Source organism: Salvelinus alpinus, chromosome 28 (assembly GCF_045679555.1).
Source record: "Salvelinus alpinus chromosome 28, SLU_Salpinus.1, whole genome shotgun sequence".
NCBI lineage: Eukaryota > Metazoa > Chordata > Actinopteri > Salmoniformes > Salmonidae > Salvelinus > Salvelinus alpinus.
The window spans coordinates 25,683,789-25,815,777 of record NC_092113.1 but is presented as its reverse complement, the minus strand read 5'-3'; the positions used below and the strand labels follow the sequence as shown (position 1 = coordinate 25,815,777).

General features: G+C 43.9%; 2 protein-coding genes across 5 annotated transcripts; both read left to right on the top strand.

Moving 5' to 3' along the window:
* The first annotated feature begins 17,661 nt into the window (after nucleotides 1-17,661).
* On the top strand, nucleotides 17,662-57,336 carry LOC139556862 (membrane-associated guanylate kinase, WW and PDZ domain-containing protein 3-like). The gene is made up of 17 exons (XM_071370966.1): nucleotides 17,662-17,943; nucleotides 20,832-20,948; nucleotides 33,831-33,950; nucleotides 38,116-38,289; nucleotides 39,131-39,305; nucleotides 39,571-39,647; nucleotides 40,531-40,698; nucleotides 41,821-42,565; nucleotides 43,383-43,962; nucleotides 44,073-44,136; nucleotides 44,285-44,701; nucleotides 46,648-46,833; nucleotides 49,286-49,486; nucleotides 49,695-49,771; nucleotides 49,927-50,073; nucleotides 50,243-50,381; nucleotides 54,076-57,336. The coding sequence occupies exons 1-17, from the start codon at nucleotides 17,664-17,666 to the stop codon at nucleotides 54,261-54,263; spliced, it is 3,855 nt and encodes a 1,284-aa protein (XP_071227067.1). The 5' UTR covers nucleotides 17,662-17,663; the 3' UTR covers nucleotides 54,264-57,336.
* Nucleotides 57,337-60,983: 3,647 nt separating this feature from the next.
* Nucleotides 60,984-130,428, top strand: LOC139557500 (IQ motif and SEC7 domain-containing protein 2-like). 4 transcript variants are annotated; one of them, XM_071372422.1, is made up of 14 exons: nucleotides 60,984-62,964; nucleotides 119,781-120,087; nucleotides 120,252-120,572; nucleotides 120,755-121,800; nucleotides 121,970-122,131; nucleotides 124,245-124,367; nucleotides 124,518-124,684; nucleotides 125,041-125,180; nucleotides 125,368-125,493; nucleotides 125,669-125,768; nucleotides 125,994-126,155; nucleotides 126,377-126,568; nucleotides 126,928-126,977; nucleotides 127,479-130,428. In XM_071372422.1, exons 1-14 carry the CDS (start codon nucleotides 62,483-62,485, stop codon nucleotides 128,658-128,660), a joined length of 4,560 nt encoding a protein of 1,519 aa, XP_071228523.1. In that variant the 5' UTR covers nucleotides 60,984-62,482; the 3' UTR covers nucleotides 128,661-130,428. The 4 variants fall into 4 exon arrangements, with proteins under 4 accessions (XP_071228523.1, XP_071228527.1, XP_071228526.1 ...); XM_071372425.1 differs by lacking the exon at nucleotides 60,984-62,964 and adding an exon at nucleotides 118,350-118,481; XM_071372424.1 differs by lacking the exon at nucleotides 60,984-62,964 and adding an exon at nucleotides 119,270-119,645.
* The last annotated feature ends 1,561 nt before the right edge of the window (nucleotides 130,429-131,989 follow it).

The window sequence follows — 131,989 nt, the reverse complement described above, 5'->3', positions numbered from 1 at the left end:
TTTTCAGGATCTTGTTTGTGGAATCAATCAATCAATCAAATGTATTTATAAAGCCCTTTTTACATTAGCCAATGTCACAAAGTTCTGTACAGAAACCCAGCCTAAAACCCCAAACAGCAAGCAATGCAGATGCTGAAGCTCGGTGGCTAGGAAAAACTCCCTAGAAAGGCTGGAACCTAGGAAGAAACCTAGAGAGGAACCAGGCTCTGAGGAGTGGCCAGTTCGCTTCTGGCGGTGCCGGGTGGAGATTATAACAGAACATGGCCAAGATGTTCAAACATTCATAGATGACCAGCAGGGTCAGATAATAATAAGCACAGTGGTTGTAGAGGGTGCAACAGGTCAGCACCTCAGGGGTAAATGTCAGTTGGCTTTTCATAGCTGGTCATTCAGTGTTAGAGACAGCAGGTGCGGTAGAGAGAGTCCAAAACAGCAGGTCTGGGACAAGGTAGCACGTCCAGTGAACAGGTCAGGGTTCCACAGCCGCAGGCAGAACAGTTGAAACTGGAGCAGCAGCATGACCAGGTGGACTGGGGACAGCAAGGAGTCATCAGGCCAGGAAGTCCTGAGGCATGGTCTTAGAGCTCAGGTCCTCTGAGAGAAGAGAGAAAGAGAGAGAGAGAGAAAGAGAGAAATATAGAGAGAATTAGAGGGAGCATACATAAATTCACACAGGACACCGGATAAGACAGGAGAAATACTCCAGATATAACAGACTGACCCTAGCCCCCCGACACATAAACTATTGCAGCATAAATACTGGAGGCTGAGACAGGAGTGGTCAGGAGACACTGTGGCGATACCCTCAGACAGGGCCAAACAGGCAGGATATAACCCCACCCACTTTGCCAAAGCAGAGCCCACACACCACTAGAGGGATATCTTCAGCCACCAACCTACTACCCTGAGACAAGGCGAAATATAGCCCACGAAGATATCCCCCACAGCACGAACCCGAGGGGGGCGCCAACCCGGACAGGAAGATCACGTCAGTGACTCAACCCACTCAAGTGACGCACCCCTCCTAGGAACGGCATGGAAGAGCACCAGTAAGGCAGTGACTCAGCCCCCGTAATAGGGTTAGAGGCAGAGAATCCCAGTGGAGAGAGGGGAACCGGCCAGGCAGAGACAGCAAGGGTGGTTCGTCGCTCCAGTGTCTTTCCGTTCACCTTCACACCACAGGGCCAGACTACACTCAATCATAGGACCTACTGAAGAGATGAGTCTTCAATAAAGACTTAAAGGTTGAGACCGAGTTTGTGTGTCTCTCACATGGATAGGCAGACCATTCCATAAAAATGGAGCTCTATAGGAGAAAGCCCTGCCTCCAGCTGTTTGCTTAGAAATTCTAGGGACAGTAAGGAGGCCTGCGTTTTGTGACCGTAGCGTACGTGTAGGTATGTACTGCAGGACCTTATCTCCTTCTGTTCTTCCCCCGTTTTCTATCCATTCTTTCACACAATCTTAACCAGCTGTCATTAACCTGAAATATCTTTGGCTGTTTGCCATCTGTTTTCATTTATCCACTAACATTTTTCCACTAACTAGCTAATAACGGAATAGCAGATTAAGTGGGAAGTGACATGCTCTTGTGTAGTATTAGTGTATGTCACCAGGAAGTTGTTGATTCTGTAATGATGTGCATGTTGTGCCCTTCACACTCATGCATTTTCATGACAGGGGTTTAAGGTGTGGTTAAGGAGGAGGAGGCTGCAGAGGGAAGATGTGCGTCAGTTTACCCTTGACAGGGCCGGGCTACACAGACACTCCCCCCGTCTGTGGACCGAACCTTTGCTCTCTGTTACTGCATTGGAATTCTGTAGCTGTAGCACTCACTGTCTATTGTCTCAAGTATAGCACGTCTGGCCGTACAATGTGATAGACATACTATAGTATACTTTGATTAGATAAATGTTTGCTAAGTGTGCAGATGTAAAAAAATATATACTCAAATTGGCGGACAAATTAATTTAATGACATATCAGCTTGTGAAATAACAATTGCACAGCAATAATTTTGGAAATGTCAATAAGGCCCTGAAAAGGCCCTGGTGGTGGTATCCTTGTGATCAGGTGATGCAGGGAGGGATGCGGTAGGAGTGGAGGGAGGGTCACCTTCACCCATCCCTACTGAATCAGCACAATACCACCCACCCACACACTAGAGACTCATATATATACACACTCTCTCTCGCTCTCTCTCTCTCCCCCCTCTCTCTCTCTCTCTCTCTCTCTCTCTCACGCACACATACACACTCACCAAATACCGATCGTTTTCGCCTTAAGTTACCATACTGTGACCTCGCAAAACACAGAACCACACCTCTCCTCCTCTTTATCAGTTCACTGCTTCATCAGAAAAACAGCCAGTCCTTCCTTTATTTCCTGGTCTTCCCGCTTTTTTTTTTTTACTTTCCTTTCTCCTTTTATCCCATTTTCTTTCATTCTCTCTCTCTATCTAAAAGTGAGCTATCTGCCTGGTAATGAGAGCTCATCGTTGATCTCACTGAGGAGTGATATGCTTCCCGGCAGACTTTTAAGGAATCTGTTGTTGCATTCTTCTTCCTAGGAGTACTGGACGGCTAAATAACACTGCTTACTTGCCCCATGCCATACTGTGTTCATTTGAGGTTCAACTGAACGTTCCCTACTTCACTCCTTAGGGAGCGCCCTTTACTGAGACTGCCATCTATAGACAGACAGGTGTTGTATTTGTCAGTATGTTTTCATTTTGCGTCTATCCTCAGATCTCTCCCATTCTGTACTGTGTGTTAGTCCCTAAACACCATTGTGAGAGGAGTACAAAAAGGACGCCATGAATAGACTAGAGGTACACACTACTCTAAATTCATGGATGAGAAGAGAACATCTCTGATTGAGGATATTGAATGGAATATCTATCAGATAGACGGGTTTACAAACAAATGCATCTTACATTGGGGTTTATGTATGCCACAGGTTTGTTTGTGTGTGTGTGTGTGTGTGATATTGTGGTTGGGTGCGTGCCTGTGTGTGCGGTTGTGTGTGCATGCTAGCGTGCGTTTGAGACAGAGGGAGTTATTTTATGTTTTCATCCCACAGGCATTTAATCTTTTATTTTTAAATCTGCCACTGCTGTCTGTTTTGTGTTGAACACTCCTGTGCCCTAGATTTAATAGTGAGTGAGCACCCCATGTTGTTGCACAGCTAGTTTAAGTAAATATTCTGCAGGGGGGGTCAAAAGAAAGCTGCTGATCACGATGAACATTGAACCCTAGGAGAAACCCTAATTTGGATTTCCTGTCTGTTAAAGAGAGTATGGTCTTCCTGAATCCAGTTTATTAGTTACAGTGAATTTAAGGTCACTGGTTATTGTTGGCTGACCTCCAACACAGACAAGCCACAGGAGGATGGTGTAAGATTAGGAGCAGAGGACTCAGAGAAATACAGGTTAGAATGAATGAAGGAAAGGGCTTAGTGCAGTAGTAGGGGGAGATGTTGTGACAGCAGCTTAAATACTTGTACAGTGATACTTAAATAGTTTTAATGCTTATAAATGTGTGTAAATAGTTCAAAATGGAATCTCCTACCACCAGCACTTGAAAAAGTGTTTTGTCTTAGTTTCTCTTCTTTACAAGGTCTGATGTAGCTATACATCTCTTTGACATGGGTGAAGGATGACCGATAGATTGACATTAGAAGCACTGAGATACTCATCAAACCTGACAGTCTCTTCACCATGAAGACATTGTAATGTCACTACAGAGGTGATACTGGGTGAGATACCGGATGAGATACCGAGTGAGATACCGGATGAGATACCGAGTGAGATACCGGGTGAGATACCTGGTGAGTTACTGGGTGAGATACCGAGTGAGATACCAGGTGAGATACCTGGTGAGTTACTGGGTGAGATACCTGGTGAGTTACTGGGTGAGATACCGAGTGAGATACCGGGTGAGATACCTGGTGAGTTACTGGGTGAGATACCTGGTGAGTTACTGGGTGAAATACCAAGTGCGATACCGGGTGAGATACCTGGTGAGTTACTGGGTGAAATACCGAGTGAGATACCAGGTGAGATACCTGGTGAGTTACTGGGTGAGATACCTGGTGAGTTACTGGGTGAGATACCGAGTGAGATACCGGGTGAGATACCTGGTGAGTTACTGGGTGAGATACCTGGTGAGTTACTGGGTGAAATACCAAGTGCGATACCGGGTGAGATACCTGGTGAGTTACTGGGTGAAATACCGAGTGAGATATCGGGTGAGATACCGGGTGAGATACCTGGTGAGTTACTGGGTGAGATACCGAGTGAGATACTGGGTGAGATACCAGGTAAGATAGCAAGAAGCACGAGGCTACTGTATCAGTACTGAGATTGGTTATCAAGACAGGCAATTGAGATAGCCTATTGCCTATGAGTTGTGCCTGGACCAATGGCTTTATAATGTACACTGAGTGTACAAAACATTAGGAACATCTTCCTAAATTTGAGTTGCAAACCCTTTTGCCCTCAGAACAGACTCAATTCGTCGGGGCATGGACTCTACAAAGTGTCTGAAGCGTTCCACAGGGATGCTGGCCCATGTTGACTCCAATATTTCGCATAGTTGTGTCAAGTTGGCTGGTAGTAGATCTCAACTCCAAATATCTTGTTTCATCTCATCCCACAGATGCTCAATTGGATTGAGAGCTGGTGACTGGGTAGGCCACTGCAGTAAGCTGAATTCACCTTCATGTTCGTGGAACCATCCCTGGACAATCCTAGCATTGTGGTATGGGGCATTATCCTGCTGAACATTTTTTTTGCAGATGGATACACTGCTGCCATGAAGGGATGCACCTGATTGGCAATTATGTTCAAATATCCTGTGGCATTCAAACGTTGTTTCACTTTTTTCAATGGGCCCAATGTGTGCATGAAAACACCCAACACCATCACACCACCACCACCAGCCTGTAATGTTGACATGTGGCATGATGGATGCATGTACTCATGTGGTTTTCTCCATACCGTGGTCCTCCCATCAGTGTGAAACAGCAGGAACCTGGATTCATCAGACCAAGCAATGCTTTTCCAATTCTCCAGTGTGTTTTCGTTCCTTAGCCCACTGCAACTGCAGTTTCTTGTTTTTTGCTGAAAGAATTGGAACTCCGTAAGGTCATCAGCTGGCATGCCCCATTTGTGTCAAGGTATGATGAGTTGTGCATTCTCTTATTGGTCTTTGGGCACCAATGTTGTATTGGACCGTCAGTTCACTAACTGTATCCCGTCTGTTGCTCTGCACAATTCGTGTCAGCCTCCTTTGTCCTTTTTCATCAATTACCGATTTCGACCACTGTCCTGCCGTTGGCTGGATATCCTTTGGTTGGTGGATCATTCTTGATAAACACAGGAAACTGTTGAGCGTGAAAAACCCAGCAGCGTTGCAGTTCTTGACACACTCAAACCAGTGGGCCTGGCATCTACCACCATACCCCCCATACCCCGTTCAAAGGCACTTAAACAATTTGTCTTCCCCATTCACCCTCTGAATGGCACACATACACAATCCATGTCTCAATTGTCTCAAGGCTTAAAAATAATTATTTAATCTGTCTCCTACCCTTCATCTACACTGATTGAAGTGGATTTAACAGGTGACATCAATAAGGGTTCATCATAGCTTTCAAGTGGATTCACCTGTTCAGTCTATGTCATTGAAAGAGCAGATGTTCCTAATGTTTTGTACACTCAGTGTATATAGCATGTGATGATCCAACTGATATGTGTCTAAATGCTCTCTCCCCCTCGTTTTCCCCAGTCCTGTTCTGATAAATATGCAAAGCAACACAGTTTTTCTATTTTCCAACGCCCTGCATGAGCTGCTTAGCTGTGGTATTAAATTAGCCACTGTCTTAATTGAATTGATTTGCTTACACCATTTTCTTGAAGGTCTTTGAAGATTTTATGGCCTCCAATGTCAAACACAGTGTCTCGTATCCTTTGTTCTTTCTTTTAACTTGACATTGAATTATTGAACTGAACTCAAGGCCTCATCTGAAACGGTGTTCTCTTTAGTTGGGAACTTGTGTTGTAAATAGGTCTAACCTGAACTGAAAGAAGCGCCAGGATAATGCTTGGTTCTAGGGTCTTCCCAGTATGCAGTTTCTCTGTGTTTTGGGTACTGTTTGGTGGCATTTGTAGTACAACAAAGGGGTCAGGTGGGTGATATGTGAGCTTATGAGTGGTTTTGGTTTGATATTAGTATGCAATCTTAGTACTGTTTTAAGTGCTGTGATTAGTGGCTTTGTTTGAGTGGATTGTTCAGTATTCAGTGCAAGAAAACAAGCATGTTGTATGTTCCTCAGGATTAAAAAGCACATACTGTGCATTTGGAAAGTATTCAGACCCTTTGACTTTTTTCACATTTTGTTACGTTACAGCCTTATTCTAAAATTGATTAAATCATTCCCCCCCTCATCAATCTACACACAATACCCTATAATGATAAAGCAAACATTTTTCTTTTTTACATTTTAGCAAATGTATTACCAAATAAAAAAACTGAAATATCATATTTACATAAGTATTCAGACCCTTTGCTATGAGACTCGAAATTGAGTTCAGGTGGATCCTGTTTCCATTGATCATCCTTGAGATGTTTCTACAACTTGATTTGAGTCCACCTGTGGTAAATTCTATTTATTGGACATGATTTGGAAAGGCACACACCTGTCTATCTAAGGTCCCACAGTTGACAGTGCATGTCAGAGCAAAAACCAAGCAATGAGGTCAAAGGAAGTAGAGCTCCGAGACAGGATTGTGTCGAGGCACAGATTTGGGGAAGGATACCAAAATAATTCTGCAGCATTGAAGGTCCAGAAGAACGCAGTGGCCTCCATAATTCTTAAATGAAAGAAGTTTAGAACCACCAAGACTCTTCCTAGAGCTGGCCGCCCAGCCAAACTGAGCAATCGGGGGAGAAGGGCCATGGTCAGGGAGGTGACCAAGAACCCAACGGTCACTCTGACAGAGCTCTAGAGTTCCTCTGTGGAGAAGGGAGAACCTTCCAGAAGGACAACTATCTCTGCAGCACTCCAACAATCAAGCCTTTATGGTAGAGTGGCTAGACGGAAGCCACTCCTCAGTAAAAGGCACATGACAGCCCGCTTGGAGTTTGCCAACAGGCAACTAAAGACTCTCGTACCATGAGAAACAAGATTCTCTGGTCTGATGAAACCAAGATTGAACTCTTTGGCCTGAATGCCAAGTGTCACATCTGGAGGAAACCTGGCACCATCCCTACTGTGAACCATGGTGGTGGCAGCATCATGCTGTGGTGATATTTTTCAGCAGAAGGGACTGGCAGACTAGTCAGGATCGAGGGAAAGATGAAGGAGAAAAGTACAGAGAGATCCTTAATGAAAACCTGCTCCAGAGAGCTCAGGACCTCAGACTGGGGCAAAAGTTTACCTTCCAACAGGACAACGGCTTCGTGACAAGTCTCTGAATGTCCTTGAGTGGCCCAGCCAGTGCCCGGACTTGAACCCGATCTAACATCTGGAGAGACCTGAAAATAGCTGTGCAGCAACACTCCCCATCCAAACTGTTGTTGGGGGTTAAATGCCTTGCTCAGGGGCAGAACAACAGATTTTTACCTTGTTGGCTACTGGCCCAATGCTCCTACCCGCCAGGCTACCTGCCGACCCAACTAACGTGAAATCAACCAAAAAGGTCACCTTGTCATCAGATTTAGGTTAAAAGTTTGGTAAAAAAATGCTACATTTCTTTACGTTGATGACTTTTTGCAAATCCAATCAGTTTTCCACGTTGATTCAACTTCATCACATTTCATTTTTGGTTGTTGAAATGATGTGGAAACAATGACGTGGAAACAATCTCTCTTTTGTACACTAGTGGTGCGTGGCTAAACTGAACTCAATGGTAAACTTTGTGAACATTTGCCACCTGTCACGCCCTGGCCTTAGTTATCTTTGTTTTCTTTATTATTTTAGTTAGGTCAGGGTGTGACATGGGGGATGCATGTGTTTTGTATTGTCTAGGGGTTTTGTATGTTTATGGGGCAGTGTCTAGTCTAGGTGTTTGTATGTCTATGGCTGCCTAGATTGGTTCTCAATTAGAGGCAGCTGTTGATCATTGTCTCTGATTGGGAACCATATTTAGGCAGCCATATTCATTGGGTATTTCGTGGGTTATTGTCTATGTTAGTTGCCTGTGTCTGCACTATTTGTTTATAGCGTCACGTTCGTTCGTTTGTTGTTTTGTAGTTTGTTTAAGTGTTCTTCATTTTCGTTTTCAATAAATAGAAGATGTATTGTTCTCACGCTGCGCCTTGGTCCTCCTCTCTTCCACCATATAACGATCGTGACAGAATAACCCACCAACAAAGGACCAAGCAGCGTGGTAAAAGGCAGCAGCAGCAGCGATCGTAGGACTCATGGACTTGGGAGGAAATTCTGGACGGCGGAGGACCCTGGGCACAATCTGGAGAATATCGCCGCCCTCGTGAAGAGCTAGAGGCAGCTAAAGCCGAGAGGCGGTGGTATGAGGAGGCAGCACGGAAGCGCGGCTGGAAGCCAGAGAGGCAGCCCCAAACATTTCTTGGGGGGCGGCTCTCGGGGAGTGTGGCGAAGTCAGGTAGGAAACCTGCGCCAACTCCCTGTGCTTACCGTGGAGAGCGAGAGTACGGGCAGACACCGTGTTATGCAGAAGAGCGAACGTTGTCTCCAGCCTCTCCAAAGTTTGATCTAAAAGTCTAATGGCACCGGTACCAACAGTGCTTTCAGAAAGTATTCAGACCCCTTGACTTTTTCTTAAGTTACAGCCTTATTCTAAAATATATTAAATAAATACAAATCCTCAGCAATCTACACACAATACCCCATAATGACAAAGCAAAAACTGTATTTTTTTTGTGCAAATTTATTAAAAATCAAAAACAGAAATACATTATTTACATAAGTATTCAGACCCTTTGCTATGAGACTCGAAATTGAGCTCAGGTGCATCCTGTTTCCACTGATCATCCTTGAGATGTTTCTACAACTTGATTGGAGTCCACCTGTGGTAAATTCAATTGATTGGACACACACTTCTCTATATAAGGTCCCACAGTTTACAGTGCATGTCAGAGCAAAAACCAAGCAATGAGATCAAAGGAACTGTCCGTAGAGCTCCGAGACAGGATTGTGTCGAGGCACATTATTCTAAAGTGAAAGAAGTTTGAACCACCAAGACTCTTCCTAGAGCTGGCCACCCGGCCAAACTGAGCAATCGGAAGAGAAGGGCCTTGGTCAAGGAGGTGACCAAGATCCCGATGGTCACTCTGACAGAGCTCCAGAGTTCCTCTGTGGAGATGGGAGAACCTTCCAGAAGGACAACCATCTCTGCAGCACTTCACCAATCAGGCCTTTATGGTAGAGTGGCCAGACGGAAGCCTCTCCTCAGTAAAAGGCACATGACAGCCCGCTTGGAGTTTGCCAACAGGCAACTAAAGACTCTCGTACCATGAGAAACAAGATTCTCTGGTCTGATGAAACCAAGATTGAACTCTTTGGCCTGAATGCCAAGTGTCACATCTGGAGGAAACCTGGCACCATCCCTACTGTGAACCATGGTGGTGGCAGCATCATGCTGTGGTGATATTTTTCAGCAGAAGGGACTGGCAGACTAGTCAGGATCGAGGGAAAGATGAAGGAGAAAAGTACAGAGAGATCCTTAATGAAAACCTGCTCCAGAGAGCTCAGGACCTCAGACTGGGGCAAAAGTTTACCTTCCAACAGGACAACGGCTTCGTGACAAGTCTCTGAATGTCCTTGAGTGGCCCAGCCAGTGCCCGGACTTGAACCCGATCTAACATCTGGAGAGACCTGAAAATAGCTGTGCAGCAACACTCCCCATCCAAACTGACAGAGCTTGAGAGGATCTGGAGAGAAGAATGGGAGAAACTCCCCAAATACAGGCGTGTCAAGCTTGTAGCGTCATACCCAAGAAGACTCGAGGCTGTAATCGCTGCCAAAGGTGCTTCAACACTGTACTGAGTAAAATGTCTGAATACTTAAGTAAATGTGATATTTCTGTTTATATATTTTTTTAAATTAGCAACAATTTATTAAAAAACATTTTTTCTTTGTCATTATGGAGTATTGTGCGTAGATTGATAGATTGATGAATTCATACATTTTAGAATAAGGCTGTAACCTAACAAAATGTGGAAAATGTCAAGGGGTCTGAATACTTTCCGAAGGCACTGTATATCGCCCATATCGTTAACGCTATGTCAGATTAGCTCAATTGCCAATTTCTCAGTCTCTGAGTATCACAGAAACACACCACTTTTAATGAATACCAGACGCATGTTCTAAGTGGCTATGGATGAAATTGATCAAAATATCTATTCAAAATATTTTATTGTTAAGGTCAGGTTTTCTTTACTGTTTGTTATATTACATACAGGACAGGACAGGGACAAGCACACATTTTTCTGTACCCAGTCAGAGGTATCATGTGTTCATAGAAAACAACCTTCTCTTGTTTCTTAGGGCAACATTGTTATGAATAACCAGTTGAAAGAAGAAGGATATTTCAGTACAAACACACAGCACTAGAAACAGTCTAGGGAGAGTGGGGCAGAGTGGGGCAGAGTGGGGCCAGGAAAATAACCTCTCTCTCAATGTCAACAAAACGAAGGAGCTGATAGTGGACTTTAGGAAACAGCTGGGGGAGCACACCCCTATCCACATTGACGGGACCACAGTGGAGAAGGTGGAAAGCTTAAACTTCCTTGGCGTACACATCACTGACAAACTGAAATGGTCCACCCACATAGACACTGTGGTGAAATAGGCGCAACAGCACCTCTTCAACCTCGAAAGGTTGAAGAAATTCGGCTTGGCCCCTAAGACCCTCAGAAACTTTTACAGATGCACAATTGAGAGCATCCTGTCGGGCTGTATCAACGCCTGCTACGGCAACTGCACCGCCCGCAACCGCAGGGCTCTCCAGAGGGTGGTACAGTCTGCCCAACATATCACCACGACCTACAGCACCCGATGTCACAGGAAGGCTAAAAGATCATCAAGGACAACAACCACCCGAGCCACGGCCTGTTCATCCCGCTATCATCCAGAAGGCGAGGTCAGTACAGGTGCATCAAAGCTGGGGCCGAGAGACTGAAAAACAGCTTCTATTTCAAGGCCATCAGACTGTTAAATAGCCATCACTAGCCGGCTACCACCCAGCTACTCAACCCTGCACCTTAGAGGCTGCTACCCTGTATACATAGACATGGAATCACTGGCCACTTTAATAATGGAACACTAATCAAATCAAATCAGATCAAATTGTATTAGTCACGTGCGCCAAATACAACAGGTGTAGACCTATCAGTGAAATGCTTACTTACGAGCCCCTAACCGACAGTGCAGTTTCAAAAAATACGGATAAGAATAAGAGATAAAAGTAACAAGTAATTAAAGAGGAGCAGTAAAAAATAACAATATATACAGGGGGGTGCCGGTACAGAGTCAATGTGCGGAGGCACCGGTTAGTTGAGGTAGTATGTACATGTAGGTAGAGTTAATTAAAGTGACTATGCATAGATGACAACAGAGAGTGGCAGTGGTGTGGAGGGGGGGGGGGGGGGGGGGGGGGCAATGTGAATAGTCTGGGTAGACATTTGACTAGATGTTCAGGAGTCTTATGGCTTGGGGGTAGAAGCACTAGTCACTTTAATAATGTTTACATACTGCTTTACTCATCTCATATGTATATACTGTATTCGATTCTACTGTATTTAGTCAATGCCACTCCGACATTGCTCGTGCTAATATTTATATATTCTTTAACTTTTAGATTTGTATATTGTTGTTAATTGTTAGATACTACTGCACTATTGGAGCTAGGAACACAAGCATTTCGCTACACCCGCAATAACATCTGCTAAATATGTGTATGTGACCAATAAAATTTTATTTTATTTGTACTAAGCTGTGTTGACTGGCACAGTAAGACTCGGAGCCTCACCAGAGCTGACACAGTTGCGACTGAAGGTAAGAGACCAAGATAGCAGCCACCACACCAGAACACCACACCACAGCGGGCAACCCTGGTGAATCTAGACGACAGCCAGAGCCATGCAAAACCCAAACATCATAGGATAGTTGGTATTTTTAGCGTGAGCATGTATAGCTAAGAAGATAGATAGAGCACTTGGGATCTCAAAGCTTATTGAACTTGTATTAAAACATGATGGAGTCAGGGTACTGCTCTCAGAAAGATGTACAGATCACATATGTCGATACTAATACAATTTGTTGTGCGTTATTATTTTCGTTCTGTATCAGATGGCCTTACAATGCCTCTTTTTGTGTTCATTCTGTATTTGGTGCATGTGTTTTATTGGTTGTGTTCGTGTGTACTCTGTGTGTGGGTGGAAGGATGGGTGGTTGGGAGGTACAATTTCAGCTGCAGAAGGTCTCTCAGCACGTCAGAAAGAGAGAGAGAGAGTGAGGGCACAGAGAGGACAATTAGGGATAAATTAAGAAATAAGCATAATATCTAAAAACAAATTCAGAAACAGCACCTACTCATGACTTTGCTTTTTATCAATTAAATTCACAGACTCACTTGTCTCTGGACCAACAGAAACATAGAACAAAATAGCTGTTATTTCCCCCATGGAGCAGACCAGACTGTAATCAAGCTCTGGCTCCTGTCACCCTGCAAGGTCAAACCGGCGACTCCACTGCCAACCCCAGGCTGTGTAGTGCCTCTCTCTCTCCCCCATTCTCTCTTTTTTCCCTCTCCCCCACTCTCCCCCCTCTCTCTCCACCCCCCCCCCCCCCCCACCCCCCGCTCGCTCTATTTCCAGCTCTCACTCCCCGCTCTCTTCCCCTCCCTGATAAACATCACATTGGGGATCTGTGGAGTTGTCCTTCCTATATTTCTATCTTTCCTGTCTTTCATTATATGTCAGTCTCTCTGTGTTGTGTATCTCATTTAGAGTCCATCTTTATGTTTGACTGTCTCACAAAGTCTCTCATCCATGCACCCACCCGTCCCTCTGGTGTGTTTAATGCGACCCTCTCTCTGTGTCTAAGATCAGTGTGTGTCCTGTGTAACCGTGTGACATGGCTGCTCCAGTCCTGTCAGACCAAGGCACTCTCTCTGTCACGGTGTAGGAGCACCTGCCCTCTCTCTGAGACGCCCATCTGTCACTTCACTGGCTCTCAACAAAGACCTTTAAAAGTCAACTGTTGGAAGAGGCATCACACTTAACTTACAATTTTGTTCTTATGGAATTCTAGACAGTGGTGAATGATGTAAATCACATAGCCTACAGTACAACATGTCCTATGAACAGCAATGTTTTGACTGCAGTGCATACTCATTTCCATAGGCTGCGATATGTGACTCTAAAGCAGACATTACCTCAACAGGAGCTTCAGTGAACATGGAATAGTCTTCATTATTCATGTCTGACAAGACGATTTATAGATGCATATTACTGTAAGTGCAATTCATAGTGGAAATGAAGGAGGCCCAATTACGATGATTCCTTACTGGAATCATTAAAAAAACAACACTTAGCTGTCAATTTATATGAAATATTTGATTTGTATCAAATTACCCCTTATCAATTATGAGTATTAATTTACCCTGTCTGGTCTCGTCAGTATTGACCTGTCCATCTGATTGTAACAGTTTGTTTACTGTATTTCAGTTCAACCCACTGCCAAACACCACATACACAGTGTTTGTATAACACACAAATACAGTTTCCAGGTTAGTCTGCTTCACATGTTCTAAAGGAGGGAATAGTTTAACTTGTACTGCAATTATTTTCTATCAGAGGCATGCTATGTTTTTTACCTTTTCTCAACAGTGCCTTAGATAACTTCTGTGTTAAAAACTATTTCAGGGCAATGAAATCCTGAGCTTAAAGACATGAAATCACACCTTAACACGATTGTGTGAGTGACACTGCCTTCCCTCTGTGTCTGTCTCATTCTCTCTCTCTCTCTCTCTCTCTCTCTCTCTCTCTCTCTCTCTCTCTCTCTCTCTCTCTCTCTCTCTCAATTCAATTTAAATTTAAGGGCTTTATTGGCATGGGAAACATATGTTTACATTGCCAAAGCAAGTGAAATAGATAATAAACAAAAGTGAAATAAGCAATAAAAAATTAACAGTAAACACTATTCCAAAAGAATAGAGACATTTCAAATGTCATATTATATCTATATACAGTGTTGTAATGACGTGCAAATAGTTAAAGTACAAACAGAAATATAGGTTGTATTTACAATGGTGTTTGTTCTTCACCAATTGCTATTTTCTTGTGGCAACAGGTCACAAATGCTTTGATTGCACACTGTGTCATTTCACCCAGTAGATATGGGAGTTTATCAAAATTGGATTTGTTTTCAAACTCTTTGTGGGTCTGTGTAATCTGAGGCAGATATGTGTCTCTAATATGGTCATATATTTGGCAGGAGGTTAGGTAGTGTATCTCAGTTTCCACGTCATTTTGTGGGCAGCGTGCACATGGCCTGTTTTCTCTTGAGAGCCAGTTCTGCCTTCGGCGGCCTTTCTCAATAGCAAGGCTATGAGCTATCTGTACATAGTCAAAGATTTCCTTAATTTTGGGTCAGTCACAGTGGTCAGGTATTCTGCCACTGTGTACTCTCTGTTTAGGGCCAAATAGCATTCTAGTTTGCTCTGTTTTTTGTAAATTCTTTCTAATGTGTCAAGTAATTATCTTTTTGGTTGGGTCTAATTGTGTTGCTGTCCTGGGGCTCTGTGGGGTCTGTTTGTGTTTGTGAACAGAGCCCCAGGACCAGCTTGCTTAGGGGGCTCTTCTCCAGCTTCATCTCTCTGTAGGTTTTGGCTTTGTTATGTAAGGTTTGGGAATTGCTTCCTTTTAGGTGGTTGTAGAATTGAACGTCTCTCTTCTGGATTTTGATAATTAGCGGGTATCGGCCTAATTCTGCTCTGCATGCATTATTTGGTGTTTTACATTGTACACAGAGGATATTTTTGCAGAATTCTGCATGCAGTCTCAATTTGGTGTTTGTCCCATTTTGTAAATTCTTGGTTGGTGAGTGGACCCCAGACCTCACAACCATAAAGGTAAATTGGTTCTATAACTAATTCAAGTATTTTTTGCCAGATCCTGGTATGTTGAATTTTATGTTCCTTTTGATGGCATAGAAGGCCCTTCTTGCCTTGTCTCTCAGATCGTTCACAGCTTTGTGGAAGTTACCTGTGGAGCTGATGTTTAGGCCGAGGTATGTATAGTTTTTTGTGTGCTCTAGGGCAACGGTGTCTAGATGGAATTTGTATTCGTGACCCTGGGTCTCGACCCCGCCCTGTGCAACTGGGTCCTGGACTTCCTGACGGGCCGCCCCCAGGTGGTGAGGGTAGGTAACAACATCTCCACCCCGCTGATCCTCAACACTGGGGCCCCACATGGGTGTATTCTCAGCCCTCTCCTGTACTCCCTGTTCACCCATGACTGCGTGGCCATGCACGCCTTGAACTCAATCATCAAGTTTGCAGACGACACTACAGTGGTAGGCTTGATTACCAACAACGACGAGATGGCCTACAGGCAGGAGGTGAGGACCCTCGTAGTGTGGTGTCAGGAAAATAACCTCACACTCAATGTCAACAAAACAAAGGAGATGATCGTGGACTTCAGGAAACAGTAGAGGGTGCAGCCCCCTATCCACATCGACGGGACAGTAGTGTAGAAGGTGGAAAGTTTTAAGTTCCTCGGCGTACACATCATGGACAAACTGAAATGGTCCACCCACACAGACAGCATGGTGAAGAAGGCGCAGCAGCGCCTCTTCAACCTCAGGAGGCTGAAGAAATTCGGCTTGTCACCAAAAACACTCACAAACTTTTACAGATGCACAATCGAGAGCATCCTGCCGGGCTGTATCACCGCCTGGTACGGCAACTGCTCCGCCCACAACCGTAAGGCTCTCCAGAGGGTAGTGAAGTCTGCACAACGCATCACTGGGGGCAAACTACCTGCTCTCCAGGACACCTACACCACCTGATGTCAAAGGAAGGCCAAAAAGATCATCAAGGACAACAACCACCCGAGCCACTGCCTGTTCAGCTTCTATCTCAAGGCCATCAGACTGTTAAACAGCCATTACTAACATTGAGTGGCTGCTGCCAACATACTGACTCATCTCTAGCCACTTTAATAATAAAAAATGTATGTAATAAATGTATCACTAGCCACTTTAAACAATGCCACTTAATATAATGTTTACATATCCTACATTACTCATCTCATATGTATATACAGTACTCTAGACCATCTACTGCATCTTGCCTATGCCGTTCGGCCATCGCTTATTCATATATTTTTATGTACATATTCTTATTCATTCCTTTACACTTGTGTGTATAAGGTAGTTGTTGTGAAATTGTTAGGTTAGATTACTTGTTAGATATTACTGCATGGTCGGAACTAGAAGCACAAGCATTTCGCTACACTCGCATTAACATCTGCTAACCATGTGTATGTGACAAATACATTTTGATTTGATTTGTTGAAGAGGGTGGGGCTTAAGCTGCATCTCTGTCTCACCCCCCGGCCCTGTGGAAAGAAATGTATGTTTTTGCCAATTTTAACCTGTTGTTTGTGTACATGGATTTTATAATGTCGTATGTTTTTGCCCCAACACCACTTTCCATCAATTTGTATAGCAGACTCTCATTCCAAATATGGTCGAAAGATTTTTTGAAATCAACAAAGCATGAGAAGACTTTGCCTTTGTTTTGGTTAGTTTGTCAATTAGGATGTGCAGGATGAAAACCTGGTCTGTCGTACGGTAATTTGCTAAAAAGCCAATTTGACATTTGCTCAGTACATTGTTTTCGCTGAGGAAATGTACGAGTCTGCTGTTAATGATAATGCAGAGGATTTATCCAATGTTGCTGTTGACCTATATCCAACGGTAGTTATTGGGGTGAAATTAGTCTCCACTTTCGTGGATTGGTGTGATCAGTCCTTGGTTCCAAATATTGGGGAAGAGGCCAGTGCTGAGGATGATGTTAAAGAGTTTAAGTATAGCCAATTGGAATTTGTGGTCTGTATATTTTATAATTTAATTTAGGATACCATCAACCCCACAGTGGTTTTTGGGTTGGAGGGTTTGTATTTTGTCCTGTAGTACATTCAATGTAATTGGAGAATCCAGTGGGTTCTGGTAGTCTTTAATAGTTGATTCTAAGATTTGTATTTGATCATGTATATGTTCTTTGTTATAGAGCCAAAAAGACTGGAGAAGTGGTTTATCCATTCATCTCTGTTTTGGATAGATAACTCTTCGTGTTGTTGTTTGTTTAGAGTTTTCCAATTTTCTCAGAAGTGGTTAGATTCTATGGATTCTTCAACTACATTTAGCTGATTTCTGACATGCTGTTCCTTCTTTTTCCGTAGTGTATTTCTGTATTGTTTTACTGATTCACAATAGTGAAGGCGTAGGCTCAGTGGATAGGTTTCTCAATTTCTTTCTTAGGTTTTTGCATTCTTCATCAAACCATTTTTCACTGTTGTTAATTTTCTTAAGTTGTCTGCTTGAAATTTTTAGATCTCTCTCTCATCCTGCCCCCCCCCCCCTTCCCCCTCTCCCCTCCACAGCTCATTTGCCATGTCTAAGGCAGCCGTGAGGAAGCTGCACTGGCACTCCAAGGTCCAGGATAGCTTCATCCCCCTGGTTGGTTCCTCGGGGGATCTGGGCGTGGCAGTGGGCGGTGGAGCCGACTATGGAGAGTTCCCATTCGTCACAGCAGCCCCTGGGGGCGGGCTCACAGTGGGCGACGTAATCCTTGAGATTGGAGGAACCCCTGTGTTAGGGATGACACTAGGAGATGTCCGGGGGGTCCTCCACTCCTGCCTCCATCCCATCCGCATCAAGACCGTCTCACCAGGTGCTGTAAGGCTCAGTGTGGTAACTTACTCCTTGGTCTGGGGACACATTGTGAATGCTGCTGCTTCCTCTATCTCTTAAACCGATTTAACCAAATTGAGTTATAGACTTTGTCTGAGGGGGAATTGTTTTTTCATGTCTGTTGCATATTCAAACATCTTATACAGTACATGCATAACAGCATTGTCAACCTCAACTCCTCCTTCACATGACAACACTATGGGATTGGTCACACTGCGTTCCTCAGGCAACTCATAGAATAACACTCTACCCAAGTGGTTGTTCAAACATTGCTGAATAATCACTGTTACTGAAAAAACTAACTTGACACACTTAACATTCTGGTGTTGAAGTTCCTTTCAATTTGCCCGGAGATCCCAAAACATTGGGTCTGAGGTTGGGAACCTGGGAGGGAAGTGTTATAATTCCCGATGACACGTGATAGAGTCCAGAGAGGGCTGTGTGCATGTGACGATACAGTTGTCTGTCACCCTGGAAGAGCCTTGATATGTATAGGGGGGGATGTCTTTGTTAGGTCTGAACAGAGCAATATGTCACCGCTATATCACCTGACCGAGGCTCCCCATGGCCTTGCTGGGGTAGATTGACGTCTGAATCGCCAGCAGTACTCCTGGTCCTTCTGCCACTGGTACATCCATAATCATTCTGTGAGCCAGGTGGCCAGGTAAACCTCTCTCCCTGGGTATTCCGACTGCATGTACTGTGGACAGAGATGGATGGGCTGAGCTGTATGGTGCTGCTGTACTGCCTGTACTCTATGTAGGCCTACTCCTCCTCCCCCTTCCCCTCCCTCATCCTCCTCCCCCTTCCCCTCCTCCTCTCCCTCCTCCTACTCCTCCTCCCCATCCCTTCCCTCTATTCCTCCTCCACCTTCTCCTCCACAGTTCACGCAATCAGGGACTCCATTGTGTTGTCAGGCTTTATAACACTAATGATATGATGTGAGAGTAAATAAGTGTGGTAAATGATCCCTCCATTGTGACACAAGAGGATTAAAGGTACCAACACTGTTAATGTTTTTGACAGACAGACACTATAATTATCCAATCAAATCAAATCAAATGTATTCATATGGCCCTTCTTACATCAGCTGATATTTCAAAGTGCTGTACAGAAACCCAGCCTAAAACCCCAAACAGCAAGCAATGCAGGTGTAGAAGCACGGTGGCTAGGAAAAACTCCCTAGAAAGGCCAAAACCTAGGAAGAAACCTAGAGAGGAACCAGGCTATGAGGGGTGGCCAGTCCTCTTCTGGCTGTGCCGGGTGGAGATTATAACAGAACATGGCCAAGATGTTCAAATGTTCATAAATGACCAGCATGGTCAAATAATAATAATCACAGTAGTTGTCGAGGGTGTAGCAAGTCAGCACCTCAGGAGTAAATGTCAGTTGGCTTTTCATAGCCGATCATTAAGAGTATCTCTACCGCTCCTGCTGTCTCTAGAGAGTTGAAAACAGCAGGTCTGGGACAGGTAGCACATCCGGTGAACAGGTCAGGGTTCCATAGCCGCAGGCAGAACAGTTGAAACTGGAGCAGCAGCACGGCCAGGTGGACTGGGGACAGCAAGGAGTCATCATGCCAGGTAGTCCTGAGGCATGGTCCTAGGGCTCAGGTCCTCCGAGAGAGAGAAAGAAAGAGAGAATTAGAGAGAGCACACTTAAATTCACACAGGACACCGGATAAGACAGGAGAAGTACTCCAGATATAACAAACTGACCCTAGCCCCCCGACACATAAACTACTGCAGCATAAAAACTTGAGGCTGAGACAGGAAGGGTCGGGAGACACTGTGGCCCCATCCGATGATACCCCCGGACAGGGCCAAACAGGAAGGATATAACCCCACCCACTTTGCCAAAGCACAGCCCTCACACCACTAGAGGGATATCTTTAACCACCAACAGACCATCCTGAGACAAGGCCGAGTATAGCCGACAAATATCTCCGCCACGGCACAACCCAAGGGGGGGGCGCCAACCCAGACAGGACAACCTTGAGAGCAGAAGCACAGTGTAGGGAAACACTTTGCTTAATTGATATGTGGCATATTGTGTTGTGGTGATGCATTGGTCATGGATGTTCATCATATGTGTTTTTGTCTAGGGCATTCTGTTGTTTCTGTGAAAACAACATGGCAATTTGAAAGCAAGCACTCCAGTTCATTTTACTTACAGTCTATGCCACATCATTAGTCTGATGTATTTTTTTATATTCATAATAAAGCACAATGCTGGACAGCTGTTACACAATGCCAGCAAAAGCCTCTCATTATTACTCCCAGAAAGCTGCACGTCATACTGACCATATGTGGCCGGTCATGCGTGTGTGTAGGAGACTGCCTGTGCTAATAACGTTTTATTACAGTGACGTTTTAATATCATATCATACTCATATCTGGGCCAGGCTAGATTAAAGGGGATGGGGAGCAGCAGCAGCAGGAGCAGGGGGGTCGTCCGTCAGTGTGACAAGCAGGAAGACGTATTCAGGCCATCCATAACACCAACTGACCTGTCATCAGAGGCCATAAAGCACTTGAGATGAAATGAATAGATCAGAGAGTGGAATAAGTGCCTGACCATCAGCCCAGCCTGCTGTGTGACAGCACCACACTGTTGTGTTTTATAGCACTGCCTCTGTGTTATTACTTTATGCATGAGAGGCTGGGAAATGCCATGTTATGTACTCTGGATGGCTGATCAAGTGTTTAGAAGGAAATGTACACTCTTAGAAAAAAAGGGGTTCAAAAGGGTACTTCGGCTGTCCCCATAAAATAACCCATTTCTTTCTGTATGTCTTCGTCTCCTTACGCTTCTCTCTCCCCTCTCTTTCTTTTTCTCTCTCCTTTCTCTCCCCTCCCTCCCTCTCAGGCTCTGTATTGTGTAAGGACCTCAGGTTGTATCTGAGTAAGTGTTTTACTCCAGGATCCATGGACAGCCAGCTTCAGCAGGTCATCCGGGAGAACCTCTACCTCCGAGCAGTGCCATGTAAGTCCCATGTTGCTGTGCTCTCTACCTCTCTCTCTAGCTGTGTTCTCTCTCTCTCTCTCTCTCTCTCTCTCTCTCTCTCTCTCTCTCTCTCTCTCTCTCTCTCTCTCTCTCTCTCTCTCTCTCTCTCTCTCTCTCTCAATTCAATTCAATTCAAGGGGCTTTATTGGCATGGGAAACATGTGTTAACATTGCCAAAGCAAGTGAGGTAGGTAATATACAAAAGTCAAATAAACAATAAAAATGAACAGTAAACATTACACATACAGAAGTTTCAAAACAATAAAGACATTACAAATGTCATATTATATATATGCAGTGTTGTAACAATGTACAAATGGTTAAAGCACACAAGTTAAAATAAATAAACATAAATATGGGTTGTATTTACAGTGGTGTTTGTTCTTCACTGGTTGCCCTTTTCTTGTGGCAACAGGTCACAAATCTTGCTGCTGTGATGGCACACTGTGGAATTTCACCCAGTAGATATGGGAGTTTATCAAAATTGGATTTGTTTTCGAATTCCTTGTGGATCTGTGTAATCTGAGGGAAATATGTCTCTCTAATATGGTCATACATTGGGCAGGAGGTTAGGAAGTGCAGCTCAGTTTCCACCTCATTTTGTGGGCAGTGTGCACATAGCCTGTCTTCTCTTGAGAGCCATGTCTGCCTACGGCGGCCTTTCTCAATAGCAAGGCTATGCTCACTGAGTCTGTACATAGTCAAAGCTTTCCTTAAGTTTGGGTCAGTCACAGTGGTCAGGTATTCTGCCACTGTGTACTCTCTGTTTAGGGCCAAATAGCATTCTAGTTTGCTCTGTTTTTTTGTTAATTCTTTCCAATGTGTCAAGTAATTATCTTTTTGTTTTCTCATGATTTGGTTGGGTCTAATTGTGCTGTTGTCCTGGGGCTCTGTGGGGTGTGTTTGTGTTTGTGAACAGAGCCCTAGGACCAGCTTGCTTAGGGGACTCTTCTCCAGGTTCATCTCTCTGTAGGTGATGGCTTTGTTATGGAAGGTTTGGGAATCGCTTCCTTTTAGGTGGTTGTAGAATTTAACGGCTCTTTTCTGGATTTTGATAATTAGTGGGTATCGGCCTAATTCTGCTCTGCATGCATTATTTGGTGTTCTACGTTGTACACGGAGGATATTTTTGCAGAATTCTGCATGCAGAGTCTCAATTTGGTGTTTGTCCCATTTTGTGAAATCTTGGTTGGTGAGCGGACCCCAGACCTCACAACCATAAAGGGCAATGGGCTCTATGACTGATTCAAGTATTTTTAGCCAGATCCTAATTGGTATGTTGAAATTTATGTTCCTTTTGATGGCATAGAAGGCCCTTCTTGCCTTGTCTCTCAGATCGTTCACAGCTTTGTGGAAGTTACCTGTGGTGCTGATGTTTAGGCCGAGGTATGTATAGTTTTTTGTGTGCTCTAGGGCAACGGTGTCTAGATGGAATTTGTGGTCCTGGTGACTGGACCTTTTTTGGAACACCATTATTTTGGTCTTACTGAGATTTACTGTCAGGGCCCAGGTCTGACAGAATCTGTGCAGAAGATCTAGGTGCTGCTGTAGGCCCTCCTTGGTTGGTGACAGAAGCACCAGATCATCAGCAAACAGTAGACATTTGACTTCGGATTCTAGTAGGGTGAGACCGGGTGCTGCAGACTGTTCTAGTGCCCGCGCCAATTCGTTGATATATATGTTGAAGAGGGTGGGGCTTAAGCTGCATCCCTGTCTCACCCCACGACCCTGTGTGAAGAAATGTGTGTGTTTTTTGCCAATTTTAACCGCACACTTGTTGTTTGTGTACATGGATTTTATAATGTCGTATGTTTTACCCCCAACACCACTTTCCATCAATTTGTATAGCAGACCCTCATGCCAAATTGAGTCGAAGGCTTTTTTGAAATCAACAAAGCATGAGAAGACTTTGCCTTTGTTTTGGTTTGTTTGGTTGTCAATTAGGGTGTGTAGGGTGAATACATGGTCTGTTGTACGGTAATTTGGTAAAAAGCCAATTTGACATTTGCTCAGTACATTGTTTTCATTGAGGAAATGTACGAGTCTGCTGTTAATGATAATGCAGAGTATTTTCCCAAGGTTACTGTTGACGCATATTCCACGGTAGTTATTGGGGTCAAATTTGTCTCCACTTTTGTGGATTGGGGTGATCAGTCCTTGGTTCCAAATATTGGGGAAGATGCCAGAGCTAAGGACGATGTTAAAGAGTTTTAGTATAGCCAATTGGAATTTGTTGTCTGTATATTTGATCATTTCATTAAGGATACCATCAACACCACAGGCCTTTTTGGGTTTGAGGGTTTTTATTTTGTCCTGTAATTCATTCAAGGTAATTGGAGAATCCAGTGGGTTCTGGTAGTCTTTAATAGTTGATTCTAGGATTTGTATTTGATCATGTATATGTTTTTGCTCTTTATTCTTTGTTATAGAGCCAAAAAGATTGGAGAAGTGGTTTACCCATACATCTCCATTTTGGATAGATAATTCTTCGTGTTGTTGTTTGTTTAGTGTTTTCCAATTTTCCCAGAATTGGTTAGAGTCTATGGAGTCTTCAATTACATTGAGCTGATTTCTGACGTGCTGTTCCTTCTTTTTCCGTAGTGTATTTCTGTATTGTTTTAGTGATTCGCCATAGTGAAGGCGTAGACTCAGGTTTTCCGGGTCTCTATGTTTTTGGTTGGACAGGTTCCTCAATTTATTTCTTAGATTTTTGCATTCTTTATCAAACCATTTGTCATTGTTGTTCATTTTCTTCGGTTTTCTATTTGAGATTTTTAGATTTGATAGGGAAGCTGAGAGGTCAAATATACTGTTAAGATTTTCTACTGCCAAGTTTACACCTTCACTATTGCAGTGGAACATTTTACCCAGGAAGTTGTCTAAAAGGGATTGAATTTGCTGTTGCCTAATTGTTTTTTGGTAGGTTTCCAAACTGCATTCCTTCCATCTATAGCATTTCTTAATGTTACTCAGTTCCTTTGGCTTTGATGCCTCATGATTGAGTATTGCTCTGTTCAAGTAGACTGTGATTTTGCTGTGGTCTGATAGGGGTGTCAGTGGGCTGACTGTGAACGCTCTGAGAGACTCTGGGTTGAGGTCAGTGATAAAGTAGTCTACAGTGCTACTGCCAAGAGATGAGCTATAGGTGAACCTACCATAGGAGTCCCCTCGAAGCCTACCATTGACTATGTACATACCCAGCGTGCGACAGAGCTGCAGGAGTTGTGACCCGTTTTTGTTGGTTATGTTGTCATAGTTGTGCCTAGGGGGGCATATGGGGGAGGGAATGCTGTCACCTGCAGGCAGGTGTTTGTCCCCCTGTGTGCTGAGGGTGTCAGGTTCTTGTCCAGTTCTGGCATTTAGGTCGCCACAGACTAATACATGTCCCTGGGCCTGGAAATGATTGATTTCCCCCTCCAGGATGGAGAAGCTGTCTTTATTAAAGTATGGGGATTCTAGTGGGGGGATATAGGTAGCACACAGGAGGACATTTTTCTCTGTTAAGATAATTTCCTTTTGAATTTTTAGCCAAATGTAAAATGTTCCTGTTTTGATTAATTTAATGGAGTGAGTTAGGTCTGCTCTATACCAAATTAGCATTCCCCCTGAGTCCCTTCCCTGTTTCACACCTGGTAGTTTGGTGGATGGGACTACCAGCTCTCTGTAACCTAGAGGGCAACCAGTGGGTCCGTCTCCGCTATACCATGTTTCTTGCAGGATGACAATGTCTGCATTACCGATTTCTTTGGTGAAGTCCGTGTTCCTGCTCTTTAGGCCAAAGGCAGATGACCTCAGGCCTTGGATATTCCAGGATGATATAGTGAAGGCTTTTTGTTCCATAAAGTGTCCAATGTTGTTGGCCGTGTGGTTTGGCCTCAGGCCAGTAAGTGTGAGCAGAGCCTGCTGAGCATCTGGTACATGCCGTTGGCTTGGGCGAGTGTAAGAGTGGGGGTTGGGCCTGTTTGCCCGCTCACTACCTGGGCGTATGTGTGACTTCCATGTTGATGCTCTCTTTGCGGGGGTGGGGTGCATGGGGTGGGCAGGAGTGGCATAGGTCTGATCTGAGGGGGCCTAAATGGGGTGTGGGCATGGTTGATGTGGGGGGGTGTTGATTGGTTGGGGTGGGGGTGTGGATGTGTCTGGGGGTGCTGTGGTCTGGATGTAAGTCCTCTTGGCGTGGGTCCTCTATGTGTAGGTCCACGGGGGGGTCCTGCAGGTCTTGGAGGGTGTCTCGCTGGTCTGGGTGGGGTGTCTATTGATCTGTTGCTCCTGTGTGAAGTGTTGGGGCTGCGTTTGAGAGCGATGTCCTTTAGAGTCCGGACAAAGGTGGGCACTGCTGCCTTATAGAGGTGGACCTGGTCATAGAGGCTGTTCAAGTCCAGGGTGGAGTGGTGGGCCAGGAAAACATTTGGTTTTGAGGCACAGTCACGGGAAATGCTTGCGTTTACCCGCTGTATTGTAGCAGGGTGGAAGTCTTTTCGTGGTAGCAGGGTGGAGATAACCACTTGTGCATTGGGGAAAGTAGAAGAAGCTTTTTCAATCACTCCCTTCAGTGCTGTGGCCACCCTTTCCTGCTTTGCTCTCAGGTCGTTTGTGCCTGTGTGTATTATTATGTGGCTAGGTGAGCCTAGTTTGTCCTCAGACAGAAGGTCTAGGGCGCGCTGGGTGTTTGGACACCAGAGTTTAGACACACTGTGTTTGGGAAAAAGTTTTTTTTCTTCTATATATTTCCCATTTGAGTCCATAAGGAGAACAATCTGTGTCTTGTGTTTGTTCTCAGTGGGTGTGGGGGGGTTGTCAGGAGGGCTATCAGGGTGGCTGACAGGGGGGGTGCTCAGGGGGGGTGAGAGCTGCTGGGCTTGGGTTTTTTCTTTTGTCTGTTCTGCTGTGATGTTGACTCTATGGTCAGGGTCTGGTGTGGACTGTTCTGCTGTGGTGTCGAGACTTTTGTCCGGTGCTGAGGTGGGCTGTTCTGCTGGCGTCTCTGTGGGGATGGCCACCTCCCTAGTGGGTTGTTCTCTGTCACATGCCATCCCCCTCAACCTCTCCTCCAGCAGTCTGATCCTCTCCTCCATCCCCCTCTCCCTCTCCTCCAGCAGTCTGATCCTCTCCTCTAGTGCTTTGTTCTGCTCCTGCTTCTGCTCTTTCTCCTGTTGAAGTTGTCTCACCACTGTCCAGAGTGCAGATATGTCTCTCTCCACCTCCAGCTCTCCTGGTCTGGTTAAGGGGTTGTTGTGCTGGACTGTTGTCTGGGTCTGTGCTGACTGGAGTGTAATCACCTGCTGTTCCAGCTCCACCTGCCTTACCTCCAGCTGGGTGAATTTATCCTTCATTTCAATGAGGGAGAAGTGCTCTGTACTGGGAGGTTGACTGTCTGCTGAGGGTTGCTCGTCTGTGGGGTTATATGATGAAGAGGTCTGGTCTGACCCGCTTGGGGTGGGGGTATCTTTATCAAGGGAGAGCTTCTCCTGCTGGGCTAATTCTTTGATTAGGTGAAAGTCCAGCTGAAACTGTTTGGGGTTGCCCTGTACCAATACTGTTCCAGACTTATATAGATTTATGTTAGCTGACTCAGAGTCCTCGTTGTCAAGTATCCTGAGTTTCCACCCCTCGTTAACCCCCCCTCTCTTAACAGAGGGGTAGTGTGCTAATATAGCACTGTGCCATGCCAGGGGATGGTTTGTGTGGAAGATAAGGTTGCTGATGTTCCCATTTTTGTAATAGTCAGCAAAAAGTGTCTCTTGATTTTCCATAAGGAGCTTCATTTTGTGCTCTTTTCTTGCCTTATCATTCTTTACACTCACAGGGTACTGTATTTTAATTACCTCTGAACAGCAGGAGGGAGCTTCTAAGGCCTCTCCATTTGGTTGGGGTAGACTATTCGACTCTCCTGCCATTGTTGGGCTAATGGTCTTTGACACCTCTCACTTGACACGTCAGTGCTAGTTGAAGCTGTATCAAGTCAGTTACAGTTGAATACAGTTGAAGCTGTATCTCTCTCAGTTCCACAAAAAAATCCAAGTTTAACTAACTCTAAATCTATCTTTTTTAAAGAAAATGCTGAAAAATGCAGGAGCTCATCTGATCATCTGATCATGACCTCTCTCTCTCTCTCTCTCCTTGTTAGCTAGCTAGCTTCTTTCAGGAGAGTCCCTAGCAACTGCCTAGCAACAGGTAAACAACTTAGCTAGCTAAGAAAATTGTATAATTTTACTTTTTTCGAAAGCCTTTCTTCTTTGTTTGCTGCTTGTTTGGTCTCCTAATCAGTCTTGCAGTTTTCTTTTGCTTTTTTTCGATATACTTTCCTCTAAAAACCATGTAAAATTCAATATTTTTAGGAGCTCATCTTTTCAGCTGTTGCTGCTTAATTTGGAACTCCGGAACTTTCTCTCTCTATCTGTGTTCTCTCGCTCTCTCTCTCTAGCTGTGCTCTCTCTCTCTCTAGCTGTGCTCTCTCTCTCTCTCTCTCTCTCTCTCAATCTAGCTGTGCCCTCTACCTCTCCATCTAGCTGTGCCCTCTACCTCTCTCTCTAGCTGTGCCCTCTCTCTCTCTCTCTCTCTCTCTCTCTCTCTCTCTCTCTCTCTCTCTCTCTCTCTCTCTCTCTCTCTCACTCTCTCTCTAGCTGTGCTCTCTCTCTCTCTCTCTCTCTCTAGCTGTGCCCTCTACCTCTCCATCTAGCTGTGCCCTCTACCTCTCTCTCTAGCTGTGCCCTCTACCTCTCTCTCTAGCTGTGCTCTCTCTCTCTCTCTCTAGTTGTGCTCTCTACCTCTCTCTCTAGCTGTGCCCTCTACCTCTCCATCTAGCTGTGCCCTCTACCTCTCTCTCTAGCTGTGCCCTCTCCCTCTCCATCTAGCTGTGCCCCGTTACGGTCCCCTGTTGCTGCAACCTGAAAGTCCCCTTTAAGTCCCTTGCAGCTATGCCTTCTAAATCTGCTGGGACTCTAATAGCTGTGCCCCTGTATCTGTACCTTGTAAGCCCCCTTGTAGCTGTAACATGTAATTCCATTATAGGTTTCCATTTAATAATGGAAATAGGAATTAGTATCTCGATGCTCAATACTTATGCTGGACATCACATCTCAACATTTCATCACTTCAACAAGTTCCTTATCTAACACATTCATTTTGATTTAGAGACCTACATGGCTGTCACCATGCGAACCGTGTTAATTGGTGTGCAATCAAAATCAGAGCCCAGGGAAGCTGTTTTTGCCACATCTCTGTGACAATGTATGCAAATAGAGATGTGTTGAGTAGATTTTAAAATGTAGCTGTTACCCTGGCTTCATCAGCCAAACATTACAAGTTTAGGTGATAAGAGGAATATTCCCTAGAACATTTCCATGGCTACTGTCTGTATTGTTACACTTTATCCGGAGTGTCAGTTTCTCTCCTTCGCTTAGAAAACTCTCCGGCCTGTATCGGTGGCTTTTTCTGTCTTTATGCTATTTCACAGAGACATATGTCTGGCCTCTCCTTCTTGTTTGGTAACATATTTCCTTTTCTCTTTACTTCGGATGTGTTTTAATCTTAAAGTTATCTAAAACATTTGACAAAGTCTCTTGGGTATATAGTATAGAGCATCTGTTGCTGTCTTAATAATCCTTTCTCGAAGGGCCTGAATGATGTCACAGTGAGAGTGGACTGGAAAGGACTATGGTGTTGATTTCTGTGAAGTGACTGGTGTAATATCTGTCTGATAGGTTTGGCTTGTGTCATGTTGTCTCTCTTACACAGTCATTAGTCTGTCTGGCTGGCTGGGCACAGACCACCCTGGCCGGCCGTAGCCTGGCCAGCCCAGCCCAGCAGCGATGGAGAGTTTGATGCTAATCTCTCGTTTAGCCAGGAAGTAGGTCATGTGGAGCAGTCTGCCAGACCAGTCACCCCTTCGACTACGTGTCTCTCTGATTCGTTGAAAGAGCAAGACGCAGGTCACTCCCAAGAATACGTAAGAAAACAACAAGACATTCTGTGTCTTTGAGCTTTGAACACTGTGACATAAAAAAATACACATAAAACAGGCACACATATTCTCCAAATCATTTTACATAACAATTCCATTTATCCACTTTCTAATTAGCTAGATGGGGTTGGAGGATGATGGATCAGTTTGATCTTAGTCTATATATTTTTAGCATCTATACTATAAATATACTCAGCATTTATGGTGGTGGAGTCGTGTGGAGATAGACTTGTGACACAACTTCCTGCCTGGCTCTAAATTGGAGTGACAGCGAGGCAGCAAGCTCAGCCTATGGCTGTGTAATCCTCTGATCTGCAGGAGATGGATGACACAGTAAGATGCTGCTGCTCTCCCTCCTATAGGCTACTGACACAGACAAACATTGGAACAACGTTTAAACCCGTCCAAATTTGCCCACTTGCAAAAACACAAGTAAGCAAGTCAACTCAACTGACACTATTTTTTCGGACCTTATACCTCCCAAGCTTGGTTTGAAACATAGTGGTATTGTTTTTCATGGTGGAAGAATACATAGTGCTTTTGGCTAAAACTTCAGCCGAAGGAGTAGAGAGCAACAGTCGCTCAGTGTCACCCCCTTCAGGAGCTGTGTTGCTCCTAAAATGACATTATTTATACTAACGTAAAACCGTTGAGTTAAATGAAGCTAATTACCAACTGTAGATCACAGAATGGAGTGAATGGTGTGTAAATGTAGTCAACAGTGGCCTTATAGTGTGAAGTCGCATCATATTATATTCAAATTTGATGTATTGCCTTTTCAAATAAGTGGCTCATGTTTACATTTTACATTTTAGCAGACGCTCTTATCCAGAGCGACTTACAGTAGAGTGCATACATTTTTATTACATTTTTACATACTGAGACAAGGATATCCCTACCGGCCAAACCCTCCCTACCGGCCAAACCCTCCCTAACCCGGACGACGCTATGCCAATTGTGCGTCGCCCCACGGATCTCCCGGTTGCGGCCGGCTGCGACAGAGCCTGGGCGCGAACCCAGCCCAGCCTGGGCGCGAACCCAGAGACTCTGGTGGCGCAGCTAGCACTGCGATGCAGTGCCCTAGACCACTGCGCCACCCGTGGTCTATGTTTGTAGTACTTTTTTAAAGATATGCTAAACAAATGTGTTAATTTCTATTTGAACAGTGAAGTGAGTGTGCATAGCATCACTGTATTTCATTTTGTTCATAGGGGACCTGAAAAATGATTGATTTTCATTTTGTTTTGATTTGCACTTCTCACCATTTAAAACACACTGTGTACTCTACTGTACTCTACTGTACTCTACTGTACTCTACTGTACTCTGCATTCTGTTGCTACTGGCAAGGAACATGTTTACACAGTGACTCTCATAAGAGCAGGACAATGCTGAACAGAATTAAGTAATCGCAGGTCATTTATCAATAATTTAGCGGCAGAATTAAATTGAAAGCAGGCGTGTGGTCGTGCCGGGGGGAGGGGCACCAAACAGCTGGCTACCTAATGTCTCTATGGTTTGTTATGACACAGACACAACGTTATCATTATTCATTTGGGAACTAGATACTATATGATGCGCTCTTCTAGGAACTGTTTGTACATATGCCTTTGTCCTCCCACCCCACCCCTAGAGGCATCATCAGTGCATTGGTATATGGTATCTGCCCTTGACTTTACATAGGATGATTAAAAGTCAGGGAAGACCTCCATGAATTCTAAATGACTCAGAGATGGGGAAAAAAGCACTTGTACTGGATTATTTACGTTATTTTCCATTTGGTCACGTGATGGCCAGTTCTGGGGTTGATCATGGCCTGTCTTTGACTGCCAGTTGTGTCTTGGTGTTTAATTACACCTCTACTAACACTCCTGCTATCTCTCTCCCTCTCTCTGTCTGTCTGCCTGGCCCAGTGGGATCAGTGGGGGGGCCTGAAGGGAGACGCATGGAGGAATATGTCAATAATCCCCAGCTATCTCCTGTTGACTTGTCATATATATCTCAGAGAAGGGCATGGGTAATGAGTCCCAGCCCCATCCTTCACACACACACACACACACACACACACACACACACACACGCACGCACGCACGCACGCACGCACGCACGCACGCACGCACGCACGCACGCACGCACGTACACACACTTTTGCTATCAGATTTGCTATCATAATTTTTCATTACAGACAGAGCCTCATCTTCTGTTGCTGATTGGGACCTATTAACAGGCTCTCAGGGTATAAAGAGGATAGGTGTGTGTGTGTGAGTGTGTGCGTCTGTGTGCTCTCTCCTGCCTGTGTGTGTCATTGTAGTGTGGAGTGCTGTGCCCTCCCTGTTGGTGAGATGGCAGTGCATTAATCATATGTTTTATGGAGTAACTGGGTTTGTCCTCCTACTGGCCCCACACTGCCAGGAGAAGGACAAGGACAAGGATTTGACCTTCGCTTGCTGTTTGGACAGTACCGACGTGTGGGTACAGTACTGGGGAAGCCAAACCAGGGGGAAAAAGCTATATTAAAAACGATGTGTTAATTGCGTTGTTTGTTCTATAATCTGTCAGTTCATATGCCTTGACACCGTGATATATAGGCCTAAAGGCCAAGACAATAAGAAGACACAGTGGCAGAATAAATTCAACCACACCTTTGTTTCATCACAAAACCAGAGAGCCACATCTGTCCACAAAGCATATTGCATGTAACATACAGTTACATGACCTACAGCATGTGTAACGGATGTGAAATGGCTAGCTAGTTAGCGGGTACGCGCTAGTAGCGTTTCAATCAGTTACGTCACTTGCTCTTAAACCTAGATGTAGTGTTGCCCCTTGCTCTGCAAGGGCCGCGGCTTTTGTGGAGCGATGGGTAACGATGCTTCGTGGGTGTCAGTTGTTGATGTGTGCAGAGGGTCACTGGTTCGCGCCCGAGGTCGGGGCGAGGGGACGGTATAAAGTTATACTGTTACATTGATGCTGTTGACCCTGGTTGCTGCGGAAAAGGAGGAGGTTGAAAGGGGGGTGAGTGTAACGGATGTGAAATGGCTAGCTAGTTAGCGGGTACGCGCTAGTAGCGTTTCAATCAGTTACGTCACTTGCTCTGAAACCTAGATGTAGTGTTGCCCCTTGCTCTGCAAGGGCCGCGGCTTTTGTGGAGCGATGGGTAACGATGCTTCGTGGGTGTCAGTTGTTGATGTGTGCAGAGGGTCACTGGTTCGCGCCCGAGATCGGGCGAGGGGACGGTATAAAGTTATACTGTTACACATGGACAATCAAGTTAATGTTTACGACATTTTCGGACTACTAAACAATATTCATTTAGAACCACAGAGAGTTACCGCAAGTCGCAAAGAAAACAGGAGCTGCCGCCACTACTCCAGCACCATTTCAACATCATCAAATCACATATGCTTAGTCTAATACAGTGACAATTAAAATACACCGAAAACAATTTAGTCCAATCAACTTAAGCTAAATATGATCTGTCTCTCCATGGTAGACTACTGTGTGTGTGTGTGTGTGTGTGTGTGTGTGTGTGTGTGTGTGTGTGTGTGTGTGTGTGTGTGTGTGTGTGTGTGTGTGTGTGTGTGTGTGTGTGTGTGTATATGTGTGTGTGTGTGTGTGTGTGTGTGTGTGTGTGTGTGTGTGTGTGTGTGTGTGTGTGTGTGTGTGTGTGTGTGTGTGTGTGTGTGTGTGTGTGTGTGTGTGTGTGTGTGTGTATATGTTTCCGTGCAAGTAGAAAAAACATGTTGACTCACCCTCCTCTTCTCGTTAATGTCGCCGAAACGGTCAGTGACTCTGCCATACAGTAGGCTACATGTCTTTAGCTTTTTTGTTGTTGTCCTGACTAAAATGCTTGCTCGCTAGCCTAACTTCCTTTCATGGCAACGATAAGCCTGCTAGTTAACATCAGCCTACTACATCTAGCTACATATTGAACTTCTATCCTCTCAGGCCAGAGGCACAGTATGAATTTATAGTTGGATCAGAATCTCTGTTATAATCATTGGCCAGTACAGATTATTAAGTAAAACCTCAAATCCAGATCCCAATCTCAGTTCATGGCTAATTTAGGAAAGGGGCAATTTTGCTAGCTAGCCACCGGAGGACAACATAATGAGATGCAACAATTCGTTTTTTCTGTAAATTACGTTTGGCTTTTGTTGTGATGTGATTGGTGTAAATCCAAACTAGCTTTCCTTTTTTTGAGCTCCAGGACCATTCACAGTTGAGCTCACTCAGCTTAGCTCAATGCTGATTGGTTATTATTTTATACTTTTTTTATCAAGGGAGGCCAAATGCTCGCTAGCTTCCCTTGCATTCAATGCTATGGGCAGCAACAATATTATACTATTTTTGACTAGACAGCATCAGATAGATGGGTTACACACAGAGACAGAGGGGCATTGTTTTGCTCGCTCGGATGCTTTCTCCAGTGAGATACTGTACATTCAGCCTCTTGTGAAATGAAGGAAAATTCTACAACATAGTGAGATGACACATAAATTATACAGTATATATATTTTTTTAATGTATTGGTCAATCTTTTGGGGAAGCCTGGTTTCGCTTGGCATCCATGAATACACGCCACTGTGTTTGGAAAGGAATCATTTCGGACAGATTAGAAAGGTTTACAAGCAAATTGCACTCATGCTGACAAGTAACATGCAACTCACAAATAAGCATTCATTTAATAATGAACCTACCTCCCTTTCATCTTTATAAAAGAATATGAAATGCTGGAGTCTACATATCCTAGTTGCAAATGCTATATACAGTATCAGTTTCAATACTTTGTTTAATTTCATTAGGAGTATATTAATGTATTAGGTTGTAACAGTGAACTGTGGAGACAGACTGGGATGTGTAACACTCTGTTTGTCTGTTGTCATCCTCCCCTCTCCAGGCACGACCAGACTGCCCCGTGATGGGGAGATATCTGGGGTGGACTACAACTTTGTCTCCATAGAAGAGTTCTTCTCTCTGGAGGAGTCAGCAGCGCTGCTGGAGAGCGGCAAATTCAAAGGTGAGCAGAGAAGAGGCCCAGGTTGGTATTCATTCACTCAGTCATCTCTCTCTGGCCTCAAATGCATTGTCATTTCACATACATTCTTTCGTGATCAATGCACTATAAGTTGTATACTGTATATTGCAGATAGATAATGATGATAGTTTATATACAGTATAGGGTTAGAGTACTAACCCACAACCCACAAACCAATACACACAGCCTCACTTACCAGGCAGTCTCATGGCTGGTGAATGTCACTCATACAAATCAAATTAAATGTTATTCATCACATGCTTCGTAAACAACAAGTGTAGACTAACAGTGAAATTGTACTTACGGGCCCTTCACAACAATGTAGAGAAAAAAATAGAAAAAGAATAACACAAGGAATAAGTATACAATGAGTAACGATAACATGGCTATATACACAGGGTACCAGTACCAAGTCGATGTTCAGGGGTACGAGGTAATTGAGGTAGATAAACTCAGCAAAAAAAGAAACGTCCCTTTTTCAGGACCCTGTCTTTCAAAGATATTTCGTAAAAATCAAAATAACTTTACAGATCTTCATTGTAAAGGGTTTAAACACTGTTTCCCATGCTTGTTCAATGAACCATAAACAATGAATGAAAATGCACCTGTGGAACGGTCGTTAAGACAATAACAGCTTACATACGGTAGGCAATTAAGGTCACAGTTATAAAAACTTAGAACACTAAAGAGGCCTTTCTACTTACTCTGGAAAACACCAAAATAAATATGCCCAGGGTCCCTGCTCATCTGCGTGAATGTGCCTTCAAGGAGGCATGAGGACTGCAGATGTGGCCAGGGTAATAAATTGCAATGTCCGTACTGTGAGATGCCTAAGACAGCGCTACAGGGAGACAGGACGGACAGCTGATCGTCCTCGCAGTGGCAGCCCACGTGTAACAACACCTGCACAGGATCGGTACTTCCGAACATCACACCTGCGAGATAGGTACAGGATGGTAACAACAACTGCCAGAGTTACACCAGGAACACACAATCCCTCCATCAGTGCTCAGACTGTCCGCAATAGGCTGGACTGAGGGCTTGTAGGCCTGTTGTAAGGCAATTCCTCACCAGACATCACCGGCAACAATGTCGCCTATGGGCACAAACCCATCGTCGCTGGACCAGACAGGACTGGCAAAAAGTGCTCTTCACTGACAGGTTGCGGTTTTGTCTCACCAGGGGTGATGGTCGGATTCGCGTTTATCGTCGAAGGAAAAAGCGTTACACCCTGAGGCCTGTACTCTGGAGCGGGATCAATTTGGAGGTGGAGGGTCCGTCATGGTCTGGGTCTGTGTGTCACAGCATCATCGGACTGAGCTTGTTGTCATTGCAGGCAATCTCACCGCTGTTCGTTACAGGGAAGACATCCTCCTCTCTCATGTGGTACCCTTCCTGCAGGCTCATCCTGACATGACCCTCCAGCATGACCAATGCCACCAGCCATACTGCTCATTCTGTGCGTGATTTCCTGCAAGACACGAATGTCAGTGTTCTGCCATGGCCAGCAAAGAGCCCGGATCTCAATCTCATTGAGCACGTCTGGGACCTGTTGGTTCGGAGGAAGAGGGCTAGGGCCATTCCCCCCAGAAATGTTCGGGAACTTGCAGGTGCCTTGGTGGAAGAGTGGGGTAACATCTCACAGCAAGAACTGGAAAATCTGGTACAGTCCATGAGGAGGAGATGCACTGCAGTACTTAATGCAGCTGGTGGCCACACCAGATACTGACTGTTACTTTTGATTTTGATCCCCCCTTTGTTCAGGGACACATTATTCAATTTCTGTTCGTCACATGTCTGTGGAACTTGTTCAGTTCATGTCTCAGTTGTTGAATCTTGTTATGTTCATACAAATATTTACACATGTTAAGTTTGCTGAAAATAAACGCAGTTGACAGTGAGAGGATGTTTCTTTTTTTGCTGAGTTTATGTACATATAGGTAGGGGTAAAGTGACTAGGCAACAGGATAGATGATAAACAGTAGCAGCGGTGTATTTGATGAGTCAAACGAGTTAGTGCAAAAAGGATCAATCTAGATAGTCCGGGTAGCTATTTGGTTAACTATTTAGTAGTCTTATGGCTTGGAGGTGGAAGCTGTTTAGGGTCCTGTTGGTTCCAGTCTTGGTGCATCGGTACCGCTTGCCGTGCGGTAGCAGAGAGAACAGTCTATGACTTGGGGGCTGGAGTCTTTGACAATTTTTAGGGCCTTCCTCTGACCCCATCTGGTATAGAGGTCCTGGATGGCAGGGAGCTAGGGCCCGGTGATGTACTGGGTCGTACGCCCTACCCTCTGTAGCGCCTTGCGGTCGGATGCCAAGAGTTGCCATACCAAGCGGTGATGCAGCCAATCAACATGCTCTCAATGCTGCAGCTGTACAACTGTTTGAGGATCTGTGGGCCCATGCCAAATCTTTCCAGCCTCCTTTTCAGCCTCATGACTGTGATGGTGTGTGTGGATCATGTTAATTCTTTAGTGATGTGGACACCAAGGATCTTGAAGCTCTAGACCGGCTCCACTACAGCCTCACTGCTCATTGATTGTCTGTATTGTTATTGTAATTGTTTTTAATAACCTGCCCAGGGACTGCGGTTGAAAATTAGCCGGCTGGCTAAAACCGGCACTTTTACTGAAACGTTGATTTATGTGCACTGTCCCTGTAAAAATAAAAATACACTCAAACTCAAACTCGTCGATGTGGATGGGGGCGTGCTTGGCCCTCCATTTCCTGTAGTCCACGATCAGTTCCTTTGTTTTGCCCACGTTGAGGGAGAGGTTGTTGTCCTACCACCACACTGTCAGGTCACTGACATCCTCTCTATAGGCAGTCTCCTCGTCATCGGTGATCAGGCCTACCACTGCCTTGTCGTCAGCAAACTTAATGATGGTGTCGGAGTCGTGTGCGGCCACGCGGTCGTGGGTGAACAGGGAGTGCAGGAGGAGACTAAGCACGCATCCCCGAGGGGCCCCCGTGTTGGTATGTTGTTGCTTACCCTCACTACCTGGAGGAAGCCTGTCAGGAAGTCCAGGATCCAGTTGCAGAGGGAGGTGTTCAGTCCCAGGGTCCTGAGCTTAGTGATGAGCTTGTTGTCAATGAACAGCATTATCACATACTGTAGATGTTCATCTTGTCCAGGTGGGAGAGGGTAGTGTGGAGTCCAATAGAGATTGCGTCATCCGTAGATCTGTTAGAGCGGTTTGTGAATTGGAGTGAGTCCAGGGTGACTGGGATGATGGTGTTTCAAAACATTTCATGGCACCGATGTGAGTGCTGCGGGGCAATAGTAATTTAGACAGGTTACCTTGGAATTCTTGGGCACAGGGACTATGGTGTTCTGCTTGAAACATGCACATATTACAGACTGGGTCAGGGAGAGATTGAAAATGTCAGTGAAGACACCCGCGAGCTGGTCAGTGCATGCTCTTAGTACGTGTCCTGGTAATCCGTCTGGCCACGCGGCCTTGTGAATGTTAACCTGTTTAAAGGTAAAGGTCTTACTCAGGAGAGAGATATCACACAGTCGTCCGGAACTGCTGGTGCTCTCATGCATGGTAGATAGAAACATTTTCTCAGAGGTAGCCTTATTATTTCCATGTAGTTAAATGACACCAGGTCTTGAACGGGTCTCAGTCTCTTCACCCTAGGAGGGTTAGAGTTGGACTGCTTTCTCTGATTATAAAGACACCCCCCGAGTACAACAGCAATCTAATGTTTCTCCTTATCTCCTTATTCTGATCTGACTGCATGAGCTGGAGGAATACATTTAAGTAATTTGATTTGTATTATAGCTACCACAACAGAAGGATAGAATTGAAGGAGAAAATAGAGTAGACTTTACTGATCCTAAGGGTGGATGGTAATCTATGTGATGTATGCACTGCACTGGAACACTTCCATCATAATATTTAGGATTGACTGTATTTTCTATATTTCGTATAATGAAAGCCTTTTCAGATGTGTGTTTGGGATCTCCATCTCTACGCTGAATTACTTTACCTCTTACCCTTTTCGCAATCATATTTTTTCTTTCTCTTTTTCCCATTCTTTCTTCGCACCAAGGACCAACAGTACAAATATGATTCTAACAATAACGTTGTGGCTTATTCACTCACTTTCTCTTACACCTCCTCCTCCTGCTCTCTCTCAGGGAACTACTACGGCACCCCACGGCCAGTACACATCGGTCCAGAGAGCCCTCCCATCACCTACCAGGAACACCGCAACCTGCTTCGGAACTTCCGGACACGCAGCAAGTCGCTTAGCAACCTGGAGAAAGCAGCAGAGGAAGAGGAGAACAGCGAGGAGGTCTCTGGCCTGTCAGGCAGGTTTACCAAAGTCAGGCTGCTCCCCCGTAAGACTATATGGGTGACCAATTTACTACAGTCATATATAGTGTTAATACGTATTAGTAGTAGCAGTCATAGTAAGCATAGTGTACGTAGTAGTAGTAACAGTAGTTGTAGTAAATTATTTTAATTTGAAACATTTTTGTGATTTTAAGTTTTCAAAATGTGTGCCAGGTATGGTGGCCTACAGCTACTGTAAAGACTGTAAAGACTGCATTGTCCTTCTGTACCTCAGAGTCTTTGATGGCCAAATTAATCAATTAGCATGATTAGTATGCTCCTGGCTCTATGCGGGGCTGTGGCCACATCGATCGCTGGACTTGCTCCAGAGGAGGGTCAAGCTGACCAAAGGCAGGCTGTGTGGCAGGCAGGGAACAGGGAGTTGTCTATGGTCCTGACCTGTGCTGCTGAATCATCTATCGCCTGGCTATGTGGTGCTGAACGGAGTGTTGGCTGGGCTGGCTCTGACTGCAGCTCTGAGTATGCAGCAGGCCACATCCTCCCACGCTTAGTACATTCTAAAGGACAGGAGGGTTGAGCAAAAGCTGTTTACATAGACCCTGTGCTGTACTGTAATGTATGGAATGCATGCCTTGCTTTTTTGCTTCTTTTTTTTTACACCAGACTCAATGGGTCTGGATTTGGAAATGTGGATTTAAAGCTAGCTGTAAACTAAGTTCAGTGTAGACAATATCCATGATTCCAGAGAATATTCAAGGGTTCTATTTTCACTGAGTGTAAGCTGAGAACAACTTTAATAACGTGTCATAACACTCGTTTTCAGTGTTTTGCATGTCGTCTTCATTGACGTTTCAGGTGGATCAGCGGGTATCAGCAAATCCCATCCCGTCTCCCTGTCCCCCTGCTGGTCAAGAGGGTATGGCAGCGCCATGGAGAATGGTCATGGCAGCACCAGTGCCAGGGTGCCAGCAGTGATGTCTAAAAACTGGAAGGAGGCCTTCAGCAACTCAGGAGAGCCTTTCTACATAGAGTGAGTGAATCAAATCACAATTTATTCAAAGTGCATTTAACAAGGTCACACCACACTTTACAGAAAAGAAAAAAAAAAGAAAGTGACTATTCTATTCTGTTCTATGTGGATAGACTGCTCTCTTGTATGTTTTAGGTTGTTTCTGGTCCAGGATTAGGTTCCTCTATATCTTAAAGGTGTTGACTTGTAAATATGGTTATATAGCATCACCATGGTGGTGGTTGATTGGTGACTTTGAGGTGGCCTGTCTGTCACTCTCTTTTAGCCATTACTCCAAGACTACCAGCTGGCAGCATCCTCGTGCTCAGAGCAGCAGAGAAACGACGCTCGACAAGAATGAATGTGAGCTCTCTCCCACTCTATAATTATGGAAACAGTGCTGGAGCGTTTAACCATTGGGCTGCCTAATGATGCACTGTACGTTAATAAGACGGGAACTATAGGACCGTAGGCACAGTGAGCCTGTTAATAGATTCAAATTCAAATAAATGAGCTTTTAGTAGAATTGAGATACTGTGTAGTGATTAATCCCTAACCCCATAACGGCAAGCTAGGAGGAACCACTGGCACAGGTCAGTTCTGCGGTGGATGACAGAGGTCATGTGTTGGGCATGACACTGACAACCTTCGATCATAATTGTGTCATGTGATTCACAGATTTAAAAAACTAATACAACAATGTTTGACCAATATAGCTGATTATAGCAATTAGAGCCTCATCTGCCAGAATATCATGGGTAAAGCTGGTCAAAATCTTAGTGGGTTGCAGTTCACTGTTTTAACCAGCAGGAGGTGATACAGATCAGGCAGAGAGTTTATTTCCTTTTCAAGGGGTTTGAATCTTCTCTGTGGCCATTATGACAGTGAGGAAAAAAACCTTTGCCTGCATGTCTATTTATTTCTAAACGTTTTGCACTAAGTGCCATCTGGCCATGAGTTTTCAGTTGTCAGTGTTGTGCGTCTCTTAACTCAGCACTGAACGGCACATTCTAAACAGTTCACTCATTCACACACATTCAGGGTGCAACCTCTCTCTCGGTCTCTCTGTCTTTCTCTCAACCTCTTCATGGTGATCTTTATTTCCTCGTTACCTTCCAATTGCACAAAACCTCTTTGTCGCTCTCCCTCTCTGTTGTAAGCATCTCTCTCTGTGCTTCTTTGCACTTTTCAGTCCTTCCTGTATCTTTTCCCACTCTCTTTCCATCCCTCCATCTCATTTTCTCAGTACCAGGGTTCACAGACCAGCCAGGGGAGCTGAGGGGTTTCTCTATCCACATATGCCTCTCTAAAGGTCCCGGGGGTTTTGGTTTCAACATCGTGGGGGGCAGCAGAGCCAGGGAGTTCCTCCAGGTCTACAGCGTCACGCCAGGGGGACCTGGAACTCTCAACACAGGTAGGAGGGAGGGAGGGGACAATATACAGAGAGATTTTTATCATTTTTGAAAAGTTTTACACTTGTAAGTCTTTGATATTCCTTCCTAGGAATATGTTACATTTTGCCAATGTTGACATTACAATATTGAGCGTTAAAGCCGGATTCCTCGTAAATGTAATTGTCAATTAAACAGAAATTAGTCTTGGCTTTATGTTTGCAACAGATTGAACTGTGGATTATTGAGCGTTAAAGCCGGATGTTTAATAGGCAAAACATTTTTAAAAGCTATTAGCTACACACTGTTGAATAGTTGCAGACTGTGAAAATGGACTCCTGTAAACTCTCTCTCCTCACTGTACTTGACCTTGGTCGGGGTTTTTTAACCTGGTTCAAATGTGGCTTGTTTAGGCAGTTTGAGAATATTCCATCTCTGTAACTTTGCTCAGAGATGTCAGCCCACAGAATCACATTATTGTTGTTGTTATGATACTCACTAGAATGTAAACCCTATATTTAGTATTGTTATACTGTAAAAAGCATGTGACTATAGTTGGTATTATACTGTAGCACGTGCTCACAACTACCAGATAAGTCTCTCTCTCTCTCTCTCTCTCTCTCTCTCTCTCTCTCTCTCTCTCTCTCTCTCTCTCTCTCTCTCTCTCTCTCTCTCTCTCTCTCTCTCTCTCTCTCTCTCTCTCTCTCTCTCTCTCTCTCACTGGAGCTGGATTATAGTGGTGGGATTTTTCTGTGATCTCTCACAGAGAGTAGATCTCAATCAATCCCTAATCCTAATGGCATGCATGCCATAATCTAGCTATCATCACATCTAGCAACACATGTGCATACTGTATGTGCACACTAACACACACTAAACACCCACTAATACAGACTGACACCTGTCACAAGCACCCAGAGTTGAGCATTTTAGAAGGTTGGGATACAGAGGGATTAGTTGGTAAGATTACATTTCACACATACCCACACAAAAATAGCATAGCATTTATGAACTAGAACTACAATGTCCCTCAAACAATTTGCAAATAGATGATGTGATGTTCTATATGTAGGTTTTAAAGGTATACTAATGCTGTGGGATAACTGAACCAGAACCCTTTCAACCCATCCTCTCGGTCCCCACAGCGGATATCCTGGTGTACATCAACGACGTCTGTGTTCTGGGAACGTCTCATAAAGAGGTGGTGGAGATGCTGAAGGCAGTGCCTGTGGGCCACAGTGTGGACGTGGTCCTCCGGAGGGGCTACCCCATGCTCTACAACCCAGATGGCTGCCTCAAGCAGCCCCATCCTGGGTCAACTGATGTCTGTGACCCCCTCCTCCCACCTACCACCACCCAGCCCCAGCCATTACACCAGCTCCTCCCCCGCCCATCCACAGCCACAACCCAGACCCAGTATCATAATCTCAATGGTGTCCTTTCTCACCACCATGACGTGGGTTATATGGGTCCAGGAGTGGGGCCAGGACTGGATGCCAATGGGAATGCCACCTCCACAGCTACCCGACTGCCACCCTCGTACAGACACTGCAGTGGAAACCTCGCTCACTCCACGGCCCCTTCACCACCCTTTTATAGAATATCCAGTGGACATCTCTCTGACTCCACTGCCTTTGATTCACCCTCATACAGACGGTCTAGTGTGCACCCCGCTCACTCCGCCGAGCCACCCTCCTACAGACGATCCAGGCGTCACCTATCTGACTCCACCTCCCCTACACCACCATCTTATAGACGTTCCAGTGGCAGCATCACTGTCACCACCCCCCCGGTCCGCCCACCCCGATCCCTGAGGGGTCTCGCCCACCTGCAGGCCCCGGATAACTCCCAGAGTGACAGTGAGGTGGTCTCAGCCATCGGCTCACACAGGTGACACACACACACGCACACCCACACACAATGTAATTTACAGATACAGTTGAAGTCGGAAGTTTACATACACCTTAGCCAAGTTTTTCACAATTCCTGACATTTAATCCTAGTAAAAATTCCATGTTTTAGGTCAATCTCAATGGCGTCCTTTATTTTAAGAATATGAAATGTCAGAATAATAGTAGAAAGAATGATTTATTTCAGCTTTTATTTCTTTCATCACATTCCCCAGTGGGTCAGAAGTTTACATACACTTAATTAGTATTTGGTAGCATTGCCTTTAAATTGTTTAACTTGGGTCAAACATTTCGGGTAGCCTTCCACAAGCTTCCTACAATAAGTTGGGTGAATTTTGGTCCATTCCTCCTGACAGAGCTGGTGTAACTGAGTCAGGTTTGTAGGCCTCCTTGTTCGCAAACGTTTTTTCAGTTCTAACCTTAAATGTTCTATGGGATTGAGGTCAAGGCTTTGTGATGGCCACTCCAATACCTTGACTTTGTTGTCCTTAAGCCATTTTGCCACAACTGTGGAAGTATGCTTGGGGTCATTGTCCATTTGGAAGACCCATTTGCGACCAAGCTTTAACTTCCTGACTGATGCCTTGAGATGTTGCTTCGATATATCCACATAATTTTCATACCTCATGATGCCATCTATTTTGTGAAATACACCAGTCCCTCCTGCAGCAATGCACCCCCACAACATGATGCTGCTACCCCCGTGCTTCACAGCTGGGATGGTGTTCTTCGGCTTGCAAGCCTCCCCCTTTTTGGAGAACACTGACTATCTTTCTGTCTCTTTTCTTTCTCTGCAGGGCATCCATGATCCGTAACCACAACAATAACTCCCTCTCTACCCCCCCTCAGCCCCTGCGCTACAGAACCTCTAAGAGTGACCTGTCAGAGAGCGACCTGTCCACCTCCTCCACACTCCCTGTGTCCAGACTGCCCATGCCCCAGTCAGGGAGACCCCGCCTTTCATCCTCCCCAGGCGGAGGGGTATACTCCCGCCTCATCAGGCCCCAGGCTTCCCTGCTGAGACCCCCTCCCACCCCCGACAGCCCACAAATGGGCTTCCATGGCAACACCAGTGGCAGTGGCAGTCACAGCAGCATCTCGTCTCCGGGGTTGATGAGCCTGTGCAGCGGAGGTGGGGTCGGAGGAGGTGGGGTCGGAGGACGTGGGGTTGGAGGTGGAGGGGAGCTGGTGCCTGTAGCCCTGGCTCAATGTGAGGGAAGAGGAGATATGGGCTTCAGTGTGACGGCCGGGGGACAGGGGGGCAGGCTGGCCCTGGTCAAGAGGGTCTGGGATAGGAGGCAGTGCTCCTCCCTACAGCCAGGGGATGCCATCATGAAGATCAACGGAGTAGACGTCCAGAGTCTCAGCTTTGCACAGGTACTGAGGAGGGAAACATGGAGAGAAAGAAGATATGAAAGAGATGGAGAATACAAAAGATTAGGTCAAGTTAAATCAGAAATATACTAAATTGATACCTTTCCCTCCAGATACAACGAGTTCTCCAGGAATACACCAAACAAAGAGAAGTTATCCTATTGGTTCACAGAGGAGGTAAGAACATTAGCTACTTTACTGCAAACTTGTTTTTGGGAGATTTTATTTACTGCATTCATTACATTGTTTCTCAGTAATGAATAAAACCTAAAAACAATCTCTCAACAATTCCTTTGTCTTTAGTGATGTTATTCCCCTTCTTCAGGTTCCCATCATTCTTTCATCTCCCCCAACTCTATGCGGAAAGTCCCCTCACCACTCCTTCGCTCCCCTCCTTCACCTGTGGCCTCAGACAAGAACCCATCGCCCCCTGCAGTTGTCCTCTTCCCACCCCAACCCACCTCCACCCCTCCTCCCCCTCCCCCAGCCATGGTGCGCTCAACTCTGGTCCAGAGCACCAGTTTCCTGGAGTCAGTCCCAGTCACCCTCACCATGGAGCCCAAAGACTGGCTGAACGCGGGCATAGAGGATGAGGGGGACAGGGGGGTGGTGGTCCCAGGACCAGGGCAAGAGGGAGGGGGACGGAATCGTGTACCCCGGGGATTCGATGTGGAGCTGAGGAGGAAGCCAGGAGAGGGGTTCGGATTTGTCATCGCTTCACAGGATGTAGAGAAGGGGAAAGGTGAGAACTAATTAATTTGTAGCAGAACACATGTCATTTTACATTGGCAAATATGCATCTTCTTATTGATTGGATTGAGTTTCAGTTTTCCCTCGCTTGAAAGTCGGTGAGGTATTGTATTGCAGTTTCTGCAGAAAATAGGAACCATAACTTTTTAGACCAAACCCTTATCTTGTCCCCAACAAATGTCAACGGCAGTCATCACCCAGTGAAAAGTTGGTCTTTCGCATGAATAGAAAGGCTTCCTAACTGGACATACTGTTCTGTAGTTTGATGAATAACTAATTATGGCTGCATAACAGTCACTGAGTTATGATGATGAGTCATAGGTCTCTGTCACTTAAAGACAGCCCCCCCCCCCCCCCCCCCCCCCACTAGCCCCATGATGATGTCAGCCTGCGCACTGCTCATTATCTTTTTAGTGTTTCAGCCAGCGCTCCAGATAATATGGAGTCATAAAACACAAAAACAGTCCAATGACAGCATTTATTGCACTGCATTTACCCCATTTCTCTTTCCCTTCCCCATTATGCTAAAGCTGGGATCTTGTTACGCTGCTTCCTTCCTAGTGTGTGTGTATGTGTGTGTGTGTATGTGTGTGTGTGTGTGTGTGTGTGTGTGTGTGTGTGTGTGTGTGTGTGTGTGTGTGTGTGTGTGTGTGTGCGCGCGTGTGTGTGTGTGCGCGCGCGCGCGCGTGTGTGTGTGTGTGTGTGTGTGTGTGTTGAAGTGTTATATTGCTGTTATAGGGTGTAATATTTTGTGTGGTGGTGCCCATGTGTTCAAGTGCATTTGATGAATATGTATGTGTGTGGGATTTGCGTGTGTACTACATACGCTAGCCCTCGTGACAATCAATGGAATCAATAGTGAGATTATCCAGCATGAAGCCCCATGCCACAGGGCTATTAGGAGCTAAGCCACACAGGTTTTATATGTGTCAGTGCTCTTATCTACATCAGCCTGTCAGCTCCATTTGCCTCCAACAGAATAACCTTTTGATGATAACATGCTGCTTTACACCAATACAATCCTAATCCTGCTGTAACATTACAGTATACTGCACTTCTGCTACTCTGTCACGTTACAGATGTAGGATCTTAATTTGACCTATATTGTCACAGAAAAATAATCTTGCAGCAACAGGATTTGAATGTTTAGTTCATCAGGTTGCTTGATCGGTGCTTAGGCTCTTAGCTGGCCAAAAGTAGTCTACGTGAAAAGTGCAATACTGTTAATACAATTGTGTGTTAGTGTGGGTTTTCAGTGAATTTATGTAAATCATTGAACTCATCTGCAGCAACATAAGTGATCAAATTAAGATCCTACGCCCGTAACAGCACAATGAAGCCAGTTTGTGTTCTCATTACGACTGTGAAGGGGAAAACATCCCACCTGATAAACTATTAGCTAGAGGGCATTAATTAAATACCAGGTTAGCTACAGTATACCAACCATTCCATCCCACTGGGCACAGATGTCCATTCAATGTATATTCCACATTGGTTCAAAGGAATTTAATTTACATGTTGTGGAAACAACTTTGATTCAACCAGTGTTTGCCCAGCAGTTTCCCCTCTCTTTGTATTTGCCTCTCTGACCAATTCTAATGCAGTTCAATTTGCTTTATGGGCAAAGCTAACATACATTAATGCTGTCTTGTCTCAACAGCACAAAGAATGTCTCTCTCTCCATTATCCTCTCTCACCCGCATTTCACCTCTGTCTTATCTCAATAACTATAGTCTCCGTCTCCCTGCCTCGCTCTCTCTCTCTCTATTCCATAATCTATCCGTTTCAATATACCACACTCTCCCTCCCTTTTCTCTGCAGTGAAAGGATTCAGTCTGGTTTCTCTAAAGATTAAAACTCCCTCCCCCTTCTCTCTCACGCCTCTCTCGCTCTCAATCTCTCTCTCTCTGAATTGCTTTAGTGAGACGTTACACTGAACCAGAGCAACAGCAGGGACATGTTTTAGTTCATTGTGTTTTTATTGGTCTGACCCCCATTCATTTAGATGTAAGCATCTCCAAGCTGTTCTTTTGGAATTCAGGATTTTTTGCGATACATATGTAATTCAAAGAGCCATGTTGGAAAGACTGCAGTCTGCTTTGAAAACTGTCAAGGACTCCAAACGTAATTATGTTGTGACTTTCTGGTTTCTGGTTGAATGCTATCTGTCTAAGTTTGATGCTTTGTGTGAGTTATGCCACTGTATGAGTATGTCTGCGTTTGAGCGTACGTGTGTATTTGCGTGCATGTGTGTGTGTATGAGAATTTAGTTTAATTGAAATTAACATTCTCAATTAGTTCAACATCTGCAATATGTTTCTCATCCTGTTTCCTTGAGCACCATTGGAGTTTGAGTCATTCATGGCCTGAGGTGTACTGTAAGCAGTTAACAGTTGTACTGTAGTTGTGGATGTAATCCTACAAGTGGTAATAGTAGTGGTAAGAGGACCAGTAGTAATAATAATAATAAATGTAATTTGTATAGCGCTTTTCATTACAGAGTTATTTGAAAGCTCTACCGAAGAATAAAAAAATATATACATACAATAAAAATAACACATTTAGAATCAAGGCAGGTAAAAGTTCAGAGGGGTGGAGCGGCTCTCAGATGGTCAGGGAGAGTATTCCCTAGGGGAGGGGCAAGGCAGCAGAAGGCTCGGTCCCCCATAGTTCGGAGACGTGTCTTGGGGACTTGAAGCAGTGGTGAGTGGCAGGTGGAGAGTGCAAGGTGGCTCGCTGATTGAGATGAGGTCGCTGATGTAGGTGTGGCTCAGTCCATTCAAGGCTTTAAATACAAACATGACAATGTCGATCCTGTAGTTGACTGGTAGCCAGTGGAGTTGGGCCAGGATCGGTGTGATATGGTCCGAATTCTTGGTCCTGGTCAGAACCCTGGCAGCACTGTTCTGGATTAGTTGGAGCCTCTGTACTGATTTGGCTGGGAGGTCCCCAAACAGAACATTGCCGTAGTCGATCCGAGAGAAGAGGAAGGCGTGGATGAGTTTCTCTGCATCTGGCTGGGAGAGTGATGGTATGACCCGGGTAATGTTTTTAAGATGAAAAATTATGTTTGACATATTTTTTGGATCTAACAGTTTGTCAGAGAAGCACACACACACAAAACATACTCACACACACCATTTTTCACCTTAGCTGCCCTCTGTGTCGCTGATGTTGTGCATGACAGAGAGGGTGAGTCAGTGTGAGTGATGTTTTGTAAGCTAAGTTGAGGGGGAGGGCTGGGTAAGTTTGGACAGTGTTCTTCTCACAGTCGGGGAAAATGTCAAGCAAGCACAAACATCAAAGACTGAATAAAGTGTGCGTGAAAGAGAGAGTGTGTTTAAATAGGTCAGTATAGACCAGGGAACTGTTAGTGTCCTTTGCTAATGGAAGGCTAATTATGCAGAATGTAAGCACATTTTTTGCTTACAGTTTAGAAAATGATTTTAAGGACTGTAGTATTGGAATAGAGAGATGGACAGAGGGAATTATTACATTCTAGAGTTTATAGATATCAGAGTCACCCATTCTTTGCTTGTCACTGGTACTACAAAAGGTTGAAAAACACTGTTAGAAGACATGTCATATCTGAAAATGTCATATCAATAAGGACAGGAAATGGTCCTTGTTGTGTCGGGGATAGAGCGATGGACTGATTGATGGGGGAATGAAGGAGGACAAATTAGTTTTGGAGATGGAAAGAGAAAGAGAAATGCAGACCGAAGAGAGAGTAGATACTGACTAAGCGCAGTCAAAAACAGCCAAGGTTTAGTTACAGCTTGTTTTGAGGGATTCTGCCACAAACCAGGATGTTTTATAACTTCTCTCTCTGTTCTTTCTCTTAGATGACCTTACTCATTAGTTATTCACTGTGACTTTTAAAGAGGTTTTCTAATTAGCAACAAACTCTAATGAAAATACAATTATTGGGGAGAAACAGGGAAGTTTCAGTCTCTTGAGATGTGTTTAACCTTAATTTTTTTTATTGTTAAACGTTCAAGTATATACTGCAGCAATGTGCTTCAACCAGTGGTTTGGTGTCTGAGGTTTGAGATACATGTTCTTCTGTGCCGCTGTACCGGTCCAGGACTAATTAGTGGTTGAAGAGAAGGTTTTACTGTGGAACTTCAATACCTCTCTCTCTCTCTCTCTCTCTCTCTCTCTCTCTCTCTCTCTCTCTCTCTCTCTCTCTCTCTCTCTCTCTCTCTCTCTCTCTCTCTCTCTCTCTTTCTCTCTCTCTCTCTCTCTCTCTCTCTCTCTCTCTCTCTCTCTCTCTCTCTCTCTCTCTCTCTCTCTCTCTCTCTCTCTCTCTCTCTCTCTCTCTCTCTCTCTCTCTCTCCATCTCTATTCAATATACTTTGACATGGAAAGTAAAACACTTCCATTGTCAACATACAACAACGATGGGCCAATAAGACAGGAACATACTAGACTGTTAGTAATAATAACAATGTTAATAACTTTACCACAAATAAAAATTGTTATTGTTATTCGCTCGCTCTCTCTCTCTCTCTCTCTCTCTCTCTCTCTCTCTCTCTCTCTCTCTCTCTCTCTCTCTCTCTCTCGCTCTTTTCAGCTGCCTCCCTCCTCCCTCACCGGTTCGTGACGGTGCGTCGGGGCAGTCCTGCGGCGAGGAGTGGTCAGATACGGCCCGGTGACCGGTTGGAGGCGGTTCAGGGGCATTCTATAGTGACCCTTCCACACCGGGAGCTCGCCCACATCCTCCGCAGAGCTGGAAACACCCTACGCCTCACCATCATCCCCCGTCCTAGCACCTGTGAGCATAGAGAAATACACACAATGTTATACACACACACACATTTCCAAAAACACAATAAAAACCGAAATGCACACAATCCACTTGCTTGCATACTCCCCATTAATGCTCAGAGGATAACTAAGACACTATGCATCTCCCCTCTGTACTGAAGCGTTAACTTCTTGTACCTATCTATGCTAACCACTCTCCCTTATTTCTTTCCCAGACTCCTCCAGCCTATCAGAGACCACAGATTATGACCCCAATTACACAAGCAGGAAAGGTCACAGGTCACGACCCAAGGTGAGGACAGCAGCCATCCATTATGTTTGTGTCAATGATCCACACCTTTTTAAGAGTAAGCCCAAATACATCTGCACAACACTGAAATGTATTTTCCACTTTAAGTTTAGATCTCGATCTCATTCTGTCCGTCTCTCCCTCAATGTTTCTTATAGCATGACTCTAGGTATTACAGTGTGGATCTAGACCGCGGGCAGACAGGGTTTGGGTTCAGCCTGCGAGGGGGCAGTGAATACAACATGGGTCTGTATGTATTGGGACTGATGGAGGGGGGACCTGCCTCACGCAGCCACAAAATACAGGTGAGTGTATTGTGTACCTCTTTAAAGAATGGAGTGTCTAATATTTCACAGTAAACTGTAAGTTATCTCAACTCAGGAAATCAAGTTTTGTTGACAAAACATGATATTACGTACTTTATGAGATACTATTTCATACAACAACTGACTATGCTGTCACTGTGTACTGTAGGTGAGTGACCAGTTGGTGGAGATCAACGGGGACAGCACAACAGGGATGACCCACAGCCAGGCAGTAGAGCAGATACGCAGGGGAGGACACCGCATATACCTGGTTCTAAAGAAAGGCAATGGATACGTCCCTGACTACGGTAAGATACAGAAAAGGACAGGGGGGTGGAAACACTGTAAAACCGCAGAGACGCTCCTCCTACTGCGCAAACTGTCACTCAGTTTCATTTGATTTTAAGAGACAAGGTGTGAGAAAATAATAGGTGGGATGAGGACTGAGGATAAGGTGTCAATATACTAGAGAGAATCATGACATTCAACTGAGCGTAGCCACTAGAGAATCCTCCTCAAACTGTCACAACTTATGTTGTTTATCTCTTTTTGGTGTATAGTATCTCTCTTGGGTGTATAATATCTATTTTGGGTGTATAATATCTCTCTTGGGTGTATAGTATCTCTCTTGGGTGTATAGTATCTCTCTTGGGTGTATATTATCTAGCTTGGGTGTATAATATCTCTCTTGGGTGTATAATATCTCTCTTGGGTGTATAGTATCTCTCTTGGGTGTATAGTATCTCTCTTGGGTGTATAGTATCTCTCTTGGGTGTATAGTATCTCTCTTGGGTGTATAGTATCTCTCTTGGGTGTATAATATTTCTCTTTGGTGTATAATATCTAGCTTGGGTGTATAATTTCTCTCTTGGGTGTATAGTATCTCTCTTGGGTGTATAATATCTCTCTTGGGTGTATAGTATCTCTCTTGGGTGTATAATATTTCTCTTTGGTGTATAATATCTAGCTTGGGTGTATAATTTCTCTCTTGGGTGTATAGTATCTCTCTTGGGTGTATAATATTTCTCTTTGGTGTATAATATCTAGCTTGGGTGTATAATATTTCTCTTTGGTGTATAATTTCTCTCTTGGGTGTATAGTATCTCTCTTGGGTGTATAATATTTCTCTTTGGTGTATAATTTCTCTCTTGGGTGTATAGTATCTCTCTTGGGTGTATAGTATCTCTCTTGGGTGTATAACCTCTAAATTACTAACACCACTTCTTGTTTCTCTTTTTGGGGCTTTGCTTCCTTCTATTATTTCACCTTTCCTTGTGATTCATTCTTTGGATTCTCCATCTCTCACCTTCTATCTTACCTTCACCACCACGTTTCCCTTTGCTCTCTCTTTATTTCTGGTCTTCTTTCCCTTTTTCATATTACTCCTACACATCTTTCTCTAATTATTTTCTCTTCCTCCATTCCTCTTCTCTCCCTCTCAGTGGAGCTGTCCAGTCTGTCTCTATGTATGACCAACTCCAAGCTAGGCGAGCCTTGCTTCTATGTCATCGGCCGGACAGAGAATACGCGGTTGGTGATCGTTCCTGTTAGTCCTCCATTTATTTGTCTCTCTACATTCCTCTTCTCCTCACTTCCTATGTTGTCTTTACTGTTGTTGTTGTTGAAAAGATATTATGTGTCACTGTACGATACCCTCATCGTGAGACCATGATCACCCACGTGCTGAAATCATATGTTGTATTGTCTTGAGACCGGGGTATTAGTACATGGGCTCTATGTTTGGCTGCGGTTAAGGCGGCGCTATTGTCAAGCGCACGTTAGTTTGCAATTTCGTCATGTCAAAACTGGTGCACTGGCATTTTCCAGCCCTGGCGCTCCGATGGGCGGGGTGGAAATATTTGAGGGGTGTGCTTAAAAACAGGATCAAAAGTGCTAATTTCAGGCAGCACTGATAGGACCAACCAAAAGCTGGTTTTAGCGGTAACCCAGTTGGTTATGGCATGCATTTTGACAGCGGAAACGCATCCTATCCAGCCGTGACGCTCACTGCCCATATGCACATGGAACAAGAGTAGTCTAATGTGCTTTTGGTGCCTGTATACTTCGTATTTAGAAACATACAAAACTGATGTTTTTTCCCATTTCGTTTTATTTGATTAAAAACCTAGCATAGCCTCGCCTCCTCTCAATGAAGGCTTTTTTTTGTCTGCCCAATGCAATCTCAAAGCAGTCAAGACTGACAATAAAGGGGTTGGCTCCTGAGACTGCTTGAAAATAAATCGTAATCACCAAAGCTTCATTAAAATATAGAGTTTGAAAGGAGTAAAACAGTGAGCTGACATTCAATTTTTATCTATGCATTGTAGGCAGGCCCACATTATTTTAGCCATGCAGGTCCTGTTTTGGATGTGCGTAAAAACCCCTCCAGGATGTAGGCTACGTGTCCATGCCCATTATGAAACGATATATGAGAACCTCAGTGAATACCGGTGAACCTCGTATTTAGAAGTTATCTGTAACCTTAAAAAATTGATTGTTTTCCGTTTCATATGTTCAAAACCCAAGCCCTCCCTTATGGCTACTATAGTGAAGGCTGGTTCAACAGCAATGTGTGTCTTTTTTATCCTGGCAGTTTTATGATATCATTACATTTTACATTGTATAAAAAAACGGATTGCTTGTTTTTCGTTACATTTTATTACAATCAAACGTATTAGAATGATTCACCTTCATGGTTTTATGGTGACAACATCCGTGGCGCTCTTGCATTGCAATTTCTGGAGATGTGTCGTGTGTGAATGCGATCTGATCTGTAAAATGGTTCGATTATGTTCATAAAACATAGGCCTATTTCAGAGCAGTGTAATGATGAGTGGACATTCTCGCTTTCTATTTATATTGGATATTTGTCCAGCTACTGTGAAACGTTTGGATGTGTGTTAAACCCTCCATAGTCTGCGTTGTTTTAATATGATATGACCACGGGGAGAAATGATGGTGCCTGTAAGTGTGACATATCCCAATTGAAACAAATTGTTGTTTCGTTTTGTTTAGAATTTGATTCAAATTATTATTTTTAGGCCTTATCAATTAAATAATTGACAATAATTGACATTTGGTATGTTCATGCTCAGCCATACTATAATGTACAGTAGGCCTAGCCCCTATATCAGTGTGAATACTATTGAAGACATGTAATTACTTAGAACAATGTGGACTGCAAATGGAATCAAGTTAACGTATTTAGCAAAGATAGTCTACATTTTGTTGTTTAGTTTCTATAAGCCATTTAACAAACTAACTATAACGGACTGACATTGGCATTGGAGTTGATTCCAAGGAAATACATAAAAGACCGTAAACTTACAACTTGAAGCAACCACATATTTCACCATGGAGCACATTCTGATTGGCCAGTGAGGGGCCAAGCCTCTACAAACCCACAACTGGTTTATTCATTAAAACCCAGCCGTTTCGCGACAATGCAGTAAATGCGACTATAACTGTGATAGTGAAAATAGCTAAAATATTTCTGACACACCCCTGATCCTATAGCGCTACCACCTGCGCTTAGATTTACCGTTGCCTTAGGTTTGTTAAAATAGAGCCCTATAGCTTAAACCTCAGTTTTAAAAATTACTTAGCCAGGTAAATCAATGACAACCAATATCCTTTGGTTGAATTATTTCTAGTGTGCAACCTGCCAGTAGTGTTGCTGAATGTAAAAGAGAGCTAGTGATCTATATGCTTCAACAGTACAGTTGACATTCTGCATGAGAGCACACAATGTGGATAAGTATTGTAATATAATGAAGGGTTACCTGAGGGTCAGGGAAGTAGCAGCTGTTGTTACACAACACAACCTACACACATACAGCTACAGCTTCTGACAGAGAAATGCTCTGTGAACTCTGGAGTTCCTCTACAGTGATTATGTAACATCACCTGCTTCTCTAACTCTCCTCATTCTCTTATCCACCTATTCATTATGCTCTCTCTCTGTTCCCTGCTTCCTATGTCCTGTCCCTGTGTGTTCATCAGTCCGTGAGCGCAGAGTCACCTCCCCCTCCCTCCCACAGCAGCACCCCGAGGAGCAGAGTGTGGCTCCAGTAGACCTGGCCTGCCTGGAGGGCCGCATCCACAGCTCCAATGTGAAGATGCGGGGGAGGTCTTCGAAAGAGGAGATAAAGGAAGAAGAAAGGAAGGAGAGGAAGGAGCAGGGGCAGTAAGACACAGCCTTGATTCAGACCCTGATCCTGAGAAATGATTTACATGATTCCAAATGTGTTATTTCATAGTTTTGTTGTCTTCACTATTATTCTACAATGTAGAAAATAGTGAAAATAAATATGTCGGTGTCCAAATTTTTGTCTGGTACTGTATATTTACATTGTCAAAAGTTTATTTCATGGAAGTAAGAACAAATACACTATCAATTGTAGTAAGTGTTGTGCCCTCTTACCCTGTGAGACCCAAGCATTGATCCACATGAGGGGAAAAAGTATTACCTTTCAGAAATACTTGATTCATGAATTTCAAGTTTATAAAAAATGTTCTGGAAAAGCAGCAAAAACGCAATATTGGGCTTCAATGGAATGAACATTTTGTGATAAGAAAACTGTTAAATTCTATAAAAATCACATAAAAATCACATAAAAAAATGTATCAAGAGCATTGACGTAATGGAAAATATTGTGTAATGGTATATTTTTCTGAAATAGAGTCATATTTTGTCTGAAATACCAAATTGAACAACTTGACCAATCCAAATGTTAGTACTTTGCTATCAAAAATGTATATTTTCGAAAGCATCAACTATTTTGTGGGTTTTCTATGTAACATCTAACTTTAAGTAATATTTGGTTGATCTTTCTGGCTTAACTTGGAGAGATAACCTCCTATCTTGCTTCTTTGCAATAAAGTTATTGGTTGTCAATGTCAGTAATCTGACATTTAAAAAATATATACATTTTTGTTATTTTGAAGTGTAGAGGGAACAACGTTACTCTTAAAGTGTTTGGTTGTCCATATTTGCAGAATTTGGAAGGGAAACAATCTCTCTAACATGTCAGTCCTTGCATTCATAGCCACGTCTCCAGCCCCATCCCTAAGCTGTTTACCTAAAAAAGGTGGCGGGGTGTCCGTTTTGTTGTTGTTTGAACTGCAGATTGCCACTTTAAGCCCTATGTTGCCTTTTTGCAACACTTGCAAAACTACCTCTAGCTCTGGCTCAGAATGTTAGTTTCTCAATTTCTTATTTAATATTTAAAGTCATGTACTTGTATGGATGGCTTACAACATATGCTTGTGTAGGGGACCAGTATGGTCTCAGACGAGTTGACAGTTTTCTCATGTTTCAGAGGCTACTGAAGCCCCAATAATCATACTGACACACAACAATACTACTAAGAGATACATCTGGGTCTAAGGAGATGCACTATGTAGTGTTTGACTAGATTTTTTGGTTTAGGACATGTACAGGATGCAATTTAGGAGACATTGCATATTTGCAACTGTGGGTCTCACAGGGTTAAGTGCCACTTACAGTTGCCTTGGTAACCAAACCATACTGAACCATTAAGCTGGATGAATGAATGAGTAGTGGGTGTGTCATAGTCCTCCTGTCATGTCTGAAATGGTCAAATATCGACATCTTTTTCCTGTCTATTGAGCTTCAGTAAAAACAATCAACAACTCTCCTGACGTTGAGTTATCTGAATTTATAAAGGGCACGATGTTAAATCAATATGTTATCGTTTTGCCAAACAATTGGCTGACAGTTGTGAGCCAGTTATGATGGCAGAGGCTCAAATATGATATTTTTGAAAAATATGTATTTTTAAAATGTTCAGCTATTGAGATATACTCGATAACCAAGATATATTAAGTCCCTGATTGCTCCTTTGGGTCGCTATCAATGAGAGTATCTGCTAAATGATTGGAATGTAGGGAACATTTTGAGCGGCTTTACTGCAGGTGGTTGTATATAAAAAATTTCTGTAAAACAGTTATAAATATATGTATATATATACACTGAGTATAGAAAACATCAAGAACATCTGCTCTTTCCATGACATAGATTGACCAGGTGTATCCAGGTGAAAGCTATGAACCCTTATTGATGTCACTTGTTAATCAGTGTAGATGAAGGGGAGGAGACAGGTTAAAAAGAATTGTTAAGCCTTGAGACACTTTCGACACCTTGTAGAGTCCAGGCCCCGACGAATTGAGCCTGTTCTGAGGTCCAAAAGTATATACTGTATACACGGAGTGAACAAAACATTAGGAACCTAATATTCCAAATATTGAGTTGCACACCCTTTTCCCTCAGAACATCCTCAATTTGTGGACTACAAGGTGTCAAAAGTGTTCCACAGGGATTCTGGGCTGGCCCATGTTGCCTCCAATGCTTCCCTCAGTTGTGTCAAGTTGGCTGGATGTCTTTTGGGTGGTGGACCATTCTTGATACATGTGGGAAACTGTTGAGCGTGAAAACCCCATCAGTGTCGCATTTCTTGACACACCGGTACGTCTGGCACCTACTACCATACCCCGGTCAAAGGCACTTCAATCTTTTCTTGCACATTCACCCTCTGAATGGCACACATACACAATCCATGTCTCAATTGTCTCAAGGCTTAAAATCTTTCTTTAACCTGTCTCCTCCCCTTCATCTACACTGATTGGAAATGATTTAACAGGTGACGTCAATAAGGGATCATAGCTTTCAGCTGGATTCCCTTGGTCAGTCTATGTTATGGAAAGAGCAGGTGTTCCTAATGTTTTGTACACTCAGTGTATATCAATATGAAGGACTGAAAACTAAATACAGGAATGTACATATTGCTTCAATGTACATCCCAGTCAAGTCATTTGGAAATGGTGCTGTATGCATGGAATTATGTTGTATACACAGAAGCACCTGGTGACCTACAGAAAAGGTGTGAGGGAAGCAACTACAGTATGTATTACCTAGATGTTGTATAATTTTATATACCGTTTTTATATTATTATTCTCATTCTCATCCCAATCGGACAAAGCAGAGATGGCAAATTAGAGATGGCACAGCATGTCTCTAGTATTAACCAGTGTATGACTACATTATTACACATCAGCATATGACTACCAGACCAAACCAGTCCAGTCTAGCTCAGTTTATTTTTCAGACTGTTATTGTTACTGTTGTAAGTTATGTTTTTGAATGCTTATTTTTTTCATTTCCCTAAAGAAGATAATCGCCAATAAGCTGTCAAAAAACATATAATAAACTGCTAATAAACTATTTATATTCATTTACATAATTTTCTCAGCTATTTGGACAATACTTGTGTGTCTTTGAGAGAACAAGGTTCGTTGACAAAATGTTTTCTACTTAAAGCAGTAGATGGCAGCAACATTTTGTACTGAGGGTGAGGGTGAAAATACATCCGTGAAAAACAACTTTGGCAGGGTGTGTGTATGTGTTTGTGTGTGTGTTTGTTTATATCCATCTTATCTTAAGTATCACTGGAGGGCACTGCTTCAGAGCACTTAAGGACACTCGTCTCCTCTACCCTGTACTGGTGTTGACAGCAATCAAACCAACCTCTCCAAAAACACCACTGAGTCAGAGAGTTGGGTGAGAGCCGGGACTGATAGAAGCTGACAAACAAATAAGGAGAGAATAAAGTAACTATCAGAAGAGAGCTGGAAATTAAGGATGGCATAGAGAGATGTATAGAGTGAGTGAGTAGAGAGATTGAAATGGAAGGTGAGAGATGTGGTTGTATAGAAGGAGTGAGAAGAGAGATTTAAATGGAAGGTGAGAGATGTGGTTGTATAGAGGGAGTGAGAAGAGAGATTTAAATGGAAGGTGAGAGATGTGGTTGTATAGAAGGAGTGAGAAGAGAGATTTAAATGGAAGGTGAGAGATGTGGTTGTATAGAGGGAGTGAGAACAGAGATTTAAATGGAAGGTGAGAGATGTGGTTGTATAGAGGGAGTGAGAAGAGAGATTGAAATGGAAGGTGAGAGATGTGGTTGTATAGAGGGAGTGAGAAGAGAGAATGAAATGGAAGGTGAGAGATGTGGTTGTATAGAAGGAGTGAGAAGAGAGATTTAAATGGAAGGTGAGAGATGTGGTTGTATAGAGGGAGTGAGAAGAGAGATTTAAATGGAAGGTGAGAGATGTGGTTGTATAGAGGGAGTGAGAAGAGAGATTGAAATGGAAGGTGAGAGATGTGGTTGTATAGAGGGAGTGAGAAGAGAGATTTAAATGGAAGGTGAGAGATGTGGTTGTATAGAGGGAGTGAGAAGAGAGATTTAAATGGAAGGTGAGAGATGTGGTTGTATAGAGGGAGTGAGAAGAGAGATTTAAATGGAAGGTGAGAGATGTGGTTGTATAGAAGGAGTGAGAAGAGAGATTGAAATGGAAGGTGAGAGATGTGGTTGTATAGAGGGAGTGAGAAGATAGATTTAAATGGAAGGTGAGAGATGTGGTTGTATAGAGGGAGTGAGAAGAGAGATTTAAATGGAAGGTGAGAGATGTGGTTGTATAGAGGGAGTGAGAAGAGAGATTGAAATGGAAGGTGAGAGATGTGGTTGTATAGAGGGAGTGAGAAGAGAGATTTAAATGGAAGGTGAGAGATGTGGTTGTATAGAGGGAGTGAGAAGAGAGATTTAAATGGAAGGTGAGAGATGTGGTTGTATAGAGGGAGTGAGAAGAGAGATTTAAATGGAAGGTGAGAGATGTGGTTGTATAGAAGGAGTGAGAAGAGAGATTGAAATGGAAGGTGAGAGATGTGGTTGTATAGAGGGAGTGAGAAGATAGATTTAAATGGAAGGTGAGAGATGTGGTTGTATAGAGGGAGTGAGAAGAGAGATTGAAATGGAAGGTGAGAGATGTGGTTGTATAGAGGGAGTGAGAAGAGAGATTGAAATGAAAGGTGAGAGATGTGGTTGTATAGAAGGAGTGAGAAGAGAGATTTAAATGGAAGGTGAGAGATGTGGTTGTATAGAGGGAGTGAGAAGAGAGATTTAAATGGAAGGTGGGAGATGTGGTTGTATAGAGGGAGTGAGAAGAGAGATTGAAATGGAAGGTGAGAGATGTGGTTGTATAGAGGGAGTGAGAAGAGAGATTTAAATGGAAGGTGAGAGATGTGGTTGTATAGAGGGAGTGAGAAGAGAGATTTAAATGGAAGGTGAGAGATGTGGTTGTATAGAGGGAGTGAGAAGAGAGATTTAAATGGAAGGTGAGAGATGTGGTTGTATAGAAGGAGTGAGAAGAGAGATTGAAATGGAAGGTGAGAGATGTGGTTGTATAGAGGGAGTGAGAAGAGAGATTTAAATGGAAGGTGAGAGATGTGGTTGTATAGAGGGAGTGAGAAGAGAGATTGAAATGGAAGGTGAGAGATGTGGTTGTATAGAGGGAGTGAGAAGAGAGATTGAAATGGAAGGTGAGAGATGTGGTTGTATAGAGGGAGTGAGAAGAGATATTGAAATGGAAGGTGAGAGATGTGGTTGTATAGAAGGAGTGAGAAGAGAGATTGAAATGGAAGGTGAGAGATGTGGTTGTATAGAGGGAGTGAGAAGAGAGATTGAAATGGAAGGTGAGAGATGTGGTTGTATAGAGGGAGTGAGAAGAGAGATTGAAATGGAAGGTGAGAGATGTGGTTGTATAGAGAAAGAGATGCCTGAATAGCTTCAGTGTAAGCGTGGCAGAGGGAGCACTCTGTATGGGAAATGTTTAGATGTGCCTGGATAGAGAATGTATAGACAAAGGGACTTTGTGTGTGTGTGACAGATGAGAATCATCTGATCTTTACGTAGCACATTAATGATTTACCAGGCTCTTTGTAAGAGCAGGGATTTCACTTTTCTCCATGTACTCTACTCACTGATCTAATATCAAGCTTTTTACTGTTAGTGTACAGTGTGTAAAATTGCCTCACCTGTAACACATGCACACAGGCATCTCTCACTCACTCTCTCAATCTCTCTCTCAATCTCTATCTCTATATATATATATATTTTTTTAAATGTATTTATATATATATATATATGTATATATTTTTTCTCTCTGTGTCCCTTCTTTCTCTGTCTCTTACACACACACACACACAGTTATTAGGACATGCACATTTACACAAAGACCTGTATAAACCTGGCACTGGGATCTTAAAAAAAAATGACAGTTAGGTAATCCTGTATTACTAAAAATATCATGGAACAGAGGTCCTTCAGAGGGCTATTTTCTGCCATAGTCTGACGCTTCATTGAAGTATTCAAGTTTCATTATTCTGAAGAAAATGCACAGAGGGAGCCATGAGAGTAGGCAATATTACCAATAGTGACATATTACTGTAGGCCTAGTCTGGTAAAGACTAGACCCGTCTCATCAGCATTGCGTTCTGCAATTAAACTTGCTAATAGCGCAGAACGTGCAGCGCGCGCTAGTTTTTCTCCAGTTGAGTCCAGCCTGGCCCTAGAGCCATATATACAGTATACGAATCATACTATACGTATTTTTGAGCACTTCCAAGACTAAGGCCCGTAATATACAATGGTTTACTCTAGTCTAATGGTTTAGTTACTTTAGACCATGCAGCCTGGCCTCAGAGCCAAAGAGTCAAGTGTGAAATTAATCGACTTGAGGAAATTACTAACGTCCCTTCACCGCGGAGATTTTGGGAAATGCTTGCGAAGTGGAGTTACAGCAAACCAGTAGCCTAAGCTATAGGCTATAATATTAAAACCAATAAGAAAAACAGTTTAACGGTTGGTAAAGCCATTGATAAATGCAGTTAAAAAGACAACATAAAATGTTTGTTAAATGTATCATTACAGACAATCAATCAAAACGTTTTGGAAAAATATACATTTTAAATTGCCGATGCAATATAGAGTCAAGGCTACATGTCTATAACGATTGTGCAGCATACCTTGCGCGTCGCCACGGGAGCGCTCCTGAGCACCACGCGCGCTCAGGACAGTTCACAGATTTGCAAGGAGTCCATATCTTCGTTTATCTGTGCCACCACGAGTGCGAAGTTACCGCCACTGTAGTTGAAAATCGTTTGCTAAATGCACTTTATTTTTTATCATAGGGGATTTTAGAAATTAACAGAGGACTATTTTATTGGTTTCCCTGAAACGTCGCGACACAGGCAAGTGGAAACTCCTTATATCGATAAAGTATGTATATTGGAGACGTGTGAACTATTTTACATTTATATTATTTTTCAGCTAACAATTTTCTGAAAGAAACTGGACTGTCGAAAGATTTGTAGAGGACTCGATCGAGTAGGCAATTATCCGTTATGGATGCGTGACGTTGATCGCAGTGCGGTGATATACAAGGAACACTCGGGCAAAGCTGTAGCCTAAAAGCCAATCTCAGGCTGTTGGATGTGGTCTGTACAGGGCAGGGGTGAGGACTTGGACCTCAACTATGAAATGAATCAGTCGTCCAACGTCTTCATTTTTTTTTTTCAAAGACACATCTAGTCATGGGTTGAAGAGGATGAGGTAGAGACTGCGGGGATAGTCTATATGGGAGGGAACATGGAATATTCTCTATTATATAATCTTTGACAAAAAATGCTTATTAGTGGGAGACCATTACAAGCCATTTTGCCTGACCCCTTTCCCCTTTCCCTTTTTAGCAGGAGTGACAGACAACGTTTAGTGATCATTAATACTTTAGGAAAGAATCAATGTATTTGCACCACAACACTTGGCTGTTGAGATCATAACACATCTCGACTGAAGTTATCAAGGAGAACACGGGTTTATGACAAGTGCCACTGGTGTGTATTCTCTTTATTTGACTGATCTTTTATTACACAGTAACCCCCTATGTTTGCCTCTCTATAAGAGAGAATAATATTGAATTGTCAAGATGGCTAAGGTGCATTTATTGTTTCAGACTTCAACTATACCTCTATGTCTATTGTTTCTCTGCCTTGATCCATCTCTCTTTTATTGTTTGATTTTGGTTGATCATTTGGAATAATGACACCTGATGCCCAAAGCCCTGGATTTCAATCCTCCACCATCCTTCAAGATGCTGAATTTAAAGACACTAAGTATTCAGCTATCCCCACTCAGTTGTACCCCTTACTTGTTTTTCAACTTTGCACCGTTGTCTTGGTTTAGCCATCCCTTATGGACCTAGAACAATTGCAGCCAACTTCATCTTGCATTGTGATATTTGATATGTAATAATTAGAGAAACTGTCGACACACTCTGTTGTGTCCCTTGACCGCTCTGAACCTCTGAAAGGCTTTTTGCGTAAAGTAGAAAGGGACAAAAACAATCTCCAAGTTCATCTTCCTTCAGCCCCCCTGTCCGTCCTCCCCTCTCCCCCCCACTCATCAGGGCTGGTGGGGGGGTGGGATCTGGAGCTCCAGGGTCGTAACGGCGAAGGTGGTGGTACCCTGGAGCCTCCCTGGAGCAAGGCCTCCCACCATGGAGACCAGCCCAGAGAGCCCCAACCGTGCCGTGGAGTACCTCCTAGAGCTCAACAACATAATTGAGAGCCAGGCCAAGCTCCTGGAGACACAGCGACGGCGCATCGAGGAGCTGGAAGGTCAGCTGGACCGAGTCAGCCAGGAGAACCAGGACCTGAGGCTGGAAAGACCCACTCCTCCACGAATCCCGGAGCTCCCCGAACAGAACCATAGCAACACCAACCACAGAGCTGAGAAGCCCCTCTCCCTGCCCATCCACCCTGCCAGCAGTAGTGGAGGTAATGGCAGCACCACCAGCCCTGTTGCCGCCCCGTCCCCCGCGGTGGTGGTGTCCCCTGCAGGGCCGAGCCGGGAGAGACGTACCCACACCAGGCTGACCCGGGGCATGTCCTGTGGCTCGAACCCAGCCGAGAGGGAGCAGCGGGAGAGACTGGAACACACAGACAGCTCCGATACCAACAGCTCCACCATCCGCAGAAAGTGAGTTATGCTACAATGTATCTCTGGTTCTCTCTCGTATAATTCCCATGTTTTCCCCCCAGTTTCTTTCCATGGCCAATGGAAGCATGGGTTGCTTCACTTGCTTGATGGCTATGGTGTTATGATCCTATTCCCTGACTGAAGTAAAACATTGTCACTAGTTGTCACTGTTTCTTGATGGTAGTCACTTAGCATTAGCTGGATGTTCCCAACATGCCCAAATGATTTATGCCCAAAATGTCCCCTGTTGCTGATCTTACTTAATTTGGTTTGAATTCAACGAGTTGACATGCTGTTCATTTAATTGTGATCGCACAGTTATATAACTCCTCTGTGTACCTCAGTGAGTGACAGCACCATTGAGTAAAACCAGAGGGATATTTTTCCTCCTGATCACGCGAGTTTGAGGGGAAGTGATGTGCTCACTGTGTAAAGACCGCAACACAGATAGGTAGCTACTGTACTGAATGGGTGAGTGTGTGACACACTGGGATTATTAGATATTGATGAATCTGCTTGGGGCTTTGTTTTAAGGATGCTGAGTGTATTTATGTGTATAGGGTTTCATTTACACAGACTGACCGTTACTGTAATACAGTCTGAGTTTTCGTTCAGTGAGTGAAATGTATAGGCACTGCACTGTGTGGGCTGTTCATGTGTTTCTCTTTCTGTGGGTGTTCCATTGTATGAGTGTGCTGATTTTGTTAGTGGGGTCGTGAGATCTGTGTGAAGGAGGGATTTTGATGCATTGTGTGTAGGAGTGAGATATGTACAGTAGTGTGCAGAGGAAGACAGTGTGCAGTGTGTGTGTGTGTGTGTGTGTGTGTGTGTGTGTGTGCGTGTGTGTGTGTGTGTGTGTGTGTGTGTGCGTGTGTGCGTGTGTGTGTGCTCGCATGTGTATGTACAGTGGGGCAAAAAAGTATTTAGTCAGCCACCAATTGTGCAAGTTCTCCCACTTAAAAAGATGAGAGAGGCCTGTAATTTTCATCATAGGTACACTTCAACTATGACAGACAAAATGAGAAAAAGAATCCAGAAAATCACATTGTAGGATTTTTAATGAATTTATTTGCAAATTATGGTGGAAAATAAGTATTTGGTCAATAACAAAAGTTTATCTCAATACTTTGTTATATACCCTTTGTTGACAATGACAGAGGTCAAATGTTTTCTGTAAGTCTTCACAAGGTTTTCACACACTGTTGCTGGTATTTTGGCCCATTCCTCCATGCAGATCTCTTCTAGAGCAGTGATGTTTTGGGGCTGTTGCTGGGCAACACAGACTTTCAACTCCCTCCAAAGATTTTCTATGGGGTTGAGATCTGGAGACTGGCTAGGCCACTCCAGGACCTTGAAATGCTTCTTACGAAGCCACTCCTTCGTTACCCGGGCGGTGTGTTTGTGATCATTGTCATGCTGAAAGACCCAGCCACGTTTCATCTTCAATGCCCTTGCTGATGGAAGGAGGTTTTCACTCAAAATCTCACGATACATGGCCCCATTCATTCTGTCCTTTACACGGATCAGTCGTCCTGGTCCCTTTGCAGAAAAACAGCCCCAAAGCATGATGTTTCCACCCCCATGCTTCACAGTAGGTATGGTGTTCTTTGGATGCACCTCAGCATTATTTGTCCTCCAAACACGATGAGTTGAGTTTTTACCAAAAAGTTATATTTTGGTTTCATCTGACCATATGACATTCTCCCAATCTTCTTCTGGATCATCCAAATGCTCTCTAGCAAACTTCAGACGGGCCTGGACATGTACTGGCTTAAGCAGGGGAACACGTCTGGCACTGCAGGATTTGAGTCCCTGGCGGCGTAGTGTGTTACTGATGGTAGGCTTTGTTACTTTGGTCCCAGCTCTCTGCAGGTCATTCACTAGGTCCCCCCGTGTGGTTCTGGGATTTTTGCTCACCGTTCTTGTGATCATTTTGACCCCACGGGGTGAGATCTTGCATGGAGCCCCAGATCGAGGGAGATTATCAGTTGTCTTGTATGTCTTCCATTTCCTAATAATTGCTCCCACAGTTGATTTCTTCAAACCAAGCTGCTTACCTATTGCAGATTCAGTCTTCCCAGCCTGGTGCAGGTCTACAATTTTGTTTCTGGTGTCCTTTGACAGCTCTTTGGTCTTGGCCATAGTGGAGTTTGGAGTGTGACTGTTTGAGGTTGTGGACAGGTGTCTTTTATACTGATAACAAGTTCAAACAGGTGCCATTAATACAGGTAACGAGTGGAGAACAGAGGAGCCTCTTAAAGAAGAAGTTACAGGTCTGTGAGAGCCAGAAATCTTGCTTGTTTGTAGGTGACCAAATACTTATTTTCCACCATAATTTGCAAATAAATTCATTAAAAATCCTACAATGTGATTTTCTGGATTTTTTCTTCTCATTTTGTCTGTCATAGTTGAAGTGTACCTATGATTACAGGCCTCTCTCATCTTTTTAAGTGGGAGAACTTGCACAATTGGTGGCTGACTAAATACTTTTTTGCACCACTGTATGTGGAGAGACCCTATGAAATGATTATGTTCTGCTTTTTGCCTATCAGAAAAATATAGCTGGACGCCCACGTCTGCTCAGAAATAGACTTTTGTTATGTCTTGTGGGTTTCATAACCACATCTTTATAACAATTAAATAATGATGAGAAGGGAGACAGGAATTAGTTCAACCATTTATCTGAACAAACACATCTCAATGTACAACTCCCATGATGCTCTGCGAAGGTTTCATACACCACATCTCGTCCCCACCTATTTAACAACAATTATAAACAGTCCAAGCGTCTTGGTGCCCACCTATCACTCGTAGGGTAATGGCGGTCAACCTGACTCTCAATAACAGTAGCTAGATTTCCATCCAATTGGTGACAGATTTTCACGCAAATATTCTAAAATCCACATAAAAACTAAATTTCCCACCAGTGATGTTTCCATCAAATTGACTCAAAAAAGCTGTACGTGATGATGCAGTGCACATAAAAATAGTTTTTGTGGTTAAATTTCCATGTACCGAATAAAGAATAAGAACCTCGATATTTATTGGAAAGGAGCATCAATTGAGCTCATCACCTTTCACTTTCACCACCCTCTGAAGTTCAACATCATTTATTTAATCTGTAGCCAACTAGTCATAGTGGGAGTATCACACAACATGTTATCGCGTGAGGTGTGACTCCAAGTTTATTTCAATATGATGGTTATTATATCAATATTTGCGCATAAAAGCGTTTCCACTGACATTTCTCACAAAATACATTTTACCAACACAAAAAGATCCCACCTTGTCTAGCGTATTTTGTTTTGTCGACATTTGGAAAGGCCTGATGGAAAGTTTCATGACATTTTTTATTCAACATGTACTTTACTCACATAAAAAGTGTCAGGACCCGGTGAGAGAAACAGTCACTAATAATCGTCAGAACCCAGAAGATGAGGCAGACACAGCAGTACTAGAGATGGTGGTTTAATTAAAGAACAAAATCTTCAGGCAAAGAAACTAAATCCACAATGTCCAAAAATAAAGCCAAGAGGCACAAAATGGAAATCCTCCAAAATACAAAAGAAACTCCACAAAGTGGTAAAAAACAGCAGGGAAAAACAAACCTCAAAAGACTACTCAAATAATACACAAGAACTAAACCAGAGAACCTCTGGAAAATCCAACAAGAGAAATATCTATATAAAACAAGGCTTGGGCTGGGGCTGGGTGCTAACTTACAAACACTGAGCAAGGAACTGAGGAACACACAGGGTTTAAATACTAACAAGGGAATGACCTACAGGTGCAAACAATAATTAGAGCAAGAAAAACAAAAGGTACAAAAAAAGGTGCAATGGGGACATCTAGTGACCAAAACCCGAACAGTCTTGGCCAAAACCTGACAAAAAGGTTGGATGGAAACCTGGTTACTGTCTTTAGACTGTGGCGTTGACACAGGTGTAGGCATGTGAATAGCCTGTGTCACGGTCTCATCACACACTTGTATGGGTGTGCCTGAGTCAGTGTCCTGAGAATGTGACTGTGAGCCCTTAGGTGATGACTGCTGGGTCAGAGTGTCACCCAGTAACAGTTCTGGGCCACTCACGACTGGTGATTCTATCAGTGTTGCTTTACGCACCAGTAACTGATCTATGTGCCTTTTCCAGATGACATCCTCTGCAGTCTAGACAATGTAGGACACAGGACCAGTCTGAGCAATGACTGCAGCAGGAACCTACTTTGGTAGGTTTCTCTACTTTGGAGACAGTTTCTCCAGGATTGAAAGCTCTGTCCTTTGCTCTCAGTTCACAACATTTGATTTAACCTTCCTGTTGACATCGTCTTCTTTGCGTTCAGAGGTTTGAGTAGGTCAAAGCTTGTGCGTAGCTCTCTCATCATGAGTAGCGATGCAAGCAATGCTTTGGTGGTTGCATGAGGCTTGTTCCTATAGGTTAGAAGGAAGCTGTTCAAGCATTCGTGCAAGTATTGGTCAGTTGTCGCTTACAAGATGGAGTAGCAAGCTGAACTGACTAAACACTTTCCCAAGCTTCTCGATTGTCTTCTCAGCAGTAGTAAACCTCATGATGGCAACCTCTGGCTACTTGCTATGAGTATCCACGACCACGAGAAAGATTCTGTCTTCAAATGGACCTGCGAAGTCGACGTGTATGTGTTGCCATGCCTGCTCCAGGCCAATCCCACAGACGAAGAGGTGCAAGTTGCGGTACGTTGAGAACCTTCTGATTTGAGGAACATGTTTTCGCTTTCTCCTCAATGCTTCCATCCAACCCAGGCCACCAGAAGTAGCTTCGTGTGATTTCCCTAATGCAAACCATTCCACAATGCTCTGAGTGTAGCTGTTGCAACACTGGTGTCCTCAGCTAAGGCAGAATGATTACTCTCCTCCCCCATAGCAGACATCGGACTGTACTGACAGCTCAGTTCTCCTCGGAAGGTAAGGTAAGGTTCCGGAGCTTCCCCTGCGGCTCTACCTTTGATAATGATGTCCATCACTTCAGATAACATCGGGTTGTTTCTGGTGGTTTTTCTGCACTTGTGTTGAAGGGACTGGTGCGTTTTCCACTTGTCTGAAGTAGAAGATGTCCACTTGGCATGACTCTGGCTTGACCCACAGGTAGTGGTAACCTGGAAAGTCCATCTGCATTGCAGTGCAGTTCTGACTTGTGGTACTTGATGTCGTAGTTGTGTGCTGACAACAACAAAGCCCACCTTTGCATTCTGCTTGCTGCAAGTGACGGAATCCCAATATGCGGTCCAAATGTGCTCGTCGGCGAATGATGAGCTGTAAGAAGGGTGAACCTACTCCCATACAGATACTAGTGAAAAATACTTGTTATATATTGTGTGTAGTTACTTTATGTTTTGTTCAATATCCTTGATGCGAAAGCGATCGGCTACTCTTTACCTAAAGGCATGATATAGGACACTACTGCTCCCAAACCATAGCAACTAACATCACAAACTAGTTGGGTGGGCAATGACAGGTCCAAGTGCGTCAGTGCCTCAGATTTCAGGAGTGTTTCCTTGGTTTTTAGAAACGCTTCCTTGCGTTATTCTGTCCATTTCCATGTTTTGTCCTGACAAAGCAACTGATTCAGCGGCTTCAGCTTCGTTGCTAACCTCAGCATAAAGCGTCCATAGTAATTGAGTAACCCCAGGAAAGAACGCAGTTGGCTGACGTTCTGAGGCAATCCACTCAAGATCTGGTCCATCGCCCTCTGGAACAGCGCTGGGACATTTCTGATTCCAAACGGTAGACAACAGTACCTGAAGAGCCCCTTCTGTGTCACGATGTTCAGCATCTCCTTTGACTTTTTATCCACATGCATCTGCAGGTAGGGTTGGCAGAGGTTGATTTTGCTGAATTTTGACCTTCAGCAAAACCCGCGAAAAGGTCATTGGTGTGTGGTAAAGGTTAACTGTGACTTTAAAGTCTCCACATATCCTGATTCCACCATCCTTCTTAAGGACTGGTACTATGGGTGTTGCCCATTCACTCACCCTGACAGGCTCCAGTACTATGTTCTTGACTAAAGCATCCAAGTCAGCCTCAACTTTTGGTCTGATAGCACAAGGTACGGGTTTAATGGAAAGCTACCCAGCTTTCCATTAAAGACTTCTCCATGTTTCTTTAAGATGGCGGGTAGGCCTGTGTCTCCATGTGTCATTGTACAAACTGATGGCCAGTCTAGTGGGATTTTCTTCTGCCATGAACATCCCAGCGGATAGTCTCCTTACACGACGTAGTGGCAGCTTGTCAGTTTGTCCGTTTAACTGAACTGTGACCTCAGTGAGGTCTCTTACGGCGACAGATTCACCTGTGTAAGTCTTTAACATGATGTGTGCTAGCTGAAGTGGAAGGTGTTTCAGTGTCTTTTTGTAGACTGTGTCTGACACAAGAGATACAGCTGCTCATGTGTCAATCTCACCGGCTACCCATTTAGAGAGAGACATAGTAGCCCTGCAGCCCCCCAGCAACATTCAGAATATTCAGTGTAACTTCCTCGTCTGATGAGTCACTCACCTCTCTGTTCTCTTTCTCAAAAGTGTGAACATGTCTCCTTGACGTTTTCTCTGAGCTCTTTTTGTTTCTGCAGGCTTGTTCGATGTGGCCCTTTTTACCACAGGCTCAACAATCCATGTCCTTACACCAGCATGTAGACAGACGCCTGATGTCCCGCTTTGCCACAGCGGAAGCATGTGCCTTGATTTCCCTTTCTCTGATTTTCAATTGCAACTCTGTTCACTTTTCCTGATGAACTAAACTGCTGAACCTCATTGGCAGCTAGTTCCATGGACACACTGAATTCAATGGCCCTTGCCAAGTAGGCTACCGGGCTATTTGGAAAAAGCCATGCGATTGTTTTTTAATACCGTCAAAACAATTTATTTGAAGTTTTTCAATAAATGTGAATATTTGTAGCTACTTTTTAAGTTAATACCTGCAGTCAACTTGTGCAATACGTTAGGAGATAAATCAGATTGTGTTCTTCATTTCACCTGTCACATTATTTCACATTATGAAGCTTACCGTAGTTCCCCAGAACAGTTGAGCCAGTCATGTGTTTGTTTTAAATAGCACAATGGGGGAGTCTCTGTTGCGCAGCGCACATGAGGTGATGAAGTTATGTTTGCCATCAGATATCTTATAATGGCTTTCTGCCAGAAGTCAAAGAGCTCTGGATGAGTTATCTGTACTGTACAGTTGCCATTTTTTTCTCCTCTGTTCTTCTCCCATCTGCTCCATGTACACATTCTGCTCTTCCTTCTGAAAAGAATGCATCACAACTTTGTTCATTTGCACAATTTCTCTTGTTCCCATTCACTTGTAAATATCCACACTCACCAAAAATGACATTCGGTAACTACTAGCTATGCTTGTATAACTGAGCTGGATTTGCCAGCTTCGTTAGCATTTAGTTAACAGCGTTTATGTGATTTCGCTATTAGTTTGTGCTAATTTTGTTAGAATTCTTGCGTTTTTAGCGCCCCCTTATGTGCTATGTCAGTAATACCATGAATCCCGGAATGAGAGAAATTACGATATGAAAATCTGGATACCACCTAAGCCTATTGCCAAGATCAGATTACTTTCAGTCAATTGTATCTTTTGTGTAGCTTCACTCCGTAGCATTCAGTACATCATTAAACTTAAAGTACTCTGATAGTTTCTTTAATGCAGCAGCAAACATTGTCACTGATTCTCCCTCTTCCTGATTTCTCCTGTGGAATCTAAAACTTTCAGCAATAACTAGTGGTTTTGGTGAAAAGTGTCCTTTCAGTATTTTCACAATATCCCCATATGTCTTATTACCTGGCCTGTCTGGCTGTAGCAGGCTGCATAGTAAATTAAATTAAATGTCTTTGGCCCCATAACACAATTTTTTCCTCATCAATGTAATTTGCAAGAACAGAATATTCAAACCGTTCTGTATATTAGCTCCACTGCTCAACACTTTCATGAAACTGTCCAATATTTTCGACAATTCCAGGCATTTTTTGTTTTTCAGTATTTTCCTCAACCATGGCAATATTTTCCTCAGTCACGTGATCTTCATTCACTTCACTCACTGACATTTCATCCTCAAATTCTTTCATTTATCACTCCAGTGTTAATCTGCTAAATTGTAATTACCTCGCTACTATGGCCTATTTATTGCCTGCCTCCTCAAGCCATTTGCACACACTGTATATAGACTTTCTTTTTTTCCATTGTGTTATTGACTGTACGCTTGTTTATTCCATGTGTAACTCTGTGTTGTTGTTTGTGTCGCACTGCTTTGCTTTATCTTGGCCAGGTCGCAGTTGTAAATGAGAACTTGTTCTCAACTAGCCTACCTGGTTAAATAAAGGTGAAATAAATAAATAAAAATTCCAAAGTTTGTCTTCACTGTTGAATAAATGTCCTTTCCTTTACTCATTGTATATTCCTCCGTTTTTAATCACGTTGTTTTCCCGCGCCGACATCCGTCTCGAATCCTTTTCTGCCCTCCATGACAATGCTAACGCTCTCTCTTAGCTAGCTCGACTATGCACTTGCCTCTGCTAGCAATTAGCCTCTACCACGGAAGATAATAGTTTTAAACATTAAAAAAATAACTTCTTCCGCACAGAATATTTACTATAGGTTCAGACTTAATCGTCGCCAATCTTTTATGTCTCGTGGTTTCATAAGCCCGCCTATATAACAATTCAATAATGATGAGACGGGAATTAGCCTGAACGTGCGTATCTCAATGTACAACTCCCATGATGCTCTGCGGCACAACCACAATACACCATAACTTTTCTGTATTTTTCTCTGAGTGAAGGTTAGGTTAGTTTCTGAGTGAAGGAGATCAGCTCTTTACCGGCCAGGTCAAGCTAAAGTGAAAGTCTGGAACTCATCTCAATTTTACTTCCACACACAGATTATAATGTTTGGTCTAATATGTTCTGGTACTAGGTCTATTATCTAAGCTGTTTGACTAGAGGCAGATCCCTGTGAAAATACTGTTGTATTCTAACGTATGACCAAAAAGCTAGTTGCGTCATACAGCATGTGTTATGAAGCTATAATAACATCAGAAAAATTATCATCTAATTTTTCATTTTGGTGGACTACGACTTAATTCCTTCATTGTGTCATGACTTGATCTTCATTTGTTCTCAGTCCCTCATCAAATTGATTCAGACTTGACTAGACTAAATTCCCTATTGATCAGGAACATCTCCCTCAGTCTCAGTCTATTCTTCCGTTCCTTCCTCTGTATCCCCCTGCCTCCATCCCGTGGGATGACTTAGTCATTAGATAGAAACACATATTAGTTATTTATGTGGGTGTTATGTGAATGTAGGACAGTTTTCTGATTCTCCTGTTAATGGTAGTGTTGGTTGTGACACATTAGCTACTTGGTTTAGGTGTTTATCTAATAGCTACTGTTCTTCAATTCAAGTGCCACATTTACAGTAATAAGGAGTTGTGATTTATTTTAGGTTTGCCTATATCTAGGTCTCTGCCCTGACCTTGTCCTCAAAACCTTACCCAACTCTCACCTGTCAGCTCGTTCTTAGGCTACTGGTGAGGCCTGTCATCTGTCAACAACAACACACTAATAATCACAATATTTACTTCTTCCATATTCAGGTCACCCTCTGCCATCTAGATATGGTTCAGATCAAAGAGGGAAAGAGAGACAGAGGGAGGAGGGACATAGAGTGAGATAGAGAAGAGAGAGAGAGAGCGACCCCAACTCAGCATGCTTCGTTCTAAAAGAGAAACCGTGGAACACACACACTGGTTCACCATCTGTTATCAGGGAGGTAGAGGGAGATAAATGGAGGGAGAGAGATGGAAAGAGAGAGAGAACAAGCGAGAGAGAGGTAGCGAGCTAGAGAAATGGAGGAGGCAGGGAGAAGGCAGGGCAGAGGAACTACGTTTAGAGATAAGGTATTTATGGCCTCTTAGTGAAGGTTCTTCCAAAAAACTCAACATTGCCCATGTGACTGTCCTGTCCTGTCCTCCTGCTCTGAGTTATAGGGCTGTGATGTACAGTAGAATGGCCTGACTTAGAGTATGATAAACTGTGACACTTCTGCTTCTGAACCACAGCAACAACAGCACAAACTAGCCCATCATCAGCGGAGTAGCCGAAACAGCTCTCCCATATTCTGTCCCATATTCCACTCCCTCTGGCCCCGCTAATGGGAAGATGAACAATGTGAGTCACAGGTCCTCAGGTTACTGAATTTGAAAGAGATACAGGGGTCAGCAGAGTCAGGAGTCAGTCTGGAGCCATGTCAGTGGCTGTGTGCCTAATGGTCCTATTGGTTGTGGTCAAAGTGGTGCACTAGTGAATAGAGTGCTGTTTGGGTGTATTCTGTCATGTGTGCATTTCTGCATGCTTGTGCAAATGTTTGGAAGTGTCTGGTTACGTGTGAAACAGAGAGGGAGACTCACACAGAGTGAGTGTGAGAGATTAATTAGTGTGACCTGAGTACAATTACTCCTGGCCAAGGGGCGATGATTACTGCTGTGTGTGTGTGTGTGTGTGTGTGTGTGTGTGTGTGTGTGTGTGTGTGTGTGTGTGTGTGTGTGTGTGTGTGTGTGTGTGTGTGTGTGTGTGTGTGTGTGTGTGTGTGTGTGTGTGTGTGTGTGTGTGTGTGTGTGTGAGAGGGAGAGAGAGTGTATGTGTGTGTAGGATCTCCTGGGATGTCCAATATTAGACAGTCGACACCCCAGGCATCTTGTGGGCATCATGGAATCTTTTTAATGGGATGATATGACAGTTCTCCCCATGGTGAAAGATTGCACCAGGTAGCAACTACTATAACGTTGATCTTAGTCAAAATGGCTTGCTCATAACATTTCCCTGTAGAGAAGGAACGTAGGAAACTTAAGGTGTTTAGGACGGCCGTCTCTCTCTCTCTCTCTCTCTCTCTCTCTCTCTCTCTCTCTCTCTCTCTCTCTCTCTCCCTCTCTTCCTCTCCTCTCTCCCCTCTCTGCCTCTTTTGAGGGCACTACATGTGGATATTTCCTCTGCTTTGTAGGCTGACATTAATTCTGTTTTGAAATGCAGGGGATGGTAATGGCTTTTGTTGCAGAGGAAGATAATTCTGTTGAATCACTCACATACTTGCTCTTTCTCTCTTTCTTTCTTTCTCTCTCTCTCTCTCTCTTTCTCCCCCTCACTGTTTCTGTTTCCCTCTGCTGCAGATATGACTCAGAGGAGCTGCAGAAATTACTTTTGTATCCTCTTCCTCCATCACTCACTTCCTCTTTTCTCCTCCATCACCATCTGGTTTACCCTTTCTCCTTTTTTAGACTGAAGAAATGATAGATGTCGATGAAAGTCGTCTGTGATTACATATAGTACTAGTCAAAAGTTTGGACACACCTACTCATTCAAGGGTTTTGCTTTATTTTTACTATTTTCTACATTGTAGAATAATAGTGAAGAGATCAGAACTATGAAATAACACATGGAATCATGTAGTAACCAAAAAAGTGTTAGACAAATCAAAACATTTTATATTTGAGATTTTTCAAAGTAGCCACCCTTTGCCTTGATGACAGCTTTGCACACTCTTGGCATTCTCTCAACCAGCTTCATGAGGTAGTCACCTGGAATGCATTTCAATTAACCTGCCTTGTTAAAAGTTAATTTGTCGCATTTGAGCCAATTGTGTTGTGACAAGGTAGGGGTGGTATACAGAAGACAGCCCTATTTGGTGAAAGACCAAGTCCATATTAAAAGCTTCACCTGGAATGCTTTTCCAACAGTCTTGAAGGAGTTCCCACATATGCTGAGCACTTGTTGGCTGCTTTCCCTTCACCCTGCAGTCCAACTCATCCCAAACCATCTCAATTGGGTTGAGGTCGGGTGATCTGATGCAGCACTCCATCACTCTCCTTCTTGGTCAAATAGCCCTTAGCCTGGAGGTGTGTTGGGTCATTGTCCTGTTGAAAAACAAATGATAGTCCCATTAAGCGTAAACCAGATGGGATGGTGTATCGCTGCAGAATTATGTGGTAGCCATGCTGGTTAAGTGTGCCTTGAATTCTAAATAAATCACAGACAGTGTCACCAGCAAAGCACCCCCACACCATCACACCTCCTCCTCCATGCTTTACGGTGGGAACTACACATGCAGAGATCATCCGTTCACCTACTTTACATCTCACAAAGACACAGCGGTTACTACATTATTTCATAGTTTTGATGTCATCACTATTATTCTACCATGTAGAAAATAGGAAAAACAAAGGAAAACACTTGAATGAGTAGGTGTGTCCAAACTTTTGACTGGTACTGTAATTGATTTGATTCTCTGACAGAAGCCACTCAAGTCTTTATAACATTGAAGTACATGCACATTACTAATGTGCGGGTTGACTCAGTTGACTCATTACCCGCAGTCCCCACAGATATCCGCGGGGCGGCCGGGATTAGGGTCATTAAATATTGGGTAGATAAATGGTGTGTGGGTTGGATAAAGACAAAACAACACCTTAAAAAGGGAAATAAAATGTACATAATATAAAAATCTGTCTGTTAAGCTGGAGAAATCTATTTTTTTGCATGGGCTGCATTTCAATCCGCTGATATCGCCCTTCCGCATCTGTGGTGAAAGGTGGCAGAGTGGTGTTTGTCAGACCATGAGACATCCCGGAAATCGGTTTGGCCTACAAACTATTCTGACCACTCCTTTGGAAGATGAGACTCTCCGTTTTGCTCTACGACCCCCACAAGCCTCAAATAACGAACCTATAGGTCCCTGGTACGTTGCCAGTTAAAAAAATAAATGTAAGTATATATGGTAGTTTAGTACCTAAAATAAGGGGATAAATACATGTCAAAAGTTTTTAAATAGTTTCCTGATCTTCAGAACAAACTTCATTTAGATTTTTTGTTGTTCCATGTAGTGAATATGTTATTTAATGTCTTTGGCTAATAGCAGTAATGCCAAAATCAATGTTTCATCAAATAATTTTTTAATATATTTTTTTGATAACTTAAGGGGTCTTGAAATTCAAAATCAAATAGTTAAATTATCTTTGGTATGACCGTCTTAAAACAATTCCATATGTTATCTTGGAATTTTTGGGAAAGATTTGGTGAAGTGATAAATGAGGATGATATCAGCGTTGTATATGATGATGGTGAAGTGCTGTACAAATTCAACAGTCACAAGATGGGGACTTCAAATAGGCCTATGGCACATCAAGGGAACTGCAGCCCACTCTTCAGATGGGTTAAATGGAAACTGAAATCTGGACACTGACTGTAGGTCTATAACCTCTTATATAGCCTTACTATTAACTCCTGCAGAATTAAGCATTTCTTGCAATAAAATGACACACCAAATGTAGGAAACATTTTTACTCGGGAACAGGAGTATAGAAATAGGATTTATTTATTTCAGCATCTTGAGAGAATGCGAATGCGCACTGTTAGATACCGTCTGTAAAGGTGCTATCTTTATCAGCATCATAAAAGCTGATAGTAACCTAAATATGCATCCAAGCCGAACTGAAATCTTATCAGAAACACGTTGGGTTGTTTTCACAGCTCTCTATTTCCTTACAGCCGGTCAAACTGATGTCATTTAGAAATGTTGCACAGAAAATCGTTCCCGTTTCTTTTTTGTTATTTCATTTTCTTCCTGGTCCCTAAACGTCTTTGCTCTGCGAAAGAAGCAGAGATGACAGAGAAGTTTACTGATGCCAACTAGATTGAAGCATTCAATCGATCGATTTATGAAACTATTCTGTTGAGCAAGGGTTTATTTAGTCTTCTAAGGCAACATATAATGACAGAGAAAGTACATGTATCTAATTATAGACAAGTTGACTAACAAGTAGCCTACCAAAATGCAATTATAAGCAGAAACATATCTAAATCAGGCAAAAAAAATCTGCACTTCCTGTCAAAAAATGGTTCCGCCGTCTCTGACTGTAACCTACAACGCATTTCCTATATTAGCGGGATAGGGTCGGGTGCGGGCCTTAGATTTTCACTTTATCACATGAAGTCTAGTCAGACGGTTGTGGATTGGTCATTAGCAATTGTGGGCGGATGCGGGTGAACAAACAGCTGACCCACACACCACTAATGCACATGCTGTTCCCATTCCCGCTGTTGCAGTGGATTCTGACATTTTTAAGTAGGGACTCTTATACAAAGACACAAGTTACTGCTGAAATAACTTTGCCTCGGGCAGATTTGTGAATATCCTTTAGCTCAACCTGCTTGACCTGTGCCAATAAAGAGCAGTATACTGTATAAGATAATAAGATCTCTCTGGACCCTCTCTAGTAAAGATGCCCTGAAGGCAGCAGCATCCTCTTCAACAAGTAGTGAAGCTCCTCCCACTACATCCTCTACATGGAAGCACTTAGTGGTGGCGTAGTCTACATTTTACCCTACAGTCACAAAACCACTTTCCTTTGATCTTTTTTGGGATAAAATTATATTTGTAGTTATTCTTCTCTGTGTATTATTCTGTTGTAGCTCTAGTAGTCACATATAAGGTTGTGCTGTAAGCCTCACATAATAAGAGCTTATTGGGAACTTGGAAAAGGTGTGATAACACATTGTTGAATATTGATATCAATTCATGTTAAAGTTGGAGTACACTGTCCTTGACTTAGGTTTATAATATGTTGTAGAAAACATGGTTGCTGTGGAAACTGTAAAGCGTTCCCTAAGGCAGTTCCAATGTTGTGCTTCCATCCTCCTCCACCTTCTCTCCCCCTGCCTCCCCCAGCCTGCCTCACCTCCCACGTTCATTGGGTGGGTTGATGCTGGCGTCAACCCACCCATTTGATTATTCAATTGCTCCTTTAAATTAGTGGTTGTGTACAGAAAAACAGTTGTGTCGGAGCGGTGACATAGTCAATTAGAGATGCACAGTGGTAATAAGCACATGCAGGACATTAAAATTATGACCTATGACACATTATTTTGTTGACGCATGAGTAGGTTAACTACTGTAAAAGATGCTCTCTTGACCCCTAGAATGTGGCGGTCATTTCCATGTAAAAGGACCCATGAGCTCCAACGTGTGAAGTTCATAGGAGCATGTCAAATTGGGGGTCACATGAAAGCTAAGAGTCTATATATTTGAATGAAGGCATATATACATTTTTCAACCATTTTCAATCCTAAAAATTTGGAATAAGCAAAGGCTTTGATTTCTGGTGAAACAGATGGAAGAGGGGTCTGAGAAAACATCTACCAGAAAAAGTCTTAAAAGGCCTTCTGCCTTATGTAAGTTTAAGAAACATTGCCTTGTGCCTTGAAATTCCATTACCAAAAACCCACATATCTTTAAGATACACTACATGAGTGCCAAAAGTATATGCACCCCATTGAACATCTCATTCCAATATGGAGTTGGTCCCACCTTTGCTGCTATAACAGCCTCCATTCTTTGGGAAGTCTTTCCTGCAACATTGGTGCGGGGACTTGCTTCCAATCAGGCACAAAAGCATTAGTGAGGTCGGGCACAGATGTTGGGTGATTAGGCCTGGCTCGCAGTCGGCATTCCAATTCATCGTTCGATGGAGTTGAGGTCATGGCTTTGTGCAGCCAGTCAAGTTCTTCCACACCAATCTTGACAAACCATTTCTGTATGGACCTCACTTTGTGCACAGGGGCAGGAAAGGGCCTTCCCCAAACTGTTGCCACAAAGTGCGAAGCACAGAATCGTCTAGAATGTAATTGTATGCTGTAGCGTTACGATTTCCTTTCACTGGAAGGGGCCTAGCCCAAACCATGAAAAACAGCCCCACCATTATTCCTCCTCCACTAAACTTCACAGTTGGCACTATGCATTAGGGCAGGTAGCGTTCTCCTGGCATCCGCCAAACCCAGATTTGTCTGTCGGACTGCCAGATGGTGAAGGCTGATTCATCACTCCAGAGAACGCATTTCCACTGCTCCAGAGTCCAATGGCGGTGAGCTTTACACTACTCCAGCCGACGTTTGGCATTGCTCATGGTGAATTTAGGCTTGTATGCGGCTGCTCGGCCATGGAAACCCATTTCATGAAGCTGATGTTGCTTCCAGGGGCAGTTTGGAACTCAGTATTGAGTGTTGCAACCGAGGACAGATGATTTTTACGATCGGCGGTCCCTTTCTGTGAGCTTGTGTGGCTTATCACTTCGTGGCTAAGCCGTTGTTGCTCCTAGACCTTTCCACTAACAGCACTTACAGTTGACAGTGCAGAAATTTGATGCACTGACTTGTTGGAAAGTTGGCATCCTATGACTGTGCCATGTTGAAAATCACTGAGATCTTCAGTATTTTTGTTTTTGTTTTTTTATTTAACTAGGCATGTCAGTTAAGAACAAAATCTTATTTACAATGACGGCCTAGGAACAGTGGGTTAACTGCCTTGTTCAGGGGCAGAATTACAGATTTTTACCTTATTAGCTCGGGGATTCGATCTAGCAACCATCACTTTTGTGTTCCAATGGCACGTTGTGTTAGCTAATCCAAGTTTATCGTTTTAAAAGGCTGTTTGATCATTAGAAAACCCTTTTGCAATTATGTTAGCACAGCTGAAAACTGTTGTCCTGATTTTAAAGAAACAGTAAAACTGGCCTTCTTTAGACTAGTTGAGTATCTGGAGCATCAGCATCAGCATCAGCTCCAGATAGTCATGCATTTATATGCAGGTGATACAGTCTTATACTCAGCTGGCCCCTCCCCAGAAATTGTGTTAAATGCTCTACAACAAAGCTTTCTTAGTGTCCATCAAGCCCATGATATTGACAAAAGTGTTGTGAAGATGGGGAGAGGTATGTCTGTTATAAAAAGATTTTCTGAATTTTTACACAAAAAGGCTCTGGTCTTGTTCCATCTTGATTACTGTCTGGTAATATGGTCAAGTGCAGCAAAGAAAGACCTAGCAAAGAAGCCACTGGCTCAAAACAGAGCACACACAGAACATCATGCATGCCAGTCTTTCCTGGTTGAGGGTTGATGAGACATCAACTGCTTCTCTTTTAGTTTTTATAATAAATATTACTGTGACAAGAATTCCAGATTGTTTCCATAATCAAATAACATTCAGCTCAGACACCCATACTGTGCATACCCCACAAGACATGCCACCACGGGTCTCTTCACAGTCCCCAAGTCCAAAACGAATTCACGGGAACGCAGTTTTTTACAGAGCCATGATCACATGGAACTCCCTTCCATCTCCAATTACTCAAGAAAACAGCAAAAAACAGATAAACAACAACAATTCATGGAACGACAGGGACTGTGAGGGGACACACACTAACTCTAACACACACATAATTTTTTAGATGTATTGTTTGTATTATGTTTTTGTTGTATTGTTTGTATATCGTTGTATCTTACATTTGTGTTACTGTTCTTGTCTATCAGTGTATCAGAAGAGCATCTGCTACTTCTGCAAAAGCTAATGGGGATCTAAATAAACAAATATACCAAATTTGGTCTTGTTTTGGGGCAGACCTCATTTGGAAATGTTAGTGTTGAAACAAGGTTTAGCATCATTGACTGACTGAGGACATTATATCTGCATTATTACTATACTGATCTGTCCATACATTATATCTATCTATAGTTGTGATTTGACGAAACCAGTTGGCTTTAGTTGACATGTCTTGATCCTGGCTTAATCAGCTGTCCTTTAGCCACTGGCTATTGTGGCTTGCTTAACTATTAATTGATTCAGTGCCTTTGACATTCAGATGTAGATAAGTGGTAGTTTGATGACAGGAAGCGGATGAAACACATACATTTGCACTCAGTGCTGTGGAGCAGAAGACTGGTTACCGTGGGAACGCTGTGAGCTCCTCTGCAAAGAACTCTGTGGGCGAGAGAGAATAGAGAGAGGGAGAGAAGAGGAGAGGGTAGGAGTGAGACCAGGAGAGGAGTGAAAGACAGACAATATATAGAGAGAAAAGAGAGAGATGGAAGAAAGCCGCTGAAAAGTGAGTGAGAGAGTCATTTTTAATTGGAGGGTAAGCTACAGGTCCCCTCAGTTGGTAAAGTTGGACCACTGTTTCTGTGGTCAAATGACATAAGGGATCATTATACTTTTCACACTAACTAACTGATACTGTGACAACTTAACATAATGTCAGCCTCTTGAGTGAATCTGTCACTGACTTCCCACCTCTTCTCCTCTTAATGAAACCTAATTGTGTCTGTCCATACAACCACCAGAAAGCACATCTGATAGGTAAACCACAGAGCCAGCATAGTATTAAAACCCTCATCTTAGGGTAGTACACACAGTGGTGGTGTTGTTTACTCTGCTAGAGAGGTCCAATAGAAAGAGCAGGTGCTGCTGCTACATAGATAGTCAGTCGGCTGGCTAGTAACTGTAACCATGCCCATCTTCTTCTCTGGCGAGCAAGCGCTGCTATCGCCTAGCACTCAGCACCAAACGCCCACACAGGCAGTCCACGCTGTTGCCAAGCAGCGGGAGATTCGGAGCCCAGAATCGGGGGAGGGGGTATGCAAAACACTTAACTTTAGGCTAGAGGCAGCTCACCCAGCGATAGTGGCCATCTAAACATCTCTCCTTCTTAGCAGGGGGTTCAAGGGTCACACGCTGGAGGTGGTATGACGCAGTAGGCTCCCACATGCAGGCACTCTCATCTGTGGACAGTGAATAGAAACGTTGAAATGTGAAATGAAATGGTTTATCAAGAGGTTTGTGCCTGGCTACTGGCTGAGAATAGTGAATGTGAATCCTTAAAGGCCATTAACTGTAATGTGCATCAGAGTTTAAATGTTCAAGATATACGATGTGAAACAGGTGGTTGTGTAAAGATAATGACACAATGGTAGAGACGAATGTATGTAATAGGTAAAGTGTATACATTCCGTATGTTGTTATAAGTGTCTTCCTCTTCCGTCTCCTCTATAGATAGACAGATTCACCTACACACCAACACCTCCTGACACTCTATTTACCCTGCTGTGTGTTGGAGGAAGTCCTTTATTTGTACCGTAAACACCCCTCCACACAGCATATTTCTGTTTCCTCCTCCACTTCGAACTCTCCTCTCCTCCGCTCCTCTTCTCTTGATTATTTTCACCCCTTGGCCTCCTCCGTATATAACCTCTGTGGCTCTCCTGTACTTCTCTCTCTCCTCCCACTCTACTCTTCCTCCCTCCATTCCTGCTGCCGTAAATACACATCACCTCCGTGTCTCTCTCCCTATTCACGCCTCCCTGTGTGCTGCTATCCATGCCTTTCTTCACTCTGCCCTCCCTCCTTCAAAATTCCTCTACTGTTAGTGTGTGTGTGTGTGTGTGTGTGTGTGTGTGTGTGTGTGTGTGTGTGTGTGTGTGTGTGTGTGTGTGTGTGTGTGTGTGTGTGTGTGTGTGTGTGTGTGTGTGTGTGTGTGTGTGTGTGTGTGTGTGTGTGTGTGTGTGTGCGTGCGTGTGCGTGTGTACATGTAACAATATAACATACCCCCTCTGTTAATGTTACTGTTAATTTTGATGTTCATGTTAGTTAAGGAGATGCTGCTAACGAACAGGAGTCAGGAGGCCTCTCTGTGCAAGACTAGCTCTCTGTGCAAGGCTAGCTAGGTCTTGCATAACAACATCTGCTCTGAGATCTCACTTCTTCACTTAGAGTCAGACCCCAGGCTAAATAATCAGGACTATTCTAGAATTATACTTTTTTACTGTAGAATAATCAGTGAAGCAGGACTAATATGTCATGACATAGTAAAGTAGGGTTCACACAGATTTGGGTAGAAGCCTTTCTTTCCCATGGTGTTCTGCTCTGTAGGCTTCCTCGAGAACATTGGATACTTGCCTTAATGTTTAGGCAGAAAACTTTCTCATCAGTACAAAAATAACTGTAAGTACTGTAACCTGTATTTAATCAGAATAAATAGGGATGTGCTTTGATCTCAGCTACCACATTCAGCACTATCAAAGCCCCTGCTGACAGGTTGTTTTGATTTAATTGGAACTCTTATCATCATCCACGCTACGCAAACCAGCGCTGCTGCCTCTGCATAATTATAATGTTTAGTCATGTTTTACCTCTTCCATTCTCTCTCTATAACAGAAGGCCAGCATCCCGGAGTCGCCTCTTCACTGTTGACGTTGAGACTGGTGTTTTGTGGGAACTATTTAATGAAGCTGTCAGTTGAGGACCTGTGAGGTGTCTGTTTCTCAAACTAGACACTCTAATATACTTGTCCTCTTGCTCAGTTGTGCACCGGGGCCTCCCACTCCTCTTTCTATTCTGGTTAGAGACAGTTTGCACTGTTCTGTGAAGGGAGTAGTACACAACGTTGTACGAGATCTTCAGTTTCTTGGCAATTTCTCGCATGGAATAGCCTTCATTTCTCAGAACAAGAATAGACTGATGAGTTTCAGAAGAAAGGTCTTTGTTTCTGACCATTTTGAGCCTGTAATCGAACCCACAAATGCTGATGCTCCAGATACTCAACTAGTCTAAAGGCCAGTTTTATTGCTTCTTTAGTCAGCGCAACAGTTTTCAGTTGTGCTAACATAATTGCAAAAGGGTTTTCTAATGATCAATTAACCTTTAAATTATAAACTTGGATTAGCTAACACAATGTGTCATTGGAACACAGGAGTGATGGTTGCTGATAATGGGCCTCTGTATGCCTATCGTTTCCAGCTACAATAGTCATCCACAACAGTAACAATGTCTACACTATATTTCTGATCAATTTGCTTTTCTTTCAAAAACAAGGACATTTCTAAGTGACCCTAAACTTTTGAACAGCAGTGTATATATATATACAGTTGAAGTCAGAAGTTTACATACACTTAGGTTGGAGTCATTAAAACTTGTTTTTCAACCACTCCACAAATTTTTTGTTAACAAACTATAGTTTTGGAAAGTTGGTTAGGACATCTACTTTGTGCATGACACAAGTCATTTTTCCAACGATTGTTTGCAGACAGATTATTTCACTTATAATTCACTGTATCACAGAAGTCAGGAGTTTACATACACTAAGTTCACTAAGGTGCCTTTAAACAGCTTGGAAAATTCCCCAAAAATATGTCATGGCTTTAGAAGCTTCTGATAGGCTTATTGACATCATTTGAGTCAATTGGAGGTGTACCTGTGGATGTATTTCAAGGCCTACCTTCACACTCAGTGCCTCTTTGCTTGACATCATGGGAAAATCTAAAGAAATCAGCCAAGACCTCAGAAAAAATTGTAGACCTCCACAAGTCTGGTTCATCCTTGGGAGCAATTTCCAAACACCTGAAGGTACCACGTTCATCTGTACAAACAATAGTATGCAAGTATAAACACCATGGGACCACGCAGCCGTCATACCGCTCAGGAAGGAGACGCGTTCTGTTTCCTAGAGATGAAGGTACTTTGGTGCGAAAAGTGCAAATCAATCCCAGAACAACAGCAAAGGACCTTGTGCTGGAGGAAACAGGTACAAAAGTATCTATATCCACAATAAAACGAGTCCTATATCGACATAACCTGTAAGGCCGCTCAGCAAGGAAGAAGCCACTGCTCCAAAACCGCCATTAAAAAAAGCCAGACTACGGTTTGCAACTGCACATGGAGACAAAGATTGTACTTTTTGGAGAAATGTCCTCTGATCTGATGAAACAAAAATAGAACTGTTTGGCCATAATGACCATCGTTATGTTTGGAGGAAAAAGGGGGAGGCTTGCAAGCCGAAGAACACAATCCCAACCGTGAATCACGGGGTGGCAGCATCATGTTGTGGGGGTGCTTTGCTGCAGGAGGGACTGGTCCACTTCACAAAATAAAGGGCATCGTGAGGTATGAAAATTATGTGGATATATTGAAGCAACATCTCAAGACATCAGTCAGGAAGTTTAAGCTTGTTTGCAAATGGGTCTTCCAAATGGACAATGACCACAAGCATACTTCCAAAGTCAAAATGGCTTAAGGACAACAAAGTCAAGGTATTGGAGTGGTCATCACAAAGCCCTGACCTCAATCCCATTGAACATTTGTGGGCAGAACTGAAAAAGCGTGTGCAAGCAAGGAGGCCTACAAACCTGACTCAGTTACACCAGCTCAGTCAGGAGGAATGGGCCAAAATTATAATTGGAGGTTAAGCTAAGTCAAGGAATTTTTACTAGGATTAAATGTCAGGAATTGTGAAAAACTGAGTTTAAATGTATTTGGCTAAGGTGTATGTAAACTTCCGACTACAACTGTATATCGTCTTTGTATCTCAAAATCATTGTAATGTGGTTAACCTTAAAAATAAAAAGATAAAAGATCAAATTCAACCAGAGAGTGCGCTTAGATCGTGGGAAAAGGCTGCACTTGACCGGTGTGCTTGAATCGAAATAATTCAAGTGCAACCGTCAAATGCGGCCTTTTGAGCTGTCATGCGGCCGAATGCTGCAGACAACACATTCACGGGTCACTACGGAGGAGTTTTGGTTCCTGACTCAAAGTGAATACCCTACCGTCTCCCTCAGAACATTAAAACTCATGGTACCCTTTGTCAGCTTATATCTGTGCGGAGCTGGATTCAGCAGTGCTCTCGTCTGCATTAAAACCAAATATGTTACCCATTTAAAGAAGCTAGGCGTATGTCGCACGTCACTACTTCACAGGAGAGGCATTTGTTTTTTTAATCAAAATTCGTTTTTTGCCAGAAATGCCTTCTGGAATATGTGAACTTTCATGTGCCTTTATAACAAATGTGTATGCCATCTGTAAATACGAATGAAATTGTTAAATCATAAGCCTAGTTGGTTTAGCCACGGAAAAATACAGGAACCTTCCCGCTAGCCATGATTGGCAGAGATAAAGCATGGGCTGGACATGCCGAGAGATGAGTTCAGATTGGTCTGCCATGTAGAATGCTTCTGTCGATAACATGAGCTGCTCAGTATGTGTAGATAGTTTACAGGCGCTATTGACAAAGATCAGTGGGAAAACGTTGTGATGGACTACTTTCTGGAGGACAATCATGCCATGCTGACTCTCTCTGACTCTGAAAATGAATCAGATGATGAGGAAATCCCAGATTTAGGTAAAAACGTTTTTATTTAACCAGATATTGTATAATCTTCTGATGACCGTGATGGGGAAGAAACGGCAATCAACAGTGTTGTTGTTATGGAAAAAGTTGACTGAGTTTTGAAATCAGTGGAATGCCCAGTGGAAGCAGAGAGATTGTTCTTGTTATAGAAGAAGTTGACTGAGTTTTGAAATCAGTGGAATGCCCAGTGGAAGCAGAGATGATTGCCGAATGTGGAGAGAGTCGAAAAGAGAACACAGGCGCTAGCGACAAAGATCATTGGGAAGAAGTTGTGATGGACTACTTTCTGGAGGACGATTGTGCCATGCGCACTCTCTATGACTCTGAAGATGGATCAGACGATGAGGAAATCCCTGATTTAGGTATACATTTTTTATTTGAACCAGACATTGTATAATATTCCGATGACAGTGATGTGGAAGAAACGGCAATCAACAGGGTTGTTGTCATGGAAGATGTTGACCGAGTTTTGAAATCAGTGGAATGCCCAGTGGAAGCAGAGAGATGATTGCCAAATGTGGAGAGTCGAAAAGAGAACACCTGTCTCCGGGTTTACATCTTCAAACTAAGGATAACCATGGCATCCATGACAGAGAGGGAGAAGCGTTCATCCATGTATACAAGTAAGAGTCTAGCTACATTTTCAGATATTATAAGTTTCTAATTTTGTCTGAAAGTCATTTTCATTGCAAGTTAAAGTGTACTGCTAGCTAACTGGCTAATGTTAGCTTGATGGCTCGCTAGCTAACGTTACGTGTATGATCTGTGTAGTAATATTATTTGTATCTCAGAAATCCATTTGTATTGCTCGTTATAGCCTAATGTTAGCTAGTTGGCTAGCAGTGGATGACCGTTCAAACTGATTTTTTCCCAGTCTGAGCACATTGTTTTTCAAGTTACCAGTTGTCTTGAATGCACTGAAGTTGGAAGTTGGATATTTCCGAGTTCCCAGTTGTTTTGAACGCGACATTAGATACATTATGTCAGACAAATTTGCAATTGACTGTCATAGCCTCACATTAAAAGTATGTGATCGTGAGTTGAGAAGACAACCAGAAATACTGTTAGAATGTTTTGCTATTGACTGCCATAGCCCCAAATAAAAAAGTAAACATTGGCTGTTAATTATAACATTTTTTAACATGGTTGGGGTCCCGAGAATTTTCAGATATCAAAATGGGATCATGGACGAAAAAAGTTGGGGAACCCCTGCTGTAACTGCTTACAGTATGCTGATACAATGATTTATTTGGGACCCTGTCACACGCAAAGTTATGTTCAATTCCAGTTCAAGTCAGCTGAATTGTAATCCAATTCATGAAAAAAAAATGTATCGCCTCCCGAGTGGCACAGGGGACTAAGGCACTGCATCACAGTGCTAGCTCCGTCGCTACAGATCCTGGTTAGATCCCAGGCTGTGTCGCAGCCGGCCGCGACCGGGAGACCCTTGAGGTGCAGCACAATTGGCCCAGCGCCGTCCAGGTTAGGGGAGGGTTTGGCCGGCCAGGTTGTCATTGTCCCATTGCACTCTAGCGACTCCTGTGGCAGGCCGTGCGCAATGCATGCTTACATGGTGTACGGTGTTTCCTCCGACATATTGGTGCGGCTGGCTTTCGGGTTAAGCAAGCATTGTGTCTAGAAGCAGTGCGGCTTGGCGGGGTCATGTTTTGGAGGACGCACGGCTCTCGACCTTCGCCTCTCCCGAGTCCGTGCGGGAGTTGCAGTGATGGGACAAGACTGTAACTACCTATTGGATATCATGAAATTGGGGAGAAAAAGGGGTAAAAAAAAAAGGAAATGTATCAATATTGAGTATGCATGACATAGTTCAAATAGAGCCAAATGTTCTTGTCACTCACCCTGCACTCTCTCAGATCTGCAGTATCTCTCATCTCTTGGCTAACTCTCTTCCAATAATATCTCATAGTTATCCGCAACTTCTTTCCCTAAGATATTTTTAACTCCACTTACTCCCTCTTACCCATTTAGCTACATCTGTATGAGGGACCACTTTAAAACTCCTTTCTTGGTCAGGTGTACTCCAGGTGACCTGCTGAAGTGTGTGAGCAGCGAAAGTGAGTGAGGTCTCTCTCCCTGGCCTCCGCACCACACGCAGCAGGCCCCCATGCTAAATGACCGGGACTGTGTGTCCTTGTCTAACAGCAGCTGCTCGCCTCAGTGAGAGGGCTGCTAATTACATGCTAATCCAACTCAACCAAGAGCTCTCCACTTTCTCCTCTCTCTCCTTTCCATCCAGACATGCTTAGATGCTGCAGATGGAATTACTCCTGATTTTTTGGAAAAGGATCATTTAGATTTTTGAGTGACTTCAAAAAGCGTATGGATTTTTGGTGCACTTTTACTGTATTGCAGGGAGTGGTTTGACTTTGTTATAGAATAATCCAGAAGAGTGGTGTGGTACATTGCAGTGTTGTGTTATATAATCCTTTAGAGTGGTCTGAGTTTTCAGATATAATCCCCCCTCTCTCTTTCTCTCTCTTCTTCTTCTTTCTCGCTCTGTGTTATTTCATCATTTTGATGTCTTCATTATTATTTTACAATGTAGAAAATAGTAAAAATAAAGAAAAACCCATGAATGAGTAGGTGTGTCCACATTTTTGACCGGTACTGTATATATATATATCAGTGACGGTCAGAGCCATATATGAGGGAGGATGATATGTTTTAATGAACATGGCCTTCTTTTTTTTTTACAGCATATTGGATGACTGTCATTCATATTCCATTCACCCAGCTCAAATCAAATCAAATCAAATCAAATTTTATTAGTCACATACACATGGTTAGCAGATGTTAATGCGAGTGTAGCGAAATGCTTGTGCTTCTAGTTCCGACAATGCAGTAATAACAACAAGTAATCTAACCTAACAAATTCCACAACTACTACCTTATACACACAAGTGTAAAGGGATAAAGAATATGTACATAAAGATATATGAATGAGTGATGGTACAGAACGGCATAGGCAAGATTCAGTAGATGGTATAGAGTACGGTATATACATATGAGATGAGTACTGAAGGGTATGTAAACATAAAGTGGCATAGTTTAAAGTGGCTAGTGGTACATGTATTACATAAAGATGGCAAGATGCAGTAGATGATATAGAGTACAGTATATACATATACATATGAGATGGGTAATGTAGGGTATGTAAACATTATATTAAGTGGCATTGTTTAAAGTGGCTAGTGGTACATTTTTACATAATTTCCATCAATTCCCATTTTTAAAGTGGCTGGAGTTGGGTCAGTATGTTGGCAGCGGCCGCTAAATGTTAGTGGTGGCTGTTTAACAGTCTGATGGCCTTGAAATAGAAGCTGTTTTTCAGTCTCTCGGTCCCTGCTTTGATGCACCTGTACTGACCTCGCCTTCTGGATGATAGCGGGGTGAACAGGCAGTGGCTTGGGTGGTTGTTGTCCTTGATGATCTTTATGGCCTTCCTGTGACATCGGGTGGTGTAGGTGTCCTGGAGGGCAGGTAGTTTGCCCCCGGTGATGCGTTCTGCAGACCTCACTACCCTCTGGAGAGCCTTACGGTTGTGGGCGGAGCAGTTGCCGTACCAGGCGGTGATACAGCCCGACAGGATGCTCTCGATTGTGCATCTGTAGAAGTTTGTGAGTGCTTTTGGTGACAAGCCGAATTTCTTCAGCCTCCTGAGGTTGAAGAGGCGCTGCTGCGCCTTCTTCACAACGCTGTCTGTGTGGGTGGACCAATTCAGTTTGTCCGTGATGTGTACACCGAGGAACTTAAAACTTTCCACCTTCTCCACTACTGACCCGTCGATGTGGATAGGGGGGTGCTCCCTCTGCTGTTTCCTGAAGTCCACAATCATCTCCTTTGTTTTGTTGACGTTGAGTGTGAGGTTATTTTCCTGACACCACACTCCGAGGGCCCTCACCTCCTCCCTGTAGGCCGTCTCGTCGTTGTTGGTAATCAAGCCTACCACTGTAGTGTCATCCGCAAACTTGATGATTGAGTTGGAGGCGTGCATGGCCACGCAGTCGTGGGTGAACAGGGAGTACAGGAGAGTGCTCAGAACGCACCCTTGTGGGGCCCCAGTGTTGAGGATCAGCGGGGTGGAGATGTTGTTACCTACCCTCACCACCTGGGGGCGGCCCGTCAGGAAGTCCAGGACCCAGTTGCACAGGGCGGGGTCGAGACCCAGGGTCTCGAGCTTGATGACGAGTTTGGAGGGTACTATGGTGTTAAATGCTGAGCTGTAATCGATGAACAGCATTCTCACATAGGTATTCCTCTTGTCCAGATGGGTTAGGGCAGTGTGCAGTGTGGTTGCGATTGCGTCGTCTGTGGACCTATTGGGTCGGTAAGCAAATTGGAGTGGGTCTAGGGTGTCCGGTAGGGTGGAGGTGATATGGTCCTTGACTAGTCTCTCAAAGCACTTCATGATGACGGAAGTGAGTGCTACGGGGCGGTAGTCGTTTAGCTCAGTTACCTTAGCTTTCTTGGGAACAGGAACAATGGTGGCCCTCTTGAAGCATGTGGGAACAGCAGACTGGGATAAGGATTGATTGAATATGTCCGTAAACACACCAGCCAGCTGGTCTGCGCATGCTCTGAGGACGCGGCTGGGAATGCCGTCTGGGCCTGCAGCCTTGCGAGGGTTAACACGTTTAAATGTTTTACTCACCTCGGCTGCAGTGAAGGAGAGCCCGCAGGTTTTGGTAGCGGGCCGTGTCAGTGGCACTGTATTGTCCTCAAAGCGGGCAAAAAAGTTATTTAGCCTGTCTGGGAGCAAGACATCCTGGTCCGCGACGGAGCTGGTTTTCTTTTTGTAATCCGTGATTGACTGTAGACCCTGCCACATACCTCTTGTGTCTGAGCTGTTGAATTGCGACTCTATTTTGTCTCTGTACTGGGACTTAGCCTGTTTGATTGCCTTGCGGAGAGAATAGCTACACTGTTTGTATTCGGTCATGTTTCCGGTCACCTTGCCCTGGTTAAAAGCAGTGGTTCGCGCTTTCAGTTTCACGCGAATGCTGCCGTCAATCCACGGTTTCTGGTTTGGGAATGTTTTAATCGTTGCTGTGGGTACGACATCGTCAATGCACTTCCTAATGAACTCGCTCACCGAATCAGCATATTCGTCAATGTTGTAGTTGGACGCAATGCGGAACATATTCCAATCCGCGTGATCGAAGCAGTCTTGAAGCGTGGAATCAGATTGGTCGGACCAGCGTTGAACAGACCTGAGCGCGGGAGCTTGTTGTTTTAGTTTCTGTTTGTAGGCTGGAATCAACAAAATGGAGTCGTGGTCAGCTTTTCCGAAAGGAGGGCGGGGGAGGGCCTTATATGCGTCGCGGAAGTTAGTATAACAATGATCCAGGGTTTTACCAGCCCTGGTAGCACAATCGATATGCTGATAGAATTTAGGGAGTTTTGTTTTTAGATTAGCCTTGTTAAAATCCCCAGCTACGATGAATGCAGCCTCAGGGTGTGTGGTTTCCAGTTTACAAAGAGTCAGATAAAGTTCGTTCAGGGCCATCGATGTGTCTGCTTGGGGGGGAATATATACGGCTGTGATTATGATCGAAGAGAATTCCCTTGGTAGATAATGCGGTCGACATTTGATTGTGAGGAGTTCTAGATCAGGTGAACAGAATGACTTGAGTTCCTGTGTGTTGTTATGATGATCACACCACGTCTCGTTAATCATAAGGCATACCCCCCTGCCCCTCTTCTTACCAGAAAGATGTATGTTTCTGTCGGCGCGATGCGTGAAGAAACCAGCTGGCTGCACCGACTCCGTTAGCGTCTCTTGAGTTAGCCAACATCGATAGGTTTAGGCTACTACATGATACTCGAATTTTCCCTGTACCCATCATGAAGTTGCTACAACCTAGCCTATGAATGATAGTTTATAACGTAGTTGCATCGGTCGAGAGAATGTTGAGTAATCAAGGTGACAGACGTTTACACATTCAATACAGCCCTGCACACTCTTGCCTGCATCTAGCTGATCTAGGGTGTAATCATTAGTCCAACAGTTGCAAACGAGAATTTGTTTATCCCTGTTTGTTCCGTTTGCTTCTATCTACGCTTCTATCTACGCTTTCTCCTCCTCTCACCTTTTCCCTTTACTTGTGGACTTCAGGGCACAACACATCAGCTGTCTGTGACAAGGCGGGAAAAAAAGCCAAACCTTCATATCATGACCGCTAACCGCTACACACAGCCTACTTCGTTGTCACGTCATAGTCAACATAGTTACTAGAACTAACGCGTTAGTAAACCCACTACAATCATGCAGTACAGTGTAGTCAGCAGCAATCAGTTTAGCAGTTACACCAGCGGGCCCCGGAGGCAATAAATTAATAAAACCAAAAGCTTGTGAAGTTGGATTCCACCCCTGCACTTTCTCTCAGACAGTCAATAGAATCGAAGATGATGTTGATAGGTCAGGGCGGTTGGCCGCCTCACTGCCTCTGAGGAGTGGCATTGTTTGCAGCAGCTCTGTACCTTTGTTGTCCTTCACTCCCTGAGGTTGTTAGTAACTTCAGTATGGTGGTCATGTACATCAGCTTCTTTTAATCTCGCTCTGTCTACAGGATATATATCTCATGTTTACTACCATTGCTGCTTCACTCAATGTCAATGTGGTTTCTTGTTTCTTGCTTCAATTCAATGTTCTCTTTCTGTCTTCATTTTTGCTTCATCTCTCTGTCTCTTTTCCTCTCTCTGTGTGTGTCTGTCTCTTTTTTGGTCTTTCTTAAGTGTCAGGCAGTCACCATCTTACTCAAGCTATCCAATCTCTGCTCCCACAACCCCTACTGCAGCCAGCCCCTATGCCACCCTCCTCCCCACCAGTCTGACTGTTAACAGCTTCTTCAGCCTCCATCAGTACTGCTGCCCCTCGTCTGCCAAACACTCGCAGCAGGCAAGGTAAGGGCCACCTAAAGGCCTTCAAAAGATCCCCAAGAACCTGTGAATACCTCACAACAATCCTTACCTCCTGCAAGACCCTTAGAACCCTAAAAAGATTCCCAGTCCACCACTCCCCTGCCCTGGTCACCAACCCTACCTTCAAAGCTTGCCCTCCCTTACTCCTTCCTACAAATCCACTTCAATCCACTGGTTCTAACCCACTGGTTAACCCTAACACCCTTACCTCATACCCAGCCCCTGACTGGGTGTAAGAACCCTCCATTGCTATGTCACCTGATCCTCTCACCATTTTTCACCACCTGCTTTGCCTTTCATCACCTTGCCTCCCATACACCTGTGGTAATGTGTCACCAGTTCACCCCTGACCCTAGCCTGTGCCATACTGCCTCCTCATCTTTCTTTCTATCAGGAGTCCTCACTGCTGTTGTCTCCATCTTAACTGCTGTGTCTGAGAGGGGAAGAGAGAGGGCTATCTCTTAAACAGCTTACCAGAGAGCCAGAGAGCTCACTTAAAAAGGGCCTTTATAGAAATGGAGAGATGTCCTCACTTAGAGAAGAGAAAGAACAATCATCTTTAATGAGTGGAGGGTCTGAAGGTGGTTTGAGTCACCACTAAACCCACTGAATCTCTCTCTCTCTCTCTCTCTCTCTCTCTCTTTCTCTCTCTCTCTCTCTCTCTCTCTCTCTCTCTCTCTCTCTCTCTATCTATCTCTCTCGCTCTCTCTAACTCTCTGCCTGAACTTGAACAGACACCAGCTTCAGTGCATCATGCCCCAGGACTGCCATCTATTGGGAGAGGATATACAGGCCTAGTGTGCAGTCAGTGGGCGCTAGTTAGCATGTTTGCCTGGACAGGGTATTATGGAAATATGACATAGAATACAGCAGTTGATGGCTAAGCAATGTAGCATGTAGCCATGGTAACACATTAGGGTGGCTCATTTGCATGTAGAGTTGCCTCGTGTTAAATATTTAAAATGTTATCCAACGATCCTTAGGGATGGATCAAAATGTACAGAATGGTTACCTGGAGGAAAATGGAGAGGGTCATGCTTTTTACATTTTAGTCAAGGGGAGGGTTTAGTATTTTTTAAATCTAGTCCAGGAGAGGGTCATGTAGTCTGTAATTGATGACATTTAAACATTTCTCAGTGTTTTAGAATTCGTTGGTTATTAAGCTATATATCAATGTGTGCCCGATACCGCACCTTATCTCTGATTCTCGGCTGGGCGCGCAATATTAAGTGCGTCTATAGGCTATGTAGTGTGGTCTTAATCAAATTATACATAGCCTATAGGCTATAGGCTACGAAGTGCATGCTCGGAGAAGCACAGAGCAAATTTATATTTCTAAGATAGCTGCTGGGATGGTTGGAATACAACTGGGCTGCATTACACACTGCAATGGATATACGAACCCTGAGTCCCAGCCTGCTCTACTCTTTCTGATCAAAAACTTTTTTGTGTGGTGCCTAACCAATGGTTGTGCTGTGTAGGACTACTTTGGCATTTCAGGATAGAGGCTTCTTCCGAAAATATTTTTGGGATTAGGCCTAGTCCAGAAAATCTTGCGCGGGCACTAGCCTGTACAGTGCCAATGTTCTGAACAGTTTGAGAAGGAGAGCACAAAGATGAGAAGGAGGACCGGAGGTCAACTTTCATAGCTTGCTACTACTATAATTGATTTTAAGAAAAACAATGTTTCTTGCCCATGATCTATTTATCAGAGTTATTGACCTCACAATAAGTCAGATTCGAGTAATTTACATTGTGGTGCTGAAACTTGAAGCAGCAGCTGCAGGTGCCGTAAGTAGGCATAATCAATTCCTCAACCCACCATGCACTCTTTAAATAGCCTACCTCCATGTCAGTGAAGGGCTGTTAAGTTAAACCCTAGGCTTGAATTGAGGGGTATGAGAGGGTATGCCATCGGCCTACATTTTATTAAAGAAAATGGCAAAAAGCACAGGCCTAAACCTTTGTTAGCTTACGATTTTGAAGAAAATAAAATGGATATATTAATGATATATAACAGTACTTTTTCCCTCGATGCTTTATGCTAGTAACAAGCTGTAAAATACCCGGATTCATATGGGAATATCATTGTTTAGTTTCTTTGACATTCAGAGGCTGAGCTACAACCCTCTATAGCCGAGAAGACAAACAATTGACTTTGCTTGGAAAGTAATCTTATTCTGTCACTATCAACTGATTTAGCTATTCACTTTCTGTACAATAGAAGATGTTTAAACCCAGACAGCTTTTAGGGAAAGCTCATTGGGTTAAGCCACGGAAGAGTAGCAAGCAGTTAAAGCATATAGTTTTCTGCATCGGTAGGGCTACTCTGTTCGGGGTGGATAGGTAGGTCTAACTTTTGAAAGCACATGCTCAGATTCTTAATGACGTCTTATATTTCATTATTTGCAAACAGGGACAGTTTCGTTGTAAACAAGACACACTGATTTTGCATTGGATAAATATGATAAGATGAACACATACAGTACCAGTCAAAGATGTGGACACACCTACTCATTCCAGGGTTTTTCTGAATTTTTTACTATTTTCTACATTGTAGAATAATAGTGAAGACATCAATACTATGAATAACACATATGGAATCATGTAGTAAGCAAAAAAGTGTTCAAATCAAAATATATTGTACATTTTAAGATTCTTCAAAGTAGCCACCCTTTGCCTAGATGACAACTTTGCACACATTCTCTCAACCAGCTTCATGAGGTAGTCACCTGGGATGCATTTCAATTAACAGGTGTGCCTTGTTAAAAGTTAATTTGTGGAATTTCTTTCCTTCTTAATGCGTTTGAGCAAATCAGTTGTCTTGTGACAAGGGGGTATATATAGGAGATAGTCTTTTACCAAATAGGACTAAGTCCATATTATGGCAAGAACAGCTCAAATAAGCAATGAGAAACAACAGTCCATCATTACTTTAAGACATGAAGGTCAGTCAATGCAGAACATTTCAAAAACTTTGAAAGTTTCTTCAAGTGCAGTCACAAAAACCATCAAGTGCTATGATGAAACTGGCACTCACGAGGACTGCCACAGGAAAGGAAGACTCAGAGTTACCTCTGCTGTAGAGGATAAGTTCATTAGAGTTACCAGCCTCAGAAATTTAAGTAACAGACACATCTCAACATCAACTGTTCAGAGGAGACTGCGTGAATCAGGCATTCATGGTCGAATCGAAACCACTACCAAAGGACACCAATAATAAGAAGAGACTTGCTTGGGCCAAGAAACACAAGCAATGGACATTAGACCGGTGGAAATATGTCCTTTTGTCTGATGAGTCCAAATTTGTGAGACGAAGAGTAGGTGAACGGATGATCTCCGCATACGTGGTTCCCACCTTGAAGAATGGAGGAGGAGGTGTGATGGTGTGGGGGTGCTTTGCTGGTGATATTGTCTGTGATTTACTTAGAGTTCAAGGCACACTTAACCAGCATGGCTACCACAGCATTCTGCAGTGATACGTCATCCCATCTGGTTTGCACTTAGTGGGACTATCATTTGTTTTTCAACAGGACAATGACCCAACACACCTCCAGGCTGTGTAAGGGCTATTTGACCAAGAAGGAGAGTGATGGCATGCTGCATCAGATGACCTGGCCTCCACAATCACCCGACCTCAACCCAATTGAGATGTTTTGGGATAAGTTGGACCGCAGAGTGAAGGAAAAGCAGCCAACAAGTGCTCCGCATATGTGGGAACTCCTTCAAGACTGTTGGAAAAACATTCCAGGTGAAGCTGGTTGAGAGAATGCCAAGAGTGTGCAAAGCTGTAGGCAAAGGGTGGATACTTTGAAGAATCTAAAATCTAAAATATATTTAGATTTTTTTAACACTTTTTTGGTTACTACATGATTCCATAGTTTTGATGTCTTCACTATTATTCTACAATGTAGTAAAAATAAAGAAAAACCTCTGAATGAGTAGGCTGTAATTTCGGTAATATGTGTGGTATTCAAAGATATTTTGCTAATATGTAAAATGACAGAATTGCAGGAGATTTTTTATTAAAGGCTATTTTTCTCCGACCTGCAAATATGATGATCGACTCATGCAATCTTTCCACTCCTACTCTTGTCTATGGTGGTCTGCGAACCCACAACCTTCTGACCCGCAGCCCTGTGCACTATCAAAATTCCTGCGTTGCCATGTAATGCTTACAGGACAAAAACAGTGTCTAAATCTAAGGCTCTGGTCTGTCCAAGATTTGAGGGTAAATGGTAGACATGTTCTCTGCTATCCACTTTATTTTTATTATTATTTTGGGTATAGGGTGGGTCACTTGTTTATTTTTCAAGCATTTAGGGAGGGTTTAGGTCAAAGATATTTTGCTGAAGGGAGTGCCATCCATTTTCATTTCAGAGGGGTCCGATTTTCTCCATGTAACCATTATTATAAATAACGTTCACTCCCTTAGCTTTACTATGATGATCCTGACCTCTGGCTTCAGCTGACACATAGACACAGAAACTTTACTTCAAATTGTTTCCTTTTTACACATTTAGGATATGACAGGAACCTTTCGACAGCCTCCTGCTCCTCTCTTCTCTCAGTATCATTTCCACCAATGTATGCTTTGATCAACTTTTTGTCATGTATTTCTATCTCATGCTTTTTCTCTTTTTTCTTGCTATCTGTTTTCTCTGTGTATCTTTTGTCTTTCTCCTTCCTCTCCCTCCCTACTTCCATGTCTTTTTCCCTCACTCTATCTCCTTCCCTACCTCCCTTTCCGTCTGTCTATCACCCTGTCTCCATCCCTCTCTCTCTCTGTCTGTCTCTCGCTTTACCCATTCCCGTTGGTTCCTCAGTGAAAAGTGTGACGATGATGCATCCCATCAGTTCTGTTGTCCCTCCTCAGGGTGCAGTAGCCCCTCCTCTCGATAACCCTGCACTTTGATTGGTCTCTTGGCATCAAACTGGACAGCTGATTGGTCTCATGGAGTCAAGCTGGACAGCAACCAATCACCTGAGTCGGACTCTCAGTCTCTATGAGGGACTCCAGTTGAATGACACTGGACAGAACCCCAGTCTGGATGGATTTAAATGGAATGATCCTTCTTTAGTTGCATGCAAATTTTAGTCTCATTGTGATAGTTGTTGTGATAGTGATTTACCAGAAAGTATGACTCAGTGGTAGTTAGGTTCACGAACTGTGATGTTTTCCTCGCATACTGTATATCGCTGTCTCTTATTTGCTCACTGTCTGAGATCATTAGCTTTTCTCTGCTCATCTCACACCTGTCTCCTCAGTTTTAAAGTAGCCTAGTCATTATTTGTGTTCAGCAGCTACTACACTGCCACTCAAGTCTGTGAGAAGCTAGTTCTTATCATCACACAATGAGATTGAATTTAAAAAAAAAAAAAAGCTATTTCAACGGATTGAATGTCCTGGTATTTGTTTGTGTTTGTTTAGAAATGTTAGAGGACATTGATCCGTATCTGAAATAAGAATATCATAATTGGTGCAGAGAAGAATTTAAAAAATGGTCCTGATGTACACCCATCATAATTTCCCACTGTAAATGTAGTTGTAGTGTAGACCTCGGGACAGCAGAGGGCAGTGATTATAATCTCAATGGTAGAGTAGTCCTACTGTACTTCTCAACTGTGTCTGAGACACATACAGTAATCGACCGGTAACTGTGGGCACGGGCATCTTCAATAAAATGTTGGTGACCAATAGAAAATGATATCTGTGTGTATTTATGATGTATGCGTGTTTTCTTTACTTGAATCACACATTAGACCTACACATGAACACACCCACACACTCATGAAGGTATAGTAGTGTACAGTATATCAGAAATGGAGTGTGACGTGACATAATACACCAGGTATCAAGCTATATAGACCTGACTCCATCCCTTCATTGGTGCCATTTGAATGAGAAGTAAATTATCCCCCCTCTGACCCTTTCTCTCCTAGCTGTTCTGTTGTGACTGGTGTGTTTGTGTAATGCGAGAAGGAAAGAAACAGGGGGAGGGAGTGTGAGAGAGTTTGGGCGGGGTGAGTAAGTTCAGAGCTGTCAAAAGACTGTAAAGAATATATCCTTGCTGCTCTGAAGGGCGAGTGAGAGAACCTGAGTGTGTGTTTGTGAAGTGTGTGTGTGTGTGTTTGTTATCGCGCTTCACCAGTCTGTGTGGGACCTCTCTTTAACTGCAGCAGCAGCACGGTAAGGACTCTTGATTTCACTCCCAAACTTTCTCTACAGCGCAACAGAGATGACATGCTGTAACTAAGTTTTGAGTGATTGTCAGTTGGATTGTATGTAAAATGTAACGGCGGTCCTCCTCCTCTTCTACCGAAAAGGAGGAGTATTGATCGAACCAAGGCGCAGTGGAGTTTGAACACATATTTATTAAACGAAAACACGAACTTAACTAAACTAACAAAACAACAAACGGTGTAGACAGACCTATACGACGAACTACATAAAACAAGAAGAACGCACGAATAGGACAAATATGACTACACAAACCGAACAAACCGTAACAGTCCCGTATGGTGCAAACAATTACACAGACACGGAAGACAATCACCCACAACGAACACTGTGACAACGCCTACCTAAATATGACTCTTAATTAGAGGAACGCCAAACACCTGCCTCTAATTAAGAGCCATACCAGGCAACCCAAAACCAACACAGAAACAGAAAACATAGAATGCCCACCCAACCTCACGTCCTGACCAACTAACACACATAACAAACTAACATAAATAGGTCAGGAACGTGACATAAAACGTGTGTGTATGCACTGTATGTGTTTATTATAGAGCTCACTGAGTCAGTATGACTGAGTCACTATGCTGGACCTACTGTGTTACGAAGGCTGTTTAACTCAGCTCCAGTCTATGTTCTTGATGTATTTCTTTCTATTTGAACAGCTTCTATAGATAATATGACTGTGTATGAACAATTAACTGTACACAACGGTGTCTATTTTTAAAATATATTTTTTAATTTTTTATTTAACCTTTATTTAACCAGGTAGGCCAGTTGAGAACAAGTTCTCATTTACAACTGCGACCTGGCCAAGATAAAGCAAAGCAGTGCAACAAAAAACAACAACACAGAGTTACACAGGGGGTAAACAAACGTACAGTCAATAACAAAATAGAAAATCTGTATACAGTGTGTGCAAATGAAGTAAAGAGGTAAGGCAATAAATAGGCCATAGTGGCGAAGTAATTACAATTTAGCAATTAACACTGGAGTGATAGATGTGCAGATGAGGATGTGCAAGTAGAAATACTGGTGTGCAAAAGAGCAGAAAAAAACAAAAAAAACAAATATGGGGATGAGGTAGGTAGTTGGTTGGATGAGCTATTTACAGATGGGCTGTGTACAGCTGCAGGGATCGGTAAGATACTCTGACAGCCAATGATTGGAATTAGTGAGGGAGATATAAGTCTCCAACTTCAGTGATTTTTGCAATTCGTTCCAGTCATTGGCAGCAGAGAACTGGAAGGAAAGGCAGCCAAATGAGATGTTGTCTTTGGGGATGACCAGTGAAATATACCTGCTGAAGCGCGTGCCATGGGTGGGTGTTGCTATGGTGACCAGTGAGCTGAGATAAGGCGGATCTTTACCTAGCAAAGACTTATAGATGACCTGGAGCCAGTGGGTTTGGCGACAAATATGTAGCGATGTGAGGATACATCAGGGTTCTTGGTAGTGTTCATGACAGTAAGTTCATGTTTGTGACAGTGAGAGGTTACATTCAGTAGTGATGAAAGCAGACCTGTCGTGTTCACTGTCTATAGATAGAGCCGAGGGTGGAAGTAGATTAAGTGAAATGCAGGAGTGTGATAATGAATAGCCGTTACCTGTGACGTAGTGTATGTCGTTAAAATGAAAGAGAGCACTTGGTGAGACCAGAGCAGATGGGTTATGTCAGGGACTGTCAGTTGCCATCGCAAACACACACACACACACACACACACACACACACACACACACACACACACACACACACACACACACACACACACACACACACACACACACACACACACACACACACACACACACACACACACACACACACCAGCATGGTCAAATAATAATAATCACAGTAGTTGTCGAGGGTGCAACATGTCAGCACCTCAGGAGTAAATGTCAGTTGGCTTTTCATAGCCGATCATTGAGAGTATCTCTACCGCTCCTGCTGTCTCTAGAGAGTTGAAAACAGCAGGTCTGGGACAGGTAGCACGTCCGGTGAACAGGTCAGGGTTCCATAGCCGCAGGCAGAACAGTTGAAACTGGAGCAGCAGCACGGCCAGGTGGACTGGAGACAGCAAGGAGTCATCATGCCAGGTAGTCCTGAGGCATGGTCCTAGGGCTCAGGTCCTCCGAGAAAGAGAAAGAAAGAGAGAAAGAGAGAATTAGAGAGAGCATACTTAAATTCACACAGGACACCGGATAAGACAGGAGAAGTACTCCAGATATAACAGACTGACCCTAGCCCCCCGACACATAAATACTAGGGGCTGAGACAGGAGGGGTCAGGAGACACTGTGGCCCCATCTGATGATACCCCTCCCGGACAGGGCCAAACAGGCAGGATATAACCCCACCCACTTTGCCAAAGCACAGCCCACACACCACTAGAGGGATATCTTCAACCACCAACTTACCATCCTGAGACAAGGCCGAGTATAGCCCACAAAGATCTCCGCCACAGCACAACCCAAGGGGGGGCGCCAACCCAGACAGGAAGATCACGTCAGTGACTCAACCCACTCAAGTGACGCACCCCTCCTAGGGACGGCATGGAAGAGCACCAGTAAGCCAGTGACTCAGCCCCTGTAATAGGGTTAGAGGCAGAGAATCCCAGTGGAGAGAGTGGAACCGGCCAGGCAGAGACAGCAAGGGCGGTTCGTTACTCCAGAGCCTTTCCGTTCACCTTCACACTCCTGGGCCAGACTACACTCAATCATATGACCTACTGAAGAGATGAGTCTTCAGTAAAGACATGTCAGTATACATGTCACAACTTCCGCCGAAGTCGGTCCCTCTCCTTGTTCGGGCGGAGTTCGGGCGGGTCGACGTCACCGGTCTTCTAGCCATCGCTGATCCACCTTTCATTTTCCAATTGGTTTTGTCTTTGTTTTCTACACACCTGGTTTTCATTCCCCAATTACTTGTTCATGTATTTAACCCTCTGTTTCCCCCATGTTTTTGTGTGTGATTGTTCTTTGTTCAGGCTGTTACTGACAGCTGGTTATTTGTTACCGGGTTTGGTTATTACACCCGTTTATTTCGTGGTACCGGTATTTTTCCCGCACCGTAGTATTGTGTTTATACTGGTGTTATCTTGTATTAAATACCTTGTCCACGCATCTCAGCTCTCCTGCGCCTGACTCCTTTCACCAGTTACCCAAAGTGTTGACAATACAGTTGAAGTCGGAAGTTTACATACACCTTAGCCAAATACATTTAAACTCCTGACATTTAATCCTAGTAAAAATTCCGTCTTAGGTCAGTTAGGATCACCACTTTATTTTAAGAATGTGAAATGTCAGAATAATAGAAGAGAGAATTATTTATTTCAGCTTTTATTTCATTCATCACATTCCCAGTGGTTCAGAAGTTTACATACACTCAATTAGTATTTGGTAGCATTGCCTTTAAATTGTTTAACTTGAGTCAAACGTTTCGGGAAGCCTTTCACAAGCTTCCCACAATAAGTTGGGTGAATTTTGGCCCATTCCTCCTGACAGACCTCGTGTAACTGAATCAGGTTTGTAGGCCTCCTTGCTCGCACACGCTTTTTCAGTTCTGTCCAAAATTGTTCTATTAGATTGAGGTCAGGGCTTTGTGATGGCCACTCCAATACCTTGACTTTGTTGTCCTTAAGCCATTTTGCCACAACTTTGGAAGTATGCTTGGGGTCATTGTCCATTTGGAAGACCCATTTGCAACCAAGCTTTAACTTCCTGACTGATGTCTTGAGATGTTGCTTCAATATATCCACATAATTTTCATACCTCATGATGCCATCTATTTTGTGAAGTGCACCAGTCCCTCCTGCAGCAATGCACCCCCACAACATGATGCTGCCACCCCCATGCTTCACGGTTGGGATGGTGTCCTTTGGCTTGCAAGCCTCCCCCTTTTTCCTCCAAACATAACGATGGTCATTATGACCAAACAGTTCTATTTTTGTTTCATCAGACCAGAGGACATTTCTCCAGAAAGTACGATCTTTGTCCCCATGTGCTGTTGCAAACCGTAGTCTGGCTTTTTATTGGCGGTTTTGGAGCAGTGGCTTCTTCCTTGCTGAGTGTCCTTTCAGGTTATGTCGATATAGGACTTGTTTTACTGTGGATATAGATACTTTTGTACATGTTTCCTCCAGCATCTTTACAAGGTCAAAATCAAATCAAATCAAATTTTATTTGTCACATACACATGGTTAGCAGATGTTAATGTGAGTGTAGCGAAATGCAGTAAGGTCCTTTGCTGTTGTTCTGGGATTGATTTGCACTTTTTGCACCAAAGTACGTTCATCTCTAGGAGAGAGAACGTGTCTCCTTCCTGAGCGGTATGACGGCTGCGTGGTCCCATGGTGTTTATACTTGCGTACTATTGTTTGTACAGATGAACGTGGTACCTTCAGGCGTTTGGAAATTGCTCCCAAGGATGAACCAGACTTGTGGAGGTCTACAATTTTTCTGAGGTCTTGGCTTTCTTTTGATTTTCCCATGATGTCAAGCAAAGAGGCACTGAGTTTGAAGGTTGGCATTGAAATACATCCACAGGTACACCTCCAATTGACTCAAATGATGTCAATAAGCCTATCAGAAGCTTCCATGACATCATTTTCTGGACTTTTCCAAGCTGTTTAAAGGCATAGTCAACTTAGTGTATGTAAACTTCTGACCCACTGGAATTGTGATACAGTGAATTATAAGTGAAATAATCTGTCTGTAAACAATTCTTGGAATAATTACTTATGTCACGCACAAAGTAGATGTCCTAACCGACTTGCCAAAACTATATTTTCTAAACAAGAAATTTGTGGAGTGGTTGAATAACAAGTTTTAATGACTCCAACCTAAGTGTATGTACACTTCTGACTTCAACTGTATGTACAATATCAGTATGTGAGTAATGTCTGTGAGGGAACATGTTTTATGTTGGAGATTATCAGAGAGTCAGTTAGATGGAGGAGTGGAATTAGTGGATGGAGTGTAGGAGGCAGGAGAATGCTGGAATCTGACAGATGAATGATTTGTTTGTTCTCTCACAGTATTCACTCCTTCTGAGTTCTACAATGAAAGTTATTCAACTTATGGGTAAATGTGTTCATTTCCTGTTTCAGACATGATGTACAGTAAGAGCGATTTTTATCTATGTTTCCATCATTACTAGAATATAGCTGTTTGATGATGTGGCATTATCACCAAACAGCGGTGATAGTTCATACACACATTACCATAAGTATGTGGACAGGGGCATTGTCATGCTGAACCAGGAAAGGGCCTTCCCCAAACTGTTGCCACAAAGTTGGAAGCACAGAATTGTCTAGAATGTCATTGTATGCTGTAGCGTTAAGATTTCCCTTCACTGTAACTAAGGAGCCTGAGCCATGAAAAACAGCCCCAGACCTTTATTCCTCCTCCACCAAACTTTACAGTTGGTACTATGCACTGGGGCAGGTAGTCTTCTCCAGGCATCCGCCAAACTCAGATTCGTCCGTCGGACTTCCAGATGGTGAAGCGTGATTCATCACTCCAGAGAACACGTTTCCACGGCTCCAGAGTCCAATGGCAGCGAGCTTTACACCACTCCAGCCAACGCTTTGCATTGCGCATGGTGATCTTAGGCTTGTGTGCGGTTGGTCGGCCATGGAAATCCATTTCAAGAAGCTCCCGACAAACAGTTATTGTGCTGACGTTGCTTCCAAAGGCAGTTTGGTGAGTGTTGCAACTGAGGACAGACGATTTTTACACACTTCAGCACTCGGTTGTCCTGTTCTGTGAGCTTGTGTGGCCTACCCCTTCGCGGCGGAGTTGTTGTTGCTCCTAGACGTTTCCGCTTCACAATAACAGCACTTACAGTTGACCGGGGCAGCTCTAGCAGGGCAGACATTTGATGAACTGACTTGTTGGAAAGTCACTGAGCTCTTCAGTAAGGCCGTTCTACTGCCAATGTTTATTTATGGAGATTGCATGGCGGTGTGCTCATTTCTATATACCTGTCAGCAACGGGTGTGGCTGAAATAGCCAAATCCACTAATTTGAAGGGGTGTCCACATACTTTGATATATACAGTGCATTCGGAAAGTATTCACACCTTTTCCACATTTTGTTACGTTACAGCCTTATTCTAAAATAGCTTAAATAGTTTTTTCCCCCTCATCAATCTACACACAAAACCCCATAATGACAAAGCAAAAACAGATTTTTAGAATTTTTTTAATGGAAATATCACTTTTACATAAGTGTTCAGACCCTTTACTCAGTACTTTGTTGAAGCACCTTTGGCAGCCATTACAGCCCCGAGTCTTCTTGGGTATGACGCTACAAGCTTGGCACACCTGTATTTGGGGAGTTCCTCCTGTTCTTCTCTGCAGATCCTCTCAAGCTCTGTCAGGTTGCATGGCTGTGTGCTCAATTTTATACACCTGTCAGCTGAAATAGCCCGAATCCACTAATTTGAAGAGGTGTCCACATACTTTGGTATATACAGTGTAGCTTACATAAACTAAAGTCTGTTGTTGTTCTCTCTGGATGGCTGGTCAGTGGTGTTGGGTCTTGAAAAGGATTGTTTTATTCTATCACTATTGCTAAAGCATAAGGCTTGGGTTACTCTCAACCCCGGTGTCTGTCTGTGAGCTCTATTGTGGAGACAGAACAAGGAAGAGGTGAGGGACAAGTGAGGGGTGAAGGACAGACAGAGACAGAGGAGACAAAGGAGGTGGCATGTGAGAGGAGGCTGTTAAAGTGACGTGTGGTCAGTCACAGTGCAGATCAATAGACTATCATGGTCTCTCATCGATGGCAGGGAGCTCATGTGGTTTTAAAGTCTCATTCACTCTGACCTGTTGTGGACCCATGAGACATGCTGCTGCCCTGCCTCTGTAACACACGCAGGCAGGCTGCCCATCAATAATGAATAAGGTGGGACATGATGGAACATGCAGCAGGGGCCAACTAGCGAGGTGGTGACAATGTGTTTCACACTGCAGACAATACATCTCTTCCCCACTCACGTCTCTCCTCCTCTCCTCTCTGCTTCTCATCACATATTGTCAAAAGCACCTGCGGTGTCACACATCTGTTCCCCCAGAAAGCCTCCCATCGGTTTCTAATCCGAAATTAATCTGAGGTGAAGAGAGTTATGTTGGAAGCTTATGAGTGTAACCTACCTGTAGCACCACAGAGGGCCTCAGTCAGTAGCAGCACTGTAACAGGACTACAGAAGGTTCATCCATCAGACATGAGGCATCTGTGCTATGGCCACCCTCATGATTTATACAACAAACGTTTTACTCATACATCCGTTGTGTCTAAGTGTATTATGTAAACACAGTCATACACAGTTATACCATGGGAAAAACATTAAAATGCTGTAGCACCCATGGAGTTATCAAGACACAGCAAGGCCGACTTCAAATGCCATCATCCACAGGCAGCGTGTGAGTTTCAAGTTTGGGGAAGCAATTTCTTCACCATTTGCATAGTAATGTAAGATAGGCTGCTATTCTTAATGTGATGAGTAGATTGCATAGTCATAATTTAGGCTAATAATATAACTCCGTCACTGTTAACAAAACAGACAGTTCTGAACAATGCATGCCTGAGTGTGTAGTGACATAGAGTAGGCCTAATGAGAGATATTTCTTCTCCTATCTTTGCATGGGAAAAATGTGGCGTTTTATAAACACATTTCATGCAATTCTACTACACTTAATATGACTGGAGACATACTGCAACTTTGGTTTTAGAAGTGGGGAGACATCACTTTTTTTTGGAGGGGGGGGGGGGGGGGGGGGGTCGGGTAAACACCAAAAAGCCTACCCGACCGCTCGGAGGCGTCTGAATGGTCCACACCTTTGTCTCATTTTGTATCACATTCCAATTATAAAATGGGGGGGGGACAAAAATGCAATTTCAGTCCCCCCCTGTCCCAAGTGAAAGTTGCACCCCTGGGGCTAGGCCTATTTAACTGCTTTTCACTGACCGCTGCAACTCAACAATCAGCTATTTGGTAGGCTATTTGCCATGCACACTACCCAAATTGCATGCTTAAAACAATCCACAGCTAATTTTTTTAATAACCTAATGACATAAGCCATATCATGCTTTCTGGAGTAGTATTTTGAATTATTTTGTTTATTTATATATAGGCACAAGTAATTCTAAAGCTAATTTTGACCAGTTTAATTCAATTTACTTTAGGGGAAGCTTATCTTACACTAGCCTATTGGATGCACTGCCTTTGCCGACATCAATGTGAAAGTATCCTATGCATAAAACAGCTGGCATGTTTACAAGGCCGAGTTCGAAGGCTAACATAAAATTCAAAGCAATCGGTGCACTGCCTAAACGGCTGACCGTTCAGGCAGCAAACTGTCTGGCACTGTCTCTGCTCTCTGCTTTCTTAAAGTGAGAGAAAGGCGTGCAGGCTGGCAGTTACTCTCCGAAACCCAGGCAAGCAATAGGCTAAACAGCCTTTGCATTTTAATCGGGATTGGAATGATTTGTCTAGTTTTTTGTAGCCTACTTTTACATTTTTGGTCTTTAAATAGGGTATGGCAACTGCACTGTGTTTGAGTATGGGCTGAGATGAGGAGAGGAGTACAATGAAAGAGGATGTTCAGACAGTTATCATCAGCAGCCTAGAAAGTTTTTTCATGTGTGATATTATGTAACCTATGTTTAGATATGGCTGGGAGACAGACATGAAAAGGCCATCTGTGCCCTCCTGTGTGATGTGGCAGCCAGCGTGGTGTCCCTATCTTGGTGTATAACTGTGTGGCTTTGTCACCAACTTCTGTGTCCAAACTGTCCATGTTTTCCACTCCATAAAAGGGGCACTGGTTTTCGTGGTGCACTGTGGTAAGTCGCAGACTATTTATACAGTAAAAGGGAACACAGACCTGCAATAGAGACTGGGTGTGTGAGTTTAGTCTCTAACTACAGTAGTCTGCCCAGTGTTATACATTTATGTGCTGTATGTATAAACACTGAGAAGATTTGTTGAAACACACACTTGTAGCATTATGGTTATGATGACTGTCCGTCACTCACAGCCCACAATGCATCTACACCCACCTAAACGATGTTAACGGTCAATCCATCGTCATGGCAACTATGCTCCTCATCCCATCCACTGCCTCTCCGCCCACATAGGTCTCACGGCAACCGTCACTATGCAACCCCTCCTCCTTCTCTGTTTCTCCATTTGTGAGGATGCGGGGGCAGAGAAAGAAGGAGGGATTAGAAAAGCTGGAGTGAGAGATGATGATACATCCAGAAAAATCTGATTTATAAGTAGAGTGGAGATGTTGAATAGAGGGTGGATTTCAACAAAGCTTGATATCTGTACAGAGCTGCTAAATAAAATTACATTTTTAGAGAAATCTGATTAAACATAAATAGAGTAAAAGGAAGTTGTCTTTATACAAAAGGTACATTAATACAGAACATCTTGTAGTTCAAACATAAGTTTAGATACAGTACATTATATAGATAAAACACAAAGTACATCAATACAGTACCTCTTATAGTTTAAAACCTCTCTGAGATATGTGGGACGCTAGCGAAATTGTAGGGTGCCAAATTCAAAACAACAGAAATCCCATAATTAAAATTCCTCAAACATACAAGTATTTTACACCATTTTAAAGATAAACTTCTTGTAAATCGAGCCACAGTGTCCGATTTCAAATAGGCATTACGGCGAAAGCACACCAAACAATTATGTTAAGTCAGCACCTAGTCACAGAAAACCATAAAGACATTTTCCAGCCAAGGAGAGCCCTCACAAAAGTCAGAAATAGCGATTAAATTAATCACTAACCTTTGATGACCTTCATCAGATGGCACTCACAGGACTTCATGTTACACAATAAATGTGTGTTTTGTTCAATAAAGTTAATCTTTATGTCCAAAAACCTCATTTGAAATGGGTGTGTTATGGTCAGAAATGCATTGTCTCAAACAAACATCCGGTGAAAGTGCAGAGAGCCACATCAAATTACAGAAATACTCATCATAAACATTGATAAAAGATACAAGTGTTATTCATGGAAATATAGATAAACTTCTCCTTAATGCAACCGCTGTGTCAGATTTCAAAAACGCTTTACGGCGAAAGCACACCTTGCGATTATGTTTGGTAAGCGCCAAGTCACAGAAAAACAATCAGCCATTTTCAAAAGAAGGAGAGGTGTCACAAAAGTCAGAAATAGCATTATAAATATTCACTTACCTTTGATGATCTTCATCAGAATGCACTCCCAGGAACCCCAGTTACACAATAAATGTTTGTTTTGTTCGATAAAGTCCATCATTTATGTCCAAATACCTCCTTTTTGTTTGCGCGTTTAGTACACAAATCCAAACTCAGGAGGCGCGGGCAACTCCAGGCAAAAGTTCAGACAAAAAGTCATATTACAGTTCGTAGAAACATGTCAAACGAAGTATAGAATCAATCTTTAGGATGTTTTTATCATAAATCTTCAATAATGTTTCAACTGGAGAATTCCCTTCTCTGTAGAAATGCAATGGAACGCAGCTAACGCTCACGGGAGCGTGCGAGACTGAGCTCATGGCACTCTGCCAGACACCTGGTTGAAACAGCTCTCATTCCCCCCTCCTTCACAGTAGAAGCCTCAAACAAGGTTCTAAAGACTGTTGACATCTAGTGGAAGCCTTAGGAAGTGCAATATGACCCCATAGACACTGTATATCCGATAGGCAATTACTTCTTCCTGGTTGTATTTTTTTCTCTGGTTTTTGCCTGCCATATGAGTTCTGTTATACTCACAGACATCATTCAAACAGTTTTAGAAACTTCAGAGTGTTTTATATCAAAATATACTAATTATATACATATTCTAGCTTTTGGGCCTGAGTAGCAGGCAGTTTACTCTGGGCACCTTATTATCCAAGCTACTCAATACTGCCGCCAGTCCCAAAGAAGTTCACTTTTTAGGGATAAGGGGCAACATTTTCACTTTGGATGAATCGCGTGCCCATAGTGAACTGCCTCCTACTCTGTCCCAGATGCTAATATATGCATATTATTATTACTATTGGATAGAAAACACTCTGAAGTTTCTAAAACTGTTTGAATTATGTCTGTGAGTATAACAGAACTCATATGGCAGGCAAACTTCCAAACAGGAAGTGGAAATTCTGGGGCTGGTTGATGTTAAACTCATCGTCTATTCACATCCCAGTAAGATATGGATCTGTTCGCACTTCCTACGCCTTCCACTAGATGTCAACAGTCAGTAGAACGTAGAATGAAGCCTCTAGTGTGATGTGGGGCCGGATGGCAGCTATTTGAGTCAGTGGTCTGGCAGAATGCTAGTTCCTAGTCACGCGCACTAGTCATGATATGGCCATGCGTTCCATTACTCTGTAGACAAAAACGTATGCTCCGGTTGGAACGTTATTGGATATATATGATAACAACATCCTGAAGATTGATTCTCTACTTAATTTGACCAGTTTATTCAACCTGTAATATAACTTTTTGAAGTTTTCGTCCGAGTTCGCCTGGACCGGCGCCAGCGTTTGGACATATGAACTAAACGTGCTAGCAAAAGTAGCTAATTGGGCACTAGTAATGGACATTATCGAACAAAACAACGATTTATTGTGGAACTAGGATTCCTGGCACTGCATTCTGATGAAATATCATCAAAGGTAAGGGAATATTTATGATGTAATTTCGTATTTCTGTTGACTCTAACATGGCGGAGAAATGTTGTGTATTTCTGAGCGCCGTCTCAGATTATTGCATGGTATGCTTTTTCCGTAAAGTTTTTAAAATATCTGACACAGCGGTTGCATTAAGAACAAGTGTATCTTTAATTATATGTAAAACATGTATCTTTCATCAAAGTTTATGATGAGTATTTCTGTTATTTGACGTGGCTCTCTGTAATTACTCCGGATATTTTGGAGGCATTTCTGAACATGGCGCCAAAGTAAACCAAGATTTGTGGATATAAATATGCACATTATCGAACAAAACATAAATGTATTGTGTAACATGATGTCCTATGAGTGTCATCTGATGAAGATTATCAAAGGTTAGTGATTCATTTTATCTCTATTTCTGCTTTTGTGACTATCTTTGGCTGGGAAAAATGGCTGTGTGTTCTTTGGATTTGGTGGTGATCTAACATAAATATATGTTGTGTTTTCGCTGTAAAACATTTTAAAAACCGGACATGATGGGTAGATTAACAAGATGTTTATCTTTCATTTGCTGTATTGGACTTGTTAATGTGTGAAAGTTACATATTTCACAAAAATATTTTTGAATTTCGCGCGCTGCCTTTTCAGCGGAATGTTGCGGGTGTTCCGCTAGCGGAACCCCTGGGCTAGAAAGGTTAAACACAAGGTACATCAATACAGTACCTTTTATAGTTTAAACACAAGGTACATCAATACAGTACCTCTAATAGTTCAAACACAATGAGGCCGTCATCCCCGTCATTTGCAGGAGGGAAAAACGGAGAGATCATGGACGACGGTCCGGGCGCCTTGTAAGGATCCGTTGCCGAGGAGGTAATCTACCTTTACCATCGGTCCTATTAGCCAATGTACAGTCAATCGATAATAAAATATACGAACTACGAGCACGTATATCCTACCAATGGGACATTAAAAACTGTAATATCTTATGTTTCACCGAGTCGTGGCTGAACGACGACATGATTAACATACAGCTAGCGGGTTTTAAGCTTTTTCGGCAGGATAGAACAGCAGCCTCTAGTAAGACAAGAGGTGACGGCCTATGCATATTTGTAAACAACAGCTGGTGCACGAAATCTAAGGAAGTCTCAAGGTTTTTCTCACCTGAGGTAGAGTATCTCATGATAAGCTGTAGACCACACTATTTACCAAGAGAGTTTACATCTATATTTTTCGTAGCTGTCTATATACCACCGCAGACCGATGCTGGCACTAAGACCACACTCAATGAGCTCTATCCGGCCATAGGCAAACAGGAAAACGCTGATCCAGAGGTGGCGCTCCTAGTGGCCAGGGACTTTAACCTCTCTTGGGTACGTGAGACGTTAGCGTCCCACCTCTTCAACAGCCAGTGAAACTGCTGGGCGCCAAATTCAAATACAGAAATACTCATTATAAAAATTCAGAAAACAAAACATATTTTACTTAGGTTTAAAGATTAACTTCTTGTGAATCCCACCACGGTGTCAGATTTAAAAAATGCTTTACGGCGAAAGCATACCTTACGATTATTTGAGAACATAGCCCACTAGACAAATCATTACAAACAGTAACCAGCCAAGTAGAACAGTTACACAAGTCAGAAATAGAGATAAAATTCATCCCTTACCTTTGATGATCTTCATATGGTTGCACTCAGCAGACATTCATTTACTCAATAAATGTTCCTTTTGTTCGATAAAGTCTCTTTATATCCAAAAACCTCAGTTTTGTTAGCGCGTTTTCTTCAGTAATCCACAGGCTCAAACGCAGTCAAAACAGGAAGACAAAAAAAATCTAAATTGTATCCGTAAATTTCATAGAAACATGTCAAACGATGTTTATATTCCAGCCTCAGGTTGTTTTTAGCCTAAATAATCGAAAATATTTCAACCGGACAATAACGTCGTCAATTTAAAAGGTAAACAAGAAACGCACTCTCTCGGTCTCGCGCATGAAAAAGCTCTGTGACACTTTAGGGTCCACTCATTCAGACTGCTCTTACTTCCTCATTTTTCAGAATACAAGCCTGAAACAATTTCTAAAGACTGTTGACATCTAGTGGAAGACATAGAAACTGCAATTTGAGTCCTAAGTCAATGGATACTGTAATGGCATTGAATAGAAAACTACAAAACCAACAAAAAAAACTACTTCCCGAATGGATTTTTCTCAGGTTTTCGCCTGCCAAATCAGTCCTGTTATACTCACAGACACTATTTTAACAGTTTTGGAAACTTTAGAGTGTTTTCTATCCAAAGCGACCAGTTATATGCATATCATATCTTCTGGGCCCGAGAAGCAGGCAGTTTAATTTGGGCATGCATTTCATCCAAAATTCCGAATGCTGCCCCCTACCCTAGAGAAGTTAATGCAGGGAAACTCAAATCAGTTTTACCTAATTACTATCAGTATGTTAAATGTGCAACCAGAGGGAAAAAAATCTAGACCACCTTTACTCCACACACAGAGATACGTACAAAGCTCTCCCTCGCCCTCCATTTGGCAAATCTGACCATAATTCTATCCTCCTGATTCCTGCTTACAAGCAAAAACTAAAGCAGGAAGCACCAGTGACTTGGTCAATAAGAAAGTGGTCAGATGAAGCAGATGCTAAGCTACAGGACTGTTTTGCTAGCACAGACTGGAATATGTTCCGGGATTCTTCCGATGGCATTGAGGAGGACACCACATCAGTCATTGGCTTCATCAAAAAGTGCATCGATGACGTCGTCCCCACAGTGACCTTACGTACAGTGGGGCAAAAAAGTATTTAGTCAGCCACCAATTGTGCAAGTTCTCCCACTTAAAAAGATGAGAGAGGCCTGTAATTTTCATCATAGGTACACTTCAACTATGACAGACAAAATGAGAAGAAAAAATCCAGAAAATCACATTGTAGGATTTTTAATGAATTTATTTGCAAATTATGGTGGAAAATAAGTATTTGGTCACCTACAAACAAGCAAGATTTCTGGCTCTCACAGATGTGTAACTTCTTCTTTAAGAGGCTCCTCTGTCCTCCACTCGTTACCTGTATTAATGGCACTTGTTTGAACTTGTTATCAGTATAAAAGACACCTGTCCACAACCTCAAACAGTCACACTCCAAACTCCACTATGGCCAAGACCAAAGAGCTGTCAAAGGAAACCAGAAACAAAATTGTAGACCTGCACCAGGCTGGGAAGACTGAATCTGCAATAGGTAAGCAGCTTGGTTTGAAGAAATCAACTGTGGGAGCAATTATTAGGAAATGGAAGACATACAAGACCACTGATAATCTCCCTCGATCTGGGGCTCCACGCAAGATCTCACCCCGTGGGGTCAAAATGATCACAAGAACGGTGAGCAAAAATCCCAGAACCACACGGGGGGACCTAGTGAATGACCTGCAGAGAGCTGGGACCAAAGTAACAAAGCCTACCATCAGTAACACACTACGCCGCCAGGGACTCAAATCCTGCAGTGCCAGACGTGTCCCCCTGCTTAAGTCAGTACATGTCCAGGCCCGTCTGAAGTTTGCTAGAGAGCATTTGGATGATCCAGAAGAAGATTGGGAGAATGTCATATGGTCAGATGAAACCAAAATATAACTTTTTGGTAAAAACTCAACTCGTCGTGTTTGGAGGACAAAGAATGCTGAGTTGCATCCAAAGAACACCATACCTACTGTGAAGCATGGGGGTGGAAACATCATGCTTTGGGGCTGTTTTTCTGCAAAGGGACCAGGACGACTGATCCATGTAAAGGAAAGAATGAATGGGGCCATGTATCGTGAGATTTTGAGTGAAAACCTCCTTCCATCAGCAACGGCATTGAAGATGAAACGTGGTTGGGTCTTTCAGCATGACAATGATCCCAAACACACCGCCCGGACAACGAAGGAGTGGCTTCGTAAGAAGCATTTCAAGGTCCTGGAGTGGCCTAGCCAGTCTCCAGATCTCAACCCCATAGAAAATCTTTGGAGGGAGTTGAAAGTCCGTGTTGCCCAGCAACAGCCCCAAAACATCACTGCTCTAGAGGAGATCTGCATGGAGGAATGGGCCAAAATAACAGCAACAGTGTGTGAAAACCTTGTGAAGACTTACAGAAAATGTTTGACCTCTGTCATTGCCAACAAAGGGTATATAACAAACTATTGAGATAAACTTTTGTTATTGACCAAATACTTATTTTCCACCATAATTTGCAAATAAATTCATAAAAAATCCTACAATGTGATTTTCTGGATTCTTTTTCTCATTTTGTCTGTCATAGTTGAAGTGTACCTATGATGAAAATTACAGGCCTCTCTCATCTTTTTAAGTGGGAGAACTTGCACAATTGGTGGCTGACTAAATACTTTTTTGCCCCACTGTACATACCCCAACCAGAAGCCATGGATTACAGGCAACATCCGCACTGAACTAAAGGGTAGAGCTGCTGTGTTCAAGGAGCGGGACTCTAACCCGGAAGCTTATAAGAAATCCTGCTATGCCCTCCGACGAACCATCAAACTTTCAATACAGGACTAAGATTGAATCGTACTACACCGGCTCCGACGCTCGTTGGATGTGTCAGGGCTTGCAAACGATTACAGACTACAAAGGGAAGCACAGACACGAGCTGCCCAGTGATACAAACCTACCAGACGAGCTAAATTACTTCTATGCTCGCTTTGAGGCAAGTAACACTGAAATATGCATGAGAGCACCAGCTGTTCCAGGACGACTGTGTGATCACGCTCTCCGTAGCCGATGTGAGTAAGACCTTTAAACAGGTCAACATTCACAAGGCCGCAGGGCCAGATGGATTACCAGGACGTGTACTCCAAGCATGCCCTGACCAACTGGCAAGTGTCTTCACTGACATTTTCAACCTGTCCCTGACTGAGTCTATAATATCAACATGTTTCAAGCTGACCACTATAGTCCCTGTGTCCAAGAACAATAAGGTAACCTGTCTAAATGACTATCGACGCGTAGCACTCGCATCTATAGCCATGAAGTGCTTTGAAAGGCTGGTCATGGCTCACATCAACACCATTATCCCAGAAACCCTAGACCCACTCCAATTTGCATACTGCCCCAACAGATCCACAGATGATGCAATCTCTATTGCACTCCACACTGCCCTTTCCCACCTGGACAAAAGGAACACCTATGTGAGAATGCTATTCATTGACTACAGCTCAGCGTTCAACAACATAGTGCCCTCAAAGCTCATCACTAAGCTAAGGACCCTGGGACTAAACACCTCCCTTTGCACCTGGATCCTGGACTTCCTGACATGCCGCCCCCAGGTGGTAAGGGTAGGGAACAACACATCCGCCACGCTGATCCTCAACACGGGGGCCCCTCAGGGGTGTGTGCTCAGTCCCCTCCTGTACTCCCTGTTCACTCATGACTGCATGGCCAGGCACGACTCCAACTCCATCATCAAGTTTGCCGATGACACAACAGTGGTAGATCTGATCACCGACAACAATGAGACAGCCTATAGGGAGGAGGTCAGAGACCTGGCAGTGTGGTGCCAGGACAACAACCTCAAGACAAAGGAGATGATTGTGGACTACAGGAAAAGAAGGACTGAGCACACCACCATTCCCATCGACGGGGCTGTAGTGGAACAGGTTGAGAGCTTCAAGTTTCTTGGTGTCCACACCACCAACAAACTATCATGGTTCAAACACACTAAGACAGTCATGAAGAGGGCACGGCAAAGCCTATTCCCCCTCAAGAGACTGAAAAGATTTGGCATGGGTCCTCAGATCCTCAAAAGGTTCTGCAGCTGCACCATCGAGAGCATCCTTACTGGTTGCATCACTGCCTGTTATGGCAACTGCTCGGCCTCCGACCGCAAGGAACTACAGAGGGTAGTGCGTACGGCCCAGTACTTCACTGGGGCCAGGCTTCCTGCCATCCAGGACCTCTCTATCACGCGGTGTCAGAGGAAGGCCCTAATAATTGTCAGAGACTCCAGCCACCCTAGTCATAGACTGTTCTCTCTGCTACCACACGGCAAGCAGCACCGGAGCGCCAAGTCGAGGTCCAAAGGGCTTCTTAACAGCTTCTACCCCCAAGCCATAAGACTCCTGAACAGCTAATCAAAGGGCTACACAGACCCCTCTTTTTCATTGCTGCTACTCTCTGTTTATAATCTATGCATAATCACTTTAACTCTACCTACATGTACACTACCGTGTACATGTTCCTCTGTCCAGTATTCTTTTGCCCATCTTAATCTTTTCTTTTTATTGGCCAATCTGAGATATGGCTTTTTCTTTGCAACTCTGCCTAGAAGGCCAGCATCCCAGAGTTGCCTCTTCACTGTTGACGCTGAGACTAGTGTTTTGTGGGTACTATTTAATGAAGCTGCCAGTAGAGGACTTATTTTTCTTATCTTCTTAAAGCATTGCTGGTTAAGGGCTTGTAAGTGAGCATTTCACTGTAAGGTCTACACCTGTTCTATTCGGCGCATGTGACAAATACAATTTGATTTGATGTACATCAATACAGTACCTCTTATAGTTTAAACACAAGGTACATCAATACAGTACCTCTAATAGTCCAAACACAATGTACATCAATGTGAAGTATAGGACAAATGTAACTGATGTACACTTATTGGCCACTACTATTTCTCAAGTAACAAAATCAACATCCCAACTGAAATCTTTATCTGAACTGAGCTGCAGTGAGGTTAACTTTCCAGCAGTGGTCAGAGATGTATCGCTGTACATCTGGCTCCAGAGTGACTCCTGTTGTTATTACATAACATGCTACGGTCCCATGTGTTCAAACGGTCTTTCATAGTATTGTGGTCTTGTTTCACCCTCTTTATCAGAGAAAACTGTTTATTTCTCGGTACAGGAAATGCTGTTAAAAACCACTATGACGTGGGTACACAGCTTCCTCTCCTCTGATGTTCTGAATACTAAGGTGTTGTAACATCAACACTCTGTTGCTATTGCACAAATAACATAGTATTCTCAACCTCAACTAATGTGTCTACTGTGGCTGTGTAAGGATCATTGGTGTTCTGTTTCCATAGTCCTCCAAAGTGTTCCTTCCTGTCAAATATTTTCTGTCAGCTCCACACCAACACAGGAAATCACTGCTTCTCAGGGGAAGAGAATGAGATAAACAAGAAAAAGGGAGGACCAAAAAGAGAGAGAAAGGACATATCTTTCCAAATTGTTGTACCCTAGTCCTACAGAACGTGTTGTAACCACTTAGGTATTTTACAATGACGTTTGCCTGCCTCATAGTCTGAATATGGCTTTCACCACATACATTTGCACACTGCCAGTTTTAGTTTCCCTGTGCCTCTGCTCTGTCATTATGTTTTCTTCAGGGAGGGAGAAAGAACCAGAGGGCAGCGCCTGGACAGAGGGGGTGTGGCAAGGGAAGGAAGTCAAGGCAGGAGCATATGACTGTGGTGAAATGGTTACTCACTGACTGCCTGACTGACTGGCTGACTGGACTGGCTGACTGTTGCTACATGGGATAGAGAGCAGGACAGTGGAGTAGCTGTTGGATTACCTGGAAGATCAGGCCTGAGAAGACTGTTGGGCTTTACTCTATATGAGGCTGTTTCTGTTTCTACATGCCTGTGTGTTGCCTATCTCTAGATTTATTTTGTGCAGTAGGTCATTATGTAGGTTACATCAGACTCATGTATGTTGTAGTACTGTACAGGCCTAGTGGGAGAAGTTAATGTTTTAATGTATAAGTGTTTGTTTCATAATCTACTGTATTTGTCAAAAGTACAGTCCTATGCGCCCATGCGTGTGACCTTATTGTTAAGACCGGGTCTTTCCGGTCAGGTATGGAGTTAGTGGCATGTGGCAGTGGAGGGTGTTTATGGCTAATGACTGCCCTAATGTGAAAATACTTGTTATTTTCCTGTATGACAGAGAGTGAATGTGAGACAGAAAGAGAGAGAGACTCACTGCTAAAAAGACAAAAAAGAAAAAAAAAATATATATATAGACAGAGAGAGAGAGAGACATGTCTGAACAAGGGTACTGAAACGCAGTAGTACATTAATAGCACAGGGAGTTTGTCCGGCCTGGAAAGAAGGAAAGAAAGTGAGAGAGAGAGAGAGAGAGAGAGAGAGAGAGAGAGAGAGAGAGAGAGAGAGAGAGAGAGAGAGAGAGAGAGAGAGAGAGAGAGAGAGAGAGAGAGAGAGAGAGAGAGAGAGAGAGAGAGAGAGAGAGAGAGAGAGAGAGAGAGAGAGAGAGAGAGAGAGAGAGAGAGAGAGAGAGAGAGAGAGAGAGAGAGAGAGAGAGAGAGAGAGAGAGAGAGAGAGAGAGAGAGAGAGAGAGAGAGAGAGAGAGAGAGAGAGAGAGAGAGAGAGAGAGAGAGAGAGAGAGAGAGAGAGAGAGAGAGAGAGAGAGAGAGAGAGAGAGAGAGAGAGAGAGAGAGAGAGAGGGCAGAGACCCTGTCACCTGCATGACTTTGGTTCACAAGGCAGGAAACTTCACATGATTCTGTCAGCTCCAGTGGAAGGAACATTGTTTTGGTGGAATGGGTCATGCTAATCCACTGTAGCTTTGATCACGTTGTTTTATTACCATCGGTGTGACTGAAAGGGTTGCTGCACATAAAGTGACCTATTTAGAATAGCTGGAGTAAATTATGATCTTTGTTGTGGTGAGAAGCTAAGTACAAAGTTCCAGTTTGAGTGTGTGAATGTGTGTGTGTAAGTTTGGTCCTCTTCCATCATGAGATCCAGCAGGAGAAGTTTCCTGCTACGCCGGTCTAATTTCTGCATGTATGTGACTTACCTGTTAGTGACAATACATCTGTGTTTGGGACTGGAGATTGTTTGGGGCTGGGGATTACTGCAGTAAAGTATGTCCCCTTTTCATCAAGCCCTTTCCCCTCTCATTCATGCTTCTGTACACAGTGTGGAAGCAGAAACCCGATGTGTGGAGCCGCCAGGGCCCCACATAGACGGCCCTTACAGCCAGACCACAGCGTACCTGCGTGGCACCGAGCGCTACAGTGACAACAGCAGGTGTCCTGGTCCTCCAGGCCCCCGGGGGCTTCCGTGTGTGGCGCCTCCAAGCTCGGCCAGCCTTGCCTGGGCACTGCGAACACGTCATCAGCCTGCCAGTCTGGCCCTCCGCAAGCAAGAGGAGGAGGAGAACAAGAGGTGCAAGGCCAGTCTGTCTGACAGCTATGAGCTCTCCACAGACCTACAGGACAAGAAGGTACATGTAGGCCTGCCCTGAGGTGTGGTTAGAGTATATACACTATGGTTTGAACTGTGAAAGAGAAAGAACAAGCATGACAACATGCATTACTTTACTGGTAGTGAGTGTTGTGGTAGCCCTGTCTATAACTGCTCTGTGTCCTGTTCTGTCTCCTCTGTCAGGTGGAGATGTTGGAGAGAAAGTACGGTGGCTCCTTCGTGAGCCGCAGAGCAGCCCGGACCATCCAGACGGCCTTCCGCCAGTACCGTATGAACAAGAACTTTGAGCGCCTCCGCAACTCGGCGTCCGAGAGCCGCATGACGCGACGCATCATTCTGTCCAACATGCGGCTGCAGTACTCATTTGACGACCGCCAGGCGCAGCAGCAGGGGGCCGGAACACAGACAAACTTCACACACAGTGTGGGTATCGGCCCTCCTCATTCACCTGACACAGAGCGGACAGGAGACTACACACACCTAGAAGACTCCTTCTCCAAACAGGTCAGTCAGACAGCTGGTTCTTTAACTACAGCAGTAATATGTTGAATCGGGTGGCTGGTTAAATTAAGCCTCAGTTGGAGATTCTATTCAATTCTATTCCTGTTTGAGTCTTTGTTTTGTCACACTGCCGGTTGAGTATCTGTACCTAATAACTGTACTGAGCTTCCTCTCACCATGTACAGGTAAAGTCCCTGGCTGACTCAATAGATGACGCCCTGACCTGCCGTGGAGGGCGGGATGACTCCCAAGAGGGTAGCAGGGAGGGCGGAGGCATCAGTGATGACTTTGGGGAGTGTGTGTGGAGCAGCAGCAGTAACCCCTCATCCCGCAGAGGCCTGGGTGAGAGATCCCGAGGAGGTGGAGGAGGCCTCAGCATGCATGGAGACAGCACAGCCACCTCCTACAGTGATGTCACTCTATATATGGATGACTGCATGCCCTCCTCGCCCCTGTCTCTGGACCGGGCCCCCAGCAGCACAGACACAGAGTACTGGGGCCCCAGGGGAGGCGTGGGGGGCCGTGAGGACAGCAGGGATACTGAGGGAGGGGGTAGTAGTAACAGCCGTCGCAGCACCCCCTGCACGGAGTGTCGAGACTACCGTCTAAGGGGCGCCCACCTGCCTCTGCTCACCATCGAGCCCCCCAGCGACAGCTCCGTGGACACTAGCGACCGTTCAGACCGTGGCTCCCTCAGCAGACAGATCTATGAGCAGGAGCCAGCAGGAGGAGCAGGCTCTCCTCAGGGAACCCTGAAACACTCCCCTAACACTCCCCGCCCTGTCTCCACAGCAGCAGCGCAGGGCCAGACCCGGGCCCCTGACCGGGGCCCCCCCCTGCCCACTCACATCCCCCATCACGTGGCACACCACCATCACCACCACCCTCACCACCACCAGTACCCAGACACCCCCTCGTCCTCGTCCTCCCCCCAGCAGCCCCCCACCACCCCCCTGTCCTCCTCCTCCTCTGCTGCGCTGCCCCCTGGTGGCCTAGAGCAGCCCTGTCTGTCTGACGGGGACAACGACTCTCTCAACTCCACCACCAACTCCAACGAAACGGTGAACTGCAGCTCTGGCTCCTCGTCTCAGGACAGCTTGAGGGAGCCCCTACCCCCTCTGGGAAAGCAGACCTACCAGAGAGAGAGTAGACACAGCTGGGACTCACCGCCATTCAACAACGACGTAGTGCAAAGACGCCAGTACCGCATCGGACTCAACCTATTCAACAAGTAAGACATTTGCAATCCATTCATATTTTACTACATAAACTACATACAACAAACAGCCACGTATCCCAATCATTGAAAGTAAAACCTTCAAAATAGGACAAGTAGGATATAGCGTCAGGGGAGTCGTTCTCTTTGTTGTGACTTTCTGATTGGTCTCTCTGGTACTCAGGAAGCCAGAGAAAGGGATCCAGTACCTGATCGAGAGAGGCTTTGTGTCCGACACTCCGGTTGGGATCGCTCGCTTCATCCTGGAGAGGAAGGGCCTGAGCAGACAGATGATTGGAGAATTCCTTGGTAACCGGCAAAAACAGTTCAACAAGGACGTACTGGAGTAAGTCTGGGAATGGGGGAGGGAGAGAGGTAGAGGGGTATAATTCAGAATGGGAATATACAGTAACAGGGGATAACAGGGGATTACTAAATCCTTAATTTAGAGGGGATGCATTTCTATAAATCTATTCTATCCTTTTATTTAATTTTTATTGTGTGATATTTTCTCATTTTAGGGTATTACTGGTAGTTAAGGTTTCTTACTGATACAGTGCATTCGGAAAGTATTCAGACCCCTTCACTTTTTCCACATTTTGTTGTGGTACAGCCTTATTCTAATAGATTTTTTTCCTCATCAATCTACACACAATACCCCATAATGACAAAGCAAAAACAGGGTTTTAGACATTTTTGCCAAACATATTAAAAATAAAAAACTGAAATAATACATTTACATAACTATTCAGACCCTTTACTCAGTACTTTGTCTAAGCACCTTTGGGAGCGATTACAGCCTCAAATTTTCTTGGGTATGACGCTACAAGCTTGGCACAGCTGTATTTGGGGAGTTTCTCCCATTCTTCTATGCAGAGCCTCTCAAGCTCTGTCAGGCTGCACAACTATTTTCAGGTCTCTGCAGAGATATTCAATCAGGTTCAAGTCCGGGCTCTGGCTGGGCAACTGAAGGACATTCAGAGACTTGTCCCGAAGCCACTCCTGCGTTGTCTTAGTTGTGTGCTTAGGGTCGTTGCCCTGTTGGAAGGTGAACCTTCGTCCCAGTCTGAGGTCCTTAGCGCTCTGGAGCAGGTTTTCATCAAGGATCTCTCTATATTTTGCTCCATTCATCTCTCCCTCAATCCTGACTAGTCTCCCAGTCCCTGCCGCTGAAAAACATCCCCACAGCATGATGCTGCCACCACCATGCTTCATCGTAGGGATGGTGCCAGGTTTCCTCCAGACGTGGCATTTTGCATTCAGGTCAAAGAGTTCAATCTTGGTTATATCAGACCAGAGAAACTTGTTTCTCATGGTCCTTTAGGTGCCTTTTGGCAAACTCCAAGCGGGCTGTCATGTGCCTTTTACTGATGAGTTGCTTCCGTCTGACCATTCTACTATAAAGGCCTGATTGGTGGAGTGCTGCAGAGATGGTTGTCCTTCTGGAAGATTCTCCCTTCTCCACAGAGGAACTCTGGAGGTCTGTCAGAGTGACCATGGGGTTCTTGGTCACCTCCCTGACCAAGGCCCTTCTCCCCCGATTGCTTAGTTTGGCCGGGCGGCCAGCTCTAGGAAGAGTCTTGGTGGTTCTAAACTTCTTCCATTTAAGAATGATGGAGGCCACTGTGTTCTTGGGGACCTTCAGACATTTTTTGGTTCACTTCCCTAGACTATTTCAGTTTTTTATTTTTAATACATTTGTAAAAATGTCAACAAAAAATACTGTTTTTGCTTTGTCATTATGGGGTATTGTGTGTAGATTTATGAGGGGGAAAAAATATTTGATCCATTTTAGAATAAGGCTGTAACGTAATAAAATGTGGAAAAAGTCGAGGGGTCTGACTACTTTCCGAATGCACTGTATATATGGGGCTTAAAACCATCTCAGCTTTGCAGATTTTAGATCATTTATTCTGATATTGCCCCCATGTAGCTTGTTTCTGGTCACAAGTTCAGGAATGGATGAACAAATCTACAAATAGCACTGCTGGGAGATTTGGAAAGCCATAGTCAATCAATCAACAATATAATAATACTATTAGCAAAAATAGAAATCTTTAAATTACAATCTGCGGATACTATGTGATTAGAAAGCTTCAAACATATGTAAAACATCAAAACACTGTTGAAAAAGATGAACGCAGGGAAATCTAAAGAGGTGGCCTAAGGAGATAGGTGGGATGGGCTGAGAGAAGCTGAGGGGATCTGGAATAGTTATGACTGATAACACTATGTATAGGGTACACATGGTATGTACTATCTATCCAAATTCAATGTATATAAAAAAAAGTACCATGTAAATGTATGTAAAATGCTTGTGTGGCAAAAAGCTGTGAAAACAAAAATATAAAACAGAAATGTCAAAATGCAAAATGACGTGGGGGGGGGGGGGGGGTTAAAAAAAGTCCTTGGGGAGGCTACTGTTACAGTGTTGACTGTGTCTCCTGTGTGTGTTGTAGTTGTGTGGTGGACGAGATGGATTTCTCTGGGATGGATCTGGACGATGCTCTGAGGAAGTTCCAGGCCCAGATCAGAGTTCAAGGAGAAGCCCAGAAAGTAGAGAGGCTCATAGAGGCTTTCAGGTATGTTTACTATGTGTTCCTGTGTTTACGTGTACAATAGTCCTGCTTTGCCAATCTCATGGTTCTACTACGTTGTTAGTGTGATAGAGAATGTGTGTTGTTTTTGGAAATCTCTCTTAAGATTTTACAACATATTCTTCTTTCTCCCAGTCAGCGGTACTGTGTGTGTAACCCAACGCTGGTCCGCCAGTTCCAGAACCCAGACACAATCTTCATCCTGGCCTTCGCCATCATCCTCCTCAACACGGATATGTACAGCCCCAACGTTAAGGCAGAGAGGAAGATGAAGATAGAGGACTTCATCAAGAACCTCAGAGGTGCGGTTGGAACAAACACATCCATACACATGCGCACAAACAAAATAATCATGTAACATTAAACTTAGCATATGGCTCTCCCTGGTGTTGGGAGAAATACAATTCTCAGGCTAGCACCCAGACTATAAATTAGCAGGGTACTGTGATAAATTATGACTATTGCCACTGCGTTTGTCTCATCCTTTTGGCTTGTATGAGTTCTGGGTCATGACTCATGCCTCTCATACCTCCCAGATAATGCAAGTCTTGGGCCTTTCAATCAAATGAGCAACATAATACAGCAGGAAATAGACTGATGTAGGTGCATTTATACATGAACACATAACAGCCTGTCTCTTTCTCTGCATGTCTTCTAGGAGTGGACAATGGCCAGGACATTCCCAGGGATCTGTTGGTTGGGATCTACCAGCGCATCCAGAAGTGGGAGCTAAGGACCAATGATGACCACGTGTCCCAAGTGCAGGCAGTGGAGAGAGTCATAGTAGGCAAAAAGCCTGTGAGTTGTCTGGGCTTGAAATGTAAATGTAGCCCCATGTCATTTCCCTGTTTAGCCTGCGAGGAGCTGTGTAGTACGAGCTGTTGACAAGCTTTGACAAGCTGTAATACTAGTACATTCTTTGTGTTACTGCTCAGCCTTAAGGAGATTTAATACTGAACTAGTTTTCTTTTTGTGTTTTGTGTAGGTGATGTCTCTGCCACACCGCAGGCTGGTATGCTGCTGTCAGCTCTATGAGGTGCCTGACCCCAACCGACCCCAGAGGACAGGAGTTCACCAACGGGAGGTCTTCCTGTTCAATGACCTGCTGGTGGTAAGGCTTCCTGTAACACGTCCTCATAACAATGGGAATTCCTATGAGAGCGTCCTACTATGGCTATGTAGAGTTGAAGACCACCAGGCTATCCTAAACAATATAGAAATATGTAAGAGTGATTTCCTCTTTTCCCCTACCTAAACAACCATATCTTCTCCATTTGCTTCCTCAGGTGACTAAGATTTTCCAGAAGAAGAAGACTTCCGTGACGTACAGTTTCAGACAGTCCTTCCCTCTAGTGGAGATGCAAGTCCACATGTTCCAGAACTCCTGTGAGACCCTGTTCCCATCTCTGCCTGCTCCTCATATTCTTTACACAACTCAACCATCCATCTAGATACTACATTAACTGTCTCCTCTGTACACTAGGATTCCCTTTCGCTCCCTTCACTCTGTGTGTGTGTATCTATATGTCTATGCCTGTCATCATAGGTCATAAAGTTAACAACCATACGATAAATGTTTTGTTTTTATGTTCCTCTCTGTCTGTCACCCAGACTACCTCCACGGTATCCGTCTGACCTCAGCAGTGTTGGGTGGGGACAGTAAGGTCCTTATCGTGTTCATGGCTCCCAGTCAGCAGGACCGCACCCGCTTTGTCAGTGACCTGAGAGAGAGTATAGCTGAGGTGCAGGAGATGGAGAAGTACAGAGTAGAGTGTGAGTACACCTCCCCCTGTTGGTCATTATGGGGAACTACAGCTGTGTGTGGCTCGATGGAGTAACAGAGTGGCTATTGCTTTCCTGTATCTTACCCTTTCCACCTGTAAGTGAATTACAGGAAGACAGGCAGTGATGTGGGAGTATTGCTTTTAACTACTTATATTGTCAATCTCTCTCTCTTTCTCTCGATCTCTCCATCTCTCTCCTTCAATCCATAGCTGAGTTGGAGAAGCAGAAAGGGGTGATGAGGACTGGCCTGCTGACCGGCTTGGTCGGAGGCGGAGTGGGGGTGAAGGGTGAGGTGGTGAACGGCACCCTGGGAAGGCCCAGTCTAGATGACAACTACTCTGCGGGAGAGGGACTGAAACGCTCCGCGCTCAGCTCATCTCTCAGAGACCTATCAGACGGAGGTGAGACACACACACACACACACACAAACCACTCCCTCTTGAAAATGGTGTCTTATTCTAATAAAATACTTTCACTAATCCTGCCGGTTGATAGAGATATGCTATTTTTACTGACTGACTGGGTTCTTTATAAGAATTAACTGAAATTCTTCAGACACTATAGTCGAGACACTGAGAGAGTACCCTACCCATGGGACTGCTTTAGATTTTTCCTTGCTTCGCCTCCTGGTTGCATCGTGTTCTATTTCCTCTGGCACATGAATACACAGTATCTGCTGCATCTCTGCAAGCTCACTCGGAAACATTCTGTTACTGTATTTCCTCTCTTCCGCAACCTGCCTCTTCCTGGCTGGGTGCAGGGAAACGTGGTCGCAGTAACAGTGTTGGCTCCCTCGACAGTACCATGGAAGTAAGTCTGAATGGACTAACTGAATTGTGCACTTGCCCCTTTAATACCTGCCCCTCAAGCATAGCCATCCCAGTACATTCCTTTAATAGAGCCATAAATGTGAAGTCATTCCCGTCGTCTTTGACCCTGACCCATCAGTAGCATGTTCTCTGTGTGACGTGTGTGACTGACGTGTGTGACTGACGTGTGTGACTGACGAGTGTGACTGACGTGTGTGACTGACGTGTGTGATTGACGTGTGTATGCTTGTGTTCTGGAATGTGCTTTGTATAACCATGCCTCTGGGCTCTCACAACTGCCTGTGCATGTTTTTGTTCTCAACTCTTGTTCTTCTCCATTCTTGCATTGTTTGTTTGTTTCAATGGTTTGTTGTTGATGTGCAGGTGTTGTGGTGTTTGTAAACTGACATACTCATTGCAGTGTTCCAGTGATTTGTGATATGATGTCATACTGTATGTATGTTTGCAGAGCTCCTCCTCAACTGTCCTCCCACTTCCTCAGGGTTCCATCATTAGCAGCCCCCGGCCCCACCAGTGTTACCCGGTTCCGGGCGTGGTCCCAGGCTGCTACCCTACAGAAGACTACCGGCCGCATCGCCCCATCCTGAGCCCCGGAACGGGGGTGGGGGGTGGGCCGGGGCAACAACAGACCGCTGCTGGGATGGGAGTTGGGGGGGTTCCCAGCAGTGTAGAGAGAGCAGGGGTGGGGAGCGGCCCTGGGGGGGGCAATACGGGCTCCTTCCTGGGCTCTCTATTCGGCAGCAAACGCGCCAAACCGCCAAGTCCCCTTATACCACCGGGGCCACCCTACCCCGCCCCTGTCCCCCCACCCACTACGGGAGGGCCCCCTCCTCACTCCCCATCATCTCTGTGCCAGTCAGAGGGGGGCCCTTCCAAGATCCAGGCCCTGCATGCTCAGTACTGCCACACGGCCGTCGTGCAGCCCCCTCCCCCCTACTACCATCACCATCGCTACCACGTCCAAGCTGGCCCTCCTCTCTTGCCAGGCGGGGGCGTGCCCCCTCATATCCTTCAGAGAGGGCCGCTCCCCTGTCGCCCTCCTTTTGGCCCCCCTCACGCCCAGCTCCAGCAGCTGGCCCATCTCTCCCAGTTTTCCCAGCATGGCATGCAGGGTCGCTACGGCAACATAGCAGTGGGCTGTCCTCCCCCCCTTTCTCCTCACTCCCAACATTCCCAGAACCCCCAGTTCGCCCTGTACCACACGCAGACCCCACAATCTATCAGGGGGTGCGCTGTGCCAAGCAAACCTCCTCTGACTTTGTCTCACTCCCACCCGCACCCCCACGCACACTCCCACACCCACCCCGGGCACCCACTCAGTGCCGCGCCACACCCCACCGCCCACCCACATCAGTCTCACTTCATTTTTGGCACGCTGCCCCACCAACATCAGCACCAGCAGCCGCCCGCCTCCGTCAACGCCCATCACGCTACGTCCGCCGCCCAGTATCAGCCCCAGTACCCTCCTCTCTCTTCCATCCCCCCTCCCCCCCCCCACTCCCCTTTACCCCCCCCTTCTATCCCCCTTACCCCTCTTACGCCTCACCCCCCCCAGCACCCCGGGCAGCCTCAGCAGGGACCCCAGGTGACGGGGGCTGGGGCGACTGGCACAGGGGTCAGCTCCAAATCCAAACCTATCAACCGGATCAGCACGGTAGTGTGAGGAACAGAACGTGGGGGCACAGAGGGCAGAGGTCAGAGGGCACGATGGAGGAAGTGGGCAGAGCTAGGGCCAGGGATAGAGCCAGGGCTCGTAGAGGTGAGCAGGACAGCAGCAGCAGTAACAACAGCGCCAGTGACAAAAAGAAACGCAACTTATTTCGCCTCTGCTACTTTCATCTCCGCTTCCCACACATGTAGACAGAGAGACCAGAAGAGAGAGTTGGAGCTGGATAGCATGCATATACCTGAACATACAAACATACCTTCACACATACAGTACAGGACACACAAGCACACACAGGCAGAATTAACACACATAAAGAAAGAAACGCCCACATGTATGCACACAAATATGTTTGTGTATAGTATAGGCAAAGGCTAGCACAATCATGCATATAACACATACACTCAGTGGTCAGTTTATTAGGTACACCCATCTTGTACCGGGTCGGACCCCACTTTGCCTCCAGAACAGCCTGAATTATTCAGGGCATGGATTCTACAAGGTGTCGGAAATGTTCCACAGGGAACATTTGGCATCACGCAGTTGCTGCAGATTGGATGGCGGTACATTGGGTTTGGTCAGCAACAATGTTCAGATACACTGTGGCGTTCAGTCGTTGCTCAATTAGTATCAAGGGACCTAACGTGTGCCAGGAAAACATTCTCCACAACAGTGCACCACTGCCACCAGCCTGTACCGTTGACACCAGGCAGGATGGATCCATGGGCTCATGCTGCTTATGCTAAATCCTGACTCTGCCATCAACATGACACAACAGGAATCGGGATTCGTCAGACCAGGTGTTGTTTTTCCACTCCTCAATTGTCCAGTGTTGGTGATCGCTTGCCCACTGTAGCCGGTTCTTCTTGTTTTTAGCTGATAGGAGTGGAACCTGGTGTGGTTGTCTGCTGCAGTAGCCCATCCGTGACAAGGATCGACGAGTTGTGTATTCCGAGATGCCGTTCTACACACTACTGTTGTACAGCGCAGTTATTTGTCTGTCTGTTAGCTTGCCATTCTCCTTTGACCTCTCTCATCAACAAGCTTTCGCCCAACAAGTTTTTGCCCAGAGGACTGCCGCTAACTGGATGTTTTCGCACCATTCTCTGTAAAACCTAGACACTGTAGTGCATGAAAAGCCCACGATGGCGCTCGTTTCTGAGATACTGGATCCGACGTGCCGATCATACCACGCTCAAAGTCACTTAGATCACTCGTTTTGCCCATTCTGTTCAATTGAACAGTGACCAAATGCCTGTCTGCCTACTTTATAGAGCAAACCAAAGCCACGTGAGTCGCTCTCTGTAGAAACGATCCATTTTTGTGAACGGGTGGTGTACCTAATAAACGGGCCACTGAGTGTATACTGCAGTTGTATAGAGTTTCCGTTGCAGTTTCTCAGGTGTATTCTATAAGCTCTCAGCACACAAACTCATAAAGGAGAGTCACAGGTAGGAGCAATGAGGTAGATTTTTGAAGTTGGCAGCAGACAGGAAAAAGCATCACACACACACACACAATTAACCATTTCTATAGCCATAGAACAGATGCTAGTAGTAAATGTACAGTAGAGGGCCTGTAACCCAGTGTTTCACTGTCTGAACTATTATTGGAAACTCTGAACACTGCCAAGACATGAGCCTGAAACTGTTTTAAACACAGGTACCAACATGTAATTGTGCAACGTTATTAATTGGACAAATCTAGTCTCTCGTAATGAAGGAAGCAACCAAGATTTGGTTTTCTGTCGTCGAGATTAGGATAATGCTGACCAATTGAAAGACCAACCCCACCCACCTGGAGCTGAAAAAGTCTTCAACACTAAATACATTCCAGCAGGGTTGTGCATTGTAAACAGCCATTGAGGATAGTTGCAAAAAATGTCACTTGACTTTGCAATAATTTATTCAGCTTAATGTCTTTGTTAATTTCCATGGCAGGTCTTCATCACTGAAAGGTATCCTTTTTGAATGTAGACCTCAGAGAAATGTTGCTTTGTCTTAAACTTTTATGACTATTGCACGGTTCAATAGCAGTCTTAGGCTCTATGGTCTTCTACATGTTAAAAGAAGTCATCTGATTTCATAAGATTTACATGCATTCCCTATGGGGTGTGTGGATTAATGATACTACAAATCATATTTTTGAATGTTTTTAAGCTTTTTTTTGCTGTTGAATAAATGTTACATACAGTGGGGAGAACAAGTATTTGATACACTGCCGATTTTGCAGGTTTTCCTACTTACAAAGCATGTAGAGGTCTGTAATTTTTATCATAGGTACACTTCAACTGTGAGAGACGGAATCTAAAACAAAAATCCAGAAAATCACATTGTATGATTTTTAAATAATTAATTTGCATTTTATTGCATGACATAAGTATTTGATCACCTACCAACCAGTAAGAATTCCGGCTCTCACAGACCTGTTAGTTTTTCTTTAAGAAGCCCTCCTGTTCTCCACTCATTACCTGTATTAACTGCACCTGTTTGAACTCGTTACCTGTATAAAAGACACCTGTCCACACACTCAATCAAACAGATTCCAACCTCTCCACAATGGCCAAGACCAGAGAGCTGTGTAAGGACATCAGGGATAAAATTGTAGACCTGCACAAGGCTGGGATGGGCTACAGGACAATAGGCAAGCAGCTTGGTGAGAAGGAAACAACTGTTGGCGCAATTATTAGAAAATGGAAGAAGTTCAAGATGACGGTCAATTACCCTCGGTCTGGGGCTCCATGCAAGATTTCACCTCGTGGGGCATCAATGATCATGAGGAAGGTGAGGGATCAGCCCAGAACTACACGGCAGGACCTGGTAAATGACCTGAAGAGAGCTGGGACCACAGTCTCAAAGAAAACCATTAGTAACACACTACGCCGTCATGGATTAAAATCCTGCAGCGCACGCAAGGTCCCCCTGCTTAAGCCAGTGCATGTCCAGGCCTGTCTGAAGTTTGCCAATGACCATCTGGATGATCCAGAGGAGGAATGGGAGAAGGTCATGTGGTCTGATGAGACAAAAATATAGCTTTTTGGTCTAACTCCACTCGCCGTGTTTGGAGGAAGAAGAAGTATGAGTACAACCCCAAGAACACCATCCCAACCGTGAAGCATGGAGGTGGAAACATCATTCTTTGGGGATGCTTTTCTGCAAAGGGGACAGGACGACTGCACCGTATTGAGGGGAGGATGGATGGGGCCATGTATCGCGAGATCTTGGCCAACAACCTCCTTCCCTCAGTAAGAGCATTGAAGATGGGTCGTGGCTGGGTCTTCCAGCATGACAACGACACGAAGCACACAGCCATGGCAACTAAGGAGT

Excerpts from the sequence above, each read along its gene's own strand:
- LOC139556862 (XM_071370966.1), top strand. The coding sequence starts at position 17,664 with ATGTCTAAGGCAGCCGTGAGGAAGCTGCACTGGCACTCCAAGGTCCAG. Across the intron at positions 49,772-49,926 it reads GTCACAGGTCACGACCCAAG|CATGACTCTAGGTATTACAG; the intron begins GTGAGGACAGCA and ends TGTTTCTTATAG. Across the intron at positions 50,382-54,075 it reads TGGATACGTCCCTGACTACG|TCCGTGAGCGCAGAGTCACC; the intron begins GTAAGATACAGA and ends TGTGTTCATCAG.
- LOC139557500 (XM_071372422.1), top strand. The coding sequence starts at position 62,483 with ATGGAGACCAGCCCAGAGAGCCCCAACCGTGCCGTGGAGTACCTCCTA. Across the intron at positions 126,156-126,376 it reads GGAGAAGTACAGAGTAGAGT|CTGAGTTGGAGAAGCAGAAA; the intron begins GTGAGTACACCT and ends TTCAATCCATAG. Across the intron at positions 126,569-126,927 it reads CAGAGACCTATCAGACGGAG|GGAAACGTGGTCGCAGTAAC; the intron begins GTGAGACACACA and ends GGCTGGGTGCAG.